The sequence below is a fragment of the Drosophila innubila genome (genome assembly GCF_004354385.1).
Source record: "Drosophila innubila isolate TH190305 chromosome 2R unlocalized genomic scaffold, UK_Dinn_1.0 1_C_2R, whole genome shotgun sequence".
NCBI classification, from domain to species: Eukaryota; Metazoa; Arthropoda; class Insecta; order Diptera; family Drosophilidae; genus Drosophila; species Drosophila innubila.
In genome coordinates, this window is record NW_022995374.1 from 7,372,910 (window position 1) to 7,494,399 (window position 121,490).

Genomic DNA, 121,490 nt, shown 5'->3' on the forward strand with positions numbered 1-121,490 from the left:
TTTTTCAAATATTTTGAAAACTTTTACAAAATAACAAAACAAATATATTAAAATTTTTTTAAATATTTTATTTTTAAAACTTTTGATTTTTAGATGTAAATTAACATTTTAATATTTCATTCAAGTTTACTATCATGAAGATTTTTTTGTATATAATAAAATTAAAGAAGAGATTATCTCATAGTCGCAGCCCCTTAACATTTAGTTAATTTTTTTTAGCTTAAAAAATAGGTAGCTAAGTAAACTTAAAACTAAAATTATTGAAATATAATTTTTGTAATTAAATCTTTTATTTTAAAATTTGTTTATTGTCAGTCCTGTTTCAATTTAAGTTCTTCTACAATCAACATTCAGAATCAGAAACTTTGCGGCTGCTTGACAACCCTAGACTTGCCTCACATTTTGCACTGTGGTGTCATAAACGTTGCCTGCCAGTTCCAGCTGCCCCCCGTTCCCCGTTGCCCCTCAACTTGGACACTTTGCGAAACGTTTAAACCAACAATTACGCGAGCATAAATCAAACAGTCGAGTGGAGCGTCGGACGAGGCGGGCAGTCAAGGCGGGCGGTCCAGCCGAGAGTCGCGTGCAGCTCCAAACGAGACGGAGGGACTGACTGGCTGACTGGTCTGGCCGACTGGCGATGGTGTTGCTGATGATGCGATGTTGCTGCTGTTGCACGCCGCGCCTACTGCCGATGACGATCTGAAAAAGATGCCTGAAAAGGAATGTTACACCAGCAGCTCCGACTCCGACACCGACTCGGACACCATCTGCTGTCACAGCGGCAACGCCTCAGTTCCACTCCAAGTCCCAGCTTCAGCTTCAGCTCCAGCGCTTATTGGTTTCAGGTGTCAATAAATAATAGCGCTGGACGTGGCTGCTCCTAAAGTCGCCGTCGCCGATCTCGTTGAGATTAGATTGCGGTCGTCGCCTCTCGCAGGCGCTCGCAAGAAATTTAAATAATTTTCATATTAATTAAACACTTTAAAAACAATTTGCACTGCTGCCAAATTGAATGTAGTCTGTGTCTGCGTCTGGATTGTTTTTCTGGCAAGGACGTTGCCTCGTTGGCGCAAGCGCAATTTGTCTCCAAACTTGACAGTCGAATTATAGCTTAAAACGGTAAATTATAAATACATAAATTTATTTAAAAAAATATGTGTTATGGTCTGAATATGTATAGCTATGTAAGTAAAGATAATTTAATAAAAACTGTAATAAAACAAATGATCTGTTTCAAAGTAAAAACCCATATTAACAGAATTTATGTTCTTCCCATTATTGTGCTCTTCTTGGAGATACCTTAAAGATCCAGTCAGTAAAATAAAAGATTTGTTCTGAGGAACTTACACTGGTTAACAACAATTTCTGTATATTCAATTCGCACTCAAGTGCTTCTAATTAAAAACAAAATTCTCCTCGAATGGAAAATGCTTTGAAGTCTTTTCGAAGTAACTTCTTCTTTGACCTTTTGAGAAAATAATTAGTTGAAGGAGAGATTAATGGAAACAAAGAAATGAATTCTTTAGAAAGTTTTGCTACAGAAAATTTAGTAATAATGCAGAAGCTAAATTAATATTTCAAATCTTCAACAATCAGTTTGATTTTAGCATCAACAAGTCAATCTTTTGATATCAATCTTTTTAAATTTGTTCCTATTTGTGCAAAATAATTTCATACTAAATTTAAGTAGCATTAATATTATTTATTATTATAAGCACTTCTATAAATGAATTTAAGACCGGAAATAGGAACAGAGCTATAACATATTCGAAGGTGGTTACCAAGGAATTGAATGAATGAATATTCGAAATCGGAAATAGAAATCAGAAATGATAACTGACTTTCACAGCATTTGAATTTAATCATCAGTGGCATTTATAAATAACCAATTTCCTTTCGATCCTCGGCTTGGCTACTCGAATTGGTGGTAAAGGCAAAATCCACACACCGAGAGGGAGATTCAAATTGAAACTGTTGAATAAATCAACGCCACAAATACACAAAAATTGAATTGTGGCCATGGCTTGCGGCGCTTGACCCCCTGCCCCCGTCGAACGGTGTGAGCCAAGAAAGAAGCAGAAGGTCTTTGGCTCAGGCGGCTGCCAAAGGTGTTAATATTCAATTAAAATTCTAGGGATACAAGTCGAATGCCTAATAAATTAGCGCTCAACAAGCGACTTGCCAATTTCAATTTGTTTTCGTATCATTTTTCTGTGTCGACCAGGCCAACACCGTCTACAGGCCTGGCCATATTATTTATTGAGCTGCGCAGGTGGCAAGGGATTGCAGCTGAGATTGCCATGGACTTCGGATGCAGTGTGAACTTCTCACACATGTAAGACCAGGCTTAAAAGTATTGGTGAGCTTTCACAGGCGCAATACAACTGAAAAGCTTTCTGCATGTGCGTGTGAAAGCTCTTTGTATGTGTGAACTGGAAACTAGAGCCAATAAGACAAGATGTCAAATACAAATCCAATTCTCTAGATTCAATGATCCGATTGCCTCGTGCCAGTGTTTTTTTTTTTTTTTTGTTCGCTCTGCATGTGATCGTGTAATCGATGTTGTACTCGTATTTAGTTGGACATTTGTACTTACACCAATGCACGCCATGGTATCGATTTAATGGACCCACAACCACAACGATTGACCAGAATACCAGGATACTACGACTTGTAGCTACAACAGCGCGATATTTATCGCCGATAGTGAGATTGAGATTGAGACCCGTGGGGTCGCTTGTTTGTTGTGATTGCTCATCTTTCTGTGGCGTCGTCCGCAACCACCGCATGAGGTCCCATCCACAATCGAGTCTCTGCGTCAGAAACTGAAATGTGGCACGTAGACAGCCATGCAACACGGTGCCAATCGTCATTGTGGGGGGCTTCCGATCTCCCCTGATATATGATCACTGATTGAGTTTTACCCCTAATTAGTTGCAATTGTTTAGCATCACGCAATTTAAGCTCTGCTTTATAAAGATAAACATATTTATAATTGGAGAAATTTGTATTACTAAAAAAACTTTCATTCAGTTTAAGTCAGAGAGTATTACCGGAAATAGTATTTTGACTTGTAAAGTGGCAAAGTCAAGGGTGCGACCAATTTCAAACTTTCATAACTTTGTCAAAACTGAACCGATTTTCAAGTTGAATGTCATTTTCATTTTGGTTTGGCCTCTAAATTCATTCTGCATTCAAATTAAATTCATTTAAAAAAAAAAAAAAATTTTCTCTAAATCATGGGTTCGATGCTAAGGGTCCCCCCTTTGCAATTTTGAAAATTCAAAATTTTAAATTTCAAGTTTTTACTTTTAATCAACTTATTATATCGTAGTTAGTATAAAACAACTCTTTTAACTTGATTCTGAGAGCTTTCATTTTTTTGTAAAAAATCATGGGAAAATTAACAAAAATTTTGACTTGTAAAGTTACTAGATCCATTGTCTGACCAACTTCTATCCGTCATAGCTTCGTCAAAACTAAACCGATTTTCAAGCGGAATATCATTTTGATCATGGTTTGGGCTCTTTATTCACTCTGTATTCAAATTTTGTTTATCTAGAAAATTTAATTATTTTTCGACTATCGAAGCCATGGTTCTATGTTGATGCTATTTTGAAAATTCAAAATTTTAAATCTCAAGTTTTTACTTTTAATCAACTCCTTATATCGTAATTAGTATGCATTTTGATCATGGATGGACCTCTAAAATTGTTCTGAATTAAAATTTTATTGGTTTTCTATGAAAAAATTGTATTTTATATCTCAAGCTTTAACTTTTAATGAACCTCATATATCGAAATTAGTATGACACAACACTTTAAATTTAATTCTGACACTGATTATCTCTTTGGGGTTCGGGAGGTTCCTTCACGTTCTTTATAAGCTCACACACAACATATTTGGCATAATAGCACCTCTGTTACCTTCGCCCACGTGGAAATAATCGCAAACTTCAATGAAATTAACATACTCATTATTTATGACTGTCGGTAATGGTCTGACTCTGGGCAAAGATGCAAGGAAAAGTCACATTAGCAGCATTAAAATAATTTTAAAAGACATAAATTTTGAATTATGGCCGCACAACATGGACGATGCAAACGTTGACTCCGTGCTCGTGTCCGTGCTGAAGACCGAGCTACGTAGTTGCCCGGACAGTGCACGACGTATGCGAATTTTCAAATCAATTTAGTCGCCTACGAAAGAATCGTGAATGGGGTCGGGGAATGGATGGACTGATGCATTAGAGGAGTGGGACTAGTACACAGAGCGAAACATTTAAATGTTTCGAACATTAAAATGTCACACTTAAAAAGTGACTTCTCACAAGGATTCAGGTTGCTAAAGTCAAGGGTCACGATCTTAATTAAACTAAGATTTCTAAAGTCAGTGAATTTAAGTATTTGAATATTTTTAAAACTAAAAGTTAAGTCAGACGAAAACCTATTTAATATAAGTCATTTGCTCTTTCTTTAAATACAATTTAAATTTGACCCGAGTTTTTTTTTTCCTATATCAAGATTATTTGTATTTGAATTTTAAAAATGAGCTCGGGTTCAATAAAGTATAACTTTTTTTCTCTGTGTACTGTGATCTTTCAGATGCGATGCCAAGTGTTTTTACTATAATTACAGACAATTTCAAACGATCGTGCGAATGTACTGCCTGGTGGCCCCCCACTCCACTCTCCTTTCCGACCAACTCAACTGGCAACTGTGGGGAGTCCACTTAAATTGATTTATGGGCGCCTGATCGGGCGCATTTGTCGGATTGTCGGGAGCCGTGATTTGGCTAGTTTGCATTCCAGTTGATGCTAATTAAATTTACATAAGTGGGCGCACATTTGACAGTGGGCGTGGCAGCAGCAACGTATAACAGCTGCTAACTACCCATTCGATTCCCAGGTAACAAGAAGTTCTGTTTTTTACCCTTGTCCGAGACTTGGCCTTGGCCTAATTTTGTGTCTACCCTTAACAAGGCTAAGGGTCAAGGGGTCACTTAAGACAATGCGGCATTTAATGAAGGAAGGATCTGCTCAAGAAAATTGCGATCGTATCTGACATTTGTCAACGATCTTGCTACTGTGCTCTCATTTCTTTCTCAGGCATTTCGGAAGATTTGTAATTTAATCAGCGTAACATTGTCTATATTTCGGAATAAGTACGAGTATTTTGACTTTTAATGATTTTCTGACATTTTCTTTATTGCTTTTATTTCAATTGCCATTAAGACATAACCTCAAAATGGGCCAACTTGGTGTTAAGGGAGCGAAATTCGAATTCCAATTAAAGGCGCAAAAACAAAAAGCAATAACAATATCAAATGGAAGCACACACAATGCAATAAATGAGCAACTTATGAAACGAAAGTGTCGATAGGCGGCAAAATGTTCGCAGTTCGAACTTTGAACAAACAACAACAACATTAAGTATAACAAGTACAAGAAAAACAGCAGAGAGAGAGAGAGAAAGGATGAGAGCCAGAGAGCCTGCCAGTGAGCATGAGTGGCAGAAAGGAAGAGAGCAAGCAGACGCTAAAAAGGAAGTGCCATAAAAATGCAATTTTAGATTTCATCAACTGATAAGAAAAGTTTTCAAATTAGCCACAAAATGGAATATGAAATGCGAATATTGCGAATGGAAACTGTAAAATGAGCAAACAACAAGAACAGCAATAACAAAAACAAAAACAAACAACAAAAAACTCATATGTATGCTTGATTAGAAAACAAAACAAGGACAACGACGTTTGTATGGAGAACGGTTAGCTAACGGAAAGACAGTCAGTCGGCCTACAAATTGCCGCCGTCACGCCAAAATACCGTTAGAAAGTTTTCAGCAGTTTGTCTCTTTTCAGTTGATATACATACATACATACATACAGACAGTGGCTCACAGCTTATTTGACCCCCTATATATTTAGTAATGTTTATGTGAAATATCATATACATATGTATGTATGTACATAATATATATTAAAAATTACGTCAATGTTTGTATCAAAAGTTTAAATATTATTACAAAAAATATAAGTTTACATTTTATTTCTATCTTCTATCCTTTTTTAAACAAGCTGAGAGCCACTGTATGTGTGTGTGCGTGTATGTGTAGGTACCTATGCATGTGTTTGCATTGTGCGGCCACCCACGCCCACCTGCCGCCCACCCCAGCATACAGAGAGCATACAATATAAGCACTGAGAACGGCAAGACGACGGTAAAAGTATCAATTTCACTTTATCAAATGCGAGCAATCACAGTGCCAGAGATTATAATAATAATAATCAAAAAGGATAAGAAGGACGAAAGCAAAGCAAGGCAAATGCAACGAAGCGAACAGTCGGTGACGTCGGAACATCTTAAAGTGCAGATCAATGGAAGATCAGGCAGCAGAAACGAAACGAAACGAACGGTAGCATCGCTAGACACCGCTCAACATAATTAACGCCCCATAATGAGAGCGCACTCGTATTGGCAGCAACAACAGTAGCCGGCGCCTGTGGGATTTGTGCAAATGTTAATGATGATCTCTCTCTCTCCCTCGTAGAAAGGTTCTTTGTTCGTCCGTATGTGCGTGTGTGTGTGGGTGTCTGAGCTGCTGTTGTTTACATTTACTATTTTACCATGGTACTGGTGTTAATCCTGAGGGCGGCAAGTTGTTTGTATTGCTTTTAAGCTGATTTCCAAAATACTGATGCGATTTTAATTAATGCACGCATATCAAGTATACAAATGTAAATAAGTATTCGATTTATTCCACATAAGCAATGTATGATAGAAAAGCTGGAAGCTTGGATGCGTACTGTACTACTTAAAAATAAATATTTTATTTATAAGTAACTAAAGTTTTTCTACTTTATTAGTAATTATTAAGTATTTTATTTACTTGCATTTAAATATCCGTTAGCGCTGCTAGTTTACCTTACTTTAGGAGTCCGGTAGCGCTTCAACTGTAGTGCTGTAAAATGCTGAAATTCAAAACTTGTTGGTAGTTGCAGCAAGCATTGCAGTATTTTTGGTGTTTTTATTTAAAAATTACTTTTTATTAGCAAGTTGGCAGCACATTTCAGTGCTGTCGCTTTCCCATCAGCTGTGCCGTATCATCTCCGCTCAAAAAGCTGCCAGCGTTGGGATTTAAGTTTTAGCTAAATTGAATTCTAAAAAACAAACAATAAATCGACAACATTCTAACAATAAATCTGCAAAAATGTTCATAATCTCTTGTTTAAAAATTAAGAATAAAGTTTGTTGTATTTTAATTGGAACTATATTTACAATTTACTTAAATGGTACGACTTGCCAGATCGGGAATTTTTTTTTTGACCGGTTGGCAACAGTGGCGGTCACACATATAGATTTTTTTTATTAAACACTCGCAAACTGAACTCAGTTTTTAACAAGTCGTTCGTGGGTCGTGTAAATAAATATTGTAAGAACATTTTTAAAATATAGTAAGGGCAAGAGAAACAAATAACTGTGACAGTGAACTAATTTGTTAGTGTTGTGGTCGTGTAACAAAAAAAAGTGCTCAGCAACAATTGAATTTTCGACAAAGGCAACAACAGCAACAGAATGCACACCAGCACACACACATACTGGCACGCATACGCGTACATATATAGGCATACATATGCATATGTATATTTTCCGTCTACGTTTCAATTTGATTTTCGGAAATTTCACCTTCGCTTTGCTGTTTTCGGCTATTTCAAACTTGTTTTTCAGCTGTGTCTGTTTCATAGTCTCATTTTTTTTTCATTTACCTTTGCCAGCCGCTCACTTTTTTCGTTTGCTTACGTATTACTTGTGATAGTGTGCGTGCGTTTCACAAAATTATCGCTAATTTGCACCAAAATGGGATGTAAAGTGGCATAATTTGATGCGTATTCAAATCGTACATACATTTGTACTAATGTTTGTTTGTATATTGAAGTGACTTGCTATGTGATCAGCTGTAATTTACATAAAGAAATTGGCAACTCTTACACGGCACGTGTAAGTGTATATTTTACATATGTATGAACGCAAATGCATCATAGTGTGTGTGTGTGAGTGTGAATGTTATCGCAAAATTGCCTCGCTCATGTACATATGAACGTACCTATGTATGTAGCTTTGTAGTACGTACATTTGTATGTATGTATGAAATGTTTATTTGCATTGAGCTGTGTTATATCGATAAAGAAAAAGTGTCAGTTAAAAGAATACAAATCGCGTGGCATTTGCAATTGATAACAACAACAAATAAATAGTAAAATGCGCTTACGATTTGCATAAATAATGCGTAGTTGTTGCGAAATGTGTGTCAATATGTGAGCGTTAAACCAGCAGGTGCAGCTGTCTAGTGTTGTAAAACGAACTATATACATATGTTTGTATTTATATGCTTTCGCATACATGTGTGCGAATGTGTGTGTGTGTGTACGAGTGTGAACAGTGCAAACATATGGCAAATATTGAATTGAAGAAAAATTGATTAATAATTGTTGCATTCTCTTCGCAGTACTAAGCTTAAATTAACAAAAATTATGGCAATAATAACTGATCGTTAGATACATGAAATCTACTTAAAACCAACACCAATGCCAAATGTAACAACGAATACGCGAAAACGCCGCCTTGGAGGAATAGCAAACGAAGCAAATAGAAAAGGAAAAATAAATATAACAAAAATAAGAAGAAAACAAACAACACAAACAACTACAACTGCATAACACCCTTGACTACGTTGCGTACCTTAAAATACATAAAATTTGTGTTATTTTTGTTTATACTTTATTTCTTTTCGTTTGCATCGATAAAAGCGTGTTTTTTTTGCGTGCAATACTTTTTTCCACCGTGTCCGGCGTGTGTGGAAAAAGTCGTGCAACGTTCAAAAACAACACGTCGATAAGTACGGCCGCAAAAATTCCCAAATCCGTGGCAACAAGTAAACTGCAGCGCCTCAAAGCCAAAGCAGCTGCAAGTCAACACTACGGCGGCAGTTATCGTAAGTCCGGTAACACCAGCACCAACGGCGGCAGTGGCAGCGGCGGCGGCAGCGGCGCTGGCAGCGACATAGCAGCATTTACAACAACAAGCGGCTACAACTATCAACGCGGTGGCGCTGCGGAGGAGCGTAGCTTTGCTGCAACAGCGGCGACGTCGGCGTTGGCGTTGGCGTCAGCAGCCACAACAGAATCAGTTGGTGAAAAGTCATATCATTACAACCACAACATCAACAACAACAACAACAATATTAGCAGCAGCAACAACAACAACAACAATTATCAACAAAAGTCAAACTACACCAGTGCCAATTACAATAATCAGACCACAACAAACAACCACCTGCCTTATCAGCATACAACATTCACCTCCCACACAAACAACAACAACAACCACAGCAATAACTACAACAACGGAAACGGAATCGGAATCGGGAACGGGAATACGATGATGATGACCAAACAGAAGACCACGCTTAGCGAGCGCCTCAATATTGGGGATGAGGTGCGCGAGCTAAAATTGGGTGCCACATTCAATCCGAAAAACACATCGACCGCATTTCACACAATCAAATGTGAGTTTCGAATTTCGAATTACGAATTACGTACTACGAGTTGTGATCATACTCGTATTTGTTGTTTAAAATATTAACGTTCCGTTCTGATGACTTATGCAATCCGTCTACGATTTCCAGATGACTTTAAGCCAGCGAGTGTGGATACCAGTCGAATGGCAACTGTCGATGTTGGCTCCAATAATCAAGTTACTGTTACCGTGCCAAATTTAGGTGAGTTGAATCAAAAGATACAGATACTTTATCCGCAAACAGTACTCTCATAATACATCAAAAATGTTCTACAAATCTCTAAAATTCAAAAAGCAGCAATGAAAATTTACATTGCAATAAAAATACAAATTTTATATAGTTTTGTTGAAATTTAAAATTAATTTAAAGACTCCAAAAAGATGTTTGAAAATTAAAAGGACAGACTTTTCAGTGACATCTATATTTCGCTTAGTTGTTTTCAATTTTCATATAAATCTCTAGTTTCACAAAAAATATATAGTATCTGAAAAGAAAGCAAGTATCTCACACACTCCTCTAATTAGCATATTATTATTATTGTTGTTGTTGTTGTTGTTGTTGTTGTTGTTGTTACCTCAAGAACATGTTTAAGTGAAAGTTCAGATTGATGAATCGCCAAAAATTAAACAGGAAAAGCATTCGTTTTGTAACCATGCTCAAGATTATTGTTTTAATTAACTTAAAACTCCTGTTAAAATTTAAACTCATATTTAATTAAAATTAAATATATACTAATAAACAGAACTTGTTTTTGGTTTTCGATTCACAGCAATCAACGACCCTTAACACAGCTGTTCGCCAACAAATGATTCACATTTGTGAAGCTTTAAATTAGCTTGTAATTGGCACAATAACTATGAGTACTTTTCATTTTCTTGTTGCAATGAAGTCGGAAAACATGGAAGTGAAAATGCAGTGTGCATAAAACAAAAGAGATTCAAGACTTGAGCTAAAGTTGGGCTTGTTAGATTGGCTCTCTGAATGTCTGTCTGTCTGTCTGTCTGTCTGTCAGTTTGCTGATGACATAATTTTGCGGCATTATATGAAACGCTCCACACACAGATACACGAACACAGGCAAACACATTCATAGATACTCGCACAAATTAATGGTTTGCCTTATGTATTATTTTGTTTAAACGAAAGAAGCAGAAAAAAATAATGCAAAATACATACAAAAAAATTAATAGAGAAACAAAAAAAATAACTACAGCCACAAGCAAAAGGCAGCCGACAACGACTAAGGTAAAGAAACCAAATTACATCAAGTCAGGCAAAATGCAGCCAAGCGTTCAGGTTTTTTATTTTGCCATGCTCTTTGTGGCCAGACAGGCGCAGTTGTTGTTGTTATTGTTATTTGTTATTGTTGCTGTTGTCGATGTCGTTGTTGTTATTGTTATTGTTATTGCTGTGCTCCATTACAACTGACTTGACTTGACTTGGTTTAGGTAACGCTTCGTTGATTGCCTTACCATAGACATAGATTTGATTTGGCCAAACTCCAATCGGTCAAGTGTGTTTAGTTAAAGAGTCACACAATTTGTTTCTTTTACGCTCCTAAATGCAGAACACTATCTAAAAAACCAGAGACCTTGTTTAGTTAGCTTTATAAAATTACTAGATTTGCATGGAACCTTTTATAAACAAATCAAATCAGTTTAATATTAATTTATTAATCTATGACTGTTATTTATTTAAAATTCATTCGAAGATATCGATGTTATAATCGTATTTTTATCACAAAGTTAAAAGATACATTTGTATCTTTATGTTTACATTTGCGAAACTAATGCAAAAACCACATATACATACACATACATAAATGTATTTAATACATAAACAATTAGCCACCTTATAGCCATAGTCATTGGAGTCAATCAGATTTACATTTGTTTGCTCGGTCGAACGTGAGCTTTATTTTTATTATTTTTGTTATTCAATGATATTTTCAAATCTTAATATGAAAAATTAATACTCAGCTTAGTTGTAAATGTTCTTTATAATATTTATTTCTTCAGAACATGACATTAGTTACTGTACTTTCTACTGTCGTTAATTGTTTATTTAATTTATTTTATTAGTGAAATTTTGTATACGTCAATATGAAATATCTGTAATGTTATTATTTATGTATGTCTATGTGTATAGAAATAGGTGTATTTTATATGTATGTAGGTGTTTACATGTACTTGAGACAAGAACTATTTCAAGGTAATAAATTTGAAGCACGTACCACAAACTGACAGACCGCCAAATGAACTCTTTGGGTTCTGCAATTTCACAACAAAACTTGAGACAATCCGATTTATGCTTATCGCATTGCGGTACATTATTATTATTTATTTTCCATTACATAGATACATTTGTATAAATGTGTGCAAATGAGCTACTGCTTCTTCATTGTAAACTTCTTCTTTGCGTTTTATACAGCTATATTGATAAGGGCACAACTAACCGCATGTTATCAGCTGTGGCAACAGAAACCAGAAGGGGATAAAAAAACTTGAATAAAAATGGAAACACGCTTGAACTTCATGTGAACCTGGCTTCATTACGGATGCACATTTGTTTCGGTTCAACTATTTCTAAGATTACGAATGTGTGTGCGTGCATAATTATGAATTATATATGTATGAATCTATGTATGTACATACTAGATGTACAGCGTCTAAAGCAAACGGAACTTTTGCATCTCTTTTTCTGACTTTTTCATTTCTTTTTGTGTGGCGCTTTTGGCACGTCGCTTACAGCAGCGCGTTGTCTGCAGTTTATTGTGGAATTTTTCCATAGCTGTTTTCGTTACGTTTCATATCAGAAAAGAGAGAGAGAGAGAGAGAGGTAAAGAAAGAGAGAAAACTAACGGCAGTTTTTGTTTTCGACCAGCTGTTCTTCGATTGCACTTGCAAGAGTTTTACCTTGCTGCCTCCCACACGTGCGTGTGTTAAACTGTATGCGTGTGTGTGTTATACGTGGGAGCACGCTCTCTCTCTCCCTCTCTTTCTTATTCTCTCGAACTACAGCCATGCTGACGGCATGCGTACACACGTGCCTACATTCATACAACTCTGTTCTTTTCGTTCTTTTGTGCATGCATGCCAGAGTACGAGAGAGTCTGTTGGGATAGTGCAGGTTCATTATCAATTGCAGAGAGAGCGGAGAATAATAATGAGTTTGAGAAAAAAAGTAGTCAATGCATTTTGGGCATAGCAATCAAATGCACACACTCACAAATATATGCAGAAACATATGTAAATATTTCTCTTGAGACAGCAATGCTAATAAATTGACGCCCACACAACGCTGACTTTGTTTAGAGGGCATTACAGTTGGCACCTCCTAGTGTGTTGGCTGCATTTTAAATGATTGCTTACTAACTTGCATGCATACAAACATTCACATAAGTATGTACAGTAAGTCAAGTAATTGTTTTGACAAAATAAAAATAAATTATTTGTACTTTTCTTTCGATTTATTTATTTTATTCGTAAAACAAGTCAAAAAAATGGGAATATTTAAAACCACTTAACAACTATATTTTTAAAGAGATATGCGAATTTTGAATATTGTCAAAACAATTACTTGACGAACTGTACGTTAATACTCTTTACTTGCTACAACAGAAAATTCCAAAAACGCAACCGGATTTCGTTATACGATTTCGTTGACTGTTGCTTTTTTTTCCTTTCTTGTTATTATTTGTTGCTCTGCTTTTGTCTGCGTTTGCTTGGCTGCTGCTCTTGTTGTTGTTATTGCTATTATTGTTGTTACTGGGCGCACGCTTTCATTTTATTGCTTTTTGACTTGTGCACTGTGGTTGTTGTCGCTTGGGTGAATATTTATTTTTTTCAGTCACTGCAATGTGCATCTCAAACTGTAAGCGAGACACGAGATCCGCAGTAACAACAACAATAAAAACCTCAAGAAGATTATTCAACAGGCGAAAGGCAGCAAAAAAATACAAAGGAAAAGTGCAATCAGACAGCCAAAAACAACAATTGCAATGACAAACAGAGTTCAAGTCAAATGAATAACTAAAATAAAATCGAAAATAAAACAACAATTGCTTGTACGGAAACAGCCTTGCTTTGTTTTACTTATTTTCTTATCACTATCTCTTGACTCTTGTCTTCGTCGCCGACGTCGCTGCTTTTAAATACTGATGTTGATTTAAATACACAGAAATATATGAAAAAACCAAAAACTCAGTCTAGATTCTATAACAGATAAATTAATGAGAAGTTTTTCTTTATTAATTCCAGGGTCTAAAATAATATAAAAACGATTTATTACTAATTGCTACTACTTTCCTAAACCCCCCGTCTTTTTTTTTTTAGAAAAGTGTAAAAAAAAACAAACTGTTCTATAAATGAAGTATTAGCTGCGAGTTGTGAAATGTTGAATCATCGACATGTTATTAATTAAACTGCGAGTTTTTATGTATTAAGGAGAACATGTTATTAAAAATGTAAAATACCTGAAAAAACAAACAAACAAACAAACAAAAAACTTTTTAAGAGTTTACTGGGTATAATTGTAAATCAATTTTAACGATCTTCATTTTAATTTAATTTCTTATCGTTTAACTGCCTTTTGACAGTTCTTTCACTTCTCATTCTCAAATAACTCTTACAAAATTAACGCTAGGTTTGAAGTAGTCCATTGTCTGGAGTCTTTTTGAGTGACATTCAAAACACTTGAAACTCTTGAAACTCGTTAGATTAAGTGTTTAACTCTTCTTTTAATAAATTTATAATTATAATTTCATTCACTCTGAACTCTGAAAATGTTTATGTAGGAATTGTATAGCATTTAATATTGTATTTAAGGCATCGCGTTAATTTACGTTGATAATTCACGTTTGAATTAATGACAGAGTTGAACAGAACTTCATGGGATACATGTTAATTTTTTTAATATCCAATATAAGTTGAGTCATTTATCAAATTGATTTGATTTTTTCTTTACAGAAAGTTCCGGTGTGCCTCATACAGTTTATAAGGGTAATCACAAAAAATATACAAAAGAATGCCTAATCATTTTCGACAAGGAAACGGGTGCTATCACATTAGAGAAGCTAAATCACAATATACAAGTAAAGAAGACAAGGTGAGTACACGACTCCTAAATACTCTGATAATGTTACTAATCACTTTTTGCATTCCATTGCAGAAGCGAAATGACAAACAAGCCAAGCTTGATGCCCGCTACGAATGCACCCCCTCCTGGCGCCAATGGTGGCCCCGTACCGTCCATGGGAGCCGGAGGATCTGGTTCTGGACCCAAAATGGAGAATAGCACCATGCGCATTACATCCAAAACGAAAGTGTCCACGGGAAGTCGCCGGAACAACATAAGTAAGTATTACTGGGAAACCATATTGCTTGATCAGCAGCTAATCCTTGTAAATCATTGCATTTTTAGTTGACTATAAGCCAAGGAATTCGCCCATGCAGATGCAGCAGAGCTCACCATCGCGTCCAGTAGCTTCACATCGCAGTCCGCAATCAGCGCCGGCGTAAGTTGTAAAATGTTTACTTTTAATCAGTAACAGAAAGCAAGAGTTAGGAGTTGAAAAAAGATAAATTAAAAAAAGAATTTTAATGAGGTTTAAAAGTTATCTTTCAACCAGGATTAATTTATTCTTGATATTTTAGCTGGCATGCGAACAATGCCCAACAGACATTGCCCAGCATACCCATGATAATGGACGATGATGACTTTGGCATGGGCGCAGCCTTGCACAATGGTGGCCATGCGAATATATCGGGTTCCTCGACTGGCTCCTCAGGCGGCCAACCAGACTATGCGTCATCGCACATGGGCAAGCAGAGACAGGCCCCATCTCAAGGTCATGCCAAGCGACAGCAAATGACTCAACGCTCCAGCCCTCCCATGCAGCAGCAGTCACAGCCGCATCCTCATCCGCAGCAACAACAACAACATCAGCAGCAAAACTTTGGTCGTGGCAACGGCAGCAACAACTACGCACAACAGATGCAGCAACGTCCATCCTTTAGCCATAGCAGCCATAACAGCAACAGCAATAGCATGCCCTTGGATCTGGACTCGCCCAGCCATCATGACCTCTCCTCACAGTCTGTGGCGCATGCGGCAGCCGTGTTGGAACAGGTTTGTTGTGTATGAAATATCAGCATCTTCAAATTACTTACTTTTGTCTATGTTCACAGCAAATTGGTGGCGCCCTAAGTGCCTCCAGCTCCAGTTCAGAGTCGGATTCTAGTGACAGTGACAGTGGAAGCGACTCTGATGACAGCACCGAGGATGATCGTCCCACGCATCAGCAGCAATCGACAGTTCAGCAATCGCATCATCATCCCCATATACAGCAGCAACATCACCAGCATCAACAGCATCAGCAGCAACAGCAACAGCATATGAATCAGCTGCCCAATCTGGGACTGGGTTCTATATCGCCGGCCTACAACAGTCACCATCCTCATCAGCAGCAACAGCCGCAGCAGCAATCGCATCATCATCATCATCCTCATCCACAACAGCAACAACAGTCTGGAGCTTATGCGTCCAACGGTGGCTTTCCCAATGATTTGCTACAAAACGATCTGCAATTGTCCTCAAATTCGTCCGATGATGATGACGATTAGCCGTTTTTAAATGTCAAACGTTTAGTTGTAATCTATAGGCCTTTCTTTGAGTATATTTAAAATAAGAAAAAACAAAAAAAAAAAACAAAGAACCAACAACCATCAACAATAACGACATCAGAAAACACACAATATTTACGATAAATATATTCATTCTCTCTGCGTTTAATTAAGTTGAAATTATTAAATGGTGAATTTAATTGCTAGTGAAATTTTTTATAAATAAATTCTTAGTTCTATGCACACATAACATACACACTTACATCTAATCTATTAAATAATAATTTTTAACATAATTTGTACAATTTGAATTACAAATGTGCTGGAGAACATTGAATACAAACAAACACAACAACAAAAAAAAATGACGAAAATTAATAAACAAAAAACAATGTAATCGTAATTGTAATTCTAAACAATTAGTACGTTTGCCAATATTTCAATGTACATTAATTTTAGTACGAAATCAAAGGTTATGTGAAACTTGTTGAGAGTCTTGAAGAGCGCGCGCAATATTTATAGAGATACACAGATACTACGATACTACGACGACAACAACAATTATTTAGTTTCTAATGGAACACACTCACACACACACATATATGTACACATTTAATTGTTAAGTGAAAGAAGGATAACAAAAAATGACCAGAGCGGATTTTTGCCATTAATTACGCATTTTATTATAAGCAATTTTCAGCTAACATTTAGATAATACACAATTTGACAAAGAAACAATTAAATGAACACCAAAAGAGACAAACAGACAGACCGACAGCAATAATTAAACACATTTAAGAACAATAACTAAAAAGGAGAATGCTGTATGCATGCTTATAATTTGTACTTGTAAATTAGTTTATGCTTTGTATTTTTTTTTTTAAGTTCTTAACTTGGTTTATTTAGCAGTCAAGCTTCTTTGAATTCTTTTGTCATTGTTACGCAATAAATAGCTTATGTTTAAATTTAATTTTCAATTATTTGTTAGCCTATTCTATCTACATTACGAGAAAGAGTATTTAGTAATTAATTGCTAGCGGCTTTTTATTAGTTCACGTTAACTACAGTGCGGTATGAAGACATCAATGTTTTTAGCTCATGTTTTATTTGAATTTATTTGTAATTTTTTAATTATTTTGTAATAACTATTATTATAATTTTGTTATGTGCTTGCAATAATTTAAAGCAAAGAAATGATGTGAAAAAAAACAAAATAAATATTCATTGAAAGAACCATCCAGACTGATGATTATTGTCTTGTTTCATATTTTCATAGATACATCCATACACATTTATACAGTTCATACAACAATGGAATGTTTCGGAACTTTGCGGTGCAATAATACTCATAATTCAACTCCTTCCAATAGAGCAATGCACTCAAAAATGAAACACAACAAATGTCCACACAACAATAATTTTTGTTAACATTTATAGTAATAACATTTAATTTGCCAAAATGAAGAACTACATAACTAAAATCGCATCTGTAAAGAACCATCCAAAATGAAAACGACCAACAGCCGAAACGTCTACAACAAAAGAAAGTAATAGGATTATTTTTATTAAAATTAATAAGTACTTAAAATAAAAAATGTGTAATATATTATGTATGTTAAATGATTAATTTCCAGGCCATAGACGTTTGTTTTATAAATTAAATTTGAGACACCAAAAAGAACAAGATGAAAACAATTCTGATAATCATAAGCACAATGTATGTAAGTGCATACTTAGTAGGAATAATTTTAATTAAGTACGTACTACTACATTAAATCAAGCAAGTAGTTTAATTGATAAGCAAATGTACGCTATATATTATATATTATACTTATATACATATATCCATATACATACATATATTACTTACAATATATACACACATACCATACGATAATGATAATGATAACTCCGAGTATCAGTTAAATTAGTTATAATAATGACCACACAAAACAGTCAACAAATCAATACAATGACAAATGCAACGTTATGTAAGTTATTAAGAGCAGAGACCATACACAAAAAGAGAAAAAAATGCCCTTGAAAATGCCTTTACCATGTACATAGACGATGAATCGAAGAGAGGAAGAGAGAAATGCAAAGAGATTAGAAGGGAAGAGAAGAGATTTAAGCAGCTTGGATGTCGATTACAATTAAATAAAGTGAATGAATTATGTATACAACATTTGATATTTGTATCTATTACGTTGTTTCTGTTGCTCGGTTTGTTGATAGGGGCAATACCTGAGGCTGGATGATGACAAAATGACAAACCAATGCCGCATTTACAATCAGAACAGCGCCGCAGTTGTCAAATAAATTGCAATAGTTGGGAGCCGAGAAGATTGTGACCAGCTTGCGACCCGCAAAGAATTCGTATCCATCCTCGACAACCTGATGGGCACGAACAATTAAATTGAATCCGTGAGATGCCAGAAATGAGTTAACGATGCCCGAATCAAAGGTGAAGCTAACGCCTCGATCGTTTGCCCCCCAACCAATGGTATCCTTATCCGGATCCGACCAGAGAAGATCACACAGCAGACCGTTCATCGGCACCTCCGTTGGTCGAGGTAACTGGCGTATGGCATTCAAATCATTCAGATCGGGGCTCAGTCCTCCGTGACAGCAGAATATCCGATTCTCCACAATGGCTGCCACTGGCATACAGTTATAACAGTCCACAAAGGCTCGCCAAAGCTTAACGTTGTAGCGTCGCTTGCACTCGTCATAGAAGCCATAAGTCCGATTAACATCAGCGGATTCGTGATTGCCGCGCAAGAGGAAAAACGTATATGGATATCGTAGCTTATAAGCGAGCAGCAACGTGATGGTCTCTATGGACTGGTGACCGCGATCCACATAGTCGCCAAGGAACAGATAATTGCTGACGGATGGGAAGCCGCAGCTTTTGAATATCCGCAATAAATCTTCGTATTGCCCATGTATATCCCCGCAAATATTTATGGGCGCATGCAGCTCCAATAGCATAGGTTGGGCCAAAAACACAGATCGGGCCTCCCTGCAAATGCTTGAGAGAGTGACTTCAGAGAGCGTTACGCCCATTCGGGGCGTTTCGTTTGTTTCCAATTTGTGTATTACATCTTTTAATTTGTCACTTCCCACAAATTCGGGATTGTTATACCAGCTGCCTACAAATCGATGAGACATTTTTTCTATTTTGAATGTTTAGAAAGTTTGATTTTGAAACGGTATTTTTCAATACTTCAATACAAACGTTTCACAGCACTAGTTGGGTGCAAAAACTTCTAGTGACGACAGCACGAAAAGCTATCAATGCTCATCGATAAGGCGCTTATGGTATCGATAACATGAGTGAGACCATCGTTTGCAAAAAGCTAAGCAAACAGCTGTTCAACCAACAGCTGATTTGCATCATCAAAACGTGCTGGTTTATACTGCAATCTGCACATAAAAAGTTTAGAATTCGACAAGTCAACAGGTCAATTCCACAAAATGGGTGATGTTACCGGACTGAGCAATGCCGAAGCCGATGAGCTTTGCCAAAAACAAGATGCAGCCACCAAGGTGAGTTTAGTTTAATTAAGAGAGTTCCGATTGAACTCAATGTTAATATGCTTCCTTCTATCTCGGCAGGACTTTCTGTTCCAGCAAACCATGTACCGCATCAAGGATCCACGCAAATCTCTGCCGTTCTACACTGGTGTCCTGGGCATGACATTGCTGGTCAAGTTGGACTTTCCAGAGGCAAAGTTTTCGTTGTATTTTATGGGGTAAGTTAGAGTGACGATAAAGTAGGCTGACAAGTTGGTAACAATCACATTTTGCAGCTATGAAAACCCTGCCGATGTACCTAAGGATCCCAAGGAGCGACGATCCTGGGCCATGAGTCGCAAGGCGACCGTTGAATTGACACAGTAAGTCTCCCTCCATTAACTATTATTATTACATGGATCACTTGAATATGTTATGTATTTAGCAACTGGGGTTCAGAAACCGATCCGGATCAAAGCTATCACACCGGTAATACCGATCCCCGTGGCTTTGGACACATTGGACTGATGGTTCCAGATGTCTATGCTGCCTGCAAACGGTTTGTAATTTTATCTGACTGTTTCTTTGCTTTAAATTAATACCTAATTCCTTATATATACTCGTAGCTTCGAGGAGCATGGCGTTGAGTTTGTAAAAAAACCGGACGATGGTCGCATGAAGGGCTTGGCTTTCATCAGAGATCCCGATGGCTACTGGATTGAGATTTTCAATGCCTTTACCGTGCCGAACTAGAGATTAATGCTGATATTAGGGACAATTGGCAGCTTCTTTTCTTGTGATGGATCAGTTGTCCATTCCAGACATGAGGAAAATCTATATTCATCATTTGTAAATAGAAATCAGTATCGGATATCTCACTAATTGTACAATACATTTATTTGTGATACCGTTAGTGTTTTTTGTTGAGATTTTCAAGATTTGTGATTAAAACTAGCTGCTAATGCATCCCTATGATTGTTGAACCGTTTCCAGTTTTAAATTCATGTCTATGTATGTCTCACAGAGACTATTGTCGTTTAAGAAATTAAAGTTGTATTTTGTCAAAAATATTTTTAATAAAATCACAACAGTGTGTATTTACCCGTATTCGCAAATGGCGTGTCAATTGTCCACACTCATTGCCAGCTTTTCATTCATAAAATAGATGCAGCTGTCAGGTGAGGGATTTGGAAGACTAATTGGCTCCTATGTCCTTAACTGATTGACGTTTCCCACACGCTAATTATTATTTACAGCCGATAGAGTAGTTTGTAGGGACAGACAGGACTATTGTCAACAATTTGTTCATATGTTCTGTGACCCCGAGGCTTGGTTCGCGGTTTTCACTTAGGCTGTCTGCTGTCTGCTGACTGAACTAATAATAGTCAAACACGGGAGCGCATTATTTGTTTAGTGTCAAATGTGCGCAAAAAACACAATTTGAAGCCATTTTATTTGCTGATTCGGGAAAAGCCACTCAGTAAGTGTCGAGAAGTTGAAGTGAAAGTGCGGACATCATGGAAATTTCCGAACCCAGCATTGGTATATTCTATGTTAGCAAACTTCTAGCCCTTGCACCTTATTCCGCCCAAAAGAATTCCAAGGGTCAAATGGAGATCCGACGAAGTTGGATCTTCACAACTTATTCAGTCAGCTTGTGTGTGATAATGGGTGAGTTCTTCGAGAATATACTGCAAATCGGACACGGAGACACTGACGGATCCTTTGGAAATATTTTCATTCAGTTTTTCTCACATATCGCGGTCTGCTCTTTGACGCAAACTCTAAGATACCAGTTCGGTAAGTATATATTTCCTTTTTCACTGGATATTATATTTAAAGTTTCATAAAAAATGTTCAGAGTACAAAAATTAAGAGAAATCTATTTTAGTAATATTAAAAAAGTATATTGAAGTTTTAAACAATGTAGCACGCAATATTTAAATGGTTTTCGGCTTTCTTAGTTTTTGTCTTTTAAAATTTCTGGCTATTTTTTTTATTTTCCTTATATTTTTATCCAAATAGGAATACTTATCTTATTATTTTTTGACATTCGTTTAGGGAATCAATTTTCATCTACGTTTATTTGAATTATGTATTTTAAATTTCATTATTACGAGGTTTTAAAGTATTTTAAATTGTGCTTTAAGTTAGTTTCCATGGGTTTTTGGGAGATAATTATTCAAGATTCTCGCTAGGTACAACTTGTAGATAGGACAGGAATGTGGTAGATTCGGAAGTCTTTCCGCTTCATTACTCATTACACAACCAGGACCAGTTCCAGACTTCACACTCAGAGCCACCGAAGTGGTCGCCCTCGGGTCCTTGACGAACAACACGTGAAAGTGGCCGCAAAGTGGGGCGTGGCAGATGGGAAGGCCTCTCGTTACCAGGTTCCGCCTCACGGACAGCACGTATTATTCGCCAGAGAGTTGTGTGTGGTGGTGGTGGTAGGGTTGGAGTCCACTTGAATCCAGGTTCCGCCTCACGAACAACTCGGGCAACAGATATCGCGCTGCCTTCCGACACGGATATAACGCAGATCACAATCAGCAGAAAACTTATTGTGAACCTCATTTTCGCTAGTTTGATAAAATCTTATTGACGCCTATCTGTTGCCATGAAGTGCTATATATAATGGAGTTTTGATTTGTAGCGACTTTGTTGCAGTTCGTTGGCTTTTGAGGTGCGTTCGGGGAATTACTGGTGAATAAATTATGGTTGATAAATTATTTGTTTCATTCACAAGCTGTGTGTAAAAAGCCAGAGCCTTATCAGTATTAAACTGACCTGTCATTGAAAAGGGGATATTTCTCAAAACAGTCTACTCCACCTATAAAAAGTTTATATTATTTTGTTTTTTTTTTGTTGCAACAGAAATGCAAAATATGTAGTTCTACTAATAAAAATGATTAACTGAAATAAAGCTTGATTATGTGCAGTCATCAATTCAACTGATTTATTTACTCGCAAATAAATCAATTTGTGATGTCACCGACTGTTTAATTACTAATAATAACTTTTCTTGAATATTTTGGATGAGGGGATTTAAATTCAAACGACCCTTTACTTTTGTCACTGATAAGAATTTTATTCGCAAAGATTATTGAAGTCTATGCAAAAATCACCGTATGTGTAAGTCCCCAATGCACATAGAGATTTTCATTCACCGACGCTTGATTATAAAAGCAGCTAGACTCCAATCGATTAACATCAATCAAGTTTTGGTAAGCGTACAAGAATGAAGTTCACAATTACTTTACTGCTGGCTGCGATCTGCGTTATGGCCGTGTCGGGCCATGAGAGGCCTCCTTACCTGCCACGCCCCACTTTCCGGCCCTATGCCCGTGTTGTTCGTGAAGCGGATCCTGGATACGAGAGGCCTCCTTACCTGCCACGCCCCACTTTCCGGCCCTATGCCCGTGTTGTTCGTGAGGCGGATCCTGGAAGCGAGATATCTGTTTCCCGTGTTGTTCGTGAAGCGGATCCTGCATACGAGAGGCCTCCATATCTGCCACGCCCCACTCCCCGGCCATATGCTCGTGTTGTTCGTAAAGCGGATCCTGGATACGAGAGGCCTCCATACCTGCCACGCCCAACTTTCCGGCCATATGCCCGTGTTGTTCGTGAAGTTTCACCAATGATTGAGGATGTCTACCAAAACTAGAAGCTAATGCAGTAACTGGATCCTGCGAGAAACCCTTCGGACAAACTAGCAACTTATCAGAAATATTTATGTTAGAGCCTCAAAAAATATAAATTTAATTTAATAAAATCGGATTAGTTTGAAATTTAAATATGATACAAAATTTGTCTTATTTAAATTATTAAAGCATACTTTTAGGATGACTCAAATATTGATATATTTTTTTTGAGTAGATAAATTGGTTTAAAAGATGACTGCAGATAAATTAAACAATTTATACTCTACTTTATCATTTTAATTTGTAGTTATACGTATTATGCATTTTTGGAGCATTAAAAAATCAAAAATATGTTATGTTTTTGTACGAATGTGAAGTAGATTGGTTTGAGAAATATCTCCTTGTGAATGACAGTTCAGTTTAATACTGACACAGCTCTGACTTGTTATACTCAGCTTGAGATGAAACAAATAAATTATCTACCCAGTGACAAATTGCCCTGTCAAAGTTCAGAAATGAACGTGTAATTCAAAAACCGCCGAGCAAAGCTTTGGTATAAATACCTTTTCAGCCGAATAGATCGGCATCAATAAGATTTTATCAAACTTGCGACAATGAAGTTCACAATTAGTTTTCTGCTGGTTGCGATCTGCGTTATGGCCATGTCGGAGGCAAGCGCAACAACTGTTGCACGAGTTGCTCGTGAGGCTAATCCTGAGCTTACCAGGAACCCTCGTGAGGCAGATCCTGGCAACGACAGACCTACGTACCTGCCACGCCCCACTTTCCGGCCTGTTCGCGTAGCTCGCGAGGCATTGCCAGAGAATTCCCCATTGCTTAAGGATGCCTGCTGTGGTTAATCAAATATCTAAACACGGCAGAAGCAGCATCGAATTCAGCTTCGATTGATATTGATATTCGACAAATTACAACAACTACTAATATTATAAGTGAATGCAGTGACTGGATCCTAAGAGAAATACTTAGAACAGCAAGGCAGCTCTTCAGCAATATCCATGTTAACATTTCAAATACTAAAAGCTAAATTAAATAAAATTTGAGTATGAAAAAAGCATTTTTTGCTACTTTGTTTTCATTTTTAAAGCTTGCTTTTAGGAGCATACGATAATTATACGAAATTAAAAAGTAAGGAATTTTTAACCTTCAATATGTGCTACTTTTAAAGGTTCTCCTTTCTCTTACTCCCACTATTTACTGCCCGTCTATTTAATGCTTGTGTGTGCATAATTACTTTCATTATTTTAATGTACAAACTCTTGGCAAATATTATAATTGCGAATTAAAACAACAACAAATCAAAAGCGCATCTTTCAGAATGAAATCGGCAACATCGAAAGTAGTGACCGCATCGGATGTATCGGTTGTTGTGCTGGCCATCGTAGCAGGTGTTTACTGCGGCCTGTTTGGACTGCGTGCCACACAGGAGCTGAACACGCGACTGCATCGGGTAAGTCAAAGGTCAGAATGATATTGCTTCAATAATAATTACGAATTCGCTTACAGATCGATAGTACGCTCAGCGCCTATAACAATTCTAGGCGGGATCGATGGCGTGCCTTTGGAATGGCCAGCATATCCCTTATAGTCATTGGAGTACTTCTTGGCCTGGATGTGTGGACTTGGGTGCGCATGGCCCAACAAATGAATATCGATAAATCGAATACTGGTGCGACAAACTAACGAATATTTGACTGTTTAAACCACAGTTCAAGAACTATTCTAATTCCGATCAACAGATCTGAACGTACAGTGGTACATTCCCTTCTATAGTCTCTATTTTATATTGACTGGACTCCACGTGAATTTCGCGAATACCGCCTATGGCTTGGGTAGACGCTATAGGCGTCTCAATCTGATGCTTCGCTCCAGCTATCTGAGTGGTAAGTTTCTATATGGCATTCTACAACTATAAGAACCATTATTCAATGTCTAGTTGGGCTCTCAGCTAATTGACGAATAAATATTTGGATGGAAAATGTATAAAAACAGATAATACTATGGAAAAGCGAAATGTTTTGGTATTTATTAAAGACCTATTACGAGTCAATGCAAACATTTTGAAATCTTTGAAATCTGAAATATTTTCCAAATAAATTTTTTGACCTTAATGAAATTTTAAGGACAATTACAGTAATATTTATGAAAATTAATTTTGTATTTCTATTTTATATTTCACTGAAAATTGCACCTTTAAAGTTAAAGTTTCCCTACTTTTTGACAGATAAGACATACAAGAATTCATCCAATCTGATCAAGGTGAGTGCTGTCAAGACGATTAGTTTCAATCCAATGATGCCCACGGCTTTGCACGCCAGTTTAACCAAGTTAAATAGCGAGTTGATTGCACACGAATCGGCAGGTGGGTATAGATGGTTAATGATCTTCCATAGAGTATAATAATATTAATTTCATTTTGTAGCCAAGAGCAAGAGTCTTGTTTTGAGAGAAATGGCCGACAATCACGAATCCTTATGTAAATGTGTACGCCTGCTGTCCGGGTGAGCATTGAGGATCTTCGATATGAAACATTTATAATTGTAAATACTTATTTAATAATATCTATGTTGATTGCAGCTGCTATGGCATTGCTGTGCTCTTTATTCTCGTCTCGTGTCTGCTGCACTTGGTGGCCACCGCTTACTTTCTGTTCCTGGAGATGCTCAACAAGCGGGACAATGGTTATGTCTGGGTGCAAATGCTCTGGATTATCTTTCACTTTCTGCGCCTGCTCATGGTCGTGGAGCCATGTCATCTCGTTGCGCGCGAATCTCGCAAAACAATTCAAATTGTCTGCGAAATTGAGCGCAAAGTTTTTGAGCCTATTTTGGCCGAGGAGACCAAAAGGTTTTGGCAGCAATTGCTCGTTGTGGATGCCGATTTCTCGGCCAGTGGACTGTGTCGTGTTAATCGCACAATTCTGACATCGGTGAGTTCATCTTAAAGTAATATATAAGTGGAAATAAGTAATTCGTTTGCGCCAGTTGATAACGATCTAATCTACCAACCCTTATATATTACAAATAATGATTGTGTATATAGTTATTATCCTTTATACTCTGTCTTTGCCTTTTGCAGTTTGCCTCGGCCATAGCCACCTATCTGGTCATACTTATTCAATTTCAAAAGACGAACGGTTGAAACTCGACACAATTGGAGCATGTAGTTTAAGGTATACAATAGGTTGCTTTTATCTACACCAGGGGTCAAATCGAAACAAATTTAGGATACGTTGTCGGTTCCGGTACATCCCGAAATAACTATTTCGGTAAAAGGTTCTATTTTAGTTTTTTTCTCTCGGTTCCGGTATCAGTACCGGTACGTAACGGTACAACAAATCAATTTTGAAACATTTTAAAATGTTAAGATGTCGTTTTATAATAAATATGACATCGAAATAAATAACCTTGAGCAAAAAAATGTTTTGAACGTATGGAAAATTGGATGATAGATGGCTTAGGGTCGAAAAAATATCAAATTTTCTAGATGATAAAAATTTAAATGCAGAATGAATTAAGAGGCCAAATCATGATCAAAATGACATTCCGCTTGAAAATCGGTTAAGTTTTGATAAAGTTATGAGAGATCAAAGTTTTCGAAAAAATCACAAGGGGTATGTATGGAAAATTGGATAATAGATGGCTTAGAACCGAAAAAATATCAAATTTTTTAGATGATAAAAATTTAAATGCAGAATCAATTTAGAGGCCAAATCATGATCAAAATGACATTCCGCTTGAAAATCGGTTAATTTTTGATAAAGTTATGAGAGATCAAAGTTTTCGAAAAAATCACAAGGGGTATGTATGGAAAATTGGTTAATATATGGCTTAGAATCGAAAAAATATCAAATTTTTTAGATGATAAAAATTTAAATGCAGAATCAATTTAGAGGCCAAATCATGATCAAAATGACATTCCGCTTGAAAATCGGTTAATTTTTGATGAAGTTATGAAAGATCAAAATTATTGAAAAAATGTCAAGGGGTATGTATGGAAAATTGGACAATAGATGGCTTAGTATCGAAAAAATATCAAATTTTCTAGATGATAAAAATTTAAATGCAGAATCAATTTAGAGGCCAAATCATGATCAAAATGACATTCCGCTTGAAAATCGGTTAAGTTTTGATAAAGTTATGAGAGATCAAAGTTTTCGAAAAAATCACAAGGGGTATGTATGGAAAATTGGAAAATAGATGGCTTAGAATCGAAAAAATATCAAATTTTTTAGATGATAAAAATTTAAATGCAGAATCAATTTAGAGGCCAAATCATGATCAAAATGACATTCCGCTTGAAAATCGGTTAAGTTTTGATAAAGTTATGAGAGATCAAAATTATTGAAAAAATGTCAAGGGGTATGTATGGAAAATTGGATAATAGATGGCTTAGTATCGAAAAAATATCAAATTTTCTATATGATAAAAATTTAAATGCAGAGTCAATTTAGAGGCTAAATCATGATCAAAATGACATTCCGCTTGAAAATCGGTTAATTTTTGATGAAGTTATGAGAGATCAAAATTATTGAAAAAATGTTAAGGGGTATGTATGGAAAATTGGACAATAGATGGCTTAGTATCGAAAAAATATCAAATTTTCTAGATGATAAAAATTTAAATGCAGAATCAATTTAGAGGCCAAATCATGATCAAAATGACATGGCTTAGTATCGAAAAAATATCAAATTTTCTAGATGATAAAAATTTAAATGCAGAATCAATTTAGAGGCCAAATCATGATCAAAATGACATTCCGCTTGAAAATCGGTTAATTTTTGATGAAGTTATGAGAGATCAAAATTATTGAAAAAATGTCAAGGGGTATGCATGGAAAATTGGATAATAGATGGCTTAGAATCGAAAAAATATCAAATTTTTTAGATGATAAAAATTTAAATGCAGAATTAATTTAGAGGCCAAATCATGATCAAAATGGTTTTCCGCTTGAAAATCGGTTAAGTTTTGATAAAGTTATGAGAGATCAAAGTTTTTGAAAAAATCACAAGGGGTATGTATGGAAAATTGGATAATAGATGGCTTAGAATCGAAAAAATATCAAATTTTCTAGATGATAAAAATTTAAATGCAGAGTCAATTAAGAGGCCAAATCATGATCAAAATGATATTCCGCTTGAAAATCGGTTAAGTTTTGCTGAAGTTATGAGAGATCAAAGTTATTGAAAAAATGTTAAGGGGTAAGTATGGAAAATTGGATAATAGATGGCTTAGTATCGAAAAAATATTAAATTTTCTAGATGATAAAAATTTAAATGCAGAGTCAATTAAGAGGCCAAATCATGATCAAAATGATATTCCGCTTGAAAATCGGTTAAGTTTTGCTGAAGTTATGAGAGATCAAAGTTATTGAAAAAATGTCAAGGGGTAAGTATGGAAAATTGGATGATATATGGCTTGGTATCGAAAAATATCAAATTTTCTATAAGATAAAAATTTAAATGCAGAGTCAATTTAGAGGCCAAATCATGATCAAAATGACATTCCGCTTGAAAATCGGTTAATTTTTGATGAAGTAATGAGATATCAAAGTAATTGAAAAAATGTGTGGATGTATGGAAAATTGGATAATAGATGGCTTAGTATCGAAAAAATATAAAATTTTTTAGATGATAAAAAATTGAACTCTGAATAAATTCTCGATTTTCTATTTTTTTCTCCAAATTTCTAATAATTTCTCCAAAAAATCAATACAATAGTGGTCGAGATCATATAACTCAAAGTAGAGAAAATTAAGAAAAAATGTATGACATACAATACTATCGCTAGCTTGACAAAATCTTATTGATGCCGATCCATTGACATGTTTATAACTAAGGCTTCGAAGCAACTGCGTTGTAGCTCGGTGGTTTTTGAGGTGCGTTCGGGGAATAACACGTTTCTTGCTGAACTGAGACAAGGCAGTATGTGACCTGGTAGATAAATGATTTGTTTCGTTCACAAGCTAAGTATCAAAAGTCAGAGCCTTATCGCTTTTCAACTGAGCTGTCGTTGAAAAGGGGATATTTCTCAAAACAATCTGTTCCACATATAAAAAGTTTACATATATTTGTTTTTCTTTTGTTGACACAGAAATGCAAAGCATGTAGTTCTACTAATAAAAAATAATAAAGTAAGATTGATTTGCAGTCATAATTTTGACTGGTTTATCCACTCGCAAATATATCAAATCGTGATATGGTTATATTTTAGAATATATTTTGCACTATAGCTTCATGTATCATGTATAATTATGCGTAAATATGTATCCATCTTATTCAATTGCGGAGGTAAGAAACTTTTTTTTAGAGGGGATAGGGTAAATTAGCTTTAGCCTACATAACTAAATAATTTTATTTTTATATAAATACTTTTTACTTTCTTAATATTTTGGATGAGGGGACTTAAAGTTAAGCATCTGTTGCTGATAAGATTTGTATTCACAAAGATTATTCAGGTCTCTCATTTCCTTGTGTATGCAAAAATCACCGAAGGTGTAAGTCCCCCAAAGCAGATAGTGATTTCCATTCACCGACGCTGGATTATAAAAGCAGCTAGACTCCAATCGATGAGCATCAATCAAGTTTTGGTAAGCGTACAAGAATGAAGTTCACAATTACTTTACTGCTGGCTGCGATCTGCGTTATGGCCGTGTCGGGCCATGAGAGGCCTCCTTACCTGCCCCGCCCCACTTTCCGGCCCTATGCCCGTGTTGTTCGTGAGGCGGATCCTGGATACGAGAGGCCTCCTTACCTGCCCCGCCCTACTTTCCGGCCCTATGCCCGTGTTGTTCGTGAGGCGGATCCTGGAAGCGAGATATCTGTTTCCCGTGTTGTTCGTGAGGCGGATCCTGCATACGAGAGGCCTCCATATCTGCCACGCCCCACTCCCCGGCCATATGCCCGTGTTGTTCGTGAAGCGAATCCTGCATACGAGAGGCCTCCATATCTGCCACGCCCCACTCCCCGGCCATATGCCCGTGTTGTTCGTGAGGCGGATCCTGGACACGAGAGGCCTCCATATTTGCCACGCCCCACTTTCCGGCCTTTTCGCGTAGTTCGTGAAGCTTCACCAGAAAATGTGCCAATGATTGAGGATGTCTACCAATATTAGAAGTTAAATAAGTGACTGGCAACTTATTACCAATATTTATGTTTGAATATATAAGTTTAAAAATTAAATTGAATAAAATTTAAATAGATTGATTCAATAATGTCGGTCTTCGGTTAATGCACTTTGCCTCGGTCATTGGAACCAACTGGATTAAACTTATTCGATTTTAATGCACAATTAGATCATTTTTTTTAAGGTATACAAAAGGTTGCTTTTATTAACACTAAACGGAATTCTTAGATGTGTTTATGTATGTAATTCGTAAGCAAACAAATAAAGATAAAACATTATTTTGTGATTATTGAAAACATAATTGAAATTGTAACATTTAAGCAAACTAATTTCAATGGCTACTTAAACGGACATTATAATTAGTTTTCATTTTAATTGTGTTTAAGCTAATTGTATTAAAAACTCGGATTTGCTGCTTAGAATCCCTTCTGGTACTGTTTTGTTTCCATCCGCTGCTGAAGCAGCTCCAGTTGTCGCTTGGCTTCACACTGTGGGAAGTTGTTCAGATCGTAGTACTGAGGCGCCAGGCTAAGCAGCCATTCCGCTGGGAAACAAAACAAAAATAATATGTAATGGTATGAACAAATGGGATTTGCAGATACTCACGCTTCACATCTGTCACGGTGCGTATGTAGTTCTTGGTGGTCAGCACAAATTCGTTGTAGATGACCCAGTCTGGCTTGTGATCTAGACATGTCGAGGGATGCAGCTGCACGTTCTGGTTATCCTTGATGGTCAGATAGTGTCCAGTGCGCTCCAGATGCGCCACCTGCATAAAGAAGCCCTGCACCAGAGCCTTGCGTATATTGACATAATAGTCCTTGGAGGTGAACTCGGTGCTTGTACGCTTCAGACTAAAGCGATCCATGATTCTAGCCAACTGTTGGCGTACATTATCGGCGCTCTTCAACGATCGGAAGTTAATAAAGTTCTCGTAGCACCAATTGGGATCCTCGCTGCCTGTTGGATAATCAATATTAGTCAAATTCAAGAAATTAAGACACTATAAAGTCGGTTTACTCACTCTGCTTGAAGGCGTGGTAGACATTCAGCAAAGTTAGATGATCCCCGTCGATGTGGGCAAAGCGCATCTTGGCCTCATCAGCTACCTTCTTTGCCTCATTGGGACGCACGAAACATTGTGGCACTTTGGTTGATGTTTTGGTGTTTGAATTGGTTTGTTTTCGATTAAGCGCAAGTTCATAACTTTTTTTTTTTACATTAACAAATAGATTGTGCTTACATTTTGTCAGCTAGGCAATCTAGAGGCTTGATTTAAAGATTGATTGCATTTGTGAGTTGCAAGTGCGTTCAAGTCCAGCGGACAATTACAATATTACAAGTTATGCAAATAATTGAAATAAATGCCGCGTCACATTTCAAATAAATGTTCTCATTGGGTGCAACGCACGTGCAACTTTGCTTCAGTGTTGAATGCAAAGAACAAATAAATTGAAGAAACTTTTTTCTTTGCACTTAAAATTACATTTAGAGGTGCTGTCATCGTACGTCGGTGCAGTTGTCGTGGGGAAGACTTAGGTACTAATTACATTAGCTTAAAATGGTCAATCAATGGATTAAACCAATCCATTTTAAACTAATGCTTTTGTGCAATAAATAGAAATACCCTCACAAAACTAAAGCTAGTTTTCAATTTGATAGAGAAACCCATTCCACTTTAATCTAAAGCAGAGGAGAACAATGTATTTGACTTCCTTTTCGACACTTGTTGTGTGTTTTACGTGTTCTCAACTGGAAAACGGAATAGATCAAACTATTGCTCAACTCTGCATCCTAGTGAAACTCAACTTAAACACGGAACACACGGAAATTTCGTGAAGTTTGAGCCTCACCCGACAGCATAGCCGTTATTGAGAGTATCTCATTGGAACAGTTGTGCTGGCAACTGGCAATCAGCATCTTTGCCAACTGTGGATCCAATGGAAATTCGGACATGACGGCACCCAGATCCGTCAGATTGCCATCATCATCGAGAGCGGCCAAGTAGTTGAGTAACTCCAATGCGCGCATCAGCGTCTCAGGAGCTGGAGGATCCATAAAGTCAAAGTGCACCAAGTCATCAATACCCAGTTTCTTTAGCTGCAGCACAACGGTGCCTATTTCAAAAGTGAAAATCGAAATATTATTGTCAATTATAATAATAATATGGAGCATAATTATAAGTGGTATTCTTATTATTATTTGACAAAATAATTACAAATCGTGAAAGACATGACTTACCCAAATTAGATCGTAGAATCTCGGGGTATGTATTGTCTTGCATTTCGTTCTTAAATGCCTTCTCTGTGTACAGGCGGAAACATTTGCCCGGCCGTGTACGTCCAGCTCGACCAGCACGCTGCTGTGCCGAAGCCTTGGATATCGGTGAGACAAGCAAACTCTCGACACGAATACGAGGATTGTAAACTTTCTGTTTGGCAAAGCCAGGATCAATGACAAACACAACGCCATCAATTGTCAGCGAGGTCTCGGCAATGTTGGTGGAGACCACAACCTTGCGGCCAATAGCACCATTGGCATTTGGCGGTGGTGCCGCTTCAAAAATGCGCTGCTGCAGATTCGGAGGCAGCGTCGAGTACAAGGGTATACACTTGAGCTCGCCAATCTCAGAGCCTAGATTATCAATTTCTCGTTTGATGCGCTTGCATGCTTCCTCGATTTCCTCCTGACCCGTGAGGAACATGAGAATATCACCTGAATAATAAAACAGAGTATTATCAGTGTGGGAATAAACAAGAATTTATGGTAAACACACACCTTCAATTTCCTCGCACATGTGAATTTGAATGACAGTGCGTATTGCCGCCTCCAAGTAGTCCCGCTCTGGTTCTGGTGTATAGAATATTTCGACGGGATGTGTTCGTCCAGGCACATTCATAAGCGGCGCATTATCGAAATATTGCTGGAACTTGCCGGCATCAAGAGTAGCCGACATGACCACCAATTTAAGATCGTTGCGCTGACGAATAACCTCCTTTAGCACACCCATCAATATGTCCGTGGCCAGCGTACGTTCGTGAGCCTCGTCGAGGAGTATAACCTGATACTGTTCCAGCATAGGATCTGACATGGCTTCTCGCAACAGCATACCATCTGTCATGTACTTAAGCAGTGTCTTTGGCGACGAGCAATCCTCGAAACGTATAGAGTATCCCACCTCCTCACCCAGATTTACATCCATTTCCTCGGAAACACGTTGTGCCACGGACATGGCAGCCACACGACGTGGCTGTGTGCAGGACACTCCTTTGCGGCCCTTGGAAACCGCAAAGTCCACGCACCATTGCGGTATCTGTGTCGTTTTTCCTGAACCTGTTTCGCCCACAAGCACAATGCACTGATGCTGACTAAGCAGACGCATAAAGTCCGCCTGGTATTCAAATACCGGCAATGCAATGCGCTTTTTATACAAGTTTTGGTAGCGAGTTGAGTAAGGCTTATTTGTAAAGGGATTCATGGTTGGCGGCTAACGAAAGAAAAACAACAAAAATATAAGAAATACTTAGTTTCATTAGTTTAAATACACTTAACAATTACTTACCAGTTTGCTCGGCACAAATCCGCCCAAAATCTGGGCAACAGTGCCGGCAGCAGAAGCAGCCGCCGATGTTGAGGCTTCAGATTCTCTGCAAGAGACATAAGACACAAGTTTAATCAGAATGCTATTGATATACGAACGAGCATGTATTTACTTTTTTGACTTGTTGGAGTATGTTTCTCCTACTTCAATGCGGCGTTTCGACATCTCTTAATTATATTTGGAAATGCACAAATTATTGCAAATAGGATTTTTGCACAAATAAAAAAACACGCGCTGAAAAGCAACGTGAAATGCCACTCGGTCCAAAGGCTGCCACCTCGCAAAATCTTTTTAGTCTGGCAACTTGTACTATTTTGGGTACAACGCCAAAAATGGTAGCTTAAAAAATTAATACCTTCTGTTTTGATCGGAAAATGTTGGGGGATGGCAGCCTTTTGACCGGGTGGCAGCCCTTTGTCACTGGCGCCAACTTTTTAGAGAAATAAAAAGCTGTTGCTAGCTGGAAAGCTTCAGTCAAATAGCTGAATTTACAAATGTAATTCTAAAAAAAAATGTCAACAAAAATTAAAAAATTCTAACAAAAATTTTGCAAAATTTTTAAAAATTCTACCTTCAAAATTAAGAAAAATTTCAATTTTGCTGAATTTGCTTGGGTGCAACCAAATTTTCATTTTGATTAAATTGGAACAGGTTGCCAAATCAGGAAGTTTTGTAGGGTGGCAGCCCTTGCACCTGGTGGCATTCTTCCAAACCAGTGCTGGCAACTTTTTAGGGGGAACAATAGAATATGTTTCTGTCTAAAAACCATCTAAATTTGTTATTGTGGGCAGACTTGCACAGTTTTACCAAAAATATCAATAGAAAACTCAGCTTAATATATATTTAAAAAGCCAGATTTCCAGATAATAGCAATTTTGAAATAAATTTAGATTTTAGATATAAAATAGCTAAGTTGGCAACAGTGCTGGCGCATCATATCGATTCTGCAGTTTTTATTTGCAATACATTTTTTGAGCTTATCAAAATGTACACAAAAATGCAGAAATAAAAGTGAAAAAGTGTTGCTAAAGCGACAACAAACAATGGAGATACCCATACAAGTGGCTGTGCGCATTTATCCCCACGCTGAGCTTCAAATAAAGCCAGAGCCCAAAGCGAAAGACGATGGCGACGCAGAAACAGACAAACCGCAGCCATCGACTTCGCCCTCATCTTCGCCCCCTCCTCCAGAAACGGCCGCAATAGATGCGAATGGCAATACAGAGAAAGACGCTGCTGAACTGCATACAAATGACACACCAGGTGACAGCAGTGGCTGCTGCGTGCAAGCCATACCAATAGCAGCATCAGCTCTAGGTTTGCCTAGTGCTCTGCCTGGCGGTGCGCCATTGGACAGCATTGCAGCAGGTCTCATACAGGTGGGCGCTCACACTGTCCCTGTCACACATGCGTTGCCCAGCAGCAGCACCCAGAGTCAGGTCTACCATCAGACAGTCTTTCCACTGATCAGCCTATTCCTCGAAGGATTCGATGCATCCGTGGTTACGTACGGACAGCGTGATACGGGCAAAACGTACACTCTCTATGGACATGGGTTTGAGTGCGTTTACGGAGAGGCGGATCAGGGTGTTGTGCAGCGGTGTGTGCGTGAAATCTTTACACACATTGCAGCACATGCAGGTAAGAGATTTGATTAACCACCATTTGAATATACCATTATAAACACATGTCTTTTTCTGGTAGATCGCACCTATGCTGTTAACGTTGGCTTTGTGGAGATCTGCAATGGCGAAATACGTGATCTGCTGGGCATGGGCAATGTGCACTGCACCACGGTGGAGGAAGTTTTCCACTGGCTGCAGTTGGGATTGAGCAACAAGTTGCAGTCACCTGCTCACACGCTTTTCACCATGACTCTGGAGCAGCAATGGATTTCGAAAGAGGGACTCATCCAGCATCGTCTGTCCACGGCCAGTTTCTCGGATCTGAGCTCCAGCGATCGTTGTGGTGAACCTCCACCGGGACATCCACGCGACGCGGGACTCCATATGCTGGAGCAGGTGGTCAACACACTCACAGATCCCAGCATAATGTACGGCGTCAATGGCAACATTCCCTACGGCCAGACAACGCTGACAACCTTACTAAAGGACTCCTTTGGAGGTCGTGCTCAAACTTTGGTGATTCTGTGTGTGTCGCCGCTAGAGAAGCATCTGACAGAGACCCTCGGCAACCTGCAGTTTGGATTTAAGGTGCAGTGCGTGCGCAATTATGTCATTATGAACACGTTCTCCGATGACAATACTCCAATATCCCCGGAGGTACTGCCCCCTGATCCGTCCGTGGTTGGTACAGCGGCATTGATGGCAGCAGTGAATTCACCCAACGGCGACAATTTTGGATTGCAGTTTGCTGCCAGTCAATGGTTTAAACTGGTGTCCAATGCGGAGGGACTCTTTGGAAGGTGAGTTGGTCTGTAATCCATGGAAAACTATACGTTAATCTTAACAATATTTACTAGATTAATGGGATCGACCGCCATCACGGAGATTGAAAAGGAACAAATCGAGGAGTGGCTGTTTTTGAAGCAGGAATGCGAAGAATGTCTGAGTTCCAGCGAAGCATTGCGCAACCAGAAGCCCCTGGTGCCCATCCAGGAGGCGGAGGAACCTGAGGAGTCCATTAGCGAGCCGGAAACTTCCTGTCAGCAGAATTCTGACAATGATACCGACAATGAATCGCAACGTCCAGATCTCGACGAGAAACTTGAAAGTCTCATGGACGAGTTTCGTGCCAAAACAGATGCGTTAATCAAAGCAAAGCATGAGGAGTTTATGCTTAAGCATCCCAGAGCTGTTATGCAAAGCCAGGACAAAGATCGGGAACAGGCAACGCTTGAAACTCCGCCACAGGCTGAAAAGACTGACGAGCGCAAGGTTAGCGTTGGTGGTAAGTACTGAAATTTGTACCAAGACTCGTTGAATTAATGTGGAATCCTCTCCAGGTCGTCGTCGAAGCATACAGCCGGGTGCCAGCTTGAGTACCGCTGAGCTGGCAATGCTCAATCGCGTTGCCTCACAGCAAACAACGGGAACTGAACTGGTACCGGAACTCGATCCGCTGGAAAGCACAGCGGGCGTGGGCGAGGGACTGCGTCAGGCGTCAACTGCCGCCGGAGTCAGTGCGCCAATCGAACAAGTGCAGAAGAAGATGCGAAAGCTGCACGCTGAGATTGAGGCACGCCAGCGACAGCTAAAGGAAATCGAGCAGACCATGCAACTTAAGCAGAATATTATAAGTGAGCTGGTAAAGAATCGAGAGACACGCAGTCATGCCAAGCAGCGTTTCCACAAGAAGAAGGCCAAGCTGGATGCGGAGTGCGAGAAGGCCAAGAAGCATTTGGCCAAGGCATTGGTGCAGGGCAAAGAAAAGGCGGAGATCGAACGCTGGAGTGCCATAGTGGCGCACATTGAGCAGCGGCTCGAGGATCTCAGCTCCATGAAGCACATTGCTGGTGAAAGCGGGCAGAAGCTCAAGAAACTGCAGCAATCTGTTGCCGAGTCCCGGAAACAAATCGAGGAGGTGCAGAAGAAGCTTAAGAAGGAGTGCAAATTGCGGGATCAACTGGAAGCCGAACTCAAGACTCTGAAGGAGGCATCACTAGTCAAGCTGGAACCACATCCGGAGCAGCTAAAGGCGGTGCAGGCTCGCATTACCCACTTGGATCACATACTGCGCGAGAAGTCGGAAAATCTTGAACAGTTTGACGGCGGTGAACAGTCTCCGGCTCAGCAGGAGGGACTGCGCCATGAGATACGCAATCTACGCCGCACACGTGACCACCTGCTGGAACAGCGCTGCACCCTGGATCGCAAACTGAAGCGAGACAAGATGCTAACGCAACGCGAGGAGCGAAAGCTGCTGGAGTGCGATGAGGCCATCATGGCCATTGACGAGGCAATCGAGTTCAAGAACGAGCTAATCTGCGGCCACAAATCCATTGATTTGTCCAGTGAGCGACTGCAGCGGGAGAAGGGCGAGCAAATGCTGATGGCGCGTCTAAATAAGCTATCATCCGAGGAGATGCGCACACTGCTGTACAAGTACTTTGTCAAGGTAATTGATCTGAGAGACTCCTCTCGTAAACTGGAGCAGCAACTGGTGCTGCTGGAGCGGGAACGTGATGCCTGGGAATGGAAGGAACGTGTCCTCTCCAACGCAGTGCGTCAGGCTCGACTGGAAGGTGAACGGAATGCGGTTTTATTACAGCGTCAGCATGAGACGAAGCTAACTCTAATGTTGCGCCACTTGGCTGAGGAGACCTCGGCCAGTTCAGCCAGCTATGGAGAACGTGCATTGGCCCCAGCTCAGGCTCGGGCCCAGGCCAGCAGCGACTTTGACTATGATCTGGACTTTTACAAGACGGCCGGCAACAAAGTAATGCTCAAAGCGCCACAGACCAAGCCCACGCCCGCCGTCTTGGACAAGTACAAGGATAAGGAGCGCAGTGGAGGTCGCAATATCTTTGCCAAGTTCCAGGTGCTCACACGATATGCATCTGCAGCTGCTGCTGCAGCGGGCTCATCCTCCACCGCCGACGAGTCGACGGCGTTAATTGAGACGACAACAACTGCAGCAACAACAACAACAACAACTACGACAACGGCAACTACAAGCACGGCAGCAGCAGTTGGCAGAGGAAAAGATAAAGCTGGCCAACTGGTCAGCATCAATCAGGATCAACTGAAGCGTCTAATGCCGGCACCGACAACTACAAAAGTCACGCGACAAAAGAATAAAATTATCATACAAGATGCCACGCGCAAAAACTAAAAAACTAAAAACTACCCACGAATTTAAAGTCAAATTAACCTGTCTCAATACGAAAATGATTCCAGATTAATGGCAATCGTTATATTCTCAAAATGTGTTCCCCCTGTCACTATGCTATAACCGTAATACTCGTAACTGTACTACAAACGGTAAAAAAACTCGTCCATAGTCACATTTCAATAGACTTACCAAGGTTTTCATGTAGCCAGCTTTTCAGATCCTCAACTGGAGCATTTAAATCCCTCGACTGGCAACTAACTGTAAAGACTTGACAATTGTTACTTAAAATACTCGCAACTCATAGATCCAAAAATAATAACGCAATTAACTTGCTCGCGCTCAAACTTTTAAGTTAGATGAGTTAAAATATTTGGAAACTCTTGTTTTATGTATTGTACATACATAATAAATATATATATGTGTATATTAATTTTAGTTGTAAGTCCCAGCTTGTGCTATTTATTTGTTTACAAATTTTACATATGTTTTTAAGATTTTATTATTATTATGTCTTCCCACAATTTGACCAACTGATTTTACAAGTAACGCACTCAAATATGTTAATTTTAAGTACTTATCAATGCATTTTAGATAAAATCCATGTGTTAAATCATTAAATTTTATAATTACGATTTATCTTTATGAAACAAACTTTTAGGTTGTGTTGGATTTTGTTTACATGTTTCCCGCTTCAAAGCATAATATGATTTATATAAAAATTACTCAAAGTCGAATGAATATATATATATATATAAATATAATTGATATGTGTAGTATCTTCGCGTAGAATTCATATTCCGAATAAAAGTATTTTAACGGTAACATTTTATGATGGTTTTTATTTGAAGCCCCGGATGGAGTGAGCAAAGGCCCTACGGAACATGATAAACTAATTTGGATAAAAAAAGGATGGCATGGGCATGTTTATTAATTTTTATTTTTAATATTTTTAATACCTGCAGAATTTTTAATTCTTAATAAATTATCAATTTTTAATAATTTATTGCAAAGTTATTGCATTTAGTCATTTTCGTTAACTAATATTTTAATTACAGCCTTGTTGTGTTTCTTACTCGCTCGCACGCACACAGAGACGGCCATCAACAGGTGTTCCCACAGAATATCCCAAGGAATTTCCCAAACAAATGCCCCTCCACGCACACACTCACACTAAGCCAGAAGAGAGAACACAGCAAAATGGCCGGCCGCTGCTGAGCAACTGCTAGACGGAGATACAATTCAGTCTTGTTTGGACCGTCGAGCGGTGATTATCAAACGTAGGGAAGCCGGAGTGTACGTCAGCATTATCATAGATTGCCAGTGTGTTTGTGTGTATGTGTGAATTGTTTTGGCTACGGTTACGGTTACGGTAAGCCACTCACACCCCCGCAAACCGGTTCGCTGGTGGTGGTTCGATCGTTAGCGCGCTTTGTGTGTTAATAAATTGAAATAAAATGCAAATGCAATAAATAATAATACAACAAAATTGTTAAAAGCAGAGCAGAGCAGAGCAAAAGCAGCAGCATCTGCTGTCGGCTGTTGTTTGTTGTGTGCAAAGAGTGTAGCATTTTTTTGTGCAGAGTCGCCACCCCAGTGGATTAGTGGCACCCTGTTACAATAAGCTCACACTTAAAAGTGTCTGTGTGTGTGCATAAACATTAACTAAATCAACTGATTAAAATATTCAAATTCAAATCGAAAACCAAACGGTAAGAAGCAACAAAAAATGTGCATATATTTGTCGCTGTCTGGCAACTACTTTGTGCTTGTGTGTGTGTTGTCTTTTAGTAATACACGCCCACGCTACCACCCCCCGCCACAGGGTGACTGCAAATAGCTGTTTTCCCATTTGTGCAACAAATTTACCATTTGCATTTGTTTTTGCTAAGGAAATTTGTTAAGTTTGACGCAGCTTCCTATTGATTTTTCGCCAAAAACTAAAGTTTTCCCTTTGGCGAATCCACTTTGTTACTTTCCTCACACACACACACTCTTACCAAAAGGGTGTGTGCTGAATAGAGGCTGGCGAATCCAGTTCAATTTGCAAAGGGAATTTTTAAGCAGCTGGAAAATGCATTTAGAGTGCTTAAAACTAATGAAAATTACATTTATTAGTAACCTTAGATTGTGCTGTAATATTTTTGGTAAAAGTTTGCAGTTATTTTAGTAATTTTCATTTAGAAATTTGCGTTTTGCCAAAACGCTCTGCCCGCATTTGTTTTGTGAATTTTTTTTTGCGCATGCGCTTTATTTCCCTTACGATAATCAAAGCAACTCTGCGTTGTCCCTTTGTATTAGTGTGTGTGTGTGTGTGTGTGTGTGTGTGTGTGTGTGTGTGTGTGTGTGTATGCAGGCAACCTGCCTTTGCCTTTGTCTCTGTCAGGTAGTTTTCCCTACTCAAGGCACTTCATTTTGAAGCATCTTTTAAGATCCTTTACAGTTTCCATGTGGCACACATACGCAGCCCTCATTGTGCACACTTCTATATATATATATACACACGTGTGTGTGTGTATCTGTGTGAGAACAACCCCTGCCATGTTAGGAACTCATCCTGAAGCGTCAGCGCTTCAACGAAATCCCGTGCAGCTGTCGCTTAACGTTTTTTCCTTTAGTTTCCTTTATTTGATTTCGCAAGTGTTGCGCTTCTTCTTTCCTCACCTCTTCGATGATACATCCTCGTCTGCAGGTCTTTCGCCCTTCGCGACGTTGTCATCAGCATCCGCATTCGCATCCTTTCTGTTGCTAGGCGCAGTTTTTGGCTGGCAACTTCTCAATCCGGTTGAATTTGTATTTGTATCTGGTCTGTATTTATTGATCTGTTTTAAAGATACTCGCAATTTTTCAGCTGGCAACAGTTCAAACCAAGGTCATTCCATGCAGGATTCCTTTCTGACATCTTTGTGCAGCTCCAATCTCAGTCGGTGAAACTTACAGACAAAGTATAAAGCAAATATTGATTTTAATTTCTGCACAAAGGGTAAACTGAGCAACGGGAACAAACAGGGAAATAAAATATTAAAAAGCAAGCAAATACAACTTTTTATTTTTGTTGTTGAGACCACAAAGTACACTTGAATCTCAATTAGGCACATCGTCCAATGGGTCACCGAACATGGAACATGAAACATGGAAGCAGAGTGACTGCACCAAACCGAACAATGGACAGTTTTTCCATTATTTCCTTTTATTTATTTTTGTTGACGGTTGATGACGAACGATGGTTTCGTATGTGAATTGACCCTGTATTGGGCCACTGCACTTTTGTGGAGCAGACACCCCCCGCTTCTTCGTGGTCCCCCTTTTACATGCCCCCTTAAGCGGAATCAAAAAAAAAAAAAAATACATTTCGCTGCAGTAAATTGCAAAATTTATTGGCTCAGCACCCTAATGCACAGACATTTTAGCATTTCAGTTGCCATCCGACGAAAAGGAACTAAAAAAATGAAAAAAATAGAATGAGTAATAAAATTTGTATTTCGTTGATTTTTCCACGCGATTCAGGCACTGCCGGATCTGTCCAAATTTAATTGTAGGGAAAATTAGCTACTTCTTTTTCAATATATTTTTAAAATTACCTAATTATTCTGTTTTTAAATAAACAAATCACCAGCAGTACGTTTTTTAATCGCTGTTATCATTTTTAAGATTTTTTTTCATACCATTTCTAACCTAAGCTCAACACTACTAATTCTTAAAAATAGAGAAAACTTGTGTGTTTTTAATTACAAATTATAGATCGGTTGCATAAATAAATACAATTTTTGATTTATTTTAATTTACTAATTGAATCCTTAGTAATTATCTTGAATATACATCGATAAATTGGTGGAAAACATATCGATACATTTTTTTTCGATATTATATACATTGCAGTTAATCGAGTGTTTTTATATTACAGTTTAGTAAATAGAAATTAACGAAACCGCAAGTGAAATTATATTTCATTACAAACTACTTACTATGTATATGGCATGATTCAAACTTGTCGTTTTGTGGTGGCTATTCAGCATACCGATCGAATAAAAATTATACACCTACTCAGTCTTCATTCTAAGCTGCAGCGTAGTTCAGGAGTACGTGAACAAGATGTCTCTAAAAGTTGTAGAGATTTTGGCGGTCATCTTATACTGGTTGGTGATTACTCCGGCGATTATTATATTTTGTAGGAATCAGGACTGGATTCCTTGGAGTCGATTGGACTTTTGGAAAACCTTAGGAATTATATTCTTTTTTGCCGTCAGTCTTGCACTTTTCTCCTGGATTTTTTTAATTATTGTAATTGTGTTATATTGTAAATTAAAAGTGTGGATCACAAATAGGACATCAGATATTGAATTAGAAAGTATTCATATCCCAAGCGAATTCGTATTCGAAACCGTTAGTATAGCGGGTGGAGGAAGAGGAGGCGAAGCAGGAGTATCGTCACGATCAACTCGACCCGCTCCAAGTTTGCCACGAAAATCACATAAAGGTGCAGTTAAGGGAGTACCTAGTCCCTTTGATGGCGAAGGATCTGAACTACCGCCTCCTAGCTACGAGGAAGTCGTCAAAGAAGTCAAAATTGAGTATTTTTTATGATTTATATGCCAAACAATTGTTAAATGAGTATACAATGTACGAATATTTATAATATATATTATAGCATATGTGCTATAAAGAATCGCTTATGAAACTTTCACGCTGTTTACTGATTACCAGATGTTTTCTAAATTGAGACACGCAGTTTTTTTTTGCATATGTATGAGAATAGTAATTGAATATTAAAGCCAGCTGAATCATGTCAAAGGCAGCGCATGAGGCATCAATCAAATGGCATATGGGAAGTATGAATCAAGGAATTGCTTATAGTGTATATTATAAGAAATTTCTTTGTTTCTTGTTGAATTATTTAAGCAAACAAGTTACCCTACACTTAACTGAATACTAAAACTATCATGTGAAAATTCTTTTTTAACTTTTCCACCCTAAAGTTCATTGCGCAGCTGTGCAACTGCGCTGTTGTTGAAAATTTTGTCAGTTGCGTAATTTACCCCCTGGCAAAGTTCATTAAACCAATTTGAAAGCTAACAATTGTTCAATCCTCCCTTTATGTGACGGCCACGTGCCAGTTTCAACTGTCGCGCTTGCGCCGAGCAACCCTCAAAAGACTTAATCTATAACTCCAACTGCCAGATACTAATATGAAATAAGATGGTTGATAGAAGTCGGAAAATTCATTAGCTGCCCATAAATGTGTTAGGCATCTAACAAAACCCAAGCATGAAAGGTATAAAAGGCTTAGAAGTTGAGCGTGCTGAACTAACAGATACCCTGCAGGACTAACAAAAGATAATAAAATTAATTATTGCTGGAAATTTTTATGAATTTTCAAAAATCTTAGTTTCACATCAAACGTCTAAAAATTACGTGGAGAAAATAAAATTCTAGAATGTATCTATCTAAGTATTTATCAATCTATCTTTCTATCTATCAATCTATTCGGTAGCATATGGAAGATGTCTAATATATATATGCACATCAGCAGATTAAAATTTCAGTTTTATAGTATATAAAACATATTAGCATAGTTTAATTATACTATTTTGTTGTATATTTTATGGCACTAGGGTATAAATAGGAGCCTTGAGCATTTGTTGCTACAATAAAATTCACTTTAATTTTAATTAAGCGTTAAAAAGCAAACAAATTGCTACTGAAATTCATACACAGACGTATTAGACATAAATATATGCTAAGACGGCAGACAGTTCTATCTTCTATGTTGGCATTCACGACAAGTTCATGGAGTCGTGTCACAGCTCTTAGTGAAGAGACAGAAGAGAGAGAGAGAGAGATAGAGAGAGAGAGAGATAGAGAGAGAGAGGGGGCATAGCAATTGATATATATGGAAACAGTCATGTGTTTGGAATCGTGACTTCCTGCCAGTCATAAAGTTTTAAAAGCATGCGAATGTCTGGCCAGGAGATTGAGTGTGGGAGTGGGGGGGGTGTTGTGGGAGGAGGAGGTTGATATTTTATGGATGACAAAAGGCACAAGACGATATCGAAGTGCCCGTTCTATCGCCCCGTTGCCGACCATTTGCCCATTTGAGGTTTAATTAATGACATCCACATCGGCTGTAGTTTTTCCGCTTTTCCCCCGCTTTTCTTCTCGTTTCCTATTTCTTTCTCTTTTGCTTATTTCGCTAATCGTTTGTCTGACTTTATAAATAGTTGACGTTGTCTGCGGGTCTAATGCGACCATGCCATATGTGGCATCTGTGGACAAATTGTTGCTTTTGATGGATTTACATAAACGTTTTGAGAGGGGGAAAAGTCTATAAAGTTTAAGTGCACAAGACTGTGAGGGGTCATCAGGTCATAATCTGATTTAGTGGCTCAACAGATTCATAAAATAATTTTCATTGTTGTTTGTTACTTAAGTTTAATCAGCAAACTTTTAAAGTAAACTTTTGTGCTCATTTACCTGTCACACACAGCGGGCCACGCCCATTTGCCCACATTTAGCTATCAATGTAAACTGTATAACATTCTGCAAAGCAATTTCGCACGTCCAAGGTTTATTTATTGCTGAATTTCGTTTTACTTGAAGGGTTGCTCTAGTGGTTGCAGTTGTTGTTTAATCAAATTACTTGCATTTCATTAGTCAGATAAGGCAAGGCATTCAATGTTGTTTAAATCGATAGATATTTGCTGCAGTTTGTAATATTTTAAATCGGAATGAAGACACTCATACAATAAAATTAGTTTGTATGCCGAAATTTATAACTAAAGTTGATAATTATGAGAAACTCACAAAAACAAAGATCAAAGCTAGACCAAAACTGGAAAGGGAAGATTAAAAGGAGCTGTATATACGATTTTGGACGCCTCTCATATCTCTTTTTCCAACATCAAAAGAGTTTACAGATGGGAAACTGGCAAATAAGGGAGTTTTACCCCCAAAAGTATTGTTAATATTTATCTGAATGTCTACTTAAACATGCTACAATTACTTTAAACTTACTCATTTGGAAGCATGTTTTATCTTTTAAAGCTAATCCAAACCCTCACAATGTTTTGTTTCTCATTGCAGCCGCTGAGTCACCGGGTCTACTCGTGTAACCTCACTAACGTCGCGTTCGTCGAGTGTCTCCTGTAAAGGGTGTCTTTGAGCCCATTTTGCATAAAATCGATACAGTCAGCGGCCACCCTCGAGCGGAGTGTAAAATGGCCTACATGATGCCTAACGAACGCGTTAAATGGCTAACACTGTGCGCAGCTGTTGTTGTGCTGGGTGAGTAATTTGTATTTCTTGAAATTCTTATTATTTTTCTATGGAATAGATCTTACATTTGTTCATTTGAGTGAGAAAAAAATCAAAGAAAATGAATGATATTAAATATGATTCATTATCAATTAAGCAACTCTCTATTCTTATTATTCCCGGTATAGGGTATAAAAATAGAATGTTGCAATAACAAATGGTAGAACAGACACATTTTGTTAGTACACATTGTGCAATGTTTTCTTGTTTCTCTTTGCCCGCTTTTACACTTTTCCTTTTCTCGGTTTGTGCTCCGGTTTTTTTTTGTGTTTGTTGACACATTCCATACTATACTGTACCATATTCATCTCTTACCATATCATACAATTCTGTTTGACGTTAACAATTTCTATGAATTTTTAATTACGTTGACTTTTCATTCAGATTACGTTTGTTTCACTGTAGCTTTTCCGACTGTTTGCTTTTTCATATTTACTCGCCGGTTAAGTACAAATGTGTAATGTATCTAGATACATTTTGTGTGAGGGTGTGTGTGTTTGTACTGCATTTGTATGTGTATTTTAAGCAGCAGATAAACTGCGGTTCATTGCCTTGCTTCTGTTGAATGGAAGATACGAATGTTGAAGGTTCAAAGCGTTCGCATTGTGATTAATGCCTCTCTGTGCTCCATAACAAATCTACGTAACTCTCGTAATATGATATACTTTAGTGGGTCAGTTGCTGTAATTAACGATATCTCAGAACTAAGTTCCATATTTAAATATTTATAACTGTTATAAAATACGAGTATTTAAACTTAAAGCTTTTTTAATTAATAAAAATTTACATCAATTGCAAATTTTATTCATTGAACTCAATTGAAAGAATATGCATAAATATATCAATGTATTAGTATTCATAATAATTTTGAATATTTTATAAATGACTTTTTTTTCTCTATTACCTTTATGGGTAGCAATTGGGTTGGGCAATCACTTGACCCGTTCCGTATGAGGGGGAGAAAACAAAGGCGTTGATTGTATTAGCGATGAGTCTGAGTTTTATAAAATTTATGTGGCTATGGAAATGTCTGCTCCGAATTCGTAGGAATACATACATATATGTATCAAATGGGATTGCCATATTCGGTTTGCATAAATTCGAAGCCAAAAAACCCATTAGATTGCGAACCACGTGGCGTATGCTTAATTACCATTACCAATTAAATACACTCGATGTTCAGTAAGCGATAAAGAGAAAAAATATATAGCGAAGACCAAGTCGCAAAAATTGCGGGCCAGCTATAAATAAATTAACACAAAAAATGAGCCAAGGAAATTGCACAAAAAATAATCTACACAATATGCAGAAAAATAAAAATAATTATATGCGTCGCGTGCTTAAATTGAAATTTCTGTAGAGTTTAAAAATTATAAATAACTGTTATGTGATTTGATATGCGTAGAATTTTAAATAGTCGAATGAAACTGAAAACTATCCACGAGTCGTATCAAAATTCTAATGAAATTGAATTAAGTCAAAAGAGAAAAAAAAAAACTTTGAATTCCTGAAATCAAATAAAATTCGACAATCGAAGAACGTGAAGAAAGTAAAGGCAAACATTATCGTAAAAGAGTAATAACAATTGGAGAAATAACAAAACGATTAACAAAGAGCGCATAAAATACCATAAATTATTACAATCTTTATTCAAGTTTGATTCACTGACAGCTCCCAAGATACAAGATGAAAAGATATGAGTACAAACTAAAAGATACAATGCTAAAATTAATTCTCTCGAGCTGCTCCCGAGCTTCTTGCGCTTGTTGTGCGGGTCATCATTCAATTTAAATTGATTAAAAACATTTTGCGCCAATTTTCCTTTACATCTGGGTATAAATCGCTCCAGTTGCGATTGCTGACCGAGTAGATACTCTATATTTTACTGTAGATTTGCAACATAATATATCAAATGTTTTCCCAATTTGAACTTTTTTAATAGAAGTTTCATTGCTGTTTTTATGTCATTATTTAAATCAAGTGACAATATATACTACATTTATATTCAGCATTCTACTGTCTGATCCAAAACTAGGTTATATCCCTTTGTCTGTCTATATTTTGTATGCAGGGTATATAAATATAAACACGCTTTCATTAGATTCACGTACTAATGTGAATTTATGAATCTATGTATGTTTATGCCACATTGGATGTATCTGTGAACGTTGTGTTGTAAGCTGAAATGCATCTTTTGTTTTCGTTGCGCTGCAGCAACGCATTTAATTCGCATTTCATTCAATTGGATTTAAATTCAACTCACAGTGAGTACTCACTGCTAATCGTGATACTTACAGGAAGTGAGTAATTTAACATGGCGCGAATGTAACAATTAATTAAATGGAACAAACATAATCTTCGTAAAGTATTTGCTTTATTTATGTTGATTAATTGGACAATAGAATTTATACTTATGAAACGCTTTCTTTGTGAATGCGAACAAATAACTTGTTGATTTCAATTTTTGGATTTTATTTAAAAAGCTTGTGAACTAGCCAAATTATTCTATGCATATAATAAGCTAACATTATTTAACTAGCCTTAATGATGCTCTTTAAAACTATTATTATTTTATTAGAAAGATTTTAATGACCCTTTGTTGGCCTTCAAGATCCGAAAGCCGTTAAAAATTAAGCGAAAAATAATTTGAACAATGTTAAGAATTTCTTTCGTTTTGAGTTTATAATACTTAACTTAAAGGGACACTTTGAAAAGCAGTTATAAGCTCGTTAACTGATATTTAAGAGAATGTAGTTAGCTTATTTGTGCTTTAAGATAGAAACTTGATAACAATAAGAGTTTCTTATAAAATATTTAGAAGTTATCTATATAGAAAAATTATTTTTACGAGACTCAGTTCAGTTTGTTATTAAATCAATAGTAAGTCGTAAGTTCTGGCTTCTGTTATGTAACTTAGAAAGCTCATAAATTGTATTGAGGGGAATGACAGACCTTAAGTGAGAGATGAGAGTGTGGTGCGTGCTCCACACGCAACCAGATCAGATCACTGAACCGGGGCTGCCAAAATAAAAGCCATTTCCGTTTTAAAAACACAGAGATGAGACGAGGGAAAAGAAATGTTGGGGAAAAAAGCAGAGAGAGAAAAAGCGTATAATTACAAATGATTGATGTAGACTGGCCGAGGTACCGAGACTCGAGAGGCGAGAGTCGAGTCAAAGTCGGAGATGAGGAGATGAGGAGATGGAAGATGCCGATGGAGTCGCCACAGTCTGCCCCCACTTATGATACCCCGACGACGGAGTCATATCACACGCGGCGCTTGTCTAAACAACAAAAGGCTGGCTGTCAGGCAACGGGATCGGAAACCACTCCAGCATGAAGGAGGAGCAGCTGCTGCAGCTTTACGTTCTATAGATTTTTCCTTTACATGATTTATTTTTAATGGCTTTTTCCGAAACGTGTCTCGATGTCTGCATGTTCGATTCGGTTTATTATTAGTTATTATGCTTGTGCCAAGTACCGACGAATTGTCGACACAACCGCAGGAATGCGGTTTTTTTGTTTGCCAGCATGTCTTTATGGAACCGAGGATCATCATCCAGTTGCAGTTCTATGGACAAAGTTTTATGCATTTCATTGTTGCAGCAATTTTACGTCATTATTTCACAGTTGTTCGTCGAATCGCAAGGCAATTTCAGACACCCAAAAGAAGAACTCCAACAATGTATAAGGCAAATAGTTTTTGAATGCATTTGAAAGTTTTGTAAAATCTATTTATTTGTTCGTCATAAATTCCATACAAATCCTCTCGACACCAGACAGCTTGAGCATCAAAAGAGTCAAAGTCTCGCATTCCTTGGGCCATTAAGAACATTTGTCATACATTTTGAGCTCATTAACAAAGTCGAAAAGTCTTTTAAGCATTTCTATAGACAACCCAGATATGTCTAAAGATTCTATGTATATATATATATAAGTATATAAACCTAAAGTATTTTACGAGCTGCTGCTGCAAACGCATCGCTAGTAATTTATGCGTCTGCAGTTCTAGAAATATTTCAGAGATTCAATATTAAAGGCGTGTTAAGAGGTGCATAACTTTTAATGCTCAGTGCACATAAAAATAAGACTGAAGAGCAAAGAAAAATTTGTTAACACTTTTGACTTTGGCAACAGAGAAATTGGGATTAATTGAATTTAAATTAAAAAGTTTACTTTAAAATTAATTCTTACAATATTTGTACAATACATACTTAATTTTAATAAAAATGGCATACAATTTTTTAAAATTTATTATGAACAAACAATGTCTTCCACTTAGATTTTGATATATAATTGTATTGATGTTATTTTAGCTAAATCCAATTGTAGTACGTATTTTATTTTCTTCCACGGAAAGTATTTTATAAGCAAATCTCAGAGATTTGTAGTTGAGATGATGCACATGTGATTTACATGACAGCCAAAGTGAATCGAATAGTAATATATATCCAAAGATTCATTTTATTCTCACATGATGCCCAAAAAAAAAAACCAAAAACAATCCCAAAGTGGCATTAACTAAGTGCTGGTTGTGCATTTATACGCACTCTATTCCCACCACCGTCTCCACTTCTTCTCTCTAATAATTATTTCCCCCTTCCTTACGCATCATCATCAACACTTGGTAGAAAACGAAAAAAAAAGAATCAACTTGCCAACAAATTATTATACTTATTTAATGTCTCTGCTTGTCCGTGCCTTCAAAATCATTTAGAGCCATGCGCTGTTGCCACATTTCACTCAGCGAGCCCCTGGACGGGGATGAGGATGGGGAATTGAGAGCTGCTAACTGGGAACTGAGAACTGAGAACTGGGCTTCCGCTCCTTTTGCCATACATTTAGTCAGGGGCTGTCCCTGTTGGGTGAGAGGGTGTGTGTGTGTGTGCGTGTATGTGGGTGTATTGTGGTGTGCTTGTGCTCCTTTTTGAGTTATGTATTCGTAAGTAAAGTGGATATTAAGTAGATATACTTTTTATTAATGCGCTAAGGATCTTTTTTCTTTTTAGAAACAAAAAACTTTATAAATAAAACGTAAATAACAATTAGTTGAGAAATGTGATAGGAATCATCGCTTGGCTGCAACACACACTAAATTTAAAATTATAGCAGCTCGAAGAACTGATGCGATTATAGTTAAGTTTGGAACTGAATTATGTGGCGTTAAATTAAAAAGGTTTATCTACGAAACGAGGCTAAGAAATCTGACTTTGTCATCTTTATTAACGATAAAAGAGAAACAGAAGAAGTTAAAGAGAGAGGAGAGAGTGAGAAAGAGGGAGATTAACATAATTTTGGCGCCCCCATAACAAAAGCAAGCCATAATTTGTAAAATATTTGATTGCCTCGCCCAGAGAAGCAACGAGGTGACATTTATCAGACAGACATCATCTACGGCGCGTACGTCGAGGCAGGGCAAGAGCCCCGAACCTCACTCCTTCCCCAATTGGACATAAGAATTTGTTTAAATACTCCTACACTCTTTATATGTAAACTGAGTCACGTTTTTTTGGGCACTGCCAACTCTTCGCAGTTATTTGCTTATCACAGCTCTGTAATCGGGCAGACAGACGAAAAACAATGAACACAATTCTTTTATTTAAAGTTCCATTGCTCGCGTGTTTATGAGTCTTCTCCATTTCGATGTACACATCACGAACTGTCTTTTTGCGCCTTGTCAGCGGCCTTAATTAATGCGTCGACAGCGATGGTTCGCTTTTAATATGCAAAACGCGTCGGTTTTTACTTTTTGAGCAGTTCCCTGCATGTCTGGAACAACAGTGTCGTAGCAAGTTGGCAGCCCACTTGGGTCGCACTTCCCTCAAGCTCTTGACACATTCCCATGCACAACCACCCAGACACAAACAACACACAACTCACATACACTCGCACGTGAATGTTGTGCAACGCTTTCAGCTGAAAGCAAACCACCCTCTCTTTATATGGCAGCCAGAGTGTGGCCCGACTCCTGTCCAAAAGTATCTACAACTTCTACTTCTACTTCAATCTTCGCGTCGCTCATAAACATTTGTAGTCGTTGTCGTCATCACTGCACAGTGTCACAACATGCTTTGACAATTTTTATATATTTACAAATAAATTATAATCAGATTATCATCATACAATTGAACTTTAAAAAGAATAAAGTAGTTTTTAGCAGAGGAACGTAATTATTTAATGATTTTATCAGCTTCCAAATAAATACTTTCTGTGTCATATAGATATTATATTTATTATACATACTCGTATGTATTAGTAAGAATTTCTTAAATATTTAAACACAATTTTTGCTTATAATTAAATAATTTCATCTATAATTTCTTAAAAAATTAAAGTAATAATAAATGGAATGTAATAAAGAATTAAGAATATATTTCATGAGCTTTTGGACACTGTGCCAGCTGTCGCGACAAATCAACTGCATCATCATCATCAACCGCACTCAGACTCTCAGCAAGTTCATATTTATATTACACGTGCTAGCATTCTCTCTCTCTCTCTCACTCTCTCTCTCTTACTCTCTCTCTCTCTTTCTCCCTCTGTCAGTCTGTGTAACTACCCACACTTAAACGCTGTCCCACATTGACTCCTGCGAGCTTAACGGTGTCTCACGTGTGTCGGTCCAGATACTTTTGTATCTGTATCTTGTCACCTTTCCATCAGCGACGCGTCGTCGATTCGACCACAAGGTGGACAGGTTGTGGTTTCGCTTGTGGTCCGACTAGACGCTGACTCTAATTGAATGCTGGATTGGACGGATTCAAGAATTGTTGTTGTTAGAATTGCGTAGGCATTGAATGGCATTTTTCGTTACGCATTAGCTAATTGCATTTTAGCCAAACACTTTATTAACAGTTGCCCATGGCCTAAACGTGACTCTGTGTGGGTCTGCAAAGCACACAAATTGAGTGGGCAAAACTGAAAATACCAGACCTTTTGACTTTGTTTTTCTCCTATTTTTGGCGATTCTCGAACAGCTGTCGAACTGGTTTTTCATCTCGAAAGCAGATGTTTGTTTCGCCAACTCTTTAATAACTCTCGATTCGATTGAATTCATCACATTGCGTAGAAATAATCCAGAACTACTGTCGATAGATGTGTCTTCTAGATCGCGTGTCAGTCAACGAATTTGTTGTGCTACAACACACACACACACCTATTAACTGACCTCTCACCTCTCAGTGCGTGTTGAATGTTTGGGGCGGATTGTTTGTCATACGTGTGCCTATTGAACTTCAACGCTTTGTTTTTCTTTGACAGGAAATTATTAATTTCCAATTTCCTTTTGCTTTTCCATTCAGGAATCATTGGTGGGAGTAATTACGCCTTTTTGTGTGTGACTGGGAATGAGTTTATTAGCCAAGCTTCATATAAAATGGGCGTAACACACGGTGTAAACCGTCTGACCTGTCAAGGGACATATTGAATAAAGGAAAACATTCTTTAACCGAAGATGTGCAGCTTTATGACAGTCCTCTTTTCAGTTACAACGTTATGGTTTAAGTTTTCTTCGTGTCTGGAAATACTTTATTTAGAAAATTTATCTCTTAAGTTAGATTTCTTAAAATGTGACTTAAGAATTCAGCCTTCAAATCTTTAATTAGGTTAGGAAATCATCTCTCAAGTTAGAATTCTTAAAATGTGACTTAAAACTCAGCCTTCAAATCTTTAATTAGGTTAGGGAATGCTTTTAAAGACTCAACTTTATCATTCCTTAAATTCGACCCTAGAAATAAATTATTAAATGCAGTTGTGTAACATACCTTATAGCATTCTTCCAACTTGAAGTGAGATCAGTTGAAATCTATACTTAAAACATAGTTGAGGTAATACTCTCTCACAATTCTGCAAACAGTAGTCAACACTAACCAAAAAGTAGTTAACTGATAACTGTTAACTTTTAGCAATTCTGCAAATTGTTCATCTTTATTTTTTTGTAGTATGTACAAATATAACACATTAAATTATTTTGACTACGTAACGCGACACCTTTGAGACTCGCTTGACAGCCCTTAACTCTGAGTTGAAATTTATTCGGTATTAGTCATGCTCTCACATATGTACATTAAGTACGTATGTACGTATATATCCACATACATATAGACTCTTAGACTCGTACTCATGCTTGGCTTGCTTATTTGTTTATTTAACATTCAATTCATTTGCGACTGCGGTTTGTGTTAATGTTTGTTTACTGTGGCGCCGTTTATTTGACGCTTGCACTCAAAACTTAAAGACTGGTAGCTCCCAGCTCCCACGTATCCCAAGTATCTGAGAACTTGCCGCATGTGGCATGCCACGCAGATGACCTCAGTTTGCCATCAGCGTCAATTGCAATCCCCTTATTAATCATTTTGCCTCATAATTGCGTTTACTCAGTGCACATTTTATAATTTGTATGTGTATGTGTGTAGTAAACACATACATATATACTTATGTTCTTGTCTAATCTGGTTGCATGTACATATACATATATGTAATTGGAAAATTGCGCGTCAACAACAACTGAAGCGGCGACAATTGAACAACTTGCGTTTTGTTGTTGTCGTTGTTCTCTTCGTTGTTGTTGTTGTTGTTGGGCAGCTGGTAACGTCATCGGCTTGTAGAATGATAGCGACGACTTGAAACCGGTTTCCTTAGTTTGTTTATTCAGCTTTTGATTTGCCAAAAACTTCAAGTTAGGGTAAAAAGTGACCGGGCCACTTTGTATCTTGGCCATTGAAGAAAAATAAGCACCTGCTGCCAATCTTTGCAAAAAATGTGAAGCTGGCAAAAGGTAAAAAAATGAAAAGAAGAAATCGAAAAGCAAAACAAAACAAACCGAAAGAAGCAGCTGGTGTTAAGTCCAAAAATAACAAAAAGGACAAAAACCATTAAGTAGGAATGAAGTGCTCGACTGTACTATGCCTAGTACCAGCATCTTTACATTTGATTCAATCATTAATAAAAAAAAAAACTAAAACATAGATTCGACCTAGGAGTATTTTTATAAAATTGGTTAGCTATAAGTCTCTTTAAAACATGTATACTCTTTTTTAGAAAGTCTTAATCTTGCCATTAATTGTGCAGCTCATTAAGAGTTTTATTTACGATTCAATAAAATAAATAAGTATTCTCCATCATTATAGATATGGGTCTTGTCTCATTTCATAATGTTTCATTACGATTCTTAGGGCAATTGAATCTGCTCTTTTAAAAAAATGTGTTTCTAATCGTTTTCTCAATTTGCAAACTAAAATCCAGATGTAAAACAGCTGCGAGTTTCGAGTATAATTATATTTGCGGTATCTGTCTGCCTTTTCGCATTCATTCTTATTTTTCTCTTCCAACTTTTTGCGCGTCTTATTAATCTCTTCCATCTTTTGCCATATGAATGTATATATACATATATATATATGTATAAGTATTTAAGTCCCGCATATGGCCATAGCATGTTCGCTTTGTGCATTTTTAATAATTTTTTAAGGAAATATTTTATAAATTCCCATCGCATTACTGCGCATTTCCTGCGCCTTCACAATTAAAAGGAATGAGAATGCATTGACAAACATTTGAGAAATCAATTTGTTGACCGCAAACCCAACTCAGCGACCCAAAACTAAAACTAATGAGTGGGTATTAAATAAGGGCGAGACACGCAATGCCCAAAACTGTCACACAATTTAAATTTGTAGTTTTGTCAGTCTAATTAATTTGTATCCATTTAACATTTACCACAGGCACACGCCGCATGTGGTAAGTTAATATCCCAGGTCGAAATATCCTGTAATTCGCTAAAATACGAGTAGTTTTCCATTCTATTTTCGTATGCTAACATTTATTGTATTTTACAAAAGTTTTCTGCACATGTGTGTGTGCATCACACACTCCCTTTCCCGCCGTAGTTTTTAATTATTCTTTGAGCTTATTTGTTGCTCTTCTTGCCTTTTTGTTTTGAAAATAGAGCTGCGCATTAATTAATGCGAGAATGAAAATGATAAATTGGACATGACCCAAAAATTAAACTGTGCACGCTTTGAAGGACATGCGAAATATTCATTACAGTAAAGCACAGCTATATGAAAATGTATACAGAAACTTTCTTTCCCAAAAATGTATACTTATGTTAAATAAACTGATTTAACTTTCTATTAGGAGGAAATATCAGTTCAGTTAGTGATTAAAAAATTGTACTAAAAAATTCAAAATTTTACACAGAATAGATTATATATATATTTTTTTTTTGAAAAAGTGTCAAGGGAAATATTGGCAGCTTTAGAAAAAATGGAATTTTTAATAGATAAATTGTCATTTCGCAAGGAAATCGTTTAAGATTTGATAAAGCTATGACAGTTTGAAGATATCGAAAAAAGTTTGACAAACATTTATATATTTATTCATATTAGCAACTAAAATTGTGCTTTTCATATGACACACACCTGTGCAGTGGATTAAGGTGTGCACAGCGCATAGGGGACATGCCCCGTGTGGCATGCCTGTGCATAAAATTGAATATGAAATGGCTTGACAATACAAAAGTGACAGTCAGGATGGAGGGCAGGTGGTAGGAGGCTTTACTGTATCTATGGGCTCAACTCGTTGCTGTTGTTGTGCCGCAGCAGCCTCCAAAGTGTCAATGAACGATTTTAGTCCGCTTGCCTTTTGTTTGTGCTTTGCCTTTCGTGGGTGTGTGTGTAAGAGGAAATGAAAGAGCGACCAGTTTGAGCAGTGGCTGTTGCTGTTGTTGTTGCTGTTGTCGGAACAAGAGCGACACACTTGAGCACATGCGAGTTGGCTGCAGGGCATCACAAGCACAGAGAGTCACTGATCCATGGCATTCAATTGTCGAGCAGCAGCAACAACAACGAGAACGACAACGACAACGACAACAACAACAACAGCTACAACTATGGAACAAAAGCCGAACTGTTGACAATTGACTGACAAATATGATGATAAATAAACTTACATACATACAAATTTATCTACTCTTACATAGCTATGCATACGTATACTTTATATGTACATGCGGATACATCTGTACATATATCGACATCCGTTTTGCTTGCCCTGAATACTTAAAGTGCTTTATGAGTTTTTAATTATTTGTATTAATCAGGGAATCAAACCGAAACAAATATAGGTTACGGTTTCGGTTCCGGAACGTCCTGAAATAACTATAACGGTATAACAAATCAGCATTGAAAGATTTTAAAATGTTAAGATGTCGTTTTATTATTAATATGACATCAAAATAAATTACAAATTACATTTTTTGAACGAATTTAAAAATATTTGAATGCAGTATGAGTGTAGAGACCAAATTATGATCAAAATGACATCCCGCTTGAAAATTGGTTTAATTTTGCTCAAGTTATGACAGTTTGAAGTTGGGCAGACTGCGGATTTAGCCATTTTACAAGACCAAATTATTGTTCAATTTGGCATGATTTTTGACAAAAAAATGAAAGGTCTCAGAATTAAGTTTAAAGTGTCGTTTTATCCTAATTACGATATAAGGAGTTGATTAAAAGTGAAAGCTTGAGATTTTTAAATTTTGAATTTTCGAAATTTCTAAGGGGGGACCCTTACCATCGAAATCGAATCTTGGTCGAAAATAATAAAATTTTTTTAACAAACAAAATTTAAATGCAGAATGAATTAAGGGGCCAAATCATGATCAAAATGACATTCCGCTTGAAAATCGGTTTAGTTTTGATAAAGTTATGAGAGATCAAAGTTTTCGAAAAAATCTCAAGGGGTATGTATGGAAAATTGGATAATAGATGGCTTAGAATCGAAAAAATATCAAATTTTTTAGATGATAAAAATTTAAATGCAGAATCAATTAAGAGGATAAATCATGATCAAAATGACATTCCGCTTGAAAATCGGTTAATTTTTGATAAAGTTATGAGAGATCAAATTTTTCGAAAAAATCTCAAGGGGTATGTATGGAAAATTGGATGATATATGGCTTAGTATCGAAAAAATATCAAATTTTCTAGATGATAAAAATTTAAATGCAGAATCAATTTAGAGGCCAAATCATGATCAAAATGGCATTCCGATTGAAAATCGGTTAGTTTTTGATGAAGTTATGAGAGATCAAAATTATTGAAAAAATGTCAAGGGGTATGTATGGAAAATTGGATAATAGATGGCTTAGAATCGAAAAAATATCAAATTTTTTAGATGATAAAAATTTAAATGCAGAATAAATTTAGAGTCCAAATAATGATCAATATGACATTCCGCTTGAAAATCGGTTCAGTTTTGATTAAGATATGACAGTTTGAAGTTGGTCTTAAACCACAATCGTTTCGGTATTCGGTTCTTGACAGAATATTTATTTCGACTACGGTCTCAGATCCGGTGTTATTCCCTGATATTAATTATTTCTCTGTCTTTATCTTTTCATTACAGCCACTGTGAGCTCCACTTTAGCAGCCAATCCAGCAGATTCAGATCAAAAAGGACCCGTCTTCCTGAAGGAACCCACCAATCGCATTGACTTCTCAAACTCAACTGGCGCCGAAATTGAATGCAAGTCGAGTGGAAATCCCATGCCTGAAATTATCTGGATTCGTAGCGATGGCACCGCCGTAGGAGATGTACCCGGACTGCGTCAGATCTCATCGGATGGCAAGCTGGTCTTTCCACCCTTCCGCGCTGAGGACTATCGCCAGGAGGTTCATGCCCAGGTCTACGCTTGTCTGGCCCGCAATCAATTTGGCTCAATCATATCGAGAGATGTGCATGTGCGAGCGGGTAAGTTGTCGGTGTTCTAGAGAGAGCACGATGGAGTCTACCGAGTGCAGAGCAAGCTGGTCGGATGTGGATTTTACAAAGTAGGGGAATTACCAACAATTCACTTAAATAACATTTAAAAAGAGATTGTTACTATCAAAGAGAGAAAGGCATAAATAAAATTGTTTGAATATTTTTAATGAAGTAAGTTAACCCAAAATTGAATTTTACTTCAGAATTGCAAAAGTCTAATTTAAATTCCTTATTTTTAAATTCATGCCACATTTTTTGCAAGAATTGTGGAAAACTTATAAAAACCACTCAAACATATATTAAATGAAAAAAGTATAAGATTTAGTTACAATTGACTAAAATATTAAAAATACGATTCTTAGTATTTGAAAATTGAAGTTGAATGCTTGATAAAGTCTAATAAATTTATGATTAGAAATTAAAGATGATTTAAAATTAAATTCAGGGATTAAATCTGTAATGTCCTAGATTGTCAGGCTGACCGATTTTTTATTTATATTGCTATATTCTTCGGATAATTAATACAACATCCAATGCTTGCACTGCACTCAAACAAAACTTTTTTCCAGGTTTTCAGCATATTTCAGCACCGTTTGATCAACGAAGGGTCTCATCTAGTTTGTCTGACTACGTTGAAAACTTATTCTGTAAAAAGGGAAACTTTCAACTTCTCTCTGATATTTTCATTGCAATTCGATGTCAGTTGCCATTTCCCAAAAAAAAACCGAATTGTTATTTGCACTTTAGAGCTGTCCAAAGTGTTAAAATGTTGCTGTACTTCTTGGTTTTGGTAAGATGTCTAGTTCGGCCCACCTTCATAGGTGTAAGAGGTCATGTGCTGCTCATTGTTGTAATGTTGTAATCGTCGTCTTTGCAATTTCACTGTAATTAATCGTTGTGCAAGCTGTTGATGATGATGCAATTGGCACGTTTGGCCTGTCGCCTTATAGAGGAGGGCCAGAGTTCATGTCAGCAGTTCACCAAGTTCAGTTTATCGAGTTATGAGTTTATAGCCTAGATGGGCACACACCCATACATACACTCAGATTCATACACACCCGGGAAAAATGTCAGCTTATTCGCTGTGGAAATATCCATTACTTCCGCTTGCATAAACCAGCACTAAATAGGCCAGAGTTGATAGCTTTTTTCCTAATTATGTTACAATCATGTGAGCTACCCCACAGAATAACGCCACCTGGCGCCCATAGATGACAACAGTTCCAACTCAACCTCGCTTAGTCATCAGGCGTCTTGTTGACGTGTTTGTCAGCAATTAGCTCATGCCAAGAGACCTAGCCCAATCTCTGTCCCTCTTTCCCTCCGTTTTCAACCTTATTATTGTCGTTTGGCTTTGCTTAGCATGAACTCGACTCGCTTCCTATTTAACTAAGAGAATTTATCAAGTTTGCTTAGTGCCAAAAATATATATAAAATGTGGAGACCGATGATATGTTGCTAGTTAACATGAAATATGGCCTGAACACGGGCTACACCTAAAAAAAAAGTTGTTTAAATAATATAAAGCTCGACTGTGATTATGTTTTTCTCTCGCACTTTTCACTTAATTGGTTGTCTAATTGTTTTCCGACAAACAGGAAACTAACAAAATTGTTTCTAGGAACTTTGCTGAAAAGTTGCCAAGGTTAAACAGGTGTATTGAGCGTGAGAATCGTAAGATTCTATTATTGAGTCTCATATTCGCACAACACGATATCATACTCACAAATTAACACACAAAAACACCACTTTACAGTTGTTGCCCAGTACTACGAGGCGGATGTGAACAAGGAGCATGTAATCCGAGGCAATTCGGCGGTTATCAAGTGCTTGATACCCTCATTTGTGGCCGATTTCGTAGAGGTTGTCTCCTGGCACACCGATCAGGAGGAGAACTACTTTCCAGGCACAGAATATGGTGCGCCGTACAGCAACAACTATTCTTAAATTCTCTTTAAAGTATATCTGCACTATTTAGGATTAGGTCTCTACTAAACGCATGGCCACAGTGAACGAAAAGTAGAATCCTTCATTCAATCATTCATCAACTATATTACCCATTTTGTATCTACATTTATTTTTATTTCTTCTCTCTATACGTTTAGTCGTTTCGCAACACTATGAAGAGGATATTCACAAAGCGTTTGTCATACGCGGCAATTCGGCCATATTGAAATGTGATATACCATCGTTTGTAGCTGACTTTGTTAATGTCATATCCTGGCATACCGATCAGGAAGAGAATTTCTATCCAGACACTGAATATGGTGTGTTTTCACTCTCTCTCTCTCTTTTTCTCGCTCGCTCGCTCCTGCCTTTGTCTGTGTGTGTGTGTGTATGTTGCAAAACAGCACTACTTTTAACTACGTCTACAAACTATGTAATCCCACAAAAACAACAACAACAACATCACACGCAACATCATTGTACAGTGCAGTTAATCAACACTAAGTACTAGCCAAAAACCAACACCCAACACTGGTACACTAATAACTGTAAAATACGCGCCACCACACAAGTGTATCTCTGCAATGAGCTAACTCAATTAATCAACACTGGTCAGGTTACAGTCCCCCATGTCTTAAGTCTCAAGTGTTTCAGTGTTTCGACTTTAGTTTTTCCTTTTTTTTATCATTGAACATAAATTTGATATTTGTTTATTTTATAGTTTTATCATATGCTTGTTCAATTTGCTTTAGTCGTTACCCAATACTATGATACCGATGTAAATAAGGCCTATGTGATACGCGGTAATGCGGCAGTTCTCAAATGCGAAATTCCCTCGTTCGTGGCCGATTTTGTTAGCGTTGTTTCCTGGCACACGGATCAGAATGAGGACTTTTTACCAGGCTCCGAATATGGTTTGTGCACTTCAAATGGTTTAAGTTTTAGGTTATGTCGAGAGTTGTATTATAGAATAATGAGTTTCCTTTTCCCCTCCTTGTTTTCATTTAATTTTTAATGCATTTATCAAAGTTTACAAAGTTTGCTTGTTTTCTGAGTGCGTGTTTATGAGCCATGTTCCTAAACTATTATTAACCTCCAGCCCCGAGACTTTCTCAGGGAAGTTGTTCATGCCCATGACCATGGCATAGCATAGCTAAATATTTATGTTCATCTCATCAAATTGTGCATTAAGCTGCATTAAATGCATTCGCTGGTCTTGATTCTTATTAGTCTGGTAGACTTATTTCAATTAGTCTCTTGAAGATTTTCACACGCCCGACACACGCAAGGTGTCCATCCTTTCCCTTGCACTCTCACCACTATCACGTAATCTCTATCATTTCCCCTCCTTTCCCATTCATGCAGTTGTGCAACAGTTCTACGAGTCGGAGGTTAATAATGAGTATGTCATACGCGGTAATGCGGCAGTGTTGAAGTGCTCGATACCCTCGTTTGTGGCGGACTTTGTTCAGGTTGTATCCTGGCAGGATGAGGAGGGTCAACTCTATGGCACACTCGATGAGCAACAGGGCATGGGTGCGAATCTCTAGCTCTTAATGGATACTTATACTCGTATACCTAGAATAATAAATCTACTTTCCCCATCATCTCCCATTTATTCCATTTTCTTTACTTTATCTCTACATCGCGGGACTTTCCAGTTTCCTTTAGTTTGTGTGTTGATCTTTAATCATTTTTCCTCAACATTTTACAGTCGTCAACCAATACTATGAGGCTGAAGTTGTATCGGAGTATGTAATCAAGGGAAATACAGCGGTTCTTAAATGTACTATTCCAAGTTTTGTGGCCGACTTTCTGCGTGTTGAGGCCTGGGTAGCCAGTGATGGCACGGAATATATACCTCAGGATGATTTTGGTAGATCCCCAACTATTTGGATTGTTACTCATAAGCAGCGGTTCCCCACATTATCCCGACGCCAATTACTATACCTTTTCCCTATTAGTATAGCTTTCTTTATTGATGCTTTTGTTCGTTTTCTGTCCAGTTGTGAATCAGTTTTATGGCGCCGATATTTTAATGGAGTATGTGATCAAGGGTAATGCAGCGGTACTAAAGTGCTCCATTCCCTCATTTGTGGCTGATTTTGTGCGGGTTGAGTCCTGGATCGATGAGGAGGGCACTGAACTCCGTCACTCTGATAACTATGGTACTATACTTAAATTAAGCACAAAGTTAGTTAGTATTGATGTAACTAAAAGTATTTGTACCTGGGCTTCCACTATCCAAAACTCTTTCCCATTATCATTTGATTTCTTCTTAATTTCCCGCTTCTTTGTACATTTTCTAGTGGTCAATCAATTCTATGAGGCTGAAATTATGACCGAGTATGTTATTAAGGGGAATGCGGCAGTTTTAAAGTGTTCGATTCCGTCGTTTGTGGCTGATTTTGTGCGTGTCGAATCCTGGATTGATGAGGAGGGAAATGCATTGACCTTCTCCGATAATTATGGTGGGCACCTGTAACATTTGTCGCGTTGTAGTCTTAGGTTTAAGTTAACAAACATCCCAACCCAAATCAAAAAAATATTATCTATTCCTTTGCTTTGATTTCACGTTTTATTTCACACAGTTGTTTCACAGTTCTACATAACCGAGGCTGAGAATGAGTATGTGATTAAGGGCAATGCGGCGGTGGTCAAGTGTAAGATTCCCTCGTTTGTGGCTGATTTTGTGCAGATTGAGGCCTGGGTAGACGAAGAGGGGGTTGAATTGTGGCGCGATAATGCAAGCAGCACCTATGGTACAGTCTACGAGTATACAAAACATATTTTTCTAATTAGCTCTTACGTACTTAGCGTTTAAAATTATCTTCCCCTACTTGTATCTTCATCATTTGCACTTATCAACTTTGTTTTCTTTTTCAAAACTAAACTCACATTTGTCTCAGTTGTCATTCAATCCTATGAATCGGAAGCGGACAATGAATATGTCATTCGTGGCAACTCTGTGGTAATGAAATGCGAAATACCATCTTATGTGGCGGATTTTGTTTTCGTTGATCTCTGGCTGGACTCAGAGGGTCGCAATTATTATCCTGATAATGCCGAGGAGACGGGTACTCTTTCTCCATACGACTAGTTCTCTTTTTATTATATTGTATGGTCGCATGAGTTTCAATATCAATAGTTTGTCGTCCTCAAGGTATTCCTTACATCATTTAAATGCAATTTCTTTAATTTTCCTTTATTTTGTGCCCCTTTGTTTATCTCTCAGTTGTGCATCAGTTTTATCAGACACGCGTCATCGATGAGTTTGTGCTGCGTGGCAACTCTGCCACCTTGAAGTGCCTGGTGCCCTCGTTTGTGGCCGATTTCATAGATGTTGAGGCTTGGATAGATGAGGAGGGTGTGGAAATCACACGTCCTCTACCTGACGAATCCATGGGTAAAGCTTTGACAGATCGTAAAAGCATAAGTTTAGACCTAGGCTTAGTTTCTAGCTAGCTTTTTAAATCCTATATTACTATAATTATCTTTTTTTCTAATCATGTCCCTTTCCGAATTCCTCATCAATGCCTTTTTAGTGGTCAAACAGTTCTTCGAGTCGCAAGTGTACGATGAGTATGTAATCAAGGGCAATGCGGCCATATTCAAGTGTCAGACTCCGTCGTTTGTCGCCGATCATATCGATATAACCGATTGGATTGATACCGAGGGCGGTATCTATACCAAAAATATAACGGGTATAAGACTTTCGTGTATATTGGTAACATTGTAGAAACATGAAGGGGGAGTCCATCCACAATTACTCTTATGATTTGAACTTATTTTCCTCATCACATCAGATAGTTCTAAGGACGCCCATCTTTTATTTCCTATCTCATCTTCTTCAGTTGTGCCACAATCCTACAGCGTCAATGTCATGGATGAGTCCATCTTACGTGGCAATAGCGCAATTCTCAAATGCCACATTCCCAGTTTTGTTGCCGACTTTATTGTCGTCGATTCATGGGTTGAAGACGAGGAACGTCAGATATATCCGCAGGCCGATGTCACAGCTAGCGGTAAATCCTAGCTATAAGTTCTCCTAAGTGTTAGCCTTGTTTCTATTGCCACATAATCGTACACAATACTTCCCGTCCAAATACATTCCATATGCCAGCTTGTTGCTCGATCGATCATTAAGTGCCTTGATCCTTGAGGCTCTCTTCTAACAGGTTTCCCCCATTGCTGCGCTGTTAGGCATTCGATTTCTTTTCTTTTTTCTTTACTTTCAATTTCACTTTTCTTTTTTCACACTTTTTCTGTTGTCCAAAATCTGCAAAGCTACCTTTTTTATTTTGATATCCTATCCCGCTATATCCCAACTCCAAGAGTCGCTCCTGACTTGCCCAGAACCTACCCCTTCATGTAGTTGAAAGTAGCGTTGTTTTGTAGTCTAGTGTAAATATGTATGAACAAAAATGCTAATAATTTTAACTCAAACCAACAATTTGTACATATGAAAGTAAAAACAAATATTTATTCAGAAACTGTTAAATAAAAATTCATCCAACACGATAATCCACATCAGCTATAATATTGGCATTTTTGTTAAAGCATGAGAATCATCAATGATTGTTAAGATATTGTGGGAAATATTTGAAAATTTGTTTATAAACCAATTCAGTTTGAATGTAAATATTGCTATATGAATCTTAACAAGTTTCCCACTATTCTCATCAATCAAAGCATTGCTTAATATGGTGCATAGTTAGCTATAAGTATAAGATTTTGTACAGATTACTTTAATTTAATTTTATTAATCTAATATAAAATCTGAACAGAATCTTGTTTGTCGTTGTAAGGCTGAAACTTTTGTTAGTCAATTTATAATAAATATTTAACATTAAAATATCATTGACACTTTTCAGTCTTACATATACAATTGTACATAGAATCTAGTCTAATCTATTTAATAATAGTATGTATACACAATCGCATTTTGAAAGTCACATTGCATGAGATATTAACAAATGACACAATCTTTCAGTTGCGCAACGCTTTAAGATCAAAGAAAAAATGTACATATAAATGCTTATATATAAGCTGACCTGTTGTGTGGCTTTCGAATGTGTAGCGAAAAAATTCAATTAAAGCAACAATTTTAATTGAATTCGATCAATGTATAAAAAGTAGCTTTATTTGTATGGTAGCTTAAGTTCTTCCAGAAGCACCATGACTAATATATTTTTTTTCTTCTCCATTAATTATCTTTTAATTGAAAATCAAATAAATTAGATGGCAAATATCTTGTACTGCCGTCCGGCGAATTGCACATTCGTGAAGTTGGACCTGAAGATGGATACAAGAGCTATCAGTGTCGCACCAAGCATCGTTTAACCGGAGAGACGCGTCTCAGTGCGACTAAAGGACGCTTAGTCATCACAGGTAAGTCGGCCTTGTTCGCCAATTTGTTGTTTTACCTTCCAAAAGAACTTCAGTTATTTATTCTGATAATTTTACACATAAAATAACATAGGTAATCATCAAAATAATATACAAATTGACTATTAATAAATTTTATTACCAAATAACTTTACTTTGATTTATATTTCTATCAGAATAATGATAACTGAAGTTCATTATTGCTAAATAAATTTCACCCAAATTTAAGCATTTTCGAAATTAATCTGAAACTTTAAATCTAAGTCTTTAATGCAATTCGTTAAAGTTAAGAATAAAATAAAAGAAGAATTTATCTAGTTAATTACATTGTCAACAGCCAATTATTTTGATATAAATCTTTACTTCAATAAAAAAATTATATAATACATATTACAATTGAAATTTTTGGTGAAGAATTCACTATCTTTTAAGAAATAATTCCAACATAAACTAGAAAAAGAATAATATAATATTTGAGTGAATTTTATTTAGCTTTATTAATTTGGTAAAAGTAATAAGTCACAAATGATAAGCAATATTGCTTTCAGTTAAGGATTTATTACTATATCAATTTGAAATATGTTTGGAATATTTTTGTCATACAAACACATTGAAATTTCATTTATAATTAATTTAAACAAAAATGTTCCAAACATATTAAGTATAACAGGGAAAAAGTTAGGTTTGAATCAATAATTAAGTGAATAACTTTTTCCTTGTTCTGCTTATAAATTACTGTTTCAGTAATTTATCAACTTTTTTAAAATATTTAAAGAGCAACAATATTTTGATATCATTATTATATTCCAATATTCAATCAAAAAGATTTTTTGCTTAAAATCTTTTTCTTTGTGAAGAATGAAGCGAACTTTTTAAATGACATAGTAATTATTTTTCTAATTTATTTTAAAGTACAATGGTTTCGCATTTGTCAAAAAATTGTTGTTCGAACTGAATTGAAAACTGCCTGAATGTTGGGATAGGGTACTCGACAATGAAATGAGCTTGAAATAAAGCTAAGAGACAGAAAATTTTAGAGTTATCTGTGGTCCGTTTTAAATGGAGCCTTACCAGGGCCTTTTGTATTGTACATTTTTCGTAAATCTTTCTTCTCACTTATTGCGCCCAAGGTAAGTGCCCACACAACAACTACAAGTAGTGTTAAATATTTAAAGAAAAATAATATGTAACATTTTAACACCATTTTCCATTTGGATTCATTCACAGAACCAGTTGGCAGGGTTTCGCCCAAGTTTCCAACCACACTGACAAGTAGCAGCTTCACGAGTGAGGCCAACGATAGTCTCACCTTGCTGTGTCCCGCTCAGGCCTATCCGGCGCCATTATTTAGGTGGGCTAGCCATTGGCATCTCTGTAAACTAGACCCAACTTTGGACAGTTTATTAGTTTCAACTCTGAAGAAATAGCAATTTCCCAAACTTCCTTTTTTTTAGAACCTATTGCAAGTGTTGGTCCACGTCTGCTTTCTGGCAATGATATTAAAGTTGTGCAATATGCCGCCCAGCATACTATAACCCTACTCTGTCCGGCCCAATCATATCCTATGCCCATGTTTAGGTAAGATCTATCCCAGCTGCGGGCAGTATTAAACTTGACTATATTCCAAAAATAGAGCCCGTTGGGAGTGTTGGGCCACGTCTTACGAGTGGCGATGAGTCTCGAATCCTCAAAGTGCATATGGAGCATAGTGCCACATTATTATGTCCAGGTCAGGCCTATCCGGTGCCATTCTTTAGGTAACCTAACCCAACATCAGGTCTTATTGCAATAGACTTGCATTCTAAGTTCCCATTTGCAATCTTTCAAAGAACCCGTGGCAAGTGTTAGTCCCAAAGTAACGGCGGGTGATGATGCCATCAAGATTCCCAAAGTAGTAATGGATCACAGTGCTACTCTGATGTGTCCAGCCCAGGCTTATCCGGTACCCGTCTTTAGGTAAACTAGACCAACATTTAGGCATACAAGAAACTTCGTTTTAAATACTTAAGAAATTCTATTGATTCAGAGCCCGTTGGTAGTGTCAGTCCACAACTGAATGGAAATGGAAACCAGGAGCACATAACACTTACTCGTATTCCAGTCAATCAAAGCGTAACTCTAATGTGTCCAGCTCAAGCTTATCCAGTGCCCTTCTTTAGGTAATGTTCCTTATCCCAACAAAAGGCTCACTTTTAGTCATGGTGTCTTTTTACAACTGTCTATTATTTTGAAGAACCCGTTGGCAGTGTTGGTCCCAGATTAACCTCAGGTGATGATTCCCGCACCACAAAGATTCGGCTTTCCAATAGCGTTACTTTGCTTTGTCCTGCTCAGGCATTTCCTGTGCCTTTCTATAGGTAAGATCTTTGTTGATCCCCATTTGCAAATTCGGGCAGTATTTTCATTTGCTTAGTTCAGTTTTCTTATCCTTGACTTTATTCATTTACAGAGCCAGTCGGCAGTGTTAGCCCCAAAATAAATACAGGCGAGGATTACAAACATATTAAGGGCAAAAGTTCTCAAGATTTGAGCTTATTGTGTCCTGCCCAGGCATATCCCCAGCCCTTCTATAGGTAATATCCCTCAACGATCAAGGCCAGTTTTCAAGCAGCCAGTCTTAATTACTTAAACCATCTGTATGCTTCGATTACAGAACCCATCGGTAGTGTAAGTCCCAAGATAACAAATTCAGATGATCTAAAACATGTGAAGATTAAGAACCTGCATAGCCTCAGCCTTTTGTGTCCAGCTCAAGGGTATCCACAGCCTGCTTCTAGGTAAAGTTAGTTCAAGTCCCAACATATCAGGTGTTTAATCGAGAATTTCATTTCGAAATCCATTTTATGAGATATTTCCCTGTTGCAGAACCCGTTGGAAGTGTTGCACCCAAGCTAAATTTTCTTGAGCGCTTTAGAATGATGCAAATTGAGAGCGGAATTAGTTTTAACATTCAGTGTCCTGTGCAGTCGTTTCCGATGCCCGTCTTCAAGTAAGATCCTAATGTCCAACATTCAGTTTGTTTAGACTTTGTATCCTTAATTGAACTGATAGTTAATTGCGATTTCTAGAACCTGTTGCAAGTGTGCGTCCGAAAGTCAATCCCCAGGACAAGCACCAGTTTATCGATGTGGAGCTAAATAACAACTATGCTTTACTCTGTTTGGCACAATCCTATCCAACGCCCGCTTTCAGGTGGGTGGCAATTTGTTTACACCCTAGTAACTAGTTACTTGGCCCCGCCCATCAACAGACAGTTTTCTGGCAAAATAAAGTGCATGTCGTGAAGAAAAAGTAAAACCATTCCGATTTCCCTATTGTAGAACCCGTTGGCTCAGTCAAGCCCAAAATAAACGTCCAGGATAAATTGCAGACACGCGAGATTGCCCAGAATGTTGGATTCGCCTTGCTCTGCCCGGCACAGTCGTATCCTATGCCTGCCTTCAGGTACCGACTCCTTGAGTAATTCCACTGCATGTCTCAGAGCTATTCTAGAAGCAATAAATTCCTCAAATTACTTGACTTGACCACAGGTCAGCAATATAATTCAAGTGATTATTTCGTTAGCCTCATTTCCAGTTGGCAGTTTTCAAATTATAAAAGAAATTGTGCTATATTCATGTTGTTTACAGAACCCATAGGCAGTGTACCGCCAAAGGTTGGCATAGCCGATGAATTGTCCAATACGAGAACTGTACTTGGCGCAAGTTTCAGCCTGAAGTGTCCGGCCCAATCGTATCCCATTCCAGCATATAGGTATGCTAATTCAGGCAGTTTTTGGTCGAATAAAAAAATATCTGGAATTTATATCCTTTACAGAACCGATTGGTAGTGTTCCGCCAAAGGTTAGCATAGACGACGAGGTGGCCAATGCTCGTGCGTATGTGGCCAAAAGCTTAAGTCTGAAATGTCCTGCCCAATCGTATCCCATACCAGCCTATAGGTATGTTCTTCAAGCCCAGAGATACAATATTCTTAGTTCAACATTCAGGTAGTTTTTTTTAGGCAGAACTCGTTATTATTACATAGTTTCTTAATTTGTTTTAGAACCTGTTGGCTCTGTGCCCCCCAAACTGAATCTGCTCGAAAGAGTTCGAACCATGGAAGTTCTCTTGGGTTCGGAATATGCCATGCAATGTCCTGGCCAAGCATTTCCAGTGCCCATTAATAGGTAATGCTCCAATCCTATCTCAACAACAGGCTGTTTGAATACCTCTATGGTATATCGAATCTTATTCTGATTATAATTTTCAGAACCCATTGGCTCTGTTCCTCCCAAGATTAACAATATCAACGATAAGTTTCAATTGATGCAAGTCAAATTGGGTCACAATTTTGCCATGCAGTGTCCTGGACAAGCGTATCCTGTGCCTGTAGTTCGGTTAGTTACATTGTCAATGACTTGAGTTCCCAACAAAAATGACAGGGTTTCGTTCTTAATCCAATTTATGTAATAAAATGTTTATAATAGAACCTATTGGGGCTGTTCCTCCGAAAATAACGAATCTACACGACAAGTTTCAATTTGTACAAGTGAAACTGAATGACGATTATGCTATGCAATGTCCTGGTCAAGCGTATCCTGTGCCCATCGTTAGGTTAGTTCCAATTCAATTGAGAAACCTTGAAACTGATATTTTGGCAGTGTAATTGTAATAGATTAAAATTATATAATAATTTTTTTGTAGAGCCCATAGGATCTGTGCCACCAAAGATCACAAGTCTTCATGATAAGTTTCAAGTTCTGCAAGTGAGATTGTCGGAGGATTATTCCATGCAATGTCCTGGACAAGCATATCCTGTGCCAATTGTTAGGTTCGTTTTTTTTCATATTCGAAGCCCATTCACAACATTCATTAAGACAGTTAATAGTTTGATTACTGATAATTACGACATCCTATCGTAGAACCCGTGGGCTCCGTGGCTCCTAAAGTGGATACTCGAGATGAATTCACTTTTGCGAGAACTCAACTTGGATCAGCAAAGGCTCTGATTTGTCCAGCTCAATCGTATCCCATGCCTGCATTTAGGTAAAGTCTATCTTTTCTCTGAAACCCTATCAACATTCAGGCAGGAGTAGAATTATCTTCAAACTGTTCTGTGTTCCTTGTAGAACCCGTGGGCTCAGTGGCACCCAAAGTTGACATTAAAGATGAGATTAACTATGCCCGCGTTGCGCTGAATCACAGTTTAGCTATGGTGTGTCCAGCTCAGTCGTATCCGGTACCGTCCTTTAGGTAAGCCCCTTTCCAACATTCAGCATTTAGGAGATTTACGTTAGTTTCTCTTGGGAATAGTTACTACTTTTGCATCTCTAAATTTGCAGAGCCTGTGGGAAGTGTGGCACCCAAAGTTGATCCCAATGATCGCATTAAATGGGTGGATAAACCCAAGGGTGTCTCCTTGAGCTTACTCTGTCCAGCCCAATCTTACCCGACACCCGCTGCACGGTAAGCTGCGACTTCCCTCCCTCATATTTCCAGGCAGTTTTCTTTAGGGTATTTGATCATTTGGTGGTAAAAATCTAATAATTGTTTGCAGAGCCTGTGGGAAGTGTAGCGCCCAAGGTGGATGTCAAGGATCGCATCACGTGGCTCGACAAACCCATGGGAGAAGCCTTAAACTTACTCTGTCCAGCTCAGTCATATCCCATGCCTGCTTACAGGTATTATAACCTGACCCTATCAAACATATTCCGGCAGATTTCATATAGTTATTGATAGTTCTGTTAGCTATAGTAGATAACTTTTTCCAGAACCTGTTGGCAGCGTTGGGCCCAAAGTTGATATGCATGATAAGATGGATGTTCCCATAAGGAGTTCGAACACGTCGTTAAACTTGTTCTGCAAAGCTCAGGGTTATCCGATGCCAGCCTTTAGGTATACAAATTAATCCTTAAAGCATATTCAGGCAGTTTATTTCTCTAGATTTTTTTAGAAGTGGATTCTAATCCTATGCTGTCTTTATTATTGTAGAACCCATTGGCACTGTGGCACCAAAAGTTGACTTAAAAGATAAAGTTGCAATATCTGTTGCTAGAATCGGTTGGCAGTTGAGCTTAATTTGTCCTGCCCAGGGTTATCCTATGCCAGCATTTAGGTAAGACTCCTCTGGACCAGCGACAGGCAGTACTTTAGATATTAAGAAAATTAACTATATATCTCTATCGACTCACTTAGAACCTGTGGGAGCTGTCGCTCCGAAAGTGGACATGAATGATAAACTAAAGTTCTCTTCGAAGCATTTCAATAATTCATTGAGTATCTTGTGCCCCGCTCAGGGGTATCCCATGCCCGCTTTTAGGTGAGCCTAACTTTCAGGCAGTTTCTTCTTATAGTAAATGACATATTTTAAATTCAGGATGTATATTTAAATTTCAGAACCCGTTGGCTCTGTTGCACCTAAAGTTGATATAAACGACAAGGTCAAAATATCTATAATCAGGTTAAATCATTCATTGAGCTTGATCTGTCCAGCTCAGGGTTATCCTATGCCAGCATTTAGGTAATAAAAAGTCGAGTGAATTTTTTTTCGTTTAGGTGTAGTTTTCTTGTAGAGTGAAATTGCGCGTTTGTATACTTGCAGAACCCGTTGGCTCCGTTGCACCTAAAGTTGAAATTAAGGACAAGGCTGGCATATTTTTAGCCAAGTCTGAGAATTCTTTGGCTCTGCTTTGTCCCGCGCAATCCTATCCAATGCCTGCTTATAGGTAATAGTTCAGCTTAACAATTGTCTGATTAAACTGTCCCAATATTTTGGCAAATTTTAAAGTAGATAATAGTTTTTCATTGGCTAAACCTTATTTGCTTGCAGAACCTGTGGGCAGTGTGGCGCCCAAGGTTGAAATTAAAGATAAACTGGGAATATTTGTGGCCAAATCAAATTATTCAATGGCCTTGTTATGTCCAGCTCAGTCGTATCCGATGCCAGCATTTAGGTAAGGTCCCATTCAGGCAGTTACCCATTGCAATATCGATAATTTTTGCAGAACCGATAGGCAGTGTTGCACCGCGTGTTAATCGCAAGGATGAGTTCAACCATGATCGCATCAGCAGCACACAAGCTATTGCCATACAGTGTCCAGCTCAATCGTATCCAGTGCCTGTTTATAGGTAAATTCAGTCGAGTATCCTTTTCCTTGTCTAGCAGTTGCTTCAATCTTTCTTCCTTATGACTCACTCCTTAACTTTCAGAGCCTGTGGGCAGCGTGGCACCACGTGTCAACAAACAGGATGGCCTGACACGCGACAGTATTAGACTTCAACAAACTGTTGCTATATTTTGTCCCGCTCAGGCCTATCCGGTGCCATTCTATAGGTAATTGCCCAAAGCTCTTCCATCACAATTCGAGCATGTCAAAGTCTTCAAGCATCATTGGCTACCAATTGTAATTAACTTTCCCCGCACCTCTGCTGTATAATTAAACCCACTCACAACAATGTCACGCAACTCATTGTTTCTCTCCCCAGTCCGAAATACCCTCAACCTCAAAGTTCTGGCAGTTTTCAAAGTTTTCCACTTGATCCTGTATTGTTTTGCATTGACTTTAATAAGTTGTTTGATTTAAGAGCCCGTGGGAAGTGTGCCACCCAAAATCAGCATTGGGGAGCGTCGCAAGGATGCCGAGGTTCCATTAAAGGGGGATATAAGCATATTTTGTCCTGCACAATCTTATCCTGTGCCAGCTTATAGGTGAGACTATAACAACAACAGGCAGTTTTCATTCATTTAGCTAGTTTGTTTTCTATTCACTAAATAAGAGCCAACTTAAATAATCTCTTTTAATTAGAACCTGTTGGCTCTGTTGGGCCCAAGATAAGTGTGGGGGAACGTCTCAAGGATGCGGCATCTCAGCTTAACTCCACATTTACACTCTTCTGTCCAGCACAATCCTATCCAGTGCCGGCATTTAGGTAAACCTCATTAGAAAGTAGTAACAATTCATTTATTTTTCGCAACATTCAGGCATTTTAATTTTTAATAATTTTTCTAAATGGAAACTGTTTAATTTTTGCATTTTCTTAGAACCTGTGGGCAGTGTTGCGCCCAAAATCAGTGTTGAAAATCGTCTCAAAAATGCAGAAGCTCAGTTGGGAAGCAGCTTTACGCTCTTTTGTCCTGGCCAGGCTTATCCGATGCCATTCTTTAGGTAATCTATTAAGTCATCTTTCCTAGATTCAGGCAGTTCTGTATATGTTGTGTGTATCGACTTTTAACACTTTTTTAACACTATTGTTATAGAACCTGTTGGCAGTGTGGGACCACGTCTAACCTCAGGCGACAAGACACGCAATGTGGATGTTTTACTTGATGGCAGCTTCACGTTGCTCTGTCCAGCTCAGGCTTATCCGGTTCCCTTTTTTAGGTAGGACCTTTAACGATATTCAGGCAGCTTAGGAATATATGTAGCCAGTAGGGATTAACCTTACGTTTCATTTGACTTACAGAACCTATTAGTGGCGCTGCTCCTCGAGTTGCTTTGATACAAAAAACAAATATCGAATATGTTCGTATAGCTGAGACTGTGGCCATCATGTGTCCAGCCCAGGGTTATCCTGTGCCTGCATTTCGGTAATCTCAGCGTTCTCATCCCTTTTTATTCAGACAGTTTTCATTGGAGTGCATTTTTGGACATTTCTTTATGATATTCTATCCCCATTTAGAGCCCATTAGCAGTACAGTGCCCAAAGTTGTTTCCTTGGCCAAGTTCGATATGAAAACTTATGAAGGCTCAAGCACCTTGGCTTTATTATGTCCAGCTCAAGGTTATCCTGTGCCAGTTTTTAGGTAAACTAAAACAAGTTCAAGTACACGTACTCAACATTCAGATGCTTCATTAGTTTATCTGTATATTAAGTTTATAACAAAATTTTCAGAGCCAGTATCGAGCACAGCTCCTAAGGTGCCCCCTCTACAGTCACGTCCCTTAGTTGTGGCAGGTCATTCAAGTATTTCGATTCTATGTCCAGCGCAGGGTTATCCCGCGCCTAGTTTTAGGTAAGATTTATCTTCAATCAAGTGTCTATCTAACATTCAGGCTTTATATCAGCTATACTGTAAATGATTGTAAGATTTAATTGCCCATTTCAGAGCCCATTGGCAGCAGCCCACCAAAAATTAATGCGTTGACCTATAAACCCAATACAGTTGAGCTTCATGCTGCCACTGCAATACTTTGTCCAGCACAAGGTTATCCGGCTCCAAGTTTTAGGTGTGTTATTATATTAGTTATTGTAGAGTTTAGGGAAGAAGTGATTTATCCTTAACCAACATCAGGCACAGGACTTCAGTTCCTATATTTTTAAACTCTATTCTTTAACCATTACAGAACCCATTTCAAGTTCAGCCCCAAGAACACCTGCTCTCGTGCAGAAACCTCTTGAATTGCATCAGGCTCATTCAATCTCTTTGCTTTGCCCAGCGCAGGGTTATCCGGCGCCTAGTTTTCGGTAAGCCGAAATTACCTCATCCGCCCAACATTCAGTTTATAGATGTCAGGTTGTAGTAACACTTTTATTTTGACCATTTAGAACCTGTTGGCGGTAAGGCACCTACTTTACTTTCCAACGACATCAAACGCTCTTGGATCGAACGCTTGCTGTCCACAAATGTGGCGTTATTTTGTCCAGCTCAAGCTTATCCAGTTCCTGCATTCAGGTTAGGATTGTCATAGTATCTGTGTACAAGTATAGAAGATCTTTTATTCTTTTTCGACTTTCGGCAGATTTCATTTAGTTATTTTGATAGACATTTGCTTAATTTGTGAATTTTTTTCAGAGCCTGTTTCAAGCACGGCACCACGCATTCCCTCCATAATGAGTAAACCCTTTGAGCTGAGAAGTGGCACAGATATCTCCCTGCTTTGTCCTGCACAAGGCTATCCAGCGCCTAGTTTTCGGTAAAAACGCCTATCCCGACATTTAGTTATAGTCTAGACTGCATTTTTTTTATTATTCGATTTTTAAGAAATGTGCTATTGTTTTCGGAACAGAACCCATTTCGGCTAAGGGTCCCACGCTCTCCATCGATACCAAATGGTCGGGAATTGAGCGGCATCTTGGCATAGACATTGTTCTGTTGTGTCCGGCTCAGGCATTTCCGGTTCCTGTCAGCAGGTTAGCCTTAAATCGGAAATCTAAAATGCGTGCCTTTAATTATGCATGAGCTGTGCGAACTTTAACCCCAAGCAAACCAACGCTCGTTCATTCATAAAATGTGTGCGCAAACACACAGCAAAATAACAGCAACAGCAACAAAAACAATTACAAACAAAACAGACGCGCACACTCTCATAAAAAGTAAGCTAAGTAAACAAACCGTAAACCGTAAACCGTAGACCGTAGACTGTGGGCTGTAGGCAGACAGCGGCAAAGCGAAAGAAATAGCAATCAATTGCAGCTGTATCTCACTCCCCTATCACTGTGTGCGTGTGCGTGTGAGTGTGAGTGTGTGCGTGACGGTTTGTAAACAAACGCGTAGTCACAGCTGATTGCTCTCTCGCTTGCGCTCTCTCTCAGTGCGCATGCTCGTGTTCCACACAAAATTTCCCAAACAATTACCCCTACATGCGCGCGCCATTGCTTGTGTGGATCGTGTGTGGACAGCATTTGCTCTCGCTCACATACCGGTTTATGAATGAACGCACGTTTTTGGGTCAGCTTTCGCTTGTTGCTTTTTGTTGTCTTTATCTTGGCTTTTGCCCTCGACTTGTTGCCGTTAGTTGCGCTTTGTGCGCATGCTTGGTTTCTTTTTGTTGTTGCTGTCATTTGAGTAACCTTAAGCTTAACATTGACCTTAATAAAATATGCATTGCGCGCGTCAGTTATTGTCGTCTATTTCCCCTCTCTTAACTTTTTTTGTTGGACTGAGTTCGGCAAGTTCAACGTCTTTTGGGGGGTTGCGATTCGTAAAAGGTCACGTTCAAACGCACAAAGTTGAAGTTTCTTGTCGGAGTTGTTGAGATTTGTATTGAGGTGAAAATAGGTCAAAGGTTTAGCAATTATGCTTATACATTTATTCCGGCAGTTTTCTAAGTGCTTAATACTTAAGATAAAATTATTTTCACAAGTTCAATATTATTTTCCGAAGAGCCCATTGGTTCCAAGGCCCCCGCTGTTCCCACTGGTGTACAAACCTTTCAACAAAATGTTCCCCTGAGCGCCACTTTTGCCATGCTTTGTCAGGCTCAGGCTTTTCCGGTGCCTGTTTTTAGGTAAAGCTTTTGTAATGACCAAATACCTATCTAATTTAAATTTTATAAAGACAAGAGCAAATTGTAGTAACTTGGATTAATGCTTGTCAACTGGTTCTGTACTTCATTTTTTTAACTAGTTAATTTTTAACGATTAATTTAATACTTTGTTTTTAGAGCCTGTCGGCGCAAAAGCACCTACATTCTCCAGTGACTCCAAGGGCAGCATTTTTGAGCGTTCAATCGATTCGAGTTTTGCTCTGTTGTGCCAAGCACAGGCTTTTCCCGTGCCAATAATTAGGCAAGTTCAACGAGTAGTTCTCATATCAGGCTGTTTTTTTTTTCTTTTTTTTGATAGTTTAAATAGAAAAAGAAAAAGTTCCCATTCAATAACTTTCCAGAACCCATTGGCTCCAGAGCACCAACATTTTCATCGGACTACAACTCATTTTCCTATGCACGTGCTGTGGGTCACAGTTTTGCGTTGCTTTGTCAGGCGCAGGGATTTCCCGTACCCGCCATGAGGTACACTCTTTTCTCAGCTAATTCGGGCAGTTTTCTTGGTAAAAATTTATGCATAGCATTAAAGTTTTCTTTGGCTTGTAATTTACAGAACCAATTGGAGCGAGAGCGCCAACCTTCTCAACTGATTCCAATTCTTTTTCGTACACCCGAGGAGTAGGTCAAAGTTTTGCGCTACTTTGTCAAGCTCAGGCATATCCAGTGCCTGCTATGAGGTAGTCCCATTATAGTCTTAACTTAATTTGCATTCAGTCAGTTTTCAATATACGTTTTTGTGTGGCTAAAGCATAAAAGGAATCTTAAATTTCAGAGCCTGTTGGAGCCAAAGCGCCCACATTTGCCAGCGTATCCAAAATTTCTAGTTTAATTGGACATAGCTCCAATGATATTGTGTTACTCTGTCAGGCTCAGGCTTATCCCGTTCCAATTATTAGGTAAATTTAAAAAAAAGAAAGGGAATCAAAACTAGTAAGGATAGAAGAAATAAAAATATAAAATAATAAGAAGTTCATATATTTTTAACAAGTTGCATAAGGAATCCAACTTGAGAATAGTTTTAAACCCACTGCCAACTGGTTTCTTTTTGCTTTGAATTTAAAAATAATTACATATAATGTGGAATTGTATTTTTAGAACCTGTTAGTGCAAAGGGTCCTACTTTCGCTTCCGATATGAAAAGCTACACATTTGTGCGGTATTATGGGCAAAGTTTCGCACTTCTTTGTCAGGCTCAAGCGTATCCTGTTCCAATGATAAGGTAGATTTAATATATCTTTATACTTCCAACTTTCAGTTCAGGCAGTTTAAAATATTTCTCTGATTCCTTGTAGAACCAATTGGCGCCAAGGCACCTTCTTTCTCTGGCGAATCGAAGAGTTCAACATTTGTCAAAGAATTGTCGACAAGCTTTGCCTTGTTGTGTCAGGCTCAAGCGTATCCCGTGCCCATAACACGGTTAGTTCCTTAATCATTCTGGCAGTTTTCCCTTACGTTTTCTATGTTTAAATTCATCATGGGACTTTATTGTTGCTTTTTAGAACCTGTGGGCAGTGTACCACCCAAAATTTCTGGCGGTCGCTTGCAGGAAGTGACAAAAATAGCCTCCAGTGACTTGGCAATGTTGTGCTTGGGTCAATCCTTTCCTACACCAGCATTTAGGTAATGATCCTGTAGATATTCAGGCAGTTTAATAAAGTATTTTCCTTTATAATCAACTTGATAAACGACTTAATTTCAGAGCCCATTGGTAGCGTAGCACCCACCATATCTGGGGATCGTTTGCAGGAATTAACTCGCAAGATGGGACATAGTTTCTCCATTTTATGCCAGGGACAAGCGTATCCCATGCCTGCCTTTAGGTACTAATTAGTTGATTAACAGAAAAGAAATATCCTTCTACCGTTCCGGCAGTTTCTATAGCTTTCGAGAGAGAATTTTCTTTAACCAGTTGATTCTTTCAATCCTACAGAGCCTATCGGTCATGTTAAGCCTCGCATTGCAATCAAAAGCATTGAGATCAATGAGGTTCCCCTGAATGGCACATTTGTCGGACATTGTCCGGGTCAGGGTTATCCTGTGCCAGTTTATAGGTAGATAACGATAGCTTTTTCCTTAGGGCGTTTATCTTTTCCGCTAGGAATTCCCTTTACCTTTGAAGTGGCGCACACAATAAGCAAATGTTAATGATATTGAACTCACACTTCGAGGTAAGTAAGTAAAGTTCTCGTTGCCAGTGGAGGATAAAAGATAAGTATGAAAAGCTGTGACATCCTTGTTGTGAGTGTCGTTTGCTTGTTGTGTGTCCACTTCCAGCCCAATCCAACTTGAGCCAGTTGAATATCCATTAACATTCCGCTCTCATTGCAGATGGTACAAATTCATTGAGGGAACCACCCGAAAACAGGCTGTTGTACTGAACGATCGCGTGAAACAAGTATCTGGCACACTGATCATTAAGGATGCCGTTGTCGATGATTCTGGAAAGTATTTGTGTGTTGTGAACAACTCGGTGGGAGGAGAAAGTGTTGAGACTGTGTTGACTGTGACGGCTCCACTCTCGGCGAAGATCGATCCTCCCACACAAACCATTGACTTTGGACGTCCAGCTGTGTTCACCTGCCAGTATACGGGTAATCCAATCAAGACAGTCAGCTGGATGAAGGACGGCAAGGCAATGGGACACAGTGAACCTGTGCTACGCATCGAGTCCGTCAAGAAGGAGGACAAGGGAATGTATCAATGTTTTGTCCGCAACGATCAGGAGTCGGCAGAGGCAAGTGCTGAGCTCAAACTGGGCGGTCGCTTCGATCCCCCCGTCATCCGTCAGGCATTCCAAGAGGAGACCATGGAACCTGGACCAAGTGTATTCCTTAAGTGTGTCGCTGGCGGAAATCCCACACCCGAAATCTCCTGGGAACTCGATGGCAAAAAGATTGCCAACAACGATCGCTTCCAAGTTGGTCAATATGTTACAGTAAATGGCGATGTGGTTTCCTATTTGAACATTACCTCCGTTCATGCCAACGATGGTGGTCTGTACAAGTGTATTGCCAAGAGCAAAGTGGGCGTGGCTGAGCACTCGGCAAAACTGAATGTCTACGGTCTGCCCTACATTCGTCAAATGGAGAAGAAGGCAATTGTCGCTGGAGAAACTCTGATGGTCACATGTCCCGTAGCTGGTTATCCCATTGACTCCATTGTCTGGGAGCGTGGTAAGTGACTAAATGGGGATGCGAACGAAAATATATCTTAATCAAAAAAAAAAAAAAAAAAAAAAAAAAAAATGTATTTATATATTTATGTCTTTATCTAGATAATCGCGCTCTGCCCATCAATCGCAAGCAGAAGGTCTTCCCCAATGGCACCCTTATCATTGAGAATGTGGAACGTAATTCAGATCAGGCGACCTACACATGTGTGGCCAAGAATCAGGAAGGTTACTCGGCTCGTGGTTCACTGGAAGTGCAAGTCATGGGTAAGTTGATCAGATCAGTTACAGCGCCAGCTATTTGCCCTTCTCAAAGAAGGGAAGCTTGGCGTCCGTTTTATTTTCTGGGCGGGACAATTTACAGGAATTTGGATATCTTATACAACGCTGGGAATTTCGTCTGTTCCGTCCAAGTAACTTGCTTGAAACTCATCCTTAGTGCCGCCACAGATAGTTCCCTTTGATTTTGGCGAAGAGACCATAAATATGAATGAAATGGTCTCGGCCACCTGTACGATCAACAAGGGCGACACTCCACTTGAAGTTTACTGGACAACGGCGCCGGAACCCAAGCTCGGCGTGGCGCGTCTCATGTCCAACGATGGCATCCTGATTACCAAGACCACTCAGCGCATCAGCATGCTGAGCATTGAGTCTGTCCATGCCCGTCACAGGGCCAACTACACCTGTGTGGCTCGCAATGCAGCTGGCATTGTCTACCACACGGCGGAGCTGCGAGTCAATGGTGATGAGCTCAGCTTTTGTCTCAGATGCTTTAGTTAGACCTCGTAGTTGCTCCATGTTACGTTAAGTCTAACGTTATGTTTTGTTTATTCCCTCCACCCATCCAAGTTCTGCCTCAGATAGTTCCTTTTGAGTTTGGTGACGAAAGCGTCAATGAACTGGACATGGTATCCGCCTCTTGCACCGTCAACAAGGGGGATCTGCCCATCGATGTGGCCTGGACAAAGAATGGCGGTCGTGTCTATACCAACGATGGCATCGTGGTCACTAAAACCAGCACACGCATGAGTGTTCTCAGCATCGAATCCGTGAGAGCTCGTCATGCGGGAAACTATTCCTGTGTGGCCACCAACAATGCCGGAGATAGCAGGCATTGGGCCATCCTGGCTGTCAATGGTTAAGGCCTTAAGTTAATTCGCTTTTAGCCGCTTTGTCGTTTCATTTGCATTTATTTTTGTTGCCCCCCATCCCGCTCCCAGTGTTGCCTCAGATTGTGCCCTTTGATTTTGGCGAGGAGAGCATCAATGAGCTGGACATGGTCTCAGTCTCCTGCACCGTCAACAAGGGCGACCTGCCCGTGGATATATATTGGACCAAGAACGGTGGACGTCTCTACACCAACGACGGCTTGTTGGTCAATCGAAACAGCCAACGATTGAGTGTACTCAGCATCGAATCCGTGAGAGCTCGCCATGCCGGGAACTACTCCTGTGTGGCCACTAACAATGCCGGAGCAACCAGGCAATCGGCCATGTTGGCAGTCAATGGTTAATCCTTAGTTATTCCTTCGGAAATTTCGTCTTGTTTTGTTTGCTTTTACTTGATTTGTAATCCCAACAACCTCTTCACTTCCCACAATGAACAAAATCAACAATGCAGTTCTGCCCCAAGTTGTGCCTTTTGATTTCGGGGAGGAGAGCATCAATGAGCTGGACATGGTCTCAGCCTACTGCACGGTCAACAAGGGCGATCTGCCGCTCGACATTGCCTGGACCAAGAACGGGGGTCGGGTATTCACCAACGATGGTGTCGTTGTCACCCGGAATAGTCAGCGTATCAGCGTGTTGAGCATCGAATCCGTGAGAGCTCGTCATGCCGGGAACTACTCCTGTGTGGCCACCAATAATGCCGGAGAGACCCGGCAATCTGCCATGTTGGCAGTGAATGGTTAAGACCTAATTTCCTTTGCCGTAACCTCACTTTATTCCTTGAGTTTATGTTCAGTTCTCACTCCCAATCCAAACAATTTCCACCCTTTGTTAGTGCCACCTTCCATTGCTCCCTTCTCGTTCGGCGATGATCCCGTGAATACGGGTGAGAATGCCGGAGTACAATGCATGGTGCAGAAGGGCGATGTGCCCATCACCATCAAATGGACGCTCAACTCGCGTCCCATTATCAATGGCGAGGAGGGCATCACCATACTGAAGCTATCACCCAAGACTAGTGTCCTGAATATTGCCGCCGTTGAGCAGTACCATCGAGGCACCTTCAAGTGCATTGCCGAGAATTTGGCAGGATCTAGTTACACAACATCCGAGTTGAAAGTCAATGGTATACACTCGAAACGGGATATCAGGATTGCTTTATTATTTCGATTACCCTTTTAATTTATTCCCTTTTCATTTCACACACATCATTCATACAGTGAAACCCCATGTTCTGCCCTTTAACTTTGGCAGTGAGGTCTTCAACATGGGAGATGTTCTCAGCATCAATTGTGTGGTCCTTAAGGGGGATTTGCCATTGGAAATACATTGGACTCTGAATGAAGAAATCATTGAATCGGAAAAAGATGGTTTCACTGTCATGCAGCTGAACAGTCGTACCAGCTACCTCAGTGTGGATGCCCTGGAGGCTAAACATCGTGGGGTCTATAGCTGCATTGCCCAAAATTGGGCTGGTCGAGCAATATTTGCTGCTGAATTACAAGTTAATGGTTCGTCCTCAAGAAGATTCTAAATTTCCTTCCCTGACATTGCTATTAACAGTCTTTTGGTTTATTCGGTGTGTGCTGAATTAGAGTTTGAGTATATTAATCGAAGCTGAATACAAGGGTTCGAACTTAATTAAAGAGAAAGAGCTGAATATGGACTAATCTTCAGGTGTGGAGTGTGCTGAATAGGAGTTTGAGTAGTTTAATCAAAGCTGAATAGCAGAAAGTGATATAAATTAAAGTTCAATAGCTGAATATGAAATTATAAACTCAGATGAATAAGAACAGATCCCAAGCTGCTGAGTGTGTCCTGAATAGGTGATTGAGCCGCTGAATCGAAGCTGAATTTGCTGAATAAGAACTATATCTTTTCAAATGCAGTTGCACCACAGATTAGTCCTTTTTCCTTCGGAGACGAGCCGCTGAATCGCGGTGAGGTAGCCAGTGTAACTTGTGTGGTTCCGAAGGGCGACCTGCCCCTGGATATTTACTGGACCTTGAATTCAGCACTGATAGTCAACGGTGAGCTCGGTTTTACTATTGTGCGGCTTAACAAGCGCACAAGCTCTTTGAATGTGGACTCCTTGGAGGCAGCTCACCGGGGCAGCTACAAATGCATAGCAAACAATTCAGCGGGTTATGCTGAATATGTGTCAACACTAGATGTGAATGGTTCGTCCAGCGATATCAATAGACTAATACTTAGATTAGATTACTCGTATTTAGTTATCTAAATTTCCTTTTCAATTCTTTTATTTTGTCCCAATTCCCATTTCCCAATCGAAAGTGATCCCCCAAATACAACCCTTCGATTTTGGCATTGAGCCCGCCAACACTGGTGAAATAGCGGGTGTTTTCTGTATGGTGACCAAGGGCGACTTGCCCATGGAAATACGCTGGACGTTGAATTCAGCGCCCATCATAACGGGCGAACATGGTTTCTCCTTGTCGCGCTTGAATCCACGCACAAGTTCGCTGAATATCGACGCTCTGGAGTCTCGACATCGTGGAATATACAAGTGTATAGCCACAAACAAAGCAGGCAGTGCTGAATATAGCGCTGAATTACATGTGAACGGTTTGTGCTGAATGCGGAACTATTTAGGCTCATTTACACACTTGGTTCATATATATTTTAATTATTTTACGTTGTTGCATTTTGTTTGAATTATGTTTTAATACCACTTAACCACTTAAAGTGCCACCTCAAGTGCTGCCCTTTGGCTTTGGCGAGGCTGCAGCAGATGTGGGCGACATCGCCAGTGCCAACTGTGTGGTGCCCAAGGGGGATTTACCCCTGGAAATACGCTGGTCCCTAAATTCAGCGCCCATTGTTAACGGTGAAAATGGCTTTAGTTTGGTTCGATTAAATAAGAGAACCAGTTCGCTGAATATCGATTCGTTGAGTGCATATCATCGCGGTGTTTACAAGTGTATAGCTACAAATGATGCTGGGAGCAGTGAATATCTTGCTGAATTGCAAGTTAATGGTTTGTTCGCTCAGATAATACGTGTGTAGCTTATTAATATTGTAAAATGCTTAAATATCACTAAAATGATTTGTTGTAGTTGCTGTTTGTTGTTGGAGCACTTTGCACACTGTTTAAGATTGCTGAATAGCATTTAAGACTGCTGAATAGCTAAGCAATGCTGTGATTCTAGCAGGTATCAAGCTGTTTTGTCATAACGTTTAAGAAAAGGTGCGCTGAATTGTCATTAGTCTGCGCTGAAATAAAATAGAATGCTGAAAAACGCGCTGAATTGTTGATTTTTGAATTTTTCGCACTTTATTCAACGCTGAATTACTATATTATCTACTGACCAGTTCCGCCACAAGTAATGCCCTTTGTTTTTGGCGATGAACCCTCCAACTACGGCGATAGCACCGCCGTTCAGTGCATGGTGTTCAAGGGCGACACTCCGCTGCAGCTGCACTGGACGCTGAATGGACAGCCCATAACGAACGAGAATGTGGGCATAAGAATTATCAAGATGTCACCGAAGCTAAGCTCCTTGAGCATCGATTCCATTAATGGCCATCATCGGGGACTCTTCAAATGCATCGCTAGCAATGCGGCGGGCAGCGCTGAACAAACCGCCGAGCTAGTTGTCAACGGTTAACCGGAAAAACTCTTACACTTATCTAGTTTACAACTTTGTATTTTGTTATTCTTTATGATTTTCGAAAATACAACTCCAACCCGACAGTTCCCCCACAAATAAGACCCTTTGACTTTGGCGACGAGGCCTCCAACTCCGGCGAAACTATGGGCATACAGTGTACGGTTATCAAGGGCGATCTGCCCATCAACATTAGCTGGGCGCTTAACAATCAAACGCTCACAAGCGGCGACTGGGACGTGGTTATTGGTCGCATGTCCAGCAAATCGAGCACTCTGAACATTGACTATATCTCGGCTGAGCATCGGGGCATCTACACATGCCGGGCTCGCAATCCAGCTGGCGAGAGCAGCTACAGTGCTGAGCTGAAAGTCAATGGTGATCCTTTATTCACTAGGACTAACAAATAACAGGGCATTCATTTAGACAATTATTTTTAAATTATAAATAAAACATTTAAAATAGTAGTGGATGCTAAAATACAATTCTATTTTAAGCGTTTGATTTAATATTTAAGAGATGTCTAAATGTAATTTGTCCGGTATTAAGCTTATCTTTGTATTTTTTTGATTTCTTTGATCTTGTGTTCTCTGCCCCTTCCCAATTCCTGTCCTCTGACCTTGTCAGTGCTGCCCAGCATATTCCCCTTTAGCTTTGACGTCGAGGCCAATGAGGGTGACAGTGTGCAGTTGACCTGCCACGTGGCCAAGGGGGATTTGCCCCTAAGAATTCGCTGGACCCACAACGATTTACCTTTGTTCCCACATCTGGGCGTAATGGCCAGCAAGATTGGCGAGCGGGTCAGTCTGCTGACCGTGGAGACCGTCAAGGCGGTACACTCGGGCAACTATAGCTGTGTGGCCAGCAACAATGCGGGAAACATCAGCTACACCGCCGAGTTGTTTGTCAATGGTTCGATTAATCACATATCTATAGACTGAATTTATCTCTTTGTATTATTTTGATCCCCCCCTTAACACTTTACATTCTCCAACCCTTCACCACCGAAACCCACACAGTTCTGCCTCAGATAGTGCCATTTGCCTATGAGGATGTCATCAACACGGGCGACTCCATTGATCTGTTCTGTCAAATCCAAAAGGGAGATCGTCCCATGCGGGTTCACTGGAGCTTTGAGCGCAGGGCCAGCGATACGGATGCCAGCTCCGACGAGCTACAGCCCCAAATGAGAACCAATCGCATCAGCAGCAAGACGAGCATGTTGTCCATACCAAGTGCAAGTCCGGCCCATACGGGCACCTACACCTGCATCGCCAGCAATTCAGCGGGCACGACAAGTTACGGCGTCAACCTGACTGTGAATGGTACACGAAATCGCAGGGTCTAGTCATATTACAATAGGTTTAGAGGGTTGTGGCTATCTTTAATGAGTTAACTTCTTAACCGAGTTCGAGTATGATTGCATACTAATCCATCTAATATTTACCATGGAATATATACTTACCATGTCTATATCAATCTATCTAATCTACGACTGTTCCCCATCTTTCCTTTGCTTAAGTCTCCCCCAAAATCGCACCCTTTGACTTTGGCGAGGAGCCTTTGAACTACGGCGAACCTGCCTCGGTACAGTGCACCATTCTGGGCGGAGATTTGCCCATCAATGTCACGTGGTTGCTGAACAATGCTACCATTGACAGTTATCATGATATATCTTTCTCTCGCATTGGCAAACGCATCAATGTCCTATCAATTGAGTCTGTGGCCGCTCATCATGCCGGCTTATATTCCTGCCACGCCCAGAATAAGGCGGGCTTGACGGCTCACTCGGCGCGTCTGATTGTGAATGGTTTGTCAGCTGATTTAATGGGAACATGAAATATTTACATTACTTTTATTTTGGCACAACTTGAATTCATTTCCGTTTAATTTATTTTTTTAATATTTTCCCAAAAATAATCCCGATTAGTGCCTCCCAAGATAACTCCATTTTCCTTTGGCACGGAACCGATGAACTTCGGTGAACCGGTCTCGGTGCATTGCACCATTTCGGGCGGGGATTTGCCCGTCTCGGTCATCTGGACATTGAATCGTCATCCGCTATTGCCGGAACTGGAAATATTCACCGAGAAACGTGGCCAGCGAATTCACAACCTAATGATCGATGCCATCGAGGCGAAGCATGCTGGCAATTACACGTGCATAGCCAGCAATTCAGCGGGTCGTGCTGAGCATTCAGCTGAGCTCATTGTGAACGGTGCGTGGTCGCGCCTTTAGAGGCTATCGACCCATGAGTAGACTCTATCTATATATTATTAACTCTTGTAGATTTATTGTATTTGTTGTCATTGCTAACAAACCTCCCGCCCTTTACAGACATTCGATAAATTGTGTGTGCTGCTGAAATGTATGCTGAATAGAGAAGGTGTAGAAAGATCAATCGCATTTATTTCAATTACATTATCTTACCCTGTTTTGACATGACTTTGCAAGAATATCAAATCTTTGCTGTGCCAAAAATAACCTTTTATTCTTGTTCAACTAGCATTACCTCGAATAAGCGCCTTCTCATTTGGGGAGGAGTCCATGAGTTATGGCGAATTTGTGAATGTTCAGTGCACGATATCGGGCGGAGATTTGCCCGTAAACATAACGTGGACGCTGAATAACAAACCCTTTGAGGATTATCTAGAAATATTGACCACTAAGCGAGGCAAACGCATCAACGAGCTCACCATTGAGGCTGTTTCGGCCAAACATGTGGGGAACTATTCCTGCATTGCCGAGAATCGAGCGGGTCGTGTTAATCACACGGCCGAGTTGAAAGTGAATGGTTAATACTCTGGCTTACTATTTGACTTAAAGTGATATTGTTTTATCTTTTTATTTGTTAAACCCTTATCCCTACTGTAAAACCAAAATCCATTAAAAGTGGCGCCCAAAATTGCACAATTTGATTTTGGAGAGGATCCCTCGAACTTTGGTGAATCGGCGAGCGTACAGTGTTTGGTTACGTCGGGCGATTTCCCCGTGAGTTTCGCTTGGCTCTTTAATGGACGTGAGATCAATGAGAATGTCTACGATGTGTCCATGGTGAAGCTGGGCAAGAAGATCAGTGCTCTCTCCATTGACTACGTGCGCGATCATCACGCTGGGAATTATACTTGTGTGGCCGTCAATCGAGCCACGTCGGTTAACTACACTGCCGAGTTGGTTGTGAATGGTACACAGAAACAGTTAGATTTATTTCATTTTCGGTTTTATTCTTCTTTTGTTTCGCCTCCTTTTCCCAACAAATCCAAGTTCCTCCCAAAATTGCACATTTCGACTTTGGCGATCATGCGATCAACTTCGAGGAGTCCGTTTCTGTCAATTGTCTCATTTATCTGGGTGATTTGCCCATGGACATCACTTGGCTGTTCAATGGTGCTCCCATTCAGGCCTACACGGGAGTATCCATTGTCAAGGGTGGCAAGAAGGCCAGCATCCTGACCATTGACTCGGTCCATGCCGGTCATGCCGGCAACTACACCTGCAAGGCGCGCAACGATGCGGATTCTGCGGAGTATTCGGCCGAGTTGATTGTGAATGGTATTCAAGACGGGGCATTAACTGCATGAACTTTGACTTTTCTTTTTGAATTGCCTTATGATTTCCACTTTCAACCCAATACAAATATTCCACAGCTCCGCCCAAAATCGCACCCTTTGATTTCGGTGGAGCACCGGCCAACTTTGAGGATTCAGTCTCTGTGAATTGTCTGGTTACCTCGGGTGATTTGCCCATTGAAATCGAGTGGTTGTTTGAGGGCCAACCTGTCAACTATGCCTCAGGCATTGCGGTGCTGCGGGGTGGCAAGAGAACCAGTCTCCTCACCATTGACTCGGTGCATGCCGGACACGCTGGCAACTACAGCTGCAAGGCGAGGAATAAAGCGGCCAGCAGCGAATTCTCAGCTGCCTTGATTGTCAATGGTTGGCAACATCTACGTCTATATAGACAGTTATAGTTCTATAAGTGTTCTGTTTGATTTAACAATTATTTTTGGATTTGTTCACTCCGTTCATTCCCTAGTACCTCCCAAAATAACACCCTTCAGCTTTGGCGAAGAGCCGGCAAATGTCGAGGACTCTGTCTCAGTGACATGTCTAATATCAACTGGAGACTTACCCATTGACATTGAGTGGTTGTTCAATCACTACGGCATCAGTTCCTACTCGGGTATAATGGTCATGAAAGGTGGCAAGCGAAACAGTGTGCTGAGTATTGACAATGTTCATGCCAGTCACGTTGGGAATTACACTTGTCGTGCCAGGAATCAAGCGGCAGCTGTCAATTATACGACTGAATTGATTGTTAATGGTATTTTACAGTCATTAAGTAAAAGACGCTCTTACGCTTTTCTTAGCTTGTATTTTAATGTAAACTTTTACTTTATTAATTTATAATTCCATTGAACTTTTACGTATTCAAAGCCCCGCCCAAAATCACACCCTTTACATTTGGTGAGGAGCCAACAAATGTTGAGGACTCCGTTTCAGTGACTTGTCTGATCACCAGTGGAGATCTACCTATTGATATCGAGTGGTTATTTAATGACTATGGCATCAGTTCCTACTCGGGCATAAATGTGGTCAAGGGTGGCAAGAGGAACAGCATATTGAGTATCGACAATGTTCAGCCAAGACATGCTGGCAAATATAGTTGCAAGGTCAAGAATCATGCTGCAGCTGTTAATTATACCACCGAATTGATTGTTAATGGTATTTCAAAGAACTTTGAGATATTTGCTTGAATATTTTCAATTAGTAGACAAATAGTACCGTACTCTTAATTTTTATTTAGTTCGCTTAATTTCTATCCTCATCAAACACTTTGCTTTAAGTTCCGCCCAAGATAACGCCCTTCGATTTTGGAGAGGAGCCCACAAATGTTGAGGACTCCGTGTCCGTTACGTGTCTCATTTCCAGCGGGGATCTACCTATTGATATTGAGTGGCTTTTTAACGACTATGGCATCAGTTCCTATTCGGGAATCACTGTTGTCAAAGGTGGCAAGCGTAGCAGTATCCTGGGCATCGATAATGTACAGGCCCGTCACGCTGGCATGTACAGTTGTCGAGTCAGGAATCATGCTGCTGCCGTCAACTATACAACTGAGCTTATTGTGAATGGTATTTTCGTGTTACAAGAATATTTAAAAATTTATACCTTTGTCGATTTTGATATAGATTTAACATCTTTCGTTATTATATTACTTTAAAGTACCTCCCAAAATCATACCCTTTACCTTTGGAGATGAACCCACAAATGTTGAGGATTCCGTATCGGTGACTTGTCTGATCTCTAGTGGAGATTTGCCCATTGATATTGAATGGTTATTCAATGACTACGGCATTAGCTCTTACTCGGGAGTAACGGTCATGAAGGGTGGCAAAAGGACGAGCATGTTGACCATTGATAATGTAAGTGCTCGGCATGCTGGGAAATATAGCTGCCTGGCCAGAAATCACGCGGCTGCCGTCAATCATACAACAGAGTTGATTGTGAATGGTATAGAGACTTTGATATCTGTAAAGAAAACTTATTGTTTATTTTAAATTCATTTATCCTCTTTAGTTCTCCCGACCAGGCCAGATCATAAGTTCATCTTTGTATAATACATTTTCCACAGCTCCTCCCAAATTAGCACCCTTTGATTTTGGTGAAGCCCCCGCAAACTTTGAGGATTCCGTTTCCGTGAACTGTTTGGTTTCCTCCGGCGATCTACCCATCGATATCGAGTGGTTTTTCAATGGGCAACCCATTAGCTTTGCCTCAGGAATTGCGGTTGTGCGTGGGGGCAAAAGAACCAGCGTTCTGACCATAGACTCTGTGCATGCGGGTCACGCCGGCAACTACAGCTGCAAGGCAAAGAATAAAGCGGCAAGCAGTGAATTCTCGGCTGAATTAATTGTGAATGGTTGTTACGCTTACCTACATTAGTTAGTTGTTTTAATTTGATTTCGTTCTCATCTTATATCCTAACTTATTTCCTTAAGTACCACCCAAAATTACACCCTTTAACTTTGGCGAAGAGCCGGCGAATGTTGAAGATTCAGTGTCCATTATGTGTCTGATATCAACTGGCGATTCACCGATCGATATTGAGTGGTTGTTCAATGACTACGGCATCAGTTCCTACTCCGGCATCAATGTTATAAAGGGCGGCAAAAGGAACAGCATGCTAAGTATCGACAGTGTTCAGGCCCGGCATGCGGGAAAGTACAGTTGTCGGGCCAGGAATCATGCTGCTGCCGTTAACTATACCACAGATCTTATTGTGAATGGTATTTAAATCATTCGCATTAGTAATTTAAATATTATGCTTTAGTTTTTGTTCTATTTGTTTTAAAATCACACCTTGAAACAACACAAACAGAAGATTTTCAGTGAGATTTATTTTAGTATCGTAATTTTCATTAGTTGCACCGAAAATAGCGCATTTCGATTTCGGCGAAACTCCTGTCAATTTTGAGGATTCCGTATCTGTGAATTGTCTGGTTAGCTCAGGCGATTTGCCACTTGACATTGAGTGGCTATTCAATGATTATCCCATCAATCATTATTCGGGCATTTCGACATCCAAAATGGGCAAACGCTTGAGCGTCCTGATGATCGATGCGGTGAATGCCCGTCACGTCGGCAACTACACGTGCAAGGCCAGAAATCTATGGGCCTCTTCCAGCTACACTGCCCAGCTTCTAGTGAATGGTATAGCAAAACACTCGTATGTCCAGCACATGAATGTTTATTACTCCTTTGTTGTATCACCTTTATAATTTACACCATCAAAATTATAAGAAACACAAACAAATACACGTAAAACAAAATTGCATGTTTGCTTTTGGCTTTAGTGACAATGACATTGTAAGCTTCATGTTTTCGCTTTTATTTAACATACGTAGTGTAGAGTAAAAGACTCAAGCAACGAACCAAAATGTACAACAAACTCATGAAATTCCAATATGTATGAAATTGTACAAGCAAAAGCGAGAAATTCAAAAGACTTAGGCAACAAACTTTTCTATATCAAAAGACTTAGGCAACGAACTTGCTTAGATCAAAAGACTTAGGCAACGAACTTGAAGACGCATTTGGATAATTGATGATAACTCCTACCTTAACTGGAATTTCTCTCATCTTTTTCTGCTGAAGTGCCACCACATATAACACCCTTTGAGTTTGGGGACGAGCCGGCGAATTTCGGTGATTCAGTGACCGTACAATGCACCATTTCAAAGGGTGACCTGCCAGTGGATATCTACTGGCTGTTTAATGATTATGCTATCAATGAGTACCACGGTGTTACCACGTCCAAAATAGGCAAGAAGGTCAACGTGCTGACCATCGACTCCGTGAATGGCAACAACGCCGGCAACTATACGTGCCGGGCCCGCAACGATGCTCAGACCGTGGAATACTCGGCGGCGTTGATAGTCAACGGTTGGGCAACTGCTTAGTTACAACTACATGTAGATTAAGTTTATGTTGTAGATTAAATAATTAATTTCATTATGTTCCTTATTATTTCTGTTGTGCTCACATCCCAAAAGTATTGCCCCAAATAACGCCCTTTGCCACGAGCGATCAGCCCACGCATCTGGGCCAGTATATAACCTATCAATGCACCCTGACCGAGGGCGATCTGCCCCTGAACATACGTTGGACCTTTAACAAGCAGCCGCTCTTCAATGACGATGACCAGGACATACTTATAGCCAAAATGGGCAGACGCAGCAGCGTCTTGACCATCGAGAGTGTGGCGGCCAGACATGCTGGAAACTATAGTTGCCATGGCGAAAACGCCGCTGGCAAAGCCTCCTACAGCACCCAACTGAAAGTCATAGGTGCCGCGTTCAATTTTCAACTATTTTTATGCTTATTCTTTTGTTTCTTTTGTTTTCTTCCTTTGGTTCTTCCCCTCCACGTCCGTTCTACGTTCAGTTTTACCGCGCATCATACCCTTTGCCTTTGAGGAGGGCCCCGCCCAAGTAGGCCAGTACCTAACGCTGCACTGTTCCGTGCCTGGCGGCGATCTGCCCATGCAAATCGACTGGACCCTGAATGGCCAATCGATCGGCGTCGACATAGGCATCAGCACCGAAAGCGTCGGTAGCCGTGGCAGCGTTTTGACCATTGAGGCCGTTGAGGCGCCACATGCGGGCAATTTCACGTGCCATGCCAGCAATTTAGCTGGCCAACAGCGCTATACAACACTGCTAAATGTCTATGGTTAGATACGTAGTTAGATACACTCACACATACACCCACACACATGCAGACTTTAACCTGTCCGCGGTAGTTTGATGCTACTAACCAAGCGTGTATTTCAAATCTGGCTGCATGTCGCTGTCTCTATCTGTCTCTGTTACTGTCTCGCTCTTTATCTCTGTCTGTCCCACTCTCTGTCACACTTTTTGTAACATCCTCTGTAGAGGCTCGTCGCACCTCAAGGCTTGCATGTTTAAAGATAACCCAGGCACTGCACCATCTGAAACTCAATTAACGAATTTATAAAAGGCAGTTGTTTGTCTACACAAGGATCAGTATAGAAAGGAATGGTCGTTAAGCAAAAGACTTAACACCTCCAAAATGCTGGAGAAGGTTAGCATACACAGAACTTGAATATTCGAGTGTAATACATTGCGAGTGTCTTTTTAAGTATCTTTAATAACATAATCTCCAGGTAGGGCCTAATACTCTCCCTCAGTTCATATACTCGTTGCGTTTTGAAATATTCGCCGTTTTCCCGTCAATTTTATGCCGATTCCTTAGGCTCTTATAAAGATTTGCGCCATTTAAAAGTTTATTTCTTATTATTATTTTTTATTTCTATTACTTTAATTGCAATCCTTTTGTGTCAAAGTGCCGCCTAAGCTGGCGCAGCTTCCCAATAATTCGCCGCTTTATGTGGGCGATTATTATCAACTGACCTGCGCTGTGGTGCATGGCGATGCACCGTTCAACATTACTTGGTACTACAATGGGCAACCGGCTGGGCAGCTGGCTGGTGTCAATATTTTGATGCACAGTCGACGCAGCAGCTCCTTGAATATTGAGAGCGTGCAGGGCGGACATGCGGGCACCTACACATGCATGGGCGCCAATGGGGCCGGCTTTACGACCGTCGAGACGAATCTCAGTGTGAAGGGTTTGTTTGATGCCACTTTAAGCCTGGGACTGGTAGTTGTAGCTTAAATTAGACTAGGCAGCAATTGTATATTATGACCACTGTGTTTGTCTCCCTCTCTTTCTCTGTCTCACTCTGTCGTTGTGTGTTTGCCCTGGTGTTGGTATTGCATATTAAGCACACATTGTATAATAACACTTAATCTCATGCACGGCTTTTTGTGTGTTCCCTTAAATTTCGGTATGGTCAGAGCTGCCGCAAATTGAACAATTCAATTTCAATGCCAACGGCGTCAATGGCGGCCAAGCGGTGCGTGTCATGTGCATGGTCACCTCGGGAGATCTGCCCATCGACATCTACTGGCTGAAGAATGGACAGCCCCTGCTGCGTTCCATTTACCACAAGATCGATGAGTACACTTTGATCTTGTCCCTGCGACAGACAACAATCAGCGACTCGGGCAATTACACGTGCGTGGCCAGCAATGCGGCGGGTCTGGCCAGTCGATGGTCCACTCTTAAAGTCAAGGGTAGATACACGTGCTGTTTTTTTTTTCGCCTCATTTTTTCTGTTTTTATTTGTACTAAGTTCCTCCTTAGTTCCTTCTTAGATAAGACATGGAAATCAATGGGCCAAAAAAAAAGACTTAGGCAACGAACTTAAAATCGATGTACGCAAATCAAAAGACTTAGGAAACAAACTTGTACAGTTACTATATGAAAGCCCATGGACCAATCGATCCAAATGAAAAGACTTAGACAACGAACTAGTGCCGAAACATAAAAGTGAGGATATTGGACTCAATGAGAGAATTGTTTAATCATACGTAGGATTTAAGTCACCCGTCTGGAAACTTTTATAGGGATGTTTATTTGTATATTGAGTACTTATCACCTGGTCCATGTACCGCATCTCTAGAGCCGCCACTGCTCGCCGCCCTGTCGCTGTCCACGTCCGTTTGCGATGTCAACGATTACGTGCAGCTGACGTGCATTGCCAGCAGAGGTGCCACGCCCATTCGATTCGAATGGCAGCTAAATGGGAGGGCATTGCATGACGATGACGATGACACGGATGCCACACAGGCGACGGTGGGCGAGCACACGAGCCTGTTGCTGATCAACAAGGCGCAGGCTCATCATGCGGGAAACTACAGCTGTCGGGCCAGTAATCATGTGGGCGTGGCCCAAAGGCAGGCCATGCTGATAGTCAACGGTAAATGGGAGTCGCATTTAAGGAGAATCAAACGATTTTCTTTTTTCTCTTCAGCTAATCAAGATTTTTCTCAAGTTCTCTAGGCCCAAAGACTGTTTAACGAGTTCGACTGAGGTCTATCTATAAAGTTTTTCGATCCGATTATTAACTGTATATAAGTAAAATCACCCTCTTTCTATTTTTCTCTGATATTTTTGGATTGCCATGTGGAAGCAAATGTTAGTTTTTTGACCTAATCTCAATGCATCCCCAGCATCTCTTGTATGGCAAAACAGCTCAGATCCGCATACATTTTAATCAGCAGCACACACACACACACACATCCCAATACAAACACACACACATACATTTATATGCATACAGTGCACAAACTTGTATACACACAGACACATTTATAGATTTGTGAAAGAACTCACAGCTTGATACCTGCTTGAGCTTTCTGTTCGATACGATAACGATATCCATGCAGATATTGAATGTGTATTTATAATTTCGATTCAGTTTTGTACAGGCTCATGCTCCAACACCGAATAAACCGCAAACAACAACAATAACAACTACTCGCATATTAATCGCTTTTAATTGTCTACTAAACTTAATCTCAGTCCTTTTGGGCTTACTCTAAGCGCTTCCACAAACGTAAAAGAAAATGTAAAAGAAAAACACAAGCCTCTGCTACGTCCCTAACATAATATCAGTCCCATCCGATTCCCTAACTTTTCCTCAACTTTAATTAATTTCATTTTCATTAATATCTATCATTTACTTAGTTGGTAAAGGCACAAAACGAAGTCTGATTAACGTCAAATAAATTCGAGCAATAACGTTTAAGAAACAACATGAATAAGTACATGAATCAGCACTTCGTTTTGCACAAAACTGCATGTTGATTAATCTTTAGTTCTTTACTAATTATAATTTAATTAAACTCCAATATTTAGTTGTCCCTTAACACTTTGGTTATTTAATTGTGCTAATATCTTTAGTTGTAGTTTGGTTTATTGGTTCAACTAGACTTTAAGTCAAGTGTGGAAATATTCGATGATTCATAAGTAGTTCAAACTTATAACTAATATGAAATTATATCAAATATGTCTTTAAAAATTCACTTTTATGCGAATATCTTCACACAGCTTGCACAAATTGAAATGACAGATCAGTGATTAAAAATACTTTAAAAATCAATTCAGCTTGTGCAATTTAAAAGTCCGTCCATCCGTCTGCCGACAAATCCTATAAACCGCATGCTAATTGTTAACTTAATATAAAGAGACCGCGACAAACTTGCTAATATATTATTATTTCCACAATCGACTGCAATAACAACAACAGTACCACCAAGATGGATTCTCGAGCCCACGGACAAAGCCTTCGCCCAGGGTTCCGATGCCAAGGTGGAATGCAAAGCCGATGGTTTCCCCAAGCCCCAAGTGACCTGGAAGAAAGCAGTTGGTAAGTGAATGCAAAGTAAGCACCTGAACGCTCCTAACTAATTAATAATGCTCAACAGGTGATACGCCCGGCGAGTACAAGGATCTGAAGAAGAGCGACAACATTCGCGTCGAGGAGGGAACTCTGCACATTGACAACATCCAAAAGACCAATGAAGGTTACTATCTGTGTGAGGCTATCAATGGCATTGGCTCGGGACTCTCGGCTGTGATTATGGTCAGCGTTCAGGCACCACCGGAGTTCACGGAGAAGCTGCGTAATCAGACCGCTCGACGTGGAGAACCCGCCGTGCTGCAGTGCGAGGCGAAGGGTGAGAAGCCCATTGGCATTTTGTGGAACATGAACAATATGCGTCTGGACCCCAAGAACGATAACCGTTATACGATTCGCGAGGAAATCCTTTCTGCCGGCGTCATGTCCAGTCTGTCCATTAAGCGCACCGAACGCTCCGACTCCGCTCTGTTTACCTGTGTGGCCACCAATGCCTTTGGCTCAGATGATGCGAGCATCAACATGATTGTCCAGGAGGTGCCAGAGATGCCATATGCCCTGAAGGTCCTCGACAAATCCGGTCGCTCCGTGCAGCTGAGCTGGGCCCAACCCTACGACGGCAACTCCCCACTCAACCGCTATATCATCGAGTTCAAGCGTTCCCGGGCATCCTGGGATGAGATCGATCGCGTTATGGTTCCCGGACACACCACCGAAGCCCAAGTCCAGAAGTTAAGCCCCGCAACCACCTACAACATTCGCATCGTCGCCGAGAACGAGATTGGCTCATCGCAATCCTCTGAAGCCGTGACTATTATCACTGCTGAAGAAGCTCCATCTGGCAAGCCACAAAACATCAAAGTGGAGCCAGTGAATCAGACAACGCTGCGCGTAACATGGAAGCCACCAGCACGCTCCGATTGGAATGGAGAGATCCTGGGCTATTATGTTGGCTATAAACTATCGAACACAAACTCCTCGTACATATTTGAGACCATTAACTTCATCACCGAGGAGGGCAAGGAACACAATCTGGAACTGAACAATCTGCGTGTCTACACTCAGTACTCGGTGGTCATTCAGGCCTTTAACAAGATCGGTGCTGGTCCCTTGAGCGATGAGGAGAAACAGTTCACGGCCGAGGGAACTCCCAGCCAACCACCCAGCGACACCGCCTGCACCACTCTGACCTCGCAAACCATTCGCGTCAGCTGGGTTAGTCCACCTCTCGAATCGGCCAATGGTGTGATCAAGACCTACAAGGTTGTCTATGCCTCCAGCGATGAGTGGTATGGTAAGTAGACAATTTGAGTTGTGTTCCTGATAGTCTTTCAATTTATTAACCCTTTGAATCCACTTCATAGATGAGACCAAGCGTCACTACAAGAAGACTGCCTCCTCCGACACTGTGCTCCATGGCCTGAAGAAATACACGAACTACACTATGCAAGTCTTGGCCACCACAGCTGGAGGTGATGGCGTGCGCAGCGTACCCATTCATTGTCAGACCGAACCCGATGGTAAGTTCCATGCCCAACTGATTGATGATTCCCATTCTAATGTGTAACTCTTGCAGTTCCTGAGGCACCCACCGATGTCAAGGCTCTGGTCATGGGAAATGCAGCCATTCTCGTGTCGTGGCGTCCACCAGCACAGCCCAATGGCATTATCACCCAATACACTGTCTACTCCAAGGCTGAAGGCGCTGAGACTGAAACGAAAACCCAAAAAGTGCCACACTATCAGATGAGCTTCGAGGCAACCGAATTGGAAAAGAACAAACCCTACGAATTCTGGGTCACTGCCAGCACCACCATCGGAGAGGGACAGCAATCCAAGAGCATTGTGGCCATGCCCAGTGATCAGGTTCCCGCCAAGATCGCCTCCTTCGATGACACCTTCACTGCCACCTTCAAGGAAGATGCCAAAATGCCTTGTCTCGCCGTGGGAGCTCCTCAGCCGGAGATTACCTGGAAGATCAAGGGCGTCGACTTCAGTGCCAATGATCGCATGCGACTCTTGCCCGATGGTTCCCTATTGATCAAGTCCGTGAATCGTCAGGATGCCGGAGACTATTCTTGCCATGCTGAAAACTCCATTGCCAAGGACTCGATTACCCATAAGCTCATCGTGCTGGCTCCTCCTCAATCACCCCACGTCACGCTGTCCGCCACAACCACCGATGCCTTGACCGTCCGATTGAAGCCCCATGAGGGAGACACCGCTCCACTCCATGGCTACACTCTTCACTACAAGCCAGGTTTGTGTTCTGATAATTAAAGATCCTCTGAGATTTGACAATCATCAATATATCATCATAGCTGTGAAAAAACTCAAACATTTTACTAGGCAGTTATTGATTGTACTACTGATTAAATCACAATCATTATGATATTAATAGTATCAGTCTGCAATCAATTTAAAACAATGAGTTGCATGAATTTTTATTCAAATCACTTCTAAACGATAATATCCAAGGAATTAAACCGAAACAAATATAGGTTACGATTTCAGTTCCGGTACGCTTTTCTTTCGGTTTCGTCATCAGTACCGGTACGTAACGGTACAAAATATTATTTTTTTTATAATAATTATGACATCTAGATCCAGAGGAATAAAATTTTTTGAACGAATTTAAAAAAAATTTGAATGCAGAATACATTTAGAGGCCAATCTTTGATCAAAATGACATTCTTCTTGAAAATCAGTTGGGTTTTGGCAAAGTTATGACAGTTCGAAGTTGCTCAAGCCTCTGACCTAATAACTTTACAAGTCAAAATATTTGCAAATTTTTACATGATTTTTTACAAGAAAATGAAAGGTCTCAGAATCAAATTTAAAGTGTTGTTTTATACTAATTACGATATAAGGAGTTGATTAAAAGTGAAAACTTGAGATTTAAAATTTTGAATTTTCGAAATTTCAAAGGGGGGACCCTTACCATCAAAATCGAATCTTGGTCGAAAATAATTAAATTTTTTTAACAAACAAAATTTGAATGTAGAATGAATTTAGAGGCCAAACCATGATCAAAATGACATTCCGCTTGAAAATCGGTTGTTTTTTGACAAAGTTATGACAGTTCGAAGTTGCTCAAGCCTCTGACCTAATAACTTTACAAGTCAAAAAATTTCTTAATTTTGACATGATTTTTTACAAGAAAATGAAAGGTCTCAGAATCAAATTTAAAGTGTTGTTTTATACTAATTACGATATAAGGAGTTGATTAAAAGTGAAAACTTGAGATTTAAAATTTTGAATTTTCGAAATTTCAAAGGGGGACCCTTACCATCGAAATCGAATCTTGGTCGAAAATAATTAAATTTTTTTAATTAAAAAAATTTGAATGCAGAGTGAATTTAGAGGCTAAACCATGATTAAAATGACATTCCGCTTGAAAATCGGTTGGGTTTTGACAAAGTTATGACAGTTGGAAGTTGGTCAACTCTTTGACCTAGCCACTGGACCGATACGAGCGTTTCGGTTATCGGTTCTTGTAAGAGATTTAATTTTGGTTACGGTTTCAGTTCTGGTACTAAAAAACAAACGGTAAGTTTCGGTTAACGGTTCCGATACCGGTTATGGTGTTATTCCCTGATATTATCCGAGTGTTATTATTAATTGTATACCCAAGTTTTTAAGTCGCAAATTACAAATATTCCTGCATACTTTACGGTGCTTTAGGTGAAATTAGTTTTCAAATAATAAAAATGTTTTAATTCGGTTACGGCTACCAATTGCTTTAATTCTTTAGTATTATGCTTACATTTTCTCTTCAAATTAATGTTAATAAGTAATAATAAATAATATTCTTGTAGAATTCGGAGAATGGGAAACCGCCGAGGTGTCCGTGGACTCACAGAAGCACAACATTGAGAGCCTGCTCTGCGGATCACGCTACCAAGTCTATGCGACAGGATTTAACAAGTGAGTATATTTTAAAATATCCAAAGTATTTCTCACTTGACTCTTCTATCATTCCCTATTCAGCATTGGCGCCGGCGAAGCCTCCGACATTTTGAACACACGCACCAAAGGACAGAAGCCCAAATTGCCAGAGAAGCCACGTTTCATTGAGGTGTCATCCAATTCGGTATCATTGCACTTCAAGGCCTGGAAAGATGGCGGATGCCCCATGTCCCACTTTGTTGTAGAGAGCAAGAAACGGTATCTCAATTTCAGGCAAAAAACATAAGCATTTGATAAGATACTAATTGTTCAATCTTACAGTGATCAACTTGAATGGAATCAAATCTCAAACAATGTGAAGCCCGACAACAACTACGTAGTGCTCGATCTGGAACCCGCCACCTGGTACAATCTGCGCATTACGGCGCACAATTCCGCCGGATTCACTGTTGCCGAATACGACTTTGCCACACTTACTGTGACCGGAGGTATTTACGATCTGTTTTCCAATTCCAATTCACAACCTTCACATTGCTTTTGTACATAGAAAACTACGTTGATAATGTTGATGGGGCTGCCACGCCCCCAACAACATTATCCATATACAAATAACAAAGCTAGGCATAAAGTAAAAATGTTGTACACACTTTTGCCCGAGTTGAAAATGCTTTTTATCCAAATCACAAAATGAAAATGAGCAAATTTTAATTATTATTTTAATTACCTGAACAAATTGCACAGTACTTGATTTTCCATTAGCAGATATTTGTTTATCACCACCTCCATGCTTGTCATACATAATAAAATGTATATATTATGATTTTGTTTTTAGTATTTATTTGTTGAAATTTTCATCAAATGCAAAAACTTTGACGACGTGTACAAAAATACTATTTTAATTGCGTAAATGCAATTTGTTTTTTTACGTTCTTTTTAAATATGTAAAAAATCCCAAAAAAAAAAAAAGCAGATGCAATGCCACAAACTTGTATAAATAGTTTAACTCAAATCTCACCTGTTTTAAGCAATTCACCATGATATGATTTTTATTTTTGTGTTCTGCGCTGTGACCACTAGACAATCGTAATATTCTAGACGATCACCTTATTAGTATTTTTATTATTTATTAAGATCAACTTAAGAGTATATAATTAATATTTGTTTAGTTTTCACACAATGTTTTAACTGCATTTTATACAAGTATGTGTCCAGTCTGTGGAGATGAAGTATACGTATTTTGTACATTTAGAAACAGAGGAAGGCTTAAAAGTACCCAAGATTTGGTACTGCCTATTGTAATATTATGAATATATGTTGTAATCCCATCCGCTGTACGTATTTTAGAATACGTGAATGTCGCTTAAAAAATATTCCGAATTGTAAATTACCCAAAACATTACAAATTCTTAACTAATTGAATCTTTCTGCAGCGACAACGGATTGTTAAACTTTCCATATAACTCGTAAAAGATGAAGTCTTGTTCCATTCTATATCAGTTCTCTACTGGATCCAGCAAGGAACTCAGAAATAAGCTCCCACAATAATTGTACAAAGTTTTCCACAGCTGATCACACATGATTCGTAAACTCACGCATTTTGAATATGATGTTTTTCTTTTCGATGATTTCTTTTTAATACAAATTTTTATTTTGTTTTGACAATAGTAAAATGCTCATAAATCCTGCTTTAATTAAAAGATAAAACTCAACTTGAGAATCGAGCAGAGCCAATGCGAACACGTTTTCAAAAGCACAACAACCAAAGATCCATTCAGTAAACATTTTAGTGAGTCCAAATGAGAGCTGAGATCAAGATAAAACACAAACATTTATTTAAATTACAATTCAGTTATGTCATCAATTTATAGTTGAGTTCAACCTTAGTTAGTTTAGTGTTTACTATATTTTATTTAAAGTTACCATTTGAGAGACAGTCAAGAATCTCTTTCGTTCCTGTTCTCGTTCATCTACTCATTTTCTTGAAAGCTGTTCCTTGGAATGCTGTTACATGAATTTTTCCAATTGCTCTCGAAAAGTATTTACTATGTACTTAACTTAATTAGTTGTAAGAATTTACAGATAAACATACGAAAAAAAAAACAAATTGCATTTGAACGTATTAAAAATGATGTTATTTTTGTTATACAATTACAATTTTTATAATAGCTAAAATAGTTTTCATATAAATATTCGCAACCAATACTCGAATGCGTCGCCATTTGGCTTTCGGTGCATTGTAAAATATCAATACTTAAATACGTAATTTTAATAATCTTCATTCTCATTCTATTTGTGACACTTTTTCACATTTTCGACCACGTTACAAAAGTTTATTCGAAATCAACTCGATGATATTCGTACATACATTCATACATATATGTATTTTTGTATTTGTCTATGTATTTGTATATGTGTGTGTTGGGTACAAAAGTCAATGTACGAGAAGAAAAGTCGAAAACAAAGAGAGCGAACTTCGAACTTCGAACAGTTCGCTTTCTTTGCAAATTTGCTAAAATTTTTAAAGCTTCCTTTTCTCTCTCGCTCTCTCTACATACATACATATATGCATACACACACCTACATATAATTGTGTCTCTATCTCTCTCTCTCTCTCTCTATCTCTCGGTCTAAATGTGAAACACTTTGGTTGTTGTTGTTGTTGTTGTTGCAGGCACAATCGCACCCTCGCGTGATTTACCCGAATTAAGCGCCGAGGATACTATCCGAATTATCCTATCGAACCTAAATTTAGTAGTGCCCGTCGTGGCGGCTCTGCTCGTCATAATCATAGCGATAATTGTTATTTGTATTCTGCGTAGCAAAGGCAATCACCACAAAGGTATCTATAAGTATATCATACTAATTATGTATTTCTCTTTTTTTTCGGTTCCTCTCTGTCTACCTCTCTCTCTCACTCTCTCTGACAACAAATTACGCCAAACACTCGCGCTTGTTTTTTTTAAATTCTCTCGATACACATACAAACATACACGCACACATATACTATATATGTTCATCCAAAATATCTTAAATATTTTGGCTTATGAATTTGCCTGCTATGTTGTTGTTGCATCCGATAAACGAATTGCATGCTCGATTATGAACACGAATTCAAATCAAAGGCACAATTGCCCCACTCGACGACGGTTTGGGCCATGGAAATGTCCATGCACGAATTCCCCTGCCCGCCTGGATGCCCGAGTGGCTGGATCTGAACTTTATGGTTCCCCTGATTGCCACAGTTGTTGTGGTTGCGGTTGGTATCTGTGTTGTGTGCGTGGCGCTTTCCCGAAGACGTGCGGATGATATGCGAGGCGGCCAGAAGGATGTCTATTGTAGGTTTTCTCCTGTGCAACCATTTTACAGGAGCGCAAGTGTTCTTAATTCAATTCATTTGTTTTTCGACAAATTTTATTTCTGTTTTTTTGTTTAAAATGGTTGAGATCCGTGTGGTACACCCAAATTTCTCACAATCTCAACAATTTGGCCAATTTTATGTCAAAATTTAATGCCGTCACTCTACAAATATAAAAACTGGTAACCTTTTTTAACTTTTGGCATGCTTTATATAATGTTTTTTTATCTTTATGGATAGCATGATATAAATAGAGTAAATAATCGACACACTTAAGCTTACACGAACAAAAATATACCAATTGTTGATCACATTCACAAAAATATACCAACAATCTACTGAAGATAGTATTAAATATACCACTACAAATATGAATGTACTTATTTTAACTGTGTATCTGTGTATATATACTCATATATATATATCCGTACATATCCTATTATTCTCATAAGACTATCATCAATTTTCCATCGCCATTGAAAACCATTGGAAAATTATATTAAAGTATTTTGCGATGACTTTAGATTTGCCATAATGATTAACAAAGAAGCAATAATAAATAATAAATTAATAACATAACTTAACAAGTTTATTGATTTGATATACGTAATTATTATGGCATTTTATTTAAGAATTATTACTCTGTTCTTATGCGTTTAAATCCTATCGTATAAAGTATACCCTATTGTTGTAAATACGTTTTGCTTATACCCTAAGCAATATTCACAGTTCAATTAATTTAATCTACTTACAAGTATTATTCACAACAGACAACTTTTCTCACTCATTGTACAAATTAACAACATTCTATCGACACATTTTTCGTTGTTGCTGTTGAGTTTATAAATTTCCAGTCCCTATTTATGAAATGAAACTAAAACTAAGATGCTTTTTGAAATCGCAAATAAAAATGCTTAATTAAAAAGTACAGTAATAGTAATGTCAAGCACAGTAAAGTAAAATGTAATGAAATTCAAAATTAAAATCATCGCTCATTTCATGTCATTATATCATGAATCGTTATATCGCTAACAAGTTGGTATATTTTGACCTGCAAATCAAACAAATCAAACAGAACACTCTCTCTTCACGTAATTCCCTTTGGAAACTTTGTTCGCAATCGTAAACTTGTATTTTTGAGCTATTATTTAGCACTTTAGCGTCTTGAGATGCCGCACCAAAAAAAAAAAAAAAAAAAAAAGAACCAAACGAAATTTCAAATATTGTGAGTGACGGAACAAAACTGATTGATACGAAAAACAAAACAAACAGAAGTAAAGTATGCGAGTTGTAATTAAAAAAGGGAAAAGCATCTTCAGTCTTTCAATATTGAGTTCGAGATATCATATATTAATTCTAGACGATGTAGTTTACAATCAGACAATGGGACCCGGCGCCACTTTGGATAAACGTCGCCCAGATCTGCGTGACGAGCTTGGATACATTGCACCACCCAACCGCAAGCTGCCCCCCGTACCCGGATCCAACTACAACACCTGCGATCGGATTAAGCGAGGTACAGTCATAAGTAAGCATCTAAATTTCCAATGCAACATTTATTAATGCCAGGACTATGCCAGCGAAGTCCGAGTCCTTAACACTTAAGGCAACTGGACAATCACTGTGCATTGGCTGCGGCTTAGTTATTTTCTTCTTCCATTTACTTTGCGTACAAAATGAAAAAATGATAAAAAAAAAAAAGAAAAGAGACGAAAAGAAGAGTATTTCATATTTTGCGTTGCTTTTGCATCACACTTACAAGGCACAGTGGGACCTTTAAGGTCTTACCGCAGCAAGTGCCACACCCATTTATCAACTATCATGTCACATACACACATAAGTAAACACATTGCAATGCTTTCTCAGAACGAAATTCTTAATGTTGCTTCTTCAAGTGGCTTTTTATGATTTGAAAAACCCATCCGAGTATTACTAAATGTTGTGCTGAATTTAGATTATTCTTTTAATGATTTTCATTATTTATTTAAGATATTATTAATTACTTATTTTAAATTGATTTCAATTCTTCCCTGAACTCCAATTCCAAATCCTCCAACGTTTCCGTTGCTGTTACTTCAATTGCTTAATTTTCCGTTGACTCATCGTTGATGTTGTATAAATATTGGAAATAAATTTAAAAAAAAATACACTCACACACACACTTGACACCAAACTCCAATATGAACTCGATGTGGTTCAGGTCGTGGTGGTTTACGGTCGAACCACTCGACATGGGATCCACGTCGCAATCCAAATCTGTACGAGGAACTGAAGGCTCCTCCAGTTCCCTTGCACGGCAATGCCAATATCTATGGTGGCCATGCCCATGGCAATGTTGAGTGCCACTACAGACATCCAGGTAGGAGAGGTTCTTCTATTTATTCTTTTATTTTTGTAATATATTTAGTTCGATTTAGTTTTATTTAGTGCTGAAAGTAACAAACATTCGTAAAAATTTGATGCCAATATTTTTTAGATCTTTCAATCTGACAATAACCATTATTTTAACATATCTTGTTTAAGTTTAAAACAGTTCTATTTAATTTTTTTTATATTATCATGATGTTTTTTATTGAACTACTAAATTAAATTCAGCTACTATCTTTAATTTAAATAAATCGTTAATAAAAATCAGATAATGACTTAAAATATATAACATCAAATTTAATAATTATCTTTTGTCTAATAATTTTCAATAAATACCAAATCCTTGCCACATTTAACATTTTGGTTGTGAGTAATTTTATTTTATTGATACCCAACCCTAACCCTAACATATTGTAGTCTAACCCCGGTCGCAAGGTGCTTACCTCAGATACTGAATAGTAAGTAAAAACTGTCGATTGAAGTCATTACATCTGGCAGGTGACAGAACTTGTACTAAACCACTAAAACAACTACCAAAGACACCAACAAAGCATTCCAAATAGATCGTAGAAATGTTGCTAATCGAAATCTTCTCTCGCAAGGCATGGAAGATGAAATCTGCCCCTATGCAACGTTCCATCTGCTCGGCTTCCGCGAGGAAATGGATCCCACCAAGGCCATGAACTTCCAGACCTTCCCACACCAGAACGGACACACACCCGTACCCGGACATGCTGGCACCATGCTGCCACCTGGTCATCCTGGACATGTGCACTCTCGCTCTGGATCCCAGTCCATGCCACGTGCCAATCGCTATCAACGCAAGAACAGCCAAGGCGGTCAATCCTCAATCTATACGCCAGCTCCCGAATACGATGATCCCGCTAACTGTGCCGAGGAGGACCAATATGTAAGACATTTCCCATTTTGAATCCCAAAGAAAAATTAGTATAATAATTTAATTTTTCTTTATCCCTTACAGCGTCGCTATACTCGCGTTAACTCTCAGGGTGGAAGCCTTTACTCTGGACCCGGACCCGAATATGATGATCCCGCTAACTGCGCCCCCGAGGAGGATCAGTATGGCTCCCAGTACGGCGGACCCTATGGACAACCCTACGATCACTATGGCTCCCGTGGATCTATGGGACGTCGTAGCATTGGTGAGAGTTAAAGATATTGATATCAAGTGACGCGAAGATACCCTGTAACCTTCAATTCTTAGGCTCTGCACGCAATCCAGGCAATGGCTCCCCTGAACCACCTCCACCACCACCACGCAACCACGACATGAGCAACTCCTCATTCAACGACTCCAAGGAGAGCAACGAGATCTCAGAGGCCGAATGCGATCGTGACCATGGACCACGCGGAAACTATGGTGGTAAGTGTCCCATTGTCAGCTGAGATAAATTTAAATTTAGTTTACAATAATTTCAAAGTACAATTTTATCATACTCTATGATTGAAATGAAAATGGATAAATTCTTAACAAAATTCCATATATGCATTCTTCTTAATTTCCTTTTTCAAAATTTATTTGTACATAATAATAATAAACTCTATCAGAAGACTCCAATGAGGGTGAGTGATGTGAAATCAAAGCGAAGTTCATATAGTATTCATAATGAATTTAAATTGCTCCCTTTTGAAATTTATAAGTATGTAATTACCATCACATCTCACCTCATTCTTCGTACCGATCATGAATATCTCCTGAAGTTCCCACACTTTTCTAGGAATGTCTTCATTCGTTGTTCTTCCCTCATTCTTCTATCATTCATGAGTCATTTCAAAGACATTTATTCAGAGTTTTTTACAATTCAAATATTCATGCTGTGTTTTGCTGAAATTTCAAAGCAATAAATATATTTTTTTTCTTGTTTTTATTATTGTGTTAAAAATTATTAACTTTGGTTTCGGTTTACCATTTTTTTTAAGCTAAATTTTTACTGCACACTCAAACACATTTCATTTCACCAAGCACAACGCCCAGGTTTAATGGGTTCCCTTACAGCACATTTGAATGTTTTATGTTTTGTGTCTAATAACGGATTTAAGTTTTATTTAATTTTTATTAAAAGTGTCTTTGTTTTAATTTCATTGAATCTCATGTGTCTCTAGAAATTCGCATGTGTATCACTAGAAATTTGTTCAAAAATATTATGGTTTTTAGAAAACAATAAGTTAGTTATACATGTATTATAAGATAAATTAGGAGAAATTTTGCAGTATTATAATCATTGTAGGTCTCCATTCTGCACGCGATATTTCATTTTTAATTTACAATAAGAACAGTTTTATTTAAAATTTCATTTTGTGTTTTCTTTCTGTTTTCTTTTACATTCTATAATATATTAAATATAACAACTACTTTCGGCTGGTCAATTTTATGTGGGGTTCTTAAACAATCATTTATATTCAAATATGTCGATGACAAAATCATAAAAAAAACAAAACAAATAAAAACAAAATCAAATACGAATACGAACAGCTGTGAAAAGATCTCCACAACCGAAAGATCAACGCACCACCGAAGAGATGCGTAAATTGATTGAGAGGTAAGAATCGAGAAAATCTATACATATTAAAATATGTATTATAATATATTGAAAAAAAGTACTTTTATCTCAAAATTATAAAAAGTTGCACAGAATGTTTATATAAAATGTAATGAAATCAAGTGTAATCTCTCTAACCTTTAATAACTAATACATTTATAATAATTATAAAATTTGTAAGCAGTTCTAACAGCTTAAATCTTAGCAAATTCTGTGCAACTTTTGTACTCTCTCCAGTACTTGTACCTTAACTAACCCTGACTATTTTATATTTACTTTTTTCATTATTAATTCAATAAAACATCGACTTCTTAGTCGCAGACAGTTGTAAGTTCTAATCTAAACTAAGTTATGTAACTAATTATCAAGGCTTTTGCATGTTCTGGTCGCGATTCAAAACTACTTAATCTAAGTGTGCATGTTTGATCTTATCTATAACCTTTTTTTATTGTTATTCTTTTACAATTTTATATATGTATCTTATTTATGATTTGTTTGTTATTTGTTCATTGCAAAGCAAATCACAGTTGAGTGTTTCGAAAGTACCCAAAACATTTATCATTTAAAGAAACTTTTCAATTACATAGCATAACCGTAATCGTATATTAATCTACAGGCTTTAAGTGATGTCACACACTGTATGATTGTCAATCACATATACTACATACAGTTAACAGTTTTTGTGCAGCTTGCCGCTTGGCCTTGGCTTGCCACTCACGATACTCTTACCATATTGTGGCACCAATGCCAGACAACCACATGAGGCAATGCTTTGGTTGCAGAAATGAGCCTAAAACAGCTACAACCTATTAATATTGTTAAACATATTATATTTTATTATTATTTTGATTGATTGACTGATTAACTGTTTAAATAATCCGTAACAGAAACGAAGCCGGCCCAAAACAACTCCAACTCCAACAAACAAATGGCGCAGGATTCACAGCCTACGATACTATGGCAGTGTAATTTGTAAGCGACAACTTGCAGTGGGCGTGGCAGTTTAGCTTAGTGTTTCAAGTCAATGAAGTGCGTGGGAGTTGAATGACACACACACACACACACACAATCAGATACACTGACACACAGACAGACACACTTGGGCAGTCAGTCATCATATTTGAAAGTTTATAAGTATTATCGAAAGATAAGCAAAACATCACTGAATCAAGTAACGCATTTAGCGCATATATAAATATACAAATATTAACTAATTCAAGTATTTATAACAAAGAAAAAAACAAATAATTATACATGCAAGCACGATTTAAATACCAACCGAAAATGTGTGTGGCAAATGAATGTAAATCATCTTTGCATTTACAAATATTTAAAAAAAGAATACCATTTATATATATTCAATATATAAATGTCTGAACTTGTATGTGGAACAGTTCTGAATAATTGAAAGTAATTTTTAATATTGTATTTTAGTTTGTAAGCTAAGCAGAACAACCAAAATATCAAGCGAAATGCTAATGCGAATGCAAATGCAAATGATAATGAAAATAAAATTGCGAAGGAGAAGGATCTGCTCTTTAAAGTAAATTTATAAGTACGAATATGTAAGATTCTTTCGATTTGACCTTTTTTGCCATTTATGCCGAAAGCATTAACTCTTTACCTAGCCTAAGTCAAAGTCATAATATTAATTGATAGTTATCGTATTGTTTTATTTTGTATGGTCTGCAAATCCTATAACTATTACTTATTTGTATCAACAAAAATGAAAAAGGAAAACAGAGAGTTTTGCTTTTTGTTAACTTGCTTTGACTTGTGATCATAATTTTTAGCATTGTGTGTGTCGATAATTTATAATTATTTTAATTTTTATACTATTATTTAAATGTATTCTATTTTTTTATAATGCGCTTCCAAATCTATAACAATTTGTTCAATGCACAAATAGCATTCGTTTAGCAAATAATCACACTCTAAATTGTATTATACAAAAGCCCCGAAAAGCGCACCTCTTGATTTTTCAGATCGTTTTTTTACAAAGAGTTACATATATAATTCTATATGTATTCTTTGCACATCGGTTATACGCATTTCAAGCTTTAAGAAACAATGAAATAATTCATGTGCACACCTCAATTTCTTTTATTCATATTTATTTAAGTTTTTTATTATTTAAGATCTGCTAAATACATATTTGATTTTCTTAAAAACTCAATTGATCTTTTATTTACGAGATGAAAATAATTTAACAGCAATCCTTCAAATAATATGGCTACTTTCAAAACTCAAAGACTGAACTATGCAAATTTATAAAGAATTAAAAATGAAAATACTTCACAAAAAGTGTAATTACAGAAGAATTTTACAGAACACAACATTTGCTCAAAAAGTAGAAATAGCAAAGCATTTGAAGTAGCCGATTATTTGGCAGGAATTCAGCAAATAAATTTGATTTAATAAATTTTCAAATTTTTCATTTATATTTATTATATTTATTAGTTATTATTTTTCCTTTCAGTTTACCTAAACACTTTATATATACTTCACTATAATCCTACCTAGGTATACCGATTTTATATATGAATGTAGTGTTGTGACGAAAATATTGCTTAAATATATACATTATGGGAAACTTATATAAATGTACTACAAATTTTATTGGTAAACGAACTACAAATATTTAATAGCGTTTAGACAAATGGCATTTAAATAATATACAATATACAAACAAAAAAAATTTAAAAAAAATGATAAAAAATCTTCAAAAAAATTAAAAACAATCACAAATTTTCAAGTAATTCAAATAGCGAGCAATATATTCGGAAAAAACTAAGTGTTGCATTTGAGAAAACCACAATTTAACAATAAATAATTAACAATTTTCGGCAAATCAAAATCAAAACAAATTATTAAACGAAAATAATATCGAAAAACCTAAGAAAAATAAAAAAAACTTTGAAGATTTTCAAGCAAACCCCAGAGGGGATTGCATAGTCTAAGCTAATAAAAATATTCAAGAAATATACAAGTACATCAAACATTTTCCATATATATCATGCATAATTGATCGCTTGCTTTTTGTGTTGCTTAAAAAAAAGCTAAAGCAAATGAAAAGAAAATGAAGATTATTAATCATTAAGCATAACATAAAGTAACCTATTTTGTAATTATTTAGCATTGAACATGCATAAACATACATAAACATATAATAATAATTTTCTACTTAACTTTACTCACAACGCATAAATCAAAACTAAATTTCCATTGCATTAAAAAACGAAAAAAAAGGAAACTGGAAACAGAAATGTTAAAATCGCCCACATACGACGACCGCATTCAACTTCAACGCACATCAGATCCAACACTTCTTTGGGAACGTAAACTAAGCAAATGAAAATTTAAAAAAAAATTAATTTAAAATTTAACTAAAATATTAAACATAAGAGAAACAGTTTAAATCGCATACTAATCACTCGCTCCTTCTTAGCCGAACAAATATTAATCATACTCATATTACTCATACGATACTATACGATATATATATGAGAAGAAGAAGAGCAGATAAATAAATATCCAAAGATTCAAATTCGTAATCCTTAAGCGCGGCATTATAAACCTAAACGAATACTTCAAATATGTGTATTACTAATTACAAATTACAAAACATATATGTATTAACTATATATATATATAATTAATATTGAATGTATTGAATTGACAAACGACATTACACTTACACAAACATACACCTCCACATATATACTCACACCCGAATACATTCAGATAAACTTACCACAATTGGTAAGACCCTTCCTAACTTAAGACAGCAACAGTACGACGGCTATAACTCCTATAAACATCTATAAACACACATAAATTTGTCAGTTTCAGTGTCATTAAATTCAGAAAAACAACAAGAAAAACTAAATAAATGCCAATCTATGTTGGATAAAACAAAACTGTATGACTTTTATTTTGATATTTTTAAAGTTTTAGACGGCTTTCCATCAGGATAATGCAAATTTTTCTAGCATCTAGCATTAAAAATAGCTAGAACTAGCTATAAAATAGCTAAGTTGGCAACAGTGGTGCTATAGCTTTTTAATGTACTGGAAGCGCCATCTATGAGTCAGTTTTGGTTTGTGTACTAGCTAAAACTGTTGCTGCACTTACAGAGTTTGCCAGATTTAAGAGAAAAAAATAGCTACACCTTGTTTTTCTATATAATTTCGAATTAAAAATTAAATTGTTTATATTTAGTCCAATTGTTGTAGAAAATCTAGATCAAATTAATATTAAATGAAATTTAAATTGCGCGCGTTTGCAGTTTGTAATAATGTTAAATTGCTAAAAAAAAAAACCTGGTCTGACGCAAATGTGAAACAGATGGCGCTGCGTGGCAGAATTTAAATTTTGGGTATTGCAATGAGATTAAAATTTAATATTCAAAATTACTTAAATAAAAGGTGCATTTCTTAATCAAATTGGGAGAGAAGTTACAATATTAATTCTAAAAATAATATAAAAAATAGACAAAATTCTAAAAAAGTTCTGCAAAAATTTGTAAAACTCTTGGTTTAAAATTAAGAAATTGTCTAAAAAAGGTATACAAATTTTTAAGTTACCATTTTTGGCAATGTTCCCAAAGTGGTGCATGCTGCCAGATCGGAGAATTGTGCAAGGTTGCAACCTTTGGACCGAAAAATTGGAATGTGGATATTAAAATTCTTGAGAGTCTAGAAAGATATAAATAATTTCAATATGATTCCTATATAGAATATAGAGCAGGAGAAAGTTCCTCTACATTTTAATTTAAATAATTTTATTGTTTAATTTTATTACGATTTAAATGATAAATTAACTGCCAGTTAAATTTCAATATGTACGTGTATGTATGTAGAATTTTCATTTAAAAATTGTCTGTGAACACATAATTTGCCAATTCTGGGTTATTAGCACGTTGAATGGGATGTAAAGCAAGAGTGCAAAATATTTTAATATCTACCAATTTGGTAAGACAAACAGACGAAGACCACTGTAAACAATAGGGAATGCAAACACTACTTTCATACGCTGGTCAGTGAAATGTGGAGAACGCATTGAAATTGGGTGTGTCCTTAAGTCCTTATGCCGCATTGAAGCGAAAAGTTCAACAGGCTGCTCCACTAAATCAACAAAGAGAAAACCGCAAAATGCCGATAAGGGCCATAACACAGAAGCAAATGCCGATGCCCCAACAGGCAACTAGCTGGTTGCCACATACCACACACCACTCGTCATGGACAGGAAGCCAACTGACCCGCATATACATGTTACTCGAATATATAAAAGGAAGAGCCTTGGGGACAATCAGAGAAAGAGACAGAGAAAGCGACAGAGACCGAGACAAAGTCAGAGACACACCAGCTAAATAAACAAATGGCTCACATTAAAATGAACGGCAAACGAAAACGTTGAAAATTTGTGTACAAAAACTATGAGCCACAGCAGAAACAAAAACAGGAGCAGGAGAGGAGCTAGAGTAAGAGGAGAACCAGAAGGAGGAGTTGAAACAACAGATGGAACTTTGCCACTTTACTGGCTTCAGGGCTGTCGCAAGAGACGTTTGTTGCTATTTAGTTGGCCCAAACAAGCGGAAGGGGAGTAAAACTAGAACCAGGGCTGGGTTGGGGAGGGGAGGCAAGATTGTTGTCGCTAGATGCAACCCGAAAAGTATATTGTGTTGACAACAGCTCGCGTTGTTGTTATTATTATCTTTGTTGTTGTTCGTTATTGTTGTTGTTTTTGTTGTAGTTATCGTCCTGCTGAATGCACACTAAACATGCAAGGGGATAACAACGAAGTGAATGGAAGGAAACAGAAGCAGGGAAGGGGCTCTAAAAACTATGTCAACATTGCTCTGGGTACCTGGACAATTGAACTCAATTGGACTGGCGGCAACATGGTCTGCTCTGGATTAGTCTGACCTGGCCCCGACTGAACTGTCCCCGCCCCTGTCCACACCCAAATTGTGGGCTAAAACGAATAACGCTGTTTGGTGTCATGCAATTTGAATAGCTGACAATCTAACAATACATGCAATATGAGAATCAACATACAAAGTTTAGCATACAATTATGCTACCCGATCAGGTTCTAAACAAAAATAAAATAAAATGCATGGAACTCATAGCAATTATATATTTTTAACAAGGAATCAAACCGAAACAAATAAAGGTTACGGCTTCGGTAAAAGGTAAAATGACATTCTGCTTGAAAATCGGTTGGGTTTTGGCAAAGATGACAGTTCAAAGTTGCTCAAGCCTCTGACCTAACAACTTTACAAGTCAAAATATTTGCAAATTTGTACATGATTTTTTACAAAAAAATGAAAGGTCTAAGAATCAAATTTAAAGTGTTGTTTTATTTTAATTACGATATAAGGAGTTGATTAAAAGTGATAACTTGAGATTTAAAATTTTGAATTTTCGAAATTTCTAAGGGGGGACCATTACCATCGAAATCGAATTTTGGTCGAAAATGATTAAATTTTTTAAATGAACAAAATTTGAATGCAGAATGAATTTAGAGGCCAAACCATGGTCAAAATGACATTCCACTTGAAAATCGGTTGGGTTTTAGCAAAGTTATGACAGTTCGAAGTTGCTCAAGCCTCTGAACTAACAACTTTACAAGTCAAAAAATTTCTTAATTTTTACATGATTTTTTACAAGAAAATGAAAGGTCTCAGAATCAAATTTAAAGTGTTGTTTTATACTAATTACGATATAAGGAGTTGATTAAAAGTGATAACTTGAGATTTAAAATTTTGAATTTTCGAAATTTCTAAGGGGAGACCCTTACCATCGAAATCGAATCTTTGTCGAAAATAATTAAATTTTTTTAACAAACAAAATTTGAATGCAGAATGAATTTAGAGGCCAAACCATGATCAAAATGACATTCCGCTTGAAAATCGGTTGGGTTTTGACAAAGTTATGACAGTTCGAAGTTGCTCAAGCCTCTGACCTAACAACTTTACAAGTCAAAATATTTGCAAATTTTTACATGATTTTTTACAAGAAAATGAAAGGTCTCAGAATCAAATTTAAAGTGTTGTTTTATACTAATTACGATATAAGGAGTTGATTAAAAGTGAAAACTTGAGATTTAAAATTTTGAATTTTCGAAATTTCAAAGGGGGGACCCTTACCATCGAAATCGAATCTTTGTCGAAAATAATTAAATTTTTTTAACAAACAAAATTTGAATGCAGAATGAATTTAGAGGCCAAACCATGATCAAAATGACATTCCGCTTGAAAATCGGGTCAGTTTTGATAAAGTTATGACAGTTCGAAGTTGCTCAAGCCTCTGACCTAACAACTTTACAAGTCAAAATATTTGCAAATTTTTACATGATTTTTTACAAGAAAATGAAAGGTCTCAGAATCAAATTTAAAGTGTTGTTTTATACTAATTACGATATAAGGAGTTGATTAAAAGTGAAAACTTGAGATTTAAAATTTTGAATTTTCGAAATTTCAAAGGGGGGACCCTTACCATCGAAATCGAATCTTTGTCGAAAATAATTAAATTTTTTTAACAAACAAAATTTGAATGCAGAATGAATTTAGAGGTCAAACCATGGTCAAAATGACATTCCACTTGAAAATCGGTTGGGTTTTGGCAAAGTTATGACAGTTCGAAGTTGCTCAAGCCTCTGAACTAACAACTTTACAAGTCAAAAAATTTCTTAATTTTGACATGATTTTTTACAAGAAAATGAAAGGTCTCAGAATCAAATTTAAAGTGTTGTTTTATACTAATTACGATATAAGGAGTTGATTAAAAGTGATAACTTGAGATTTAAAATTTTGAATTTTCGAAATTTCTAAGGGGGGACCATTACCATCGAAATCGAATTTTGGTCGAAAATGATTAAATTTTTTAATTGAAAAAAATTTGAATGCAGAATGAATTTAGAGGCCAAACCATGGTCAAAATGACATTCCACTTGAAAATCGGTTGGGTTTTGGCAAAGTTATGACAGTTCGAAGTTGCTCAAGCCTCTGAACTAACAACTTTACAAGTCAAAAAATTTCTTAATTTTGACATGATTTTTTACAAGAAAATGAAAGGTCTCAGAATCAAATTTAAAGTGTTGTTTTATACTAATTACGATATAAGGAGTTGATTAAAAGTGATAACTTGAGATTTAAAATTTTGAATTTTCGAAATTTCTAAGGGGGGACCCTTACCATCGAAATCGAATTTTGGTCGAAAATGATTAAATTTTTTAAATGAACAAAATTTGAATGCAGAATGAATTTAGAGGCCAAACCATGATCAAAACGACATTCCACTTGAAAATCTTTTGGGTTTTGGCAAAGTTATGACAGTTCGAAGTTGCTCAAGCCTCTGAACTAACAACTTTACAAGTCAAAAAATTTCTTAATTTTGACATGATTTTTTACAAGAAAATGAAAGGTCTCAGAATCAAATTTAAAGTGTTGTTTTATACTAATTACGATATAAGGAGTTGATTAAAAGTGATAACTTGAGATTTAAAATTTTGAATTTTCGAAATTTCTAAGGGGGGACCCTTACCATCAAAATCGAATTTTGGTCGAAAATGATTAAATTTTTTAAATGAACAAAATTTGAATGCAGAATGAATTTAGAGGCCAAACCATGGTCAAAATGACATTCCACTTGAAAAAGTTATGACAGTTGGCAAAGTTATGACAGTTCGAAGTTGCTCAAGCCTCTGAACTAACAACTTTACAAGTCAAAAAATTTCTTAATTTTGACATGATTTTTTACAAGAAAATGAAAGGTCTCAGAATCAAATTTAAAGTGTTGTTTTATACTAATTACGATATAAGGAGTTGATTAAAAGTGATAACTTGAGATTTAAAATTTTGAATTTTCGAAATTTCTAAGGGGGGACCATTACCATCGAAATCGAATTTTGGTCGAAAATGATTAAATTTTTTAAATGAACAAAATTTGAATGCAGAATGAATTTAGAGGCCAAACCATGGTCAAAATGACATTCCACTTGAAAATCGGTTGGGTTTTGGCAAAGTTATGACAGTTCGAAGTTGCTCAAGCCTCTGAACTAGCAACTCTACAAATCAAAATTTTTTCTTAATTTGACATGATTTTTTACAAGAAAAAGAAAGGTCTCAGAATCAAATTTAAAGTGTTGTTTTATACTAATTACGATATAAGGAGTTGATTAAAAGTGATAACTTGAGATTTAAAATTTTGAATTTTCGAAATTTCTAAGGGGGGACCATTACCATCGAAATCGAATTTTGGTCGAAAATGATAAAAATTTTTAAATAAACAAAATTTGAATGCAGAATGAATTCAGAGGCCAAACAATGATTAAAATGACAATCCGCTTGAAAATCGGGTCAGTTTTGATTAAGTTATGACAGTTTGAAGTTGGTCAACTCTTAGACCTAGCCACTTTACCACAACCATGCCGATACGAGCGTTTCGGTTTTCGGTTCTTGTAAAAGAATTAATTTAGGTTAAGGTTTAAGTTCTGGTATTGGAGGTTTAAAGAATATCAAATTTAAAAATTTAAAGACTGAAATTTCAATAGTCAATAGAAATTCAATAACTGAAAGTTTCATTATAATCAATCTTTTACTTATTTGCATCAAGATCATAGATTCATTTTTAAACATCGCTTAGACACATGTGGAGAATCATAAAGGTTGGAAATATAACAAGATCATTATGTTATATCATTATTATTGGACATTTTTGATTATGTTAGTTGGATCTGCTAAAATGTTGAATGGCATTTTGAATGAATTGAAGCTTAGTGATGTTTTAATGACTTTGGCAAATACTCGTAAATTAACGCGCATTTCGAACAAAAGTCAAACTTAACGCCGATTGTCATTTTATGGATATTCAAGACCTGAGACTTGAGCTTCAGCTGGCAAATGTTGAAAGGCCAACTCCATTTGGAGCTTTTGTTTGACTTTGTTTTTGCTTTTGTTTTGGTTGCTGTTTTGTTTTATTTTAGTTTAGTTTGGCTTAGTTTATTTGCTCGTGCCGCATTTGGGTCTAGGGTAGTTAAAGTTTATCTACACTCATTTGGCGTGTTTGTGTTTTTCTACCCATAAACCTACTTTACAAACACACACGTTAATACACTATTTGCTGTTACTGTTGCTGCCTTTTGTTAGCCATATCGATTTTCTACCTTATTTCACATAATTTCTTACTGTTTCGTAATTGCCAGAAATGTCATTTGGTATACCTAAAATAATTAATTCATTTATTTAAATATCAAATTCATTAAAATATCAAATTAAGGAATGTTGAAAACCAATGAAAAAGTTACAGGGTATAGGGAAAGTGCTAAAAAGTTTTGACAACACAAATTATGGCCTTCAAGTAGTTGTTGTTGTTGTTTGTCTGGCTGGGTTTGTCTATTTTTGTATCGACAAACAAATTATGAGAATGGAAACAAGCACCGTACTCACACATACACCCACACCCGAGCATTCCTCATACACACACGTGGCATACTCGTATATTATACTATCTATAGATTGCTTAAGTATTTTGTGATTTTTCTTAATCATCATAAATTTGAGTTAGTTTTACCGAGACATTTGGCAGTTGGCCCACACCAAGACGAGGACAAGAACTTTCCCAACGACGGAAACATCAATAAATTAGAAATGTTTAACTCAACGCTTTTTAGGTGGGCGGTTCACTGTTCCGCACTGCGACGGGGGGAGGCGAGGGGAGGGGCAAAACAGGGCCCCAATGCAGTGTCAAGCCCCAAAACTTATTGTCTGCGTGTTGCGGAACACAAAAATCTCTGCGTCGTCTCATTGGGTTGCCTCTTGCCATAATTCTAGTCATTTAATGGCCGCCTTCTGCTCGAGTGGCATTGTAGATACCTCACAGCCCTAAATTATGTACTTGAATGAAAATCAAAACCCCCAATGAGGTAAGCTAACGACAAAACGAACGGGGGTTGACAATCGCGGATGCTGCGCATGTCGCAATTGCCACAAATCCGAGACATCGGCATTTTCGCAAGGGATGCGTGGCCATTTTGTTAAATGTAGGAAATATTTCCACAGAGTGGACATTTTGTATAATTTCTGCATCTCCGAATCCACAAATTTAATTTTATATTTTGTTTTATTGATTGTCATGAATATGTACAATTTTAATTTTGTGGAATTTATTAGAAAAATATTAAGAGACTAATCAGTAGCAAATGACTTATAAGATTAATAGTAAAATCTAAAACCCCTTTTATTTACTCAACATTTTCTGACTTTTTCATTTGCCTAAGCAACATTAGAGATAAAAAGTAACCTATAAAAATAAATATTCAAAGTTAAGTTAAAAGTAAAGCCATATTACATAGGTTTTTAAACTCAATCTTGATTACAAATTTAGATTTAAATTGGCATGTTTTCATTAATTTTTAAGCAAATTTAAAATGAGTACATTCAGTTACACTATTCGTATTCATGCACTTAATTGTGAGCTAATGAAGCTTGAATTACCCATAGATTAGTCAATGGGTGCTATCATAACTATGTTGCAGGCAAACGTCATCACTTCCTCCGCAACTCGAAGAATCAGCCAGGCCCTGGTAACTTCCCCTTGACTCAACACACCCAAACTCTTATAGTATAAAGGACAATGTAGGAACGACGCGATGCCAATTAACGTAATTAAATGATGCGTACACAGACATCAAACACTTGACGAGGAGTCCTCTAGCCCGCACCCTATATATATATAAATATATGAGTGTGTCTGTGTGTGTGTGTATGTGTATGCACATCCTTTGCTTAATTAATTTGGAACATGACATTCTCTACAGTTTGTTCTTGCATTATTCTTGCTTTTCCATTTAATGCTTCAATTGGGAGTTGGGTCCAAGTTTGCAGTCTCGCCATGGCAACAACAGCAATCCAATTCAATAAAACAACTAAAGAAAACATGACAATAACAACGACAACAACAACATTATGTCACAGGATATGCGG

At 38.1% G+C, this 121,490-nt stretch overlaps 9 protein-coding genes across 12 annotated transcripts; 6 read left to right on the plus strand and 3 right to left on the minus strand.

Annotated features, from left to right (window-relative positions):
* Positions 1-8,703: 8,703 nt before the first annotated feature.
* Positions 8,704-17,165, plus strand: LOC117784799 (ell-associated factor Eaf). 2 transcript variants are annotated; one of them, XM_034622622.1, is made up of 7 exons: positions 8,704-9,566; positions 9,687-9,779; positions 14,545-14,683; positions 14,747-14,931; positions 14,999-15,092; positions 15,232-15,706; positions 15,766-17,165. In XM_034622622.1, exons 1-7 carry the CDS (start codon positions 9,440-9,442, stop codon positions 16,198-16,200), a joined length of 1,548 nt encoding a protein of 515 aa, XP_034478513.1. In that variant the 5' UTR covers positions 8,704-9,439; the 3' UTR covers positions 16,201-17,165. The 2 variants fall into 2 exon arrangements, with proteins under 2 accessions (XP_034478513.1, XP_034478514.1); XM_034622623.1 differs by having other exon boundaries at positions 15,232-15,529; positions 16,096-17,165.
* Positions 17,166-17,603: 438 nt separating this feature from the next.
* LOC117784800 (serine/threonine-protein phosphatase alpha-1 isoform-like) lies at positions 17,604-19,357 on the minus strand. The gene is made up of 2 exons (XM_034622624.1): positions 18,445-19,357; positions 17,604-17,732 (listed from the first exon to the last, which is right to left on the minus strand). The coding sequence occupies exons 1-2, from the start codon at positions 19,264-19,266 to the stop codon at positions 17,676-17,678; spliced, it is 879 nt and encodes a 292-aa protein (XP_034478515.1). The 5' UTR covers positions 19,267-19,357; the 3' UTR covers positions 17,604-17,675.
* Positions 19,358-19,587: 230 nt separating this feature from the next.
* LOC117784801 (lactoylglutathione lyase) lies at positions 19,588-20,823 on the plus strand. Its single transcript, XM_034622625.1, has 5 exons — positions 19,588-19,749; positions 19,819-19,955; positions 20,013-20,099; positions 20,162-20,275; positions 20,343-20,823. The coding sequence occupies exons 1-5, from the start codon at positions 19,678-19,680 to the stop codon at positions 20,467-20,469; spliced, it is 537 nt and encodes a 178-aa protein (XP_034478516.1). The 5' UTR covers positions 19,588-19,677; the 3' UTR covers positions 20,470-20,823.
* Positions 20,824-21,233: 410 nt separating this feature from the next.
* On the plus strand, positions 21,234-26,667 carry LOC117784804 (gustatory receptor for sugar taste 43a). Its single transcript, XM_034622630.1, has 9 exons — positions 21,234-21,387; positions 21,462-21,516; positions 24,696-24,828; positions 24,885-25,047; positions 25,118-25,261; positions 25,603-25,740; positions 25,801-25,879; positions 25,956-26,307; positions 26,457-26,667. The coding sequence occupies exons 1-9, from the start codon at positions 21,234-21,236 to the stop codon at positions 26,517-26,519; spliced, it is 1,281 nt and encodes a 426-aa protein (XP_034478521.1). The 3' UTR covers positions 26,520-26,667.
* Positions 21,573-22,392, minus strand: LOC117784803. Its single transcript, XM_034622628.1, has 2 exons — positions 22,177-22,392; positions 21,573-22,073 (listed from the first exon to the last, which is right to left on the minus strand). Exons 1-2 carry the CDS (start codon positions 22,291-22,293, stop codon positions 21,867-21,869), a joined length of 324 nt encoding a protein of 107 aa, XP_034478519.1. The 5' UTR covers positions 22,294-22,392; the 3' UTR covers positions 21,573-21,866.
* Positions 23,960-30,605, plus strand: LOC117784802 (apidaecins type 22-like). 2 transcript variants are annotated; one of them, XM_034622627.1, is made up of 2 exons: positions 23,960-24,172; positions 30,221-30,605. In XM_034622627.1, exons 1-2 carry the CDS (start codon positions 23,975-23,977, stop codon positions 30,488-30,490), a joined length of 468 nt encoding a protein of 155 aa, XP_034478518.1. In that variant the 5' UTR covers positions 23,960-23,974; the 3' UTR covers positions 30,491-30,605. The 2 variants fall into 2 exon arrangements, with proteins under 2 accessions (XP_034478518.1, XP_034478517.1); XM_034622626.1 differs by lacking the exon at positions 23,960-24,172 and having other exon boundaries at positions 29,964-30,605.
* A 70-nt stretch (positions 30,606-30,675) lies between these two features.
* LOC117784798 (putative pre-mRNA-splicing factor ATP-dependent RNA helicase PRP1) lies at positions 30,676-34,383 on the minus strand. Of its 2 annotated transcripts, XM_034622619.1 has the most exons (8): positions 34,216-34,383; positions 34,065-34,149; positions 33,281-33,989; positions 32,744-33,217; positions 32,356-32,619; positions 31,527-31,649; positions 31,109-31,462; positions 30,676-31,046 (listed from the first exon to the last, which is right to left on the minus strand). In XM_034622619.1, the coding sequence occupies exons 1-8, from the start codon at positions 34,266-34,268 to the stop codon at positions 30,919-30,921; spliced, it is 2,190 nt and encodes a 729-aa protein (XP_034478510.1). In that variant the 5' UTR covers positions 34,269-34,383; the 3' UTR covers positions 30,676-30,918. The 2 variants fall into 2 exon arrangements, with proteins under 2 accessions (XP_034478510.1, XP_034478511.1); XM_034622620.1 differs by lacking the exons at positions 30,676-31,046; positions 31,109-31,462; positions 31,527-31,649 and adding an exon at positions 31,692-31,771.
* Positions 34,384-35,034: 651 nt separating this feature from the next.
* On the plus strand, positions 35,035-39,719 carry LOC117784797 (kinesin-like protein costa). The gene is made up of 4 exons (XM_034622618.1): positions 35,035-35,744; positions 35,808-36,528; positions 36,586-37,013; positions 37,069-39,719. The coding sequence occupies exons 1-4, from the start codon at positions 35,147-35,149 to the stop codon at positions 38,895-38,897; spliced, it is 3,576 nt and encodes a 1,191-aa protein (XP_034478509.1). The 5' UTR covers positions 35,035-35,146; the 3' UTR covers positions 38,898-39,719.
* A 424-nt stretch (positions 39,720-40,143) lies between these two features.
* LOC117785610 (Down syndrome cell adhesion molecule-like protein Dscam2) lies at positions 40,144-111,229 on the plus strand. Its single transcript, XM_034623710.1, has 24 exons — positions 40,144-40,606; positions 45,975-46,175; positions 58,611-58,955; positions 63,224-63,385; positions 66,156-66,305; positions 69,371-69,494; positions 79,879-80,723; positions 80,825-80,986; positions 93,467-93,754; positions 97,200-97,319; positions 97,378-98,604; positions 98,675-98,830; positions 98,887-99,570; positions 101,129-101,237; positions 101,301-101,477; positions 101,541-101,707; positions 104,342-104,554; positions 105,935-106,090; positions 106,775-106,933; positions 107,544-107,851; positions 107,924-108,104; positions 108,167-108,325; positions 109,436-109,502; positions 110,390-111,229. The coding sequence occupies exons 2-24, from the start codon at positions 46,109-46,111 to the stop codon at positions 110,469-110,471; spliced, it is 6,108 nt and encodes a 2,035-aa protein (XP_034479601.1). The 5' UTR covers positions 40,144-40,606; positions 45,975-46,108; the 3' UTR covers positions 110,472-111,229.
* The last annotated feature ends 10,261 nt before the right edge of the window (positions 111,230-121,490 follow it).

Excerpts from the sequence above, each read along its gene's own strand:
- LOC117785610 (XM_034623710.1), top strand. The coding sequence starts at position 46,109 with ATGGCCTACATGATGCCTAACGAACGCGTTAAATGGCTAACACTGTGC. Across the intron at positions 63,386-66,155 it reads GACCTTCTCCGATAATTATG|ATGGCAAATATCTTGTACTG; the intron begins GTGGGCACCTGT and ends CAAATAAATTAG. Across the intron at positions 101,478-101,540 it reads GTTGTAGAGAGCAAGAAACG|TGATCAACTTGAATGGAATC; the intron begins GTATCTCAATTT and ends TCAATCTTACAG.
- LOC117784798 (XM_034622619.1), bottom strand. The coding sequence starts at position 34,268 with ATGTCGAAACGCCGCATTGAAGTAGGAGAAACATACTCCAACAAGTCA. Across the intron at positions 33,218-33,280 it reads CATGTGCGAGGAAATTGAAG|GTGATATTCTCATGTTCCTC; the intron begins GTGTGTGTTTAC and ends TTTATTATTCAG. Across the intron at positions 31,650-32,355 it reads AATAACGGCTATGCTGTCGG|TGCCACAATGTTTCGTGCGT; the intron begins GTGAGGCTCAAA and ends CATCAACCAAAG.
- LOC117784800 (XM_034622624.1), bottom strand. The coding sequence starts at position 19,266 with ATGGGCGTAACGCTCTCTGAAGTCACTCTCTCAAGCATTTGCAGGGAG. Across the intron at positions 17,733-18,444 it reads TTGTCATCATCCAGCCTCAG|ACGTTTCGGCTGTTGGTCGT; the intron begins GTATTGCCCCTA and ends CTTTTGTTGTAG.
- LOC117784801 (XM_034622625.1), top strand. The coding sequence starts at position 19,678 with ATGGGTGATGTTACCGGACTGAGCAATGCCGAAGCCGATGAGCTTTGC. Across the intron at positions 19,750-19,818 it reads AACAAGATGCAGCCACCAAG|GACTTTCTGTTCCAGCAAAC; the intron begins GTGAGTTTAGTT and ends CTATCTCGGCAG. Across the intron at positions 19,956-20,012 it reads TTTTCGTTGTATTTTATGGG|CTATGAAAACCCTGCCGATG; the intron begins GTAAGTTAGAGT and ends CACATTTTGCAG.
- LOC117784803 (XM_034622628.1), bottom strand. The coding sequence starts at position 22,293 with ATGAGGTTCACAATAAGTTTTCTGCTGATTGTGATCTGCGTTATATCC. Across the intron at positions 22,074-22,176 it reads AACCTGGATTCAAGTGGACT|CTTTGCGGCCACTTTCACGT; the intron begins CCAACCCTACCA and ends TGCCACGCCCCA.
- LOC117784804 (XM_034622630.1), top strand. The coding sequence starts at position 21,234 with ATGGAAATTTCCGAACCCAGCATTGGTATATTCTATGTTAGCAAACTT. Across the intron at positions 25,262-25,602 it reads TCGCTCCAGCTATCTGAGTG|ATAAGACATACAAGAATTCA; the intron begins GTAAGTTTCTAT and ends ACTTTTTGACAG. Across the intron at positions 25,741-25,800 it reads GATTGCACACGAATCGGCAG|CCAAGAGCAAGAGTCTTGTT; the intron begins GTGGGTATAGAT and ends TTCATTTTGTAG.
- LOC117784799 (XM_034622622.1), top strand. The coding sequence starts at position 9,440 with ATGATGATGACCAAACAGAAGACCACGCTTAGCGAGCGCCTCAATATT. Across the intron at positions 15,093-15,231 it reads AGTCCGCAATCAGCGCCGGC|CTGGCATGCGAACAATGCCC; the intron begins GTAAGTTGTAAA and ends TTGATATTTTAG. Across the intron at positions 15,707-15,765 it reads CGGCAGCCGTGTTGGAACAG|CAAATTGGTGGCGCCCTAAG; the intron begins GTTTGTTGTGTA and ends CTATGTTCACAG.
- LOC117784802 (XM_034622626.1), top strand. The coding sequence starts at position 29,981 with ATGAAGTTCACAATTACTTTACTGCTGGCTGCGATCTGCGTTATGGCC.
- LOC117784797 (XM_034622618.1), top strand. The coding sequence starts at position 35,147 with ATGGAGATACCCATACAAGTGGCTGTGCGCATTTATCCCCACGCTGAG. Across the intron at positions 35,745-35,807 it reads ACACATTGCAGCACATGCAG|ATCGCACCTATGCTGTTAAC; the intron begins GTAAGAGATTTG and ends TTTTTCTGGTAG. Across the intron at positions 37,014-37,068 it reads GCGCAAGGTTAGCGTTGGTG|GTCGTCGTCGAAGCATACAG; the intron begins GTAAGTACTGAA and ends AATCCTCTCCAG.